The sequence below is a fragment of the Amblyraja radiata genome, chromosome 23 (genome assembly GCF_010909765.2).
Source record: "Amblyraja radiata isolate CabotCenter1 chromosome 23, sAmbRad1.1.pri, whole genome shotgun sequence".
In the NCBI taxonomy this organism is placed as follows: Eukaryota; Metazoa; Chordata; class Chondrichthyes; order Rajiformes; family Rajidae; genus Amblyraja; species Amblyraja radiata.
The window spans coordinates 17,587,851-17,732,029 of NC_045978.1; the positions used below are offsets into that span (position 1 = coordinate 17,587,851).

At 41.9% G+C, this 144,179-nt stretch overlaps 2 protein-coding genes across 5 annotated transcripts; both read right to left on the bottom strand.

The window, feature by feature from the left end:
• Positions 1-6,213: 6,213 nt before the first annotated feature.
• Positions 6,214-65,179, bottom strand: znf335 (zinc finger protein 335). Of its 3 annotated transcripts, none has more exons than XM_033041633.1 (28): positions 64,933-65,179; positions 57,004-57,238; positions 55,424-55,685; positions 54,662-54,736; positions 54,020-54,271; positions 52,346-52,501; positions 48,162-48,314; positions 45,379-45,643; positions 44,388-44,568; positions 41,539-41,651; positions 38,925-38,943; positions 32,710-32,859; positions 31,717-31,793; positions 28,683-28,843; positions 26,789-27,018; positions 24,617-24,698; positions 23,842-23,936; positions 22,124-22,398; positions 21,254-21,377; positions 19,364-19,558; positions 18,609-18,751; positions 17,347-17,462; positions 15,789-15,886; positions 15,554-15,628; positions 13,366-13,449; positions 12,739-12,813; positions 11,133-11,235; positions 6,214-7,810 (listed from the first exon to the last, which is right to left on the bottom strand). In XM_033041633.1, exons 2-28 carry the CDS (start codon positions 57,214-57,216, stop codon positions 7,671-7,673), a joined length of 3,912 nt encoding a protein of 1,303 aa, XP_032897524.1. In that variant the 5' UTR covers positions 57,217-57,238; positions 64,933-65,179; the 3' UTR covers positions 6,214-7,670. The 3 variants fall into 3 exon arrangements, with proteins under 3 accessions (XP_032897524.1, XP_032897523.1, XP_032897525.1); XM_033041632.1 differs by having other exon boundaries at positions 57,004-57,244; positions 64,933-65,178; XM_033041634.1 differs by having other exon boundaries at positions 32,710-32,826; positions 57,004-57,244; positions 64,933-65,177.
• Positions 65,180-74,126: 8,947 nt separating this feature from the next.
• mmp9 (matrix metallopeptidase 9) lies at positions 74,127-90,355 on the bottom strand. 2 transcript variants are annotated; one of them, XM_033041636.1, is made up of 14 exons: positions 90,161-90,355; positions 87,952-88,181; positions 86,826-86,974; positions 86,180-86,320; positions 85,071-85,244; positions 83,919-84,092; positions 82,830-83,003; positions 81,996-82,151; positions 81,824-81,885; positions 81,603-81,781; positions 79,876-80,012; positions 78,778-78,934; positions 76,916-77,013; positions 74,127-75,658 (listed from the first exon to the last, which is right to left on the bottom strand). In XM_033041636.1, exons 1-14 carry the CDS (start codon positions 90,284-90,286, stop codon positions 75,546-75,548), a joined length of 2,070 nt encoding a protein of 689 aa, XP_032897527.1. In that variant the 5' UTR covers positions 90,287-90,355; the 3' UTR covers positions 74,127-75,545. The 2 variants fall into 2 exon arrangements, with proteins under 2 accessions (XP_032897527.1, XP_032897526.1); XM_033041635.1 differs by having other exon boundaries at positions 81,603-81,885.
• Positions 90,356-144,179: the final 53,824 nt, after the last annotated feature.

Below are 144,179 nucleotides of genomic sequence, written 5' to 3' on the forward strand. Positions count from 1 at the left end.
GCTCTCCGCTACAAGATCTTTGTGTGTGACGACACGCTCCCCAGCCCCCCCCCCCCCCCCCCCTCCCTTTGGTGCAGGAGGCGCGCGCAGCATCTGAACGCTCAGCAAATATTCGAATTCTTCACTAACCGTCATTCTGACTGCTTGTGAAGAGAAAAGTCCTGAATTGCATTTGTCTGATGCAGGAAGATTGTTCCCGATTTTGGGGAAGTCCAGGACAAGCGCGTCACAGTTTAAGGATAAAGGGGAAATCCTTTAGTACTGAGATGAGGAAAATTTTTTCACACAGATAGTGGTGAGTCTCTGGAACTCTCTGCCACAGAAGGTAGTTGAGATCACAGTTCATTGGCTATATTTAAGAGGGAGTTAGATGTGGCCCTTGTGGCTAAAGGGATCAGGCGGTATGGAGAGAAGGCAGGTACAGGATACTGAGTTGGATGATCAGCCGTGATCATATTGAATGGTGGTGCAGGCTCGAAGGGCCGAATGGCCTACTCCTGCACTTAATTTCTATGCTTCCATGTTTCCCTCTCATCACCCCTCTCCCTCTCCCACCCATCCCTCTCTCCCCCGCCCCTCTTCCCTCTCTACCACCACCCCCTTCCCCTTCTGTCCCTCTTTCACCACTCCCTCCCCACTCTTCCACTTCTATCCCCTTACCCCACGCCTCTCCCACCCCCACCCCTCTCTCTTCCCCTCCCTTCCCCTCTCTCCCCTACCACTTCCCCTACCCCTCTGTCCCTCCTCCACCACTCCCGTCTCTCTTCCACCACTCCCGCTACCCCTCTACTCCTCCCTTCCTCCCCACTCTACTTCTCTCCTCCCCCTCTCCTCACTCCTCTCCCTCTCCCATCCCTCTCTCCCCCACCCCCCTTCCCTCTCTGCCCAACCCCCCTTCCCTCTCTACCCCACCCCCTTCCCTCTCCCCCCCCACCCCTTTCCCCCAATCCCTCTGTCCCTCTTCCATCACGCCCCCTACCCCTCCTCCTCCCTCCCCACTCTTCCACTTCTCTCCCCCTTCCCCTCCACTCTCCCTCCCCACTCTTTCCCCTCTCCCCCACCCCTCTCCCCCTCCCCCACATCTCTCTCCCCATCTCTCACCCCCTACCCCGCTATCCTTTCCCTCCCAAATCTATCCCGTTCCCACCACCTCACAATGCCCAATGCTCGCAGATGTCCAATCACAATGCCCAATGCTCGCAGATGTCCAATCGGAATGGATTCATTTACATGTACGGCTTCCGACTGCATTTCTTCCTTTGATTCACTGCAACTCAGAAACCAGACGCAGAATCGCCGACATCTTTTCCATTTCGGTAGAGATTTCACTTTTCTTTCCAAGTATCCGCCCCTCATTACATTTCGTCGTGTTTAAGTACACGTTTTTAATCAAATCCTTCCACCCCCCCAATATTTCAAAAATAAACTGGCTTCTCACCCATAGAAGCAGCACCAGCCCCAGCCCCAGCCCAAGCCCCTGGTGAACGTTCCAACGTGTGATGTCACAATGCCCGATGCTCATAGATGTCCAATTGGAATGGATTAATTTACATATGCCTTTGCGGGAGCACCAGCCCATGGTGAACGTTCCATTGTGTGATGTCACAATGCCCAATGTTCACATATGTCCAATCGGAACTTAAGAGGGAGTTAGATGTGGCCCTTGTGGCTAAAGGGATCAGGGGGTATGGAGAGAAGGCAGGTACAGGATACTGAGTTGGATGATCAGCCATGATCATATTGAATGGTGGTGCAGGCTCACAGGGCCGAATGGCCTACTCCTGCACTTAATTTCTATGTTTCCCTCTCCTCACCCCACTCCCTCTCCCACCCATCCCTCTCTCCCCCACCCCCTTCCCTCTCTACCCCACCCCCTTCCCTCTCTCCCCACGCCCCCTTCCCCTACCCCTCTGTCCCTCTTCCACTCCCCCTACCCCTCCCTCCCCACTTTCACTTCTCTCCCCTTACCCCACCCCTCTCCCTCCCCCACCCCTCTCTCTTCCCCTCCCTTTCCCTCTCTCCCCCACCCCTTCCTCTTACCCCTGTTCCTCTTCCACCACTCCCGCTACCCCTCCCTCCCCACTCTTCCACTTCTCTCCTCCCCTCTCCCTCTCCCATCCCTCTCTCTCCCGCCCCCTTCCCTCTGTCTGTCTTCCATCACTCCCCCTACCCCTCTCCTCCTCCCTCCCCACTCCTCTCCCCCCACCCCCTCCACTCTCCCTCCCCACTCTTTCCCCTCTCTCCCCCCACCCCTCTCCCCCTTCCCCTACCTCCCCATCCCCCCCTCCCCCACATCTCTCTCCCCATACCCCTCTCTCACCCCCTACCCCGCTCTCCTTTCTCTCCCAAATCTGTCCCGTTTCCTCCTCCTCCTCTCCCCTCTTCTCACCCCCCCTCCCCCCACCTGTGTGTTTGGGGGGTGGTTAATGTGAGTGTGATGCCGCAGCCCCCCCCCCCCCCCCAATATTTAAAAAAATACTGGCTTCTCACCCATAGAAGCGGCCCCAGCCCCTGGTGAACGTTCCATCGTGTGATGTCACAATGCCCAATGCTCAAAGACATTATTGCCATAGTGGGAGTACAGAGAAGGCTTACCAGACTGATTCCTGGGATGTCAGGACTTTCATATGAATAAAGACTGGATAGACTCAGCTTGTACTCGCTAGATTTTAGAAGATTGATGGGGTATCTTATAGACTTACAAAATTCTTAAGGGTTTGGGCAGACTAGATGCAGGAAGATTGTTCCAGATGTTGGGGAAGTCCAGAACAAGGGGTCGCACTTTAAGGATAAGGGGTAAATCTTTTAGGACCGAAATGAGAAAAACATTTTTCACACAGAGAGTGGTGAATCTCTGGAATTCACTGGCACAGAAGGTAGTTGAGGCCAGTTCATTGGCTATATTTAAGAGGGAGTTAGATCTGGCCCTTGTGGCTAAAGGGATCAGGGGGCATGGAGAGAAGGCAGGTACAGGATACCGAGTTGGATGATCAGCCATGATCATATTGAATGGTGGTGCAGGCACGTAGGGCCGAATGGCCTACTCCTGCACTTAATTTCTGTTTCCCTCTCATCACCTCTCCCACCCATCCCTCTCCCCCACCCCCTTCCCTCTCTACCCCACCCCCTTCCCTCTCCCCCGCCCCCTTCCCCCATACCGCTGTCCTCTTCCACCACTCCCCCTACCCCTCCCTCCCCACTCTTCCACATCTCTCCCCTTATATCACCCCTCTTCCTCCTCCACCCCTCTCCCCCTCTTCCACCACTCCCGTTACCCCTCCCTCCCTCCCCACTCCTCTACCCCACCCCCCTTCCCTCTCCTCCACCCCCTTCCCTCTCTACCCCACCCCTTCACTCTCCCCCCGCCCCTACCTCTTCCATCACTCCCCCTACCCCTCTCCTCCTCCCTCCCCACTCTTCCTCTTCTCTCCCCCCTCCTTCCCCTCTGTCCCCCTCCCTCCATCCTCCCCCCTGTCTCTCTCCCCATCCCCCTCTCACCACCTACCCCGCTCTCCTTTCCCTCCCAAATCTGTCCCGTTTCCACCTCCTCCTCTCCCCTCCCCCCACCTGTGTGTTTGGGAGGTGGTTAATGTGAGTGTGATGCCGCAGCCCCCGCAAACGGCGTTATGGAAACAGACCCAACGGGTCTGCACTTGGTCGTTATTATATAAAAGTCTGTGGCTGCCGCCTGCCGTCCGGCTGGCCGGCAGCCTTTCTTCCTTTTGATTCGTTCCATCGTGTGATGTCACAATGCCCAATGTTCACATATGTCCAATCGGAATGGATCCATTTACATATGCCTATGCAGGAGCCCCAGCCCATGGTGAACGTTCCATTGTGTGATGTCAAAATGCCCAATGCTCAAAGACATTCTTGCCATAGAGGGAGTACAGAGAAGGTTCACCAGACTGATTCCTGAGACGTCAGGACTTTCGTATGAAGAAAGACTGGATAGACTCGGCTTGTACTCGCTAGATTTTAGAAGATTGAGGGGATATCTTATATAAACCGATGTTGGGGAAGTCCAGAACAAGGGGTCACAGTTTAAGGATAAGGGGGAAATCTTCTAGGACCGAGATGAGAAAAACATTTGTCACAGAGAGTGGTGAATCTCTGGAATTCACTGCCACAGAAGGTAGTTCATTGGCTATATTTAAGAGCAAGTTAGATGCGGCCCTTGTGGCTAAAGGGATCAGGGGGTGTGGTGAGAAGGCAGGTACAGGATACTGAGTTGGATGATCAGCCATGATCATATTGACTGGAGGTGCAGGCTCGAAGGGCTGAATGGCCTACTCCTGCACCTAATTTCTGTTTCTAAGTTTCCCTCTTCTCACCCCTTTCTCTCCCACCCATCCCTCTCTCCCCCACCCCCCTTCACTCTCTCCCCCCGTCCCCTACCCCTCTTCCACCACTCCCCCTACCCCTCCCTCCCCACTCTTCCACTTCTCTCCCTCACTCCACCCCTTTCCCTCCACTCCCACACCCCTTCCCCTACCCCTCTTCCACCTCCCACTATCCCTCCCCTCCCCCCACCTCTCTCCCCCTCCCTCCTCCTCCGTCCCCATCTCTCTCCCCTCCCCATCCCTCTCTTCCACTTCTCTCCCCCCTTCCCCCTCCCCTCTCTCCAACACCTCTCCCCTTCCCTCCCTCCTCCCCCCCCTCTCCCACATCTCTCTCCCCCTACCCCACTCCTTTCTCTCCCAAATCTGTCATCCTCCTCCTCTCCCCTCCCTGCCCTCTTCTCCCCCCCCCCTCCCCCCACCTGTGTGTTTGGGGGGTGGTTAATGTGAGTGTGATGCCTCACACACCCCCCCCCCCCCTCCCCCCACCTCCCCCCACAAACGCCGTTGGGGAAACAGACCCAACGGGTCTGCACTTGGTCTAGTATATTACTAAAACTCTCATCTCGTTTGTGATTCTGCGTGCGTATGTGCTCCCGGAACTATGCCAAAACGGTACACTATAGCCCTACAATTTATGGGCCATCTTACTCACAATTATCTTGTGGCATGTTTTTTAATCAAGTATTGTTCAGATTGATGTTGTGTTTAAAAAGTTATTCACATTTTTAACTTTACTAAACCCCACTTTGAGAAAAATATCCACATTGAATTACGATTACTGGAATTGTTTCGTACTTGTCCAATTCAATGCGTTTTTGGATTGCAGGCTCTTTGATATCAATACACTGTTGGTTGTACAATGGCAGTGGAAAAATTGTCTAGAAAAAGCAAAAAGGGAAATGGTCACATTCAAAATGAAAGGAATGTATTTAAAAAAAAAAAAAAATCAGGTGTGAGGAAAAACAAACAATAACCAGATCAGAAATATGGCAAGCACAGAACAGAGGTAATGTACCAGTGAAGCAGTTCATATCGGCATGCAGCAAGAACTGTACAGTATTCTGCTACCAGGTTGAAAAGTGGCAAGTAACCACTGTACCATGCAATGAGGTAATCTAATCGCATTCTCTTTGTATATAATGACAGTGCCATTACTATGTTTTACAAACAGCCGTAGGGTCATGAGTAAACAGAAATTCAATTGGATCAGCCAGATAAATATGGTAGCTACAAGAACAAGTCATAGATGGTATTTCTTGTAGCAAACGACTCGCCTCCTGACAGACCAAGGCCTTTGTACTATCTACAAGGCACTTGTCAGCAGTGCAATGGAACATTTGCCACTTACTTGGGTGAACCGCTCCAACAAATCCCAAGAAGTTCAGCATCAACAATAGTAAAGCAGCCCGCTGAATTAGTATGCCTTCGACCACCCCAAACATAATTTTCACCACCACCAGCATAATTGCTGCATGTGTACCACTTACAAAACACATTTGCCATTATTCATATAGGTTACTCAGAAAGCAACCCCAAGCCCACAATCTCTACTACCAACAGATCAAGAAATGCAAGGAAAGTATGTGCACAAAAACACCACCACCCAAGTTCTCCAATTCACATTCCGATTTGGAAATATACCCGTCCTTCATCGTTGGCTCTAAATTTCAAAACCACCTATTCAACACCATTGAGGAAGTACCTACACCAGAGACTGCAGCAATTCATGGAAGTTCACCATCACTTTCTCAAGGGTGAAATATTCTGACCTGCCAGTGAGCCCAGCTTCCAAATCGAATAAATGAGCTAATGAATAATTTAGGTTTAAGGTAAAAGAAAACACGCATCTTACTCAAGAAATTAGTCTGTGTATATTATTGTTGAAACAATTCAGTTTTATAGAATTAGCATAAGCAACCTTTGGAAAACAATGATCAATGAAATTGTTTTAATAATGCTTGGGGGCCAACATTAATGTAGCAACATTAATGCGGCATTGGGATGTTGGGATGTTGACAACAGGCATTATGAAAACCATGACGTGAACGGTATAATAAACTGGGCTAAATGTATCATTATGAAATATCAATTAGCTCAGTTCCAAATATAATCCTGAATCTTTATCAGCCACTACTGGTTTCACTTTACCTTTATTTTTTCCCCCCGAATGTCATAAGTTACGGATGATGTTTCAACAAATAAATATTCTTCTGCACCGAATCTAGTATATAGCCAAATAAAATGCCTCTTTTATTACACTGTAATACAAGTGTACTTGTGCTTTATACCCCTATCCTCAAAAGCCCATCATTCATATATAAAAGATGTGATCCCTGTACATTTACTTATTGGAAGTTACTTATGCGAGATTGCCTTGTTGACTATTACTGGGGCCAAATTTTATTTCAAGAGTTCAATTGATGCCCCAGTGATAGCAGCCAGCTCAGCACTGAGCTGTGGTTGAAGGCAGACTTATGGCGTACTGAGTGAATTTGCAGAAATCACGTGATGGGGAATTTTCATCCCACACCAGAATCGAACATTGGATCACGTCACTGCATCTCCAGCAGCAGTAGCAGCTGCAACTAGTTCTCTGCAAATAAAACAAGATACTAAATAGCAGAACACATTTGTCCTTTCATCTTGAAAACAATATTCACATCACAACAGATTGCTACAATGGCAAGGTTTAAAAAAAAAAAGCAATTTGTTATATATTAAAATGGAAAACAAGAAGCAATGATGAATAATACAATGATCAAGCAACTGAATTCCCCAACTAGATCTTTGTCTCATTATTCACCCGCAGGCATTCAATAATCTGTACATAATATTTTGTATATATTCTTTATACACATACATTAAATACAAGAAATGTATAGAACTGTGTGTAGATAATTTCTCAAAAGGTGGAAGCTTGTAATTCTTTGTTTTTCTTTTATAAAGACACTGGTTCATCGATCCATCTTAAAGATTGTGCTAAACCTTTCAATAAACTTCAAAAGGGAGGTTTGAATTTCAGGCTATTTGCAAAGATTCAGTACCAAGGTAACCCATTGGTCTAATTATTAACAAATCTGCAAAGGTAGTGTTGACAAGGAAAGGTTGAGGTGGATGGTTGGAAGCAAGATGTACAAATCAGGTTTTCATTTGTTCACTACATGCAAGAGGTGGCGAGGACAATTTCAGGAGCAAACCAAGTTATTATTATGAGATAGTGAAAGGACATAATGCTTTTCTCCCCTTTTCCTGGCCTCACTGACCCTCATTTCTTGTTAACCAAAAACAAAAAGTGCATAAGTCGTTATCTCTTCCTCCCGCATTGCATTAGTCTTCTGAATATGTGATGACTTCCGCATGAGCCATCTCGTACTGGATTGCTTGCTGCTGAAGCTGCTGGATCTGTTCCTCTGTGGCTTCAGTCGTGTAGATCCCTTGAACCTGGGCCATGGCAGCATCTGCTACAGCTGTGCAGGACAAAAGACCACAGCTTACCTTCTTTGATTTATAAAATATATTTCTTAAAAATATATAAATATATAACAAAAAAAACAGGCGTCACCTGAAGAAAACATTCTATTTTAGATGCTGCCATGCAAATTTGTATTTTTGTTTTTAAGAACAAAAGATCAAGCCAATTAACATGGCAATGTCCAAATGAATACAGTATAATTTTGACAAAAATTTATGGAAAAACTGTAATAAGTGAACGTATCAAAAGACGTTTAATTGTCAAGAGATTCTTTTAGTAATTCCGAAGTTTTTTTGGTTTTTAAACGTTTATAACTTTACGTTTACATATCCCCAGAGCTTAATTATTATTATATCTTAATTCTGAACAAAAACAAAAGCATTAATGCCTTAAAAAGAACCAATAAAACAATGCAGCTGACGAGCAATTTCTGCTTTGTATTTAAGAGGAACAGAAAGAAAGTTGCATCGAGAGGGTCACTGCAGCAAGAGGTAAAACAATGGGCAGAAGACTCGTGGAGGGAGAGAATGTTTCCTTTTTCTGCTTCCACTGGTTAACGTGAAGTGTATTCATCACCAGAGTAAAGGAAGGCAAGCAGCAATTTCTAAATGAAAAAGTCTCACAAGTAGTAATTATATTAATAATCTGATTATGATTATGTTGGAGGAGTAAATATTGGCCAAGAGACTAGGAGAATTCACTAATTTAAGATTGCATCAACTTGCAAAAGCAGATGGACTTTCGATTGAACATCTCTTTTAATAAATGGTGTGTTGGGCAGTGCAATTTTCATATCAGCCGAGAAAGAATGCCCAAATCCCAGCATGGTTGTCCAGGGTACAGAGAATAAATATCAAAGATTTAGTAATTAATAATATTTATTATTATAGAAGGAAATGGTAGCAGATGGTAAACAAAATTCAGGAAACAATTCATTTCTGTGCAAAGAAAGAATTGTGTGCAATATTGGTCAAATCAAAGTATACTCAAGATCACAAGAAACACCATTAATATAATTCAATCAAAAAACAGATCCTTCTCAAAGAGCATAAATAAAAAGAAAATGCCAAAACCTCCGGTCAAGCAGCATCTGTGGAGAGTGAACAGTGCAGAATACTGGAAGAACTCAGTGGGTCAAACACCATCTGTGGAAGCAAATCAACATTTAGGGTCCAGAGCCTGCATCAGGACTGAGAAGGAATGAGAAGTATATAGCAGTACAGTGTGTGCACTTGTGTACTTATGGAGAGGCTGATAGGTGGAGCCAGATGCTTGTAGATCTTGGGCAGGAGGTAGAAATAGGCTGTGAAGGACTAGTGAACTATGCTGTGCCTATGCAGAGAACATCTCCAGAGAAAATGTTCAGTGACTGAGAGACTATGGCCTGACGGTAGAACTCGCAAGAAAGCTACGAGGAGCTGGCAATCGCCCTTCGCAAGGGAGAGATTATTTACCAAGCAACAAGTTATTTACCAAGCAACAAGAAAGCAAACTTAATCACGCTTTCTACATTCTCATCCAAATTGCCGATATAAACCATAAACAGCGAAGGGCCCAGTACCAACCGATCCACAGCATACCATTAGTCACAGGCCTCCAGTACGAAAAACAATCTTCCACTACCACCCTCTGTTTCCTTCCATGAAGCCAATTCTAGTCAGCTAGCTCTCCCTGGATCCCATGCGATCTAACCTTCCAGAGCAGCCTACCATGTGGAACCTATCAAATGCCTTGCCCCAGTCTATGTAGACAATGTTTATGATTCAGCCCTCATCAATTTTCTTGGTTACTTCTTTAAAAATCTCAATAACATAGAAACATACAAAATATATGCAGGAGTAGGCTATTCGGCCATTCGAACCAGCACTGCCATTCAATATGATCATGGCTGATCATCTAAAATCAGTACCCCGTTCCTGCTTTCTCCCCATATCCCTTGATTCTGTTAGGCCCAAGAGCTATATCTAATACTCTCTTGAAAACATCCAGTGAGTTGGCCTCCACTGTCTTCTGTGGCAGAGAATTCTACAGACTCGCAATTCACTGGATGAAAAAGTTTCTCATCTCAGTCCTAAATGGCCTACCCCTTATTCTTAAAGGCCATGATCATATTGAATGGCTCGAAGGGCCGAATGGCCTACTCCTGCACCTAATTTCTATGTTTCTATGACCCCTGGTTCTGGACTCCCCCAATAAAATTCATAAGATAATCTCCCACAACCAAAACTACTGTGACTATTCCTAATCAGCCCCTGTCTATGTTTGTATCTTGGTTAGGCAAGTGTGAGGTAATAATAATAATAATGGATGGGATTTATATAGCGCCTTTCTAATACTCAAGGCGCTTTACATCGCATTATTCATTCACTCCTCAGTCACACTCGGTGGTGGTAAGCTACTTCTGTAGCCACAACTGCCCTGGGGCAGACTGACGGAAGCGTGGCTGCCAATCTGCGCCTACGGCCCCTCCGACCACCACCAATCACTCACACACATTCACACACAGGCAAAGGTGGGTGAAGTGTCTTGCCCAAGGACACAACGACAGTATGCACTCCAAGCGGGATTCGAACCGGCTACCTTCCGGTTGCCAGCCGAACACTTAGCCAATTGCGCCATCTGTCGTCCAGAAGTATGTCTGATGTTGTGACTTTGCTTAAGAAAGGATGCAACAACAAGGCAGAGAATAACTGGCTTGCGAGCTCAACTGGATCAGTTACTGAAGACAGAATCTATCAGCATTTGGAAAGGCAAGGACTGACTAGGAAGATTCAAAGTGGCTTTGTGCGCAGCAAATTATGCCTCATGATTAGGCCTTTGGGGTGATTCAGTGAAAGGGGTGATAAAAGGAAAGGGGGTGGGGGGGGGAAGAAACAGTAAAATGAGGGTTTGGACAAGAACAGATTGGTAACTTTTCATTTGAACTGAAAAAGAAGCATGCTTTACATGACACAGACGTAGGGAGTGCGGAAAGAATAAGGAAAAGGTCTGGAAGGATGACGATCAATAGAATGCAGATGACATTAATGCTGCTGGTGCAGTTGACGAGATGATGGTGAATCATTGCTAATCAGTCTGAGGGGTATACATAGAGAAACGTGAATGGACGGCAGATGAAACTATACAAAGAATGCTGGATTTGTGATGCACAAAACACTGTTAATGCTGCAAATCTGAACCAAAAATGAGAATGTTGCAAATATTCCAACACAGACCAGACAGCATCATAGAGAGAGAAATACAGATTGATGGCCTTCCATCAGAACTGGCCATGACTTTCCCTTCATACCAGAACAGGGCAAAAAGTGGTGGCTCACCTGTCACTGCTGAGTGTGCAGCTGCCTCCAACTCTGCTTGAGTCACTACCTGTCGGTCAGTGATTGGCACATATTGGATCTGCCCATCATGACTCACTGCAATCTTAATTGAAACAATAGCATGTAAACATATTGAGAGCCACAAAAGATCACAAGAGGCCATGCAGAGCGATCCATCAAGTATAGATACTGGCGGCTGCAACCTGTAGGCATTGGGATAAAAGATACAGATGCTGGGCAGTGAAATGCTTCTGCAGGATGTGGGAGGTCATGGATATATTCCACATTGTTGATGACCACATCTGCATGAAACGTGTCCAGCTACAGCTCCTGGCAAACGGCAGAGCAGCTAGAGCAGAGGATGAAGAGAATGTGGGAGAAAGTATTTACTATGGTGGTCAGTCCACAAGTACACAATGAGTGAATATGGGTGATCACCAGGGAGCACAGAGAGTTGGTGAAGTCCTCTGTGCTTATTCCCCCTTTGTCAGGTATATACCATGTTGGATACTGTTGGGGGATGGCCTCCTAGGGCAGAACAGCAGCACCAGTCCTGTCTGTGGCACTACATAGGATGTAGCTACAAAGAAAGATGGGTACAGGTTGACAGTAGCAGGAGATTCTATTGTAAGCTGGACAGATGGGCATTGCTAGCTGCAAAAGGGACAGCAGGTTAGTACATTGTCTATTGTTATAGTCTATTGTCTATAGACCGCTGGTGATGTCACCCTTGAAGTCCCCTACAAAGACAATTAAGTTTTACAGTATTGTTTTGCAGGCCCACATGAATGGGGTCTCTGCTCTGATACCCGCTCTAACCTAGCGTGGGATCAGAGAGACAGATACCCCGGCAAGAAAGGGCTTCGGTGAGATCATCAGCACTGAGGAGCACTGCTAGAAACCCTCTGGGACATGCTTCAGGGTGAAGGACCAAATGTTAGTGGTTCCCTTCCGACTCACTGATTGCAGTTAACATGATTCAATCCTTTGACCATGGAAGCAGGGTATTCAGTCATCTTATCTACCCAGCGGCAATGCCAATTAGCTGAGGCTAACCAAGAACTTTCTTCTGGAGATTAAAGTAATCAATGCGTTAACCGCATATCACGATGGACAAGTCACCCTGGAAGCAGAAGCATTATTACACATATCACTCAATGAAATGCCAATACATGGTTCCGCAACACTAGCATTGACAGCAGGGAATGCACACTTTTTTTGCTGTCAAGAATAACAAATCATGAACAGTTTAGGAAACCTTGATATTCATATCATGGTAAATAACTATTTTTAATGTTGACTCCCGTAGACTCCTCGGCTACGGGAGTCAAGATAGTCCCGTCAATGGAGGGCTCGAGCCGGTCGACTGTGGGAGAACAAAGAAGGGAAGAGATTGAACTTTTTTTTTTTGCCTTTCCATCCAGTGAGGGATGTGGAGGAGTCACTGTGGCAGATGTTTATGTTAAAATGTATTTTGTGTGATCTGTTGCTTTTTTATTTGTATGACCGACTTGGCAAATGAAATTCCTCGTATGTTGCAAAACATACTTGGCTAATAAAGTATTATTGTATTGTATTATTGTATTTCACAAGTGAAGAGCCTTACCTGCTGTCCCTCCAAGACCTGGTGTATTTGTGGATCCGATTCATATTGTATGTGGTGGATTTGACCATCTTGAACCTGTAGAGACAACTGGTAAATTAGGTGGTGTTCTGGTGGAGCCAGCATTATTCCTCCCATGGTTTATGTGCATACTGGGCACACATAGTATGTTACAAATCATCCCAGTAGGTTACTTCAAATCATTGCCATTTTCTGTAATACTTATTTCTGTGTGGAGGAGCATTTGGCACATAACATATGGAATCTGATTACAAGCTCAACTATTAGGCAAAAGAGGTATCGCTGGAATAGGTATAATTTCCCCTTCTCCACCCACTCAAAAGGATGGTTCTTTTCCATGTTTTCAGTCCTCTACTGTTTTAGCTGCCAGGAACTGTAAAAGAACACATCTGTTTTTCAACCTTAAGGGGAATGTCACATAACCACAGAACCAGAATCATAAAGATGGAATTAATCAAAGCCATTCATCACTTTAATGTTCCAGCCCAGAGTTACTTTTGAAACATGTTAAGTATGTCGACACTCCATTCTTGAATATATTTTGGTGCTTTTTCTGCATGCCAGTTTCTGACAAACTTGTACGACAAATCAGAATAAATTGACACCCACCTGAATATGGTGACCATCAGGGACAACCACATATTCCTGTGGAACAAGGTGCTGTACACCTTCCTGTGAAATTATGTATTGCACCTTCAGAAAGGAAAGAACATCGAGATTTAGGAAAAGAGCACATATTCATTATCTCAGTGAAATACTACATTTTCCTTTCAACTCTAACTTTTACACACTCACGACTATGCCGCCAAATTTGGCTCCAACTCTATCTACAAATGTGCAGTTGACACCACAGTGGTGGGCCTGATTATGTACAACGATGAGACAGGCTACAAGAAGGAAATAGAGAACTTAGTGACATGGTGTCAGGACAATAATCTTTCCCTCAATGTCAGAAGATGAAGGGGCTAATTATTAACTTCAGGAAACGCAATGGAGAACATGCCCCAATCAGCATCAATGGTGCCAAAGTGGAAATGGCTGAAAGCTTGTAGTTCCTTGGCCTAAATATTACCAACAAACGGTTGTGAAAAAACACTTTGAAGTGACAGCCAAAAGGCTCACCAATGCCTCTAGTTCCCAAGGAAATTCAGCATGTCTCCACTGTCTACAAATGTCAACAGATGCACCATGGAAATAATATTATCAGGTCACATCACTGTTTGGTTTGGGAACTACTCAGTCCAAATCTGCAAGAAATTGCAGAGATTTATGGATATAGTCCAGTCCATCACATAGACCAGACTCCCCACTACTCAACTTCATCAATACTGTGCTGTCTCAGAAAAGCAGCCAACATAATCAAAAACTTAACCCAACCCAGTTATACCTTCTCCATGCTCCTAATGGGTAGCAGATACAGAAGCTTGAAAATGCACATCAGCAGACTTGGGGACATCTTCTCTCCCTCTTATCAGGCTTCTAAATGGTCCCTTCATACGTTTCAGGTTTTTCTGATTCAACTCTATCCTATTGAGGACACCGGGGTTTGAATTATCACTATAATGCTGTGAACTATATTCTGAACTCTGTATCTTCACCTTCACTCTACCTGTTGTTCTTAAGTTTGACTTGATTGTATTTATGTGCGGTATTATCTGACTGAGTACCATGCAGAACAAAGGATTTCATTGTACCTTGATACACATGACAATAACACAATATAGTGTTTGTAACTATATGGAAATTTGCAGCACCAAATAGCTCAAGGTAGTATTCATTTTGACCATCCTAATTGAAAATTTAGAATTTCACTTTCATCTGAGGTTTGTTATAAATGAATACTTTGGGGAGCGGAGATAATGCACCAATACCTTCCCTTCTACAGCCAGTTTATAAAAGATTGACTACGAGTCAATTTTACATATAACACCAGGTAACCAAAAAAGCAGCAATAGTTAATTTCAAACGTTCCACATTGCATCTATTTTTTTAATTCTGTAGATAGCCTCACTATTTTAATCACAAAAGGATACCTGGCAATTTTTATTTCCACACTTGTAAATTAACAAATTATTATTTCAGAATACATATCCAGCAATTTAAACAGAAATAATTATTTCTATTTCTGGCCTCAAATCACCTATTCAATGTCATGGATCAATCGTACCAACGAGGATGTTAAGTCAAGATGCCCACATACATGCACACAGCATTAGTGAAGCCATGATCCCCAGAAAACCCTTTGCTCTGTAATTTGGTCACTGAGTTTGCTCCTCACATGGGAGCTTGAATAATAGAAGTTCATTCCGTAAGTTATTTTAGCATGGTATTAACAAACTCTTTTGATCTGAGATTCAGGAGCAAGGTTTTATTTTACATTATCAAAGGAACAGCTGAAAACATTAGGTGTCTACATTAGGTGGCGAATATCTGAAGGGGTAGTCACTATTATGAGACAAACGGGAAAAAAACGTCCCTAAAATTTAAAACCTACATCACCTATATCAACAATGAAAAAAATCCATGACATACAAACGTAGTAAAAATTGGAGTACAATTCTTTATTGTCACGTATGCACAGCAGTGATTTTTTTTTTTGCACAACCACTATTGTTTTACAAGTTTTATTTATATAAATGAATATTATTGGGTCAATGTTACAATGTTTTAATACCAATATTTGGAGACCCTTTAGGTATAATTTAATTCAAAAGTAACCAGACAACAAATTGACAGTTTGAGGCAAAGCTGGATAAACTATTCAAAAACTAACACGAGAAATAGTTTACTAAATTACCTGGTTATCTCCTGTTACCAAATGTTGAACAGTCTGCCCATTGGATGTTATATGTTGGAAGTATGTGGTCTCATCCTAAATTTATGTTCAGGGACAAGGGGGTGGCAGAGGAAGAAAGAAGAAAATCATAACAAAGACCAAGAAAAAATTCAAAGCAGTTTGATAGTGAGGCTCGAGTTTACCTTAGCCCACTCACAAAAGTCTCAAGATAGTAAACACAATAGACAATACCCACCTGGTCAGAAATTGCCTGTTCTTGGGCAACAATGATGTGGTCCTGGGCCAATGCCTGGAATCGATCTGATGAAATGACAGCATCATCAGTTTGTAGAGCTGTAGAATAATTTTCCTCAGTTAGTAGACTCAGAATTACTTTAGGCTTTTTAAACAATATCCAAGCTTATAAAACTGCAAATCCAGAACAATATCTGGAAGAGAGCAGAGCAGGATAGCTCATGGCGAGATGATGCATTCCGCAGTTTAACAACATGTTCAATCTGATCTTTGCCATGTCTCTTTCAGCTCTCAAGATTAGGAACAAATGCTGTGGTCAAAATTTCAATAAAGATTACTTGTGGAAGGTAACAGAGTAGAGTAACACAGTAGAATTAAGAGATAGAGGGAAAGGGAGGTTGAGTCTGATGAAAAGCCATGATCTTTCTGGAAAGGCTGAACAAACTCCAGTTGTTATTAAGAGAAAGGGGAATGTGGTGAGATAACTGAAAAATAAAATATTGTTCAGGTGGATCAGTAGCATTGAATACCCATGAATAAACTGCATTCAGATTCTGACAGATTGCCAGATTTTTCAGCATTTTACACTTTTGTTCCCTCCATCTGACTGATTTATCATGTTGGTTTCTCCTCCAGAGAATATTAAAAGTGAAGCTTACTTTGACCAGAGAACAAGAAATGGTCTGCCCGCATAGTCAATTCACAGCACGTCGCTGAACCCAAGCAGCAAAATTAGCAGCAAATGTAACCACCAGTGGTGGTGTGGACTATATAGATTTTCTTTTGAACGTGCATCTCATTTGACTGACATGAACTTCTAGGTTCTAGTGGAGAGTGAGAAGATCTGCAGGGGATGACCAAGAAGTTACTTAGCTGGCATTGAGCTGCAGGAGAAGAGGACCAGATAGATTAGTGTCTGGTCATGCCCCCAGGGATGTATTCTTGAGCTACGTAAAGTTCCAAGATCTCGCACATCTGGCCAAGGTCGGAAGAAATAGGAACAGATAACATCTGCCAAAAACATTGCTGTCATTTAATTCACTCCCTTATCACTACTCCAAAACTCTGCCACCATGTGTCCAATGACCAAGAGAAGGTCAAAGATGAGCAAGGATGACTATACATTCATCCTAACATCCCTCAAAATCCAGTTCCCTTTCATCCCATTGTCTATTCTGGTGCACAAGATCCTAATGATTTAAAAATGCCCCCTTCTGCTTTTCACACTCAACATGACATTATCCTTGTACTTCTCTCATTTTATCTGCACAAGCAACACTATGGCACCAGAGTCATTCCATTCAGATGAAAAATATACTAAGTGTGTTAATGCATTTACCCGTGGTATCCACAACATTGAACGAAGCTCAATACAAAAGTAGAAGGCAGGTCACAAGTCACTGGTTATAATTACTGTGCTCATTGGGTCAATTGATTCTCTTTTTTTTCCTTAAAAAAAAAAAAAAGATTTGCTGCCTAAGCAAACAAATCAGAGTAGTTCTGTTTGCTAAATTGTGAAGGGGATTTTGTTTTTTACTGGCAGCCGCATTGTTTCTTACCAATTGTTTCATCATCACTATTCAGTATGACATGTTGCTGACGAGGCTTCTTCTGATGGGAGTCAGAACTATGCAGTCGCTCAATGTGAAACTTCAGGTGGCCATTTCGATTAAACCTTCATTTAAAAAAAAAAAAAAAGGAAATTACAAGATGGCAATATTTAATTGAATACAGTGATATTTAGTAGTATTATTACAATGGTGTGAATAGAACTTGAGCATCCAGCAACAATGAGCACACAGATACAATTTTCATGGGATGAACATCCTATCAATGCATTGGACTGCATTGGGCAAAACAAGCAAGGTAGGCTTGATCACCCCTATCACCTGTGACAGATGCCACAGGATAAATATAGCAGAAAACTTAGGTGACAGAGAAACAATACTGGATAAGGGGGGAAATTATAAAGGCTTTGAGGTTGGAGGGCAAGTGAACTCAAGTGCAAGATCTGAAGGAAAAAATAATTTAAGTTGCACACAAAACTAAAATAATTCATTAAGGATGTCCTACTTGTTTACATTAAGCCTATAACTATCAAGTTAAGAAAAAGGAGAACGAAGGAGAATTAAGGACAACTTTTCTGACATTGGAAGTGAGAAACAGTATCCCACAGGATAACAGCAAAGTGAACAGAAACCTACTACAGACACATCACACACACAACTGCCTATAATGCTTGAAATGATGTCCCCCAAAATTGCAGAAAGTTCCAAAATAGGGTCTAAATATTTCCAAGAAAGTTGCTGTGGTGATGTGCATGGGCACGTGGAGAGAAATGGAGAATATTGATAAGATGAGCACAGTAATTATAACCGGTGACTTGTGCCCTGCCTTCTCGTTTTGTATTGAGTTTTGTTCAATACTAGATGGGATACCGTGCCAATAAATGTGACAGGAGACCCAGTAGAAACAGTGGACTATAATATTAAAATATTATTATAATTTAATTGAGGGAAGGTGGATTGATGGAAGGGAAAAGTGAATCAAGTGGAATTTGACATTTACAAGGCATGAAGTACATCTATGGATAAATCCTAAAGAAAGGGATCATGGATATTAAAAAAGAATTTTCAATATTAGTGTAATAAAGATTCTGTTCATTTATAACAATAAGCTGAGCAAAAATGTGCATTAAAATGAAAGCCTAACCTCCAAAGGAATCTTGACAAAAGATCATACCCTCTGCTGTAAATATTAAAAATATATATTTCTGTTGTTGTGATAAGGCATGAAGTTAAAAAAAAATGAAAGGAATTACCTCTGTCCACAGATATCACAGGCAAAAGGCTTCTCATTTGTATGTGTGAGCAGATGCCGCCGTAGATCCTTCTTGTTCTTGGATGCAAAACTACACTGGTTACATTTGTGAGGTCGCAAGTTGGAATGCTGCAACATATGATCCTGCAGGGCAAGACAAGTTCTAATTTTACTAGGAGATATATTCAGAATAAAATCAGTTTAAACTGTTGAAAATAATACATTGCATGTTATCTGTACAGAATTGTCGGCAAACCTTGGTTATGAGTTTAAGCGAAGCTTAAGTGAAGGAGAAGACAAAGGCAGAAATCATAAAAGGTGCATTTCCCACATCTTGACATTCTACATCACTGTGATTCAGGGGCCGTGCTAATAGAGTCCATTTAAGAGTCTATAGCATCAGCTCTGGATATGTTAAAACCAAAATTCATTATCATACTTGTATGATCGTAATTGTAAGGGACAAAATAAGATGCAGAAATAATTTACTAACAGTCCCAAAAACAAGGCACTTTATTTATATGGAATGGACTCAAAAAGCCATTATGCTCTTCATGACAACCGGAATAGCTAGCAACCTATGTTGCTTTGATTTGATGATTCTGATTAATTATGTATTATCAATGATGTGAAAAACATAGAGGCAAAGTGTATAATAAAGTGCCAAGATGTTGAATAATAGGTCACAGTTTACAGCAAACTGATGAAACCCGAAACAGATATTAAAGATAATCCGGAAAGAATTGGAAAACTTACTCGAACCTCTGGCCACGTGTTAGCTGCAAAGTTACAATCAAGACATTTGAAGCCATGTTCACCGGCATGTGCTCTCTTGTGACTCTCCATCTCTGCGCGCCCATGAAACGATGCCGTGCATATTTTGCAGGAGAACTTCTTCATGGATGACTGAAGGCTTGAATCAACTGGCGGAGATGAAATGTCACCTGCAAACTGGGAAATCAAGGAAGTAAATTGGAATATTTAAACTTGGTCTCCCCTCGGGCAGGTCTGAAATCAGTTTTATTGCAATGAATAGAAACAGATTTGATACATGCACAGCAGCGGTGAGTCACTAGAGTAACAGTCAAGTGTAGCAGGACTATGAGCAGCATCGATCCTGTCTGGGAGTTCAGATACCAGGATGTAGAGTCAGATACAGTTAATTATTGCTCTCTAACTTTATAATTTTGAAACTTTCAGATCAATGCTCTAACCTGTTCATTGGAATATTTTGTCATCTAGTGGCACAAAATATTTTGGATAGAAATGGTGAACATTGATCTTCCATGGTGTCACCTGTTGGAACTTCAGGATATGCAAGCTCATAATGAGATGTGATAACAAGAATCTCAGTGTTGTATTCAATATATAAGGTTGCATTCTTGCCTCAAAAATCCCATACTAATGGCAGATGTACTAAAAAACTGAAGGTAGGCACAAAAAGACACTACCTTCAATTTAAACCAGCATCTACAGTTCTTTCCTACTAAAAAACTGACGCAACATGTCAATTTTTAACCCCGCACACTCATCATGAGAAAAGAACATTCTAAACAAGCGTTTGAAACACATTTCTTGTTGTGACCCACAATAGGGAGCTTGTTATTATCCCTACTGCATTATTACACAGTACAAGATTCAGTCCATATTATGCTCCTTACTGTGACAGTCGGGGAACAATTGAGAAAATATGAAACACCAGGGTATGATAGAATAAAGGCTAATTTACTGAATTTACCATCATAGATCAACCATTCATCGTGTCATAAGTGATAGGAGTGGAATTAGGTCATTTGGCCCATCCAGTCTATGCCATTCAATCATGGCTGACCTATCTCTCCCTCGTAACCCCATTTCCCGCCTGCTCCCCATAACCCCTGGTACCCGTACTAATCAAGAATCTATCTTTATCCAGGGATTCAAGTTAGAAGTCCAACAGGGCAGAATCACATAATTAAACAGTTCTGGAACAAAATTAATAAATAGATGGTCTTAGTAACAGTAACCATGAAATTATGGGATTGCTGTGAAAATCCACATCAGGAAGGAAATTTGCGATCCTTGCCTTCTCTGACTCGTACATGAATCTAGACCTTTCAATGCAGTTGTGCCTAACTATTTGGGGCAATTAGGATGAACAATAAAAGCCAACATTGCCAATAATGCTCATACCCATAAATGACACAAAAGACGTGTTATCTTTTTTACTGGCAATTCAAATTGACTTCTTGCTGATTCCGGAACATCTCACTGTGCAGCTTCTGAAATGCCTGCAGACTATGTTATATTTTTAAAATTATGCTCATGGGGTATAAACATTGTTTAGAATAGCTGCAGGACAGGTCACATTCGGATGAGATTGTACGCTGGAGTGTGGCATGCTGGCATAGATTTAAGAATATCAATGCCAGATCAGGAAAGGACAGCAGGTTTCCTTCACAGACATCAGTGAACAAAATGTTTTGTCATGACAAATGGAGCAGCTTTAATGCCCATTTAATTGATTTCAATGTTTTTAATTCTATATTCAGGTTTGTTGAATTAATATTATCTTGTTCATTAGTCCAGTACCATAAAACTATCAAATCCTGCAGAGCAGAGAAAAGAAGAATCGAGAGTTAAAAACCCCCCAAAAAAAACATATACCTCAATCTGTTGAAATTGGTTCCCCTGCAAGTTTGTTGACATGATAAAGCGACTCTGGTGTTGCTTTAACTCATCACCGCTGACTAACACCGTGTGAGCCACATCCCCACTGCCACTGGAGCCACTACAGGATGAAATACAAAGTAAATTCTAGCAGCTGAATAAAAATATACTGATACACAAAATAAAACTTTTTAACAATATTAAATTCACAGTAATGTTTGAGTTTTTGTAGTTTACAATCCACAAGTGTGAAAGTGAATCTGGTACAGAACAAATCAAGACCTGGATAACTTTATGACAAAGTAAATTCACTAGCATCTGTGGAAGGCATTTCTCATATACAGTATAAAAGGAAGATATCCAGGCTCCTTTTGATAAACCCAAGAGACAAGGTATTCATTGTCACTTGCAAGGAAAGCAGGGACAGTGCAAGATGTTATTTTTCCAATTAACTTCTGATTAACTCAAGAAAAGCATGCAATTGGATGAAACAAAGCCTGTTGTACTTCATGGCCGAAAAATATTGAGTACAGAATTCTTTCTTTAAACAAAACTGACTCAACAAAAACAGTAACAAATGGAAAGAGAATATGCATTACTACTATTCCTTAAAATTTCCTTGCTCTATTTAATTCCAGTCAGAGCTAGATCATGGAAAGATAATCGTGGAGTAGAAGAAAGTGTGGATCACTCCGAATCAGTTTTGCTGGATAAACCTTTGTGACAGTATCCAAAAAAGTAAATTTTGCCACGGACTTGGGAGCAATATTTTGATCATTCAAATTATGACCAATTAGAACAATTTGGTAATAATATATAAAAAACAATTTATGCAAGGAAGCGTGCCTTGACATTGTATTGTGTTACCTGTAAACTGTGGTGGTGTGCTGCACCTCCTCACTTCCTGGTGTGACAATATTATATTCCGTGCCATTGGTGAAAGGGCTTATGGTGACTTGGGGGATTCCACAGCTATCGATGGTGGTAGTTTCATACATCTCTTGGACCACAGTCTCGCCATGTTCACCCACATGAAGTGCAACAATTTTGTGTTGGGGCGACATGGTTAACTGCTCCTCCTCATGGTCTTGAGCTTCTTCTTGCTGGTCTTGGACTGTACTGTCCGACTTTAGTACTGCTACCTGAACAAAGCACATGAATGAGAAACATACCAAAAGTGCTGTGATTATACCTCAGCAATGCTTGCCCACAACCATTCAAAGGACCAGAATAATTGAAAACATTCTGCGGCAAATATTTAAGGTCCATTAATAATTGATTTCTCCTCCAATTTCGTGGTGAGGGAGCATTGAAAGCTCACACAGTTTCACACCCTGGTGGAAATATTTTGGGAAATAAAGTGTAGGCTTAATTCACCATGCAAAAAAAGGCCTGCAAAAACATTTAAATCCAACAGCAAGTTCAGGACATTCACATAAAAACATCAGTTGCTGCCTGTATGGCGAAAGTTGTAGAGCTGCATGGCAAATATCATTATTTCCCTACTGACCTTAGCCACTGGTCACTTCCACAATCATACGACTAATGTATCACTTAACTGTGAAAATCACTTAACTGGGGAAAAACAGTGATTCTGAACGCTGGCCTTTTCAAAGATCATTACTAACCAATTTATCATTCCCGAATATATCACTGCCGAACTATAGCAGTGTCAATATCAGTCGGAACCAAGTCTTAGTGTGAACCCTTAAGGGCCTAGCCTACTTGCCGATTTTTTCGGTGACTGCTGGCATCATTGACTGACATATCCAGGTCACCGAAAAATTTGCGGCATGATGTTTGACGCACGGTGTTTTTTCCAAGTGGCGCAACATTTTTTTTGTCGCAGCTGGATTTCGAAATGTTCAAAATCTTTTGGCGACATTTATATGACGCTGGCAGTTGCTGGGGGGGGGGGGGGGGGGGGGGGGGGGGGGGGGGAATCGCCAAGTGGGACAGGCCCTTTAGTACCACAAGAAATATTTGGCCACTTCAAGTGAGGGGTCTGTGACTGCATATGAAGCTGTGCAAAGATTACTGGTAGACACCAAATGTCCCAAAACAGAATGTGCTGTAAACAGTGTGGAATCCAATCCAGGAAATGCTCTTGGTATTGCTTTACTCTTAAGCAATTAACAAGCTCTTGTGAAATGTATAAGCACAAACAGAATAAAACAAATTTAAGACCAAGTAATCAAAGCTCCCAATTTGCAATTTATTCAAATATCTTACTTTGGACAAACTTTATTCTGGAAAAAATATTGCGAGAATTAGATATGGCAAGATTATTGGAAATAGGTAGTCCACTGGACACGTGCAAAATTATTGCTTCAGCTTGCCAATTTTTTCATTAAACTAAAAAGTTAACTATTGTTTCTGTCTGCAAGGCACTAATATATGTCTTGAATTTGCTCTTAGTTTTGAGAGAAATCCAAGTAATAATTAAAAGCAAATAAAATTCTTCACCTGTGTAGTCTTTCCCCTCATTACATGTTTTAAATTGCTGACTGTTATTTAGATCAAATAATTTCAAAAGACACATCATTTATTTAATAATAAATATGGTATACTTCAAAGTTCTGTACCTGTAATGAATTTGTAACCAGCTCCCTTGGCGTGCTCATGTTCAGCAGGAGATCCAAGGCATTTTGTGCTGCGATCTCCGACGATTCACTTGTACCTGACAAATGAAAGATTATATCCATGTTCATTTACTAGTTATGTCTTCTATCAATGTAGACACAGAGGTTTGGCAGTGACCAGATAAGGAATTTAGAGTAGGTACTTGAACTACAAAAATACATCTAAATTGACATAGATTCCAAGATATTTGAATGTTAAATACATTTCAAGGCCCAATGAGGGCAACAGGAATGGAGTGAGCATTCAATGATTGAGGCTTATTCATCCAAATTTTGCACATATACAAAATGTGCATTTTAAAGTTTCTAATAAGCTGCCCATTTGATCATTCCATTATCCTGAGCTCAGCCAAAATGCTGATGTTCTTTTTATAATAAATTTGCAGATAACTTGAACACAGAACACAGAGCATTCCCTTGACTCTGGTTTTGTAGTGCATTCTAACCTATTTAGGTTCCGCACACAGAGACTCGCACCATAACCCTATCAAACCTTTTAAGTTAGTCCTTCGAATCCATATTTTATTTTGCTTGACACCAATGTTCAAATAATCTGCTGTAAAATGTCTTGGCAATTGTTACCTTATTAAAAGCACTGTGCCAAATCAAATTGTTTTACACATGGTTTATAGAGATTAGTTTATATCTAAAGATCTCCAATCAAAAATTGTTTTCTACTTTCAAAACGACTTGACAGAATTTTGTCCCACTCATTTACCTCGTTCATAAATGATAGTGGCAGTTCCCAAGGAATCCTGATTGACTATTGATGTTGGAACAGTGTGGTACGTCAGAGGCATCTGTCAATATAAAAGCACAGATTTTCAGAGAAGTTATATAGAGTTTGGGGGATTAAACATAAACTTCACTTGTGTCAATGAACATAAGAAATAGAAACAAGAGCCACTCACTTGGCTCCTAGCTACCTGCTCTGCCATTATTGAGGAACACAGTGGATCTTTTACCTCAGCACCACTTTCCTGCACTGACATCCTTGATTCCCTCAATACCTAAAAATCTGCCGGTGAACCGAAGGGCCTGCTTCCGCGCTGTAACTCTAAACTAAACTACTGGGGGAATGTATACTGCTACAGTGACAATGTATCCTTTGCACTTGTATTTTCTGCTGCAAGATAATATATTGAATCTTAAGACACTGATTGTAAATTCACATTATTTGGTTATCTGCTGGGCCAGACTGTCTATTAAAACCTACTCTACTGTGCAGTGCTCGGTGTAAAAGTCAAAAGTGAAGTTTCTAAACAATTAGCTATCACTACATTTGGTGCAGCAATTCAATCTCAAGATTTTGATGATTTTCTAAATATAGAATCTACTGAATTCAAGCTCTGGACACTGGGAAGTCAGTCTAACCTTCATGTTCAAGTCTCTGGTGTGGAAATCAAATGTACACTCTTCTGACCGAGGAAAGTGTGATTCACTGAACTATAAGTGAGATTGAATACTCAGAATAATAGACGTACTGAGAATACCAAGCTGATCAAAGCAGCTGAAATAATGGTAAGAGGGTACAAAACAATAGGTATCGAAATTGGTCTCAACTCAACAATTTATATTTCCTTGGTTACAGGAGTAGTCCATCAAAAAGGCAAAGAATAAAGACAATTTGCATTAAGAAATCTTATTTGGAACACTGTGCAAACTACTGCAGAATATAATTGTGAAAAGGGTAGAGGGCTTCAAAGTAAATGCTTCAATAGTCCTTTATTGTCACGTGTACCGAGGTACAGCGAAATTTGATTTACCTTACAGTCATACCAAAAAAGCAACAAGATACAAAACTACATAAACATTTAAACATAAACAGCCACCACAGCGGCGTGTGAGAATCCCTAGGGCACCCAGCATAAGCGGAAACCCACATCCATCAGTTCAATGTCCAGGCCACACATACACTCTTTCATCGTGATGCAACCAGAGTTGTACTGACTGCTGTCACACTTACACTGGGGAAAAGACAGCTACCGAATAAAATCCTAAAGGTGATAAGCCAAATCTAAAAGGAGTAACCAGTAAAATTCCCTCAGACAATCCAGTATCCAATTATTCTGAAATTCTGATGATTCAGCATCTGGCTCATCAGTTGAAGGTTGCCGTGTTCCCTGTTAACTCACTGTGCTTCAGTTCTTGTGCTTTCTTTGAACTGAATGGCACCTTATTTGCTGTGCTCGGTTCAGCAGAAAATGTATAATATTGTGGAACATCCCAAAAAAATGAATGGGGTATTAAATAGGAACAACATCTAATAGCCTGGAAAATCTGTGACCACTAAAGTCCTTAGTGTGCCAAACTATTTGGAGTTTTACTCCAGGTGGAGACAAATAGCAACAAATTTTAAAGGAAATTGAATGTGCTCTTTGGAAATATTCTTTGGTTAAAGAAAACCACGTTTAATTAACTGTAGTGGTTAGAAATGGGAACATAATCTCAACATTCTTGTTGTTGAAGAGCGCCCATTAAGGCATAGGGAATTATAGGAACTGACATAAGTAACATGAGATGGGATTAGGATAATTTTTTCAGCTTTTCAGGTACAATAATTTACTATGTATTTTTAAGGATTACCAAAGATTAGAATGAGAAACTGGCTGTTTACCTCCCATTTCTAATTGAGCATGCGTTTGGAAAAATTAATTAGGAAAAATTGCAACGTACATAGTATTTAATGCAAACAAAGTTTGCGATACATTTTCTAATCAATTATAATGGGAAACAATATAGTAAAATTTGCCCAATAAGCAAGTTAAAACGTAATACCCTTCACACACATACAACAGCCATAATTCAAAGAATATAACAGCCATAATTTAAACAAGTAAGTTTCGCAACATGTGGGCATTCTACAATGGAATCTAAGTATTGTACTTACAATAGTATCCCGTATGCTTTCCTGTGTAGACTGCATCTGCTCATGTTGTTGTTTCAACTCTTCGATTTGCTGCAGAGTGAAGAACGGCCTTCGCCTTCGTGGTGGCTCCTCAGGATGGATCTTTGCCCAATTATCATAATATTCCGGGTGACGACATTGGACATGGAGTCGCAGGTTCTTCTTGTGCTTTGTGTTGAAATGGCAGAGATCACAGGAAAATGGCTTCTCACCTAAGTGAATGCAGAGTTTACACATATAATCCCCAGACAAACATTTTTTTGCAGTGTTCCACCAAATCTGCAAAATACTGACTAGTTTAGTTAAACAGGAACTTAATTCTAAGAATATTAAACTGTATATTTCACTATACAGTACAATATTAACTATTTGATATGCAAATATCTCATTTGAAACAATAAGGTAGAGTTTTGATTTATAGTCTTATATAGTTTGGTGAAAACATATGGGTAGGTTGGTTCACGGAAAATCTCCACACCAAATACATCTGTCGCACTTGGGATTCACTGCTGTAAAACATATCAGCTCCCTCCTTGCAATTTTTAAATAATATCAAATAAGACAAAGTCAAAGGAATATGGTTTCAGGATGATCAGCAATATGATCGGGCAAGGGGCAGTTAAAGTAAATTCTCCACCGGGAAGAAAAACTGAAAAGGAAATGTTGGTAATAACAGGATTTGCAAGCCTTCGTGTGCAAATTTCAGAAAATGATTGTGCAGGTAAAGTAGGTAATTGAAAAACTAAATCATACATTAACTTTTATTGCCAAAGAATTGGAGTGAGTGAGTAAGGAAGATTTGTGCAATTTTAACAGAATTGAAGTACAGAGGGATCTTACAACTTCTCCTTAATAATGTTATGGCAACAGAAGTAGGTAGAGTGGTAAAGAAAGTATAGATTATTGTTGCTTTCATAGGGTGCGACATCGAATATAGGAGTCAGGAAGTCATGATGTAGCTTTGTTAGGACTTTGGTTTGGCTGCATTGAAGCACTGGTAACAGTTCTGGTTGTCCCATTATAGAAAGGATGTGGAGGCTTTGGATAGGGCGCAGAGCAGGTTTATCAGAATGATGTCTGGATTACGGGGTAGTAGCTACAGGGAGATGCTGGACAGACTTGGATTGTTTACTCTGGAACGCTGGAGATTACGGGGAGATGTGATAGAAGTAAATAAAATTAAAAGATGCAGACAATCAGAGCCTTTTATATCAGGATGGAAAAAAATCTAATAATAGGGGGCGTAGCTTTTAGGTGAGAGGTTTTTTTATTACAGAGGGCGGCAGGTGCTTGATATGCACTACCAGGTAATTGAAGTATATATGATTGTGGCATTAGACAGATGACATTGCTTGCAATTACAGTAATAGAGTTTAGTATTACAGAGGCAAACCTACAACATTTGCAACTGAAGATGGATCTTTATGGGATTTCCACAGGGTAATTGCAAGGATCTTTTGACACCATTAAAAAAATGTAAAGACATTTCTAGATCAAAATGTTTTCTGTTTTATTTTATGTCAGTTAAAAGTGTGAAACTTGTTAAAGGTTTCTTTCCCTTGGATACTTAATGCAACATGGAAAAACATTATTCAAGTGCTCAAAATATCAAAAGTGATGCTGTATATTTTAAAAAGACAGTGCTGGGGTAACTCATGAGTCAGAGAGCATCTCTGGAAGACATGGATGGGTGACGTCTTGGGTCGGGATATTTCTTACACCTTGTAATTTTATATTTCACAGTTTTAGAAGACACTATCAAAATTCGTGCAATTGATCAAAACATAAAACTGAGGGCTATCATTTAGTTTACTGCAACTTCTTGATAGGAGAAAAATATTTAACTGCAATTGATAGTCCCTTTCTACAAGCATACCTGTATGTTTAATGGCAATATGAGAAACTAGGAAATCTTCTTTGATAGTGGAATACTTGCAGAAATCACATTTAAATGGTTTATCTGTGGTATGTGAAAGCTGGTGGTTGAGGAGAAGCTTCTTGTTTTCACAGATGTAGTCACAAAATTCACATTTAAATCTAGAAATTAGAACAAAGGATAGATAATATAAATATTGCTCATTTGTTTATGCAGTTCACAAAACAATAATTAGACTTTTTGTTCACAAGAAATGGGCATCAACATTTATTGGCCATCCCCTATTGATCCTGAATAACTCATTTGGCCATTTCAGCTGGCTGTTAAGACTAATGCACATTGCTTTAGGACTCAGGTCACGTGTAGGCCAACCAGGCAAGGATGGCAGGATTCCTTCTTCAAAGGATATTAGTGGATCATTTGTATTTTCACAGCAATCTGGTAGTTTCAGGGCAACTATTCCCAACATTAGATATATGCCTATCTTTGGTTTAAACCAGCAATTGCAGTTCCTTCCTACACATCTTGCCTATTCCTGACAGTAGCTTTAATGCACAATTCACTATAATTTCCCAGCTGTCAAGGTAGGGATTTGCATATATTCAGAGTCTACGCATACGAGCACTAATTTAGCAATTTAACCACTATCATAGCTCTCAATATACCCCTTTTATAAACTAATTAATTTATACCATTTGCTGACAGATAGATAGATTCAAAATCATTTCAAGTTCAAGTTTAAGTGAGTTTATTGTCATGTGTCCCTGATAGGACAATGACATTCTACTCTGGTAATCATAGCAAAATATTTGTATTATGAAAACTAGCACGCATTTCTTCTGTCTGCCAGTGATTCCCATCTTCAATGCTTCAACAATTCCTCATTTTACATGTCTTGATTTCACCCCATCACTGAAAGCTGACAATACTCCAAATAATGAGTTATTAAAAAAATGCTAGTTTCTCCTGAGGCACCACTTCTCTATTGCTATCATATTATTCTCTTTCTTCATGCACTTGTTTCTTTCTTGCCTTTACTATTTTCTACTCACATTGTTTTTTTCTTTCCCTCCCTCTCAGCTTCAATTGTGTTTCTTTCGCTCAGTGCAGTTTCTGCTCTGTTTCCGTGAAATCCTCAACACAAGAGGAAGCTGGCAAGTCAATGAGCAGATCAACAACCAAATATGCTTAAGCAGCTGGGATTATTGACCAGTGCCTCTGGTTTGTTGCAGTAGTAGGAAAGGAACAGATCTGCACTGCCTGGAGAATATGGGACCATTGTTTTTTTATTACCACAAGAATTTGAAAGAATAAACATTTGCAGAGTAATCAGCTGGAAAGAAAATCATTTACATTTGGATACATCTCAAAATTATGTTTGGCTGTAATGCAAAACCCCGATTCTCTAATCTACCAACACTCTCGATTTTGGTGCACATATTCAACTGCATCTGGATTTCAGGTCCCCTAAAACCTTTTGACAACATTTATCAACCAATTTTACATTAATTAAAATCTGCATTTTGTTAAAGGATCAAAAACCGTGTAAATTTAATGTTACCTTGAAAATATATATATTGAAGTACTCAAAACATGGATTATCAATTCTCATTGAAGCAGTTAATTACTCAATAACTTCCAAGTTCCAGGAAATACTAGTAGCAATGTTACAAAATTTTGAGATTTTAAAAATCAAGTCTGTAATTTATCCCATCAGATAAAGCATAAAAATAAGTTTAATTTGACACCTAATTCACTTTCATATCTCAAGTATTTAAAAAGTTATGGCCATTTTCATACTGGGAAATGAGCATCTTGTTCCCTATTGATTTTCTATGGACATAACAAAAAAGCTGTGATCGTGAACAGTCAAAAGCCCATAACTTTCTTAAAAATTAAGAGAACTGAATGAAATTTTCAGTTATCATAGATTGAAGCATTCTGAAACAAATATAAAATAATCTTACTTGGATGACCTGAAATTAAAGCATATAATTAGTTAGTTACCTAATTGTAGCTAATTTCAGACTTCAATTACTAGATCTAAACATCTATCCATTTCTTAATAAATGATTAACATTTTTAAATAGCCTAAATGTCCAAATAATATTCACAAATAATTCACAATAAAACATGATTTTTAAATCTCATTTACATTAATTTATAGGCCAAATGGAAGGAATTTAGTGTTTAATTGCTGTAAATAAATGCCCATTTAAATCAGCTTTCCAGTGGGTCCCTGTGGAACGCGCTGGTTTAGAACGTTCACATTGCGGTAGATTTGTGCCTCAAATGCCGAGAAAAATACTGCGCGATATAATGGGGCCAAATTGAGCTACTCGCAATAGTAAACTTTGTATAACGGGATCTTTAGAAGCCCTTTTTAATGTAAAAATATACAACCTAACTTCTGCTATTTGCTTTATGAGACCCTGCGGTTGCTGACGGTCGCGGGTTTAAAGATTGATTTTTAAACTACTATAACTATTATTCAAGGCCTTTAAACCTAATAATAGCTTTTGCGACGGGGTCTTCCAGCGATTTTTCGTTAATAATTAACTAGGCTGAACATTTTCGATTGGAACAGCTTAGAGAAAATCGCGTTTTAAACCCGCCCCCTCTAAACGGCGCCAAAATCGCGCACACCCACAACGGAAGATTTTCAAGGACGCTTCAGGTAGGCTTTGCAACATACCTAATACTAGTTATGTAATATCTTATAATGTAAAACTTGGAATTCAGATGTTATTCTGCCAATGATATGCTTCATTCTATCAAAAGCTAATACTTTCATCCAAAGGCAAGTTGCTGATCTCTGTTAAACATAACTACATTTTGTTTCTACATTGTAGTTTCCCTGGTAATGAATTTAAAACATTTATTTTCCTTTCTGTACAAAAGAAAGGTTCACTTTACTACATCTAGGAGATGAAGGAAATTTATGAAAGGGGGAAATTAAATTTTAGATTTTGCAAATTTTTAATAAAATTCCTCTATCAGTATATGACAATGTAGCTTTAGAAGACATTCTTACCTGCTGTTCCCAACAGACTGAATGTGGGTTAGTAGATGCATTTTGAATGTGTATCGCTTTTTAAATGATTTCCCACACTGCAATAAAAAGGTGAAAGTAGTAGATAAGTTACGTGGACAACGTCTGCATTCCCTTGGCCCATGCCAACCAATGAACACTGATCCATACAAATCTTATTTTCCAGCACTGGCCATAGTGTTTGTGATACTTCCTAAAATATTGTGAGCCTCTGACTCCACAACCCCCTCAGGAAAATTGCAAGCAGTCTTCGGGTTAAAAACAATTGCTCAGACATCCTCCAAATATCACTGCTCTTAGCTTAAACGTTCATCTTGTAGGTGAAGACACCTCTGCCATGGGGAAGGTTAATACTATCGATCCCATCTATGCCACACATAATTTTAAATTAAATTTCAATCAGGTCTCTCCGTAGATTCTTCCACTCCGATGAAAATAAATGGTGAGTATTAAGCTCTCCTCATATGGTCCACCCCAGGCAACGAACCTGCTAAATCTCCTCTGCCTCTTCTACAGTGCAATCACATTTGTCTTATAGTGCGGCAAACAGAAATGCACACAGTACCCCAGCCGATGCATAATAAGATGTCTCATAATATATAATCTTTAATATTCTATGCCCTAGTTAATGAAAGCAGGGATTACATATGATCGAAACCACCTTAGCTACTTGTATCAGTGCTTCCAGGAATCCCTGGACATGTACACCAATGTTGCAGTTCTTCAATGTTCAATCAGGCCCCACCCACTTATTGTGTACGTCTTGGGTTAATAATCTTCCCAAAATCCATTGGCAGCACAACAAAAATGTATTTACATGTGTAGTATGATTGTATCCAAAAAAGGTATGGCCTCAGAACAGTCTTTAATTTCAAAATAAAATTTAGTTACTGGGGTCGAGTAATTTATAAGGAAGACATTTTTATGGCACAAAATTAGATCTTAATTTTCAGAGAACAGAAGACATGCTCAAACCTTATCACACATATGTGGCTTTTCAGCACTGTGCGTTTTCAAGTGCTGTGTTAGTCTCTTCTGCATGGGATAGACACGATAGCAAACAGGACAAGGATAGGAATTCACCTTGGGCACCTGCAGACAATTCAAAACAAGGATGAATTGTTGCTAAGAAAACATATTAAAGTTATTTTATACAGAATCTGTTACACGTTGGTCTAACTATAATCAATCATATTAGAATAGGACTCGACTTTTCAAAATGTATTCCAAAACAAAAATATGCGGGTCAGTCAGGAGACGCAGATAAAGCCAGGTTAGTTATCACAATGACCTGTTTTCATAAATGGCAAGAGGTGATGAAAGATCTATTTGAGCACAAAATGAAGTTATCATTTTGAACAGAGCATTCTATGTTTTAATCAGTTTGAATTATTCTCCACCTTGCTTTTTATTAGTTTAAACCTCTCATTCATTATCTAATGCACAGATTACCACCTTATGTGATTAGATCTCATTAAATTGCCTCTGCAGCGGATGGGATTTACATTTGGTAATTCTAGACCTCAGAACTACAGGGTGTTGAGTCAATGTGTATTTTAGTTGTACTAAGTATACAAACACTCTTCCCATTTGATCATCTCAGCAGCAAATAAAAAGCTAAGCCACATTTAATATTAGAAAAGATGAGCAAAACCTTTAAAGAGGACATTTGGATACTGTATTCTATAATTTGAGGATACTTGCTGCAAGCCACTACATTTAAGTCCATAAACATCTACAAGGAAAATCAGTGAATCCAAAAGTCGAATTGGATTTTCTGAGAATACCAATTGTTTTCCAACCAAGCCAAGAGTACTCAATAAGAAAAGTGCTAAACCAATAATCACCTGATTTTTTTTAATGAGCCTGGTTAACAGAAGTTGAAATTTATTAGTTACATTGAGCCAAGTTAGATGAGGGGTCTGAGAATAATTATTATCAGATTCATGATAATGCAATTAAGTTGGGAGGAGTTGCAAGGTGGAACAAAGATACAAAAGTTTGAAAATGCATACTTCCAGATTCAAGGACATTTTCTTCCCAAATGTTATGAGGCAACCGAAAGATCCTCTCATCAGGAAGGTAAATAGAGTAGAATGCAATTATAAACACTGGACTTTAAGATAATTAGATATGTTTAATGCATGAGTACTGTTTTCCAGAGATGGAGGTCAGGTATCAGAATAAATAGTTAGGCATTTTAGCCCAAGGGAAAATGTTTCTCACTGAGGATTGCACATTTTAGGAATTTACTTCCTCATAGGGCTATGGATCTTTATGCAATTTAAGAATTAAAGTGATTGGTTGTTAGATACTAAATAAATTAAGGATATTGAGAGATGCAATAAAATAGAACAAGAACAAGATTAAAACAATATTTTCCTTGATTAGTACGGGTGTGAGTTATGGGGAGAAGGCAGGAGAATGGGGTTAGGAGGGAGAGACAAATCAACCATGATTGAATGGCAGAGTAAACTTGATGGGCCGAATGTCCTGGTTCTGCTCCTATCACGTGAACTTATGAAGAAAAGCTATGTGTAGGAAAGAACAGCAAATGCTGGTTCGCCAACGTCTGCCTGTCCCTTCCTTCTTTGTTGTGTGATAGTATGTGTTAAATGTATGTTTTAGTGTTCTTTAGCTTGTTTTATGTGGGGGGTGGAGCAACTTTTTAAAACCTCACCTCGACAGAGATGCAATATTTTTCCGTATCGTATCTCCGTCCGCGCTGCGGTCTAACATCGAGGAGTTGGCGGCCTATGCTGGAGACCGACTTCGGGAGCTCCAACCGCGGGAGCCTGCGGACTTAACATTGTGGAGCTTGAGGTTCCTGGTTGGAGACCGACAGGGAGCTCCAAGCCGCAGGAGCTTAGACACCCAGACGCGGGAGCTTTGACCGCCCCAGCGCAGGAGCTTCGATCCCCGGCTGCGGGAGCTTTGGTTCGACTGCCCTGACCGCGGGAGAATAAAGAGGAAGAAGACTGGACCTCATTGCCTTCCATCACGGTGAGGAATGTGGGGAATCTGCTGTGGTGGATGTTTATGTTAACTTTTATGTAGTTGTGTATCTTGTTGACCTTTTTTGTTAAGTATGGCTTTATGGTAAATTGAATTTCACTACACCTTAATTGGTTCATATGACAATAAACTGACCTTGACCTTGATAAGACACAAAAATGCTGGAGTAACTCACATGAGGAAATGGTGAAGCATTGAAGATTATCTCAGCATCTCTGGAGAGAAGGAACGATCAAGACCCTTCTTCAGACTTAAGGGCCTGTCCCACGAGCATGCGACTGCATGCGGCAAGTGCGACCAAACTGTAAGCGGGGGCCGCGCGGAGGTCGAGTGATCCCCGTACAGGGCCGGTCCCACCAGCATGCGACTGCATGTGGCGAGCGCGACCAAACCGGAAGCGGGGGCCACGCGGAGGTCGAGTGATCCCGTACGAGTTGACGTGAAGTTCGAGCGAAGTCTGCGGGAAGTTCGCGCTAGGCGTACGCCGTCAAGACGCTGCGTACGCCGTCGAAACGCTATGCACGCCCGTCGAGGCGGTGCGTACGGCCTCAATGCGGCTGCGGGCCGTCAGGCCGTTGCTGCGCGGAATTTTTGGACAGTGTCAGTTTTTCGGAGCCCCGCGCGATGTCGGGACCAGCTCCGCACAACTCCATACTGCTCCGGCGATCGAAGTGGGACCGGCCCCGCGAGGCCGTACGGCTCAAGCGACCATGTAAGGTTGCGCTTGCCGCATGCTCGTGGGACAGGCCCTTTAGAGTCAGGGGGAGGGAAACAGAGAGATATAGAAGGGTAAGGTGTGTAAACACTGATCAAAGGGGACAATGTTCAAGGAAATGTAGAAGGGTACATTGTAAGCAGAGGGGAAGGTAACAATTAAGCATACAATCAGTAATATTTAATCAGGAGAATGAACCCAGTCGGAGAACTAGGATTGGGGGAGGGTCGTACAGAGAGGGACAGTAAGGGTTAAAGTTACAGAGAAAACAATATTAATACCGCTGGGTTGTAAGCTACCCAAGCGAAATATGAGGTGTTGTTCCACCAATTTGCATTGGGCCTTGCTTTAACAGCAGAAGAGGCCCAGGACAGATAGGTCAGTGTGGGAATGGGAGGGGGGAGTTAAAGAGTTTAGCAACTGGGAGATCGGATAGGCCAAGGCAGACTGAGCAGGGGTGTTCAGCAAAAATGATCAACAAGTATGCACTTAGTCTCGCCGATATATAGGAGTCCACACCTGGAACAACAGATACAATAGATGAGGTTGGAGGAGGTGCAAGTGAACCTCTGCCTCACCTGAAAGAACTGTTGGGAGTCCTTGGACGGAGTCGAGGGAGCAGGGATAGCTGTTGCGATTGTATGGGTACCTGGAGAGGGGCTGGTTTGGGTGGATAGGGATGAGTTGACCAGGGAGTTGCCGAGGGCATGGTCTCTGTGGAAAGCAGTGGACATTGGAGACAGACTTTGTAAGAATCTGCATAATATGACGGCAGTCATCAAAATAGGTAAAGCGGATACAAAAATTAGACCTCAAACCTTACAGAATAAAACTGTTACTTTGGTTTAATTTGACGTCATTATGAATAAAACATTAAATGTTCAAACTGTAGTATCAATTTTGGGGGTAAAAGTAGGAACAGATTCTGCTTTATTTGTGCACTGCATTAATAATTAGGTTTAAGGAATAATCAGATAATGAAACATCAAGAGAATAATCATTCAATAAAAACCCCTTTTTTTTAATGCAGTTCCATTCTACAATGATTATTTCACAGAACTGCAGAAAATGCCCTGTATCTGAAAGAACAAGTACAGTGCAAGAGGTAAAAAGTGCAAATTTCATTTTGCAAAAGATCTAATTTTAACAAAGTTTAATCTATCTATACATAACTAAAACTCAGATCTTGTGGTCTTCCGGTTTGTGCTCTTCCTGGTTTTTCTATTTGCGCAAAAACGGTATGCGATAGCGCTACGATTTCTCGCCAGCTCACTCACCGTTTGCTTGTGCTGCGAGTGCAACAAGTTTTGCTCCAATCGGTGGTATATTCTAAAAGTTAGAGGTTTAAAAATCTTAAAAACCTGCACGTGCGCAGATCGATCTCCTCTCCTGCCAGTCAGCGCCGTGCGGATTGGTCTGTTCTCCTGTCACCCCCTGGGACAGTCTCGAACCGGACCCAATTTTCAGAGAGACCGGAAGCGGCGCGGTGTTGGAGATGTTTCCAAACCGAAAGCGGAGACTCTGATCCCGGCGGAGAACGACCAGCGATCACTATAAGTCCCCATCGCACCGCCAGCTCCAGCACCTTCCCTTCTGGTCCCCCTCACTGGCTCCTGCCCCCCCTCCCCCGTGATACCCCACTCTCCCCTATGGCTCTTCCCCCATCTTTTCTCCCCACCCCCACAACCCCCGTCCCCTCCACAAGCCCCGTCCCCTCCACACCCCCCACACACACCCCTCTCCCCCCCCACATACCCCCTCCCCCACACTTCCCTTCCCACCACCCCACCCCCCTCCCTCCCCCACACCAACCTCTCCCCTCCCACCCCACACACACCCCTTCCTCCCACACACATGAAGAGGGGGAGGGAGCGCTGCGGGATGAGGGGAAATGAGCAGCGTCTGTGCAGTTAGGGGCTATGGGTGAGTGGTGGAATATTGCATTGGGGAATGGGTTGCGTTAGGGTACGCGGCCTCCCATGTGACTGGAACCCAACGGGTCCCACTTAGTCTAGTCCTTCTTAAATATATGCCTGATCCGGATTATGTCTTTGAACGGGACTAGCATGGGATTTAGTCACGTTTCAACCCATTCATCGGGGAATCAGGCTGGTTAAAATAAATCTGGACAGGAAGCCAACATTTTATTTTTCAGAATAATGACAGTTTGAACCCGACTCCGAATCTATGATTCATGGTACCCTGTTGTTCTCAATTGAGCATTGCCCTTAATAAATATCTTGCTTTATCCTTCACTGGCTTTGGAAATTCATTTAGCTTCACTTCAACCACATTCTGTAGTTTAAAGGATTAACAAAAAGCTTGCAATTACAGACATAGAATGGAGGTAAAAAAAACAAATTATTGCAGGAACTCAGAGGATCAAAGAACATCTGTAGGGGGAAAGGAATCGTTGATGTTTTGGGTTGAGACCTTGCAACAGAGCGCAGGTTTGCATTAGAATGCTTTGTTCTTCTTAAATCATCGTATTCTATAGGGTGTTCTTTGTGGAGGCTTGATACAATCAGGCCAATTTAAAAGACAGTTATGAATAATTCTACGTTAAGTTTTACAGGCAAGAAACGAACAGGGGTCCTTCTCTAAAGATTATTAATAAATAAGGTAACGTGGGGAAAATCCTTAAATTCCATGATAGTTTTCTTCATTCTTATTTAGTATATTAAAATATAAAACAGAGTATAGGCCCTTCGGCCCACAATGTCTGTGCTGAACATGGTGCCAAGACCATCACTCATCTTTCTGCACATCACGCATATCTGCCCATTCCCGGCATATCCATACGCCTATCCAAAAGTCTTTTAAATGCCACTAACGTATCTGTTTTAACCACCACCTTGAGCAGCACGTTCCAGGCAGTCACCACCCTCTGTAAAAAAAATTGCCCCGCACATCTCCTTTAAACTCGGCCCTTCTCGCATTAAAGCTATAACCTAAAGATATCTTTAAGAACAAAAGTTAGATTCTTAAATTGCTGAAAACATCTCACTTCTAGAAAGGGCAAATGAAGAGTACAGATTACACATATTTAAGAAGCTAATGAGTGTGGAGCGTAGGAGAGGAAAATAAATGTTGTACTGAAACAGTTGAATCAAGTGGAGCAAGTAAAGACTGGCATGAAGCAAACACCAGAGTCACGTATTAGGACCGTTTCTGTGTATTAAAGGTCTTCAGATGCGTCACAAATTCAAATCTACCTCTTATCCCCCACTGCCTGAACCAAGTTGTTCAAGTTTTATGAAACCTTTGTCCAAATTAATAGAAGTGATAATAAAGAACAATTAGCAAATGAAATGTAGTCACAATCAAATGCTCAGTTTTTTAGCATTTGGATTGAAAGGTACAATACAGTTCCAATGCCAGAAACATTAGTCAGAGGAGGGGAAAACCCTTGATTTCTTAAGGTGTGCCCAAATCTTGCGAATGCTTAATGAATGCTCACCAGGTCAGCTTTCTTCTTTCTGGAAAGGAAGAAAAAGAAAACAAAGTCACACAAAATTAAATAACATCTGACAAAGGATAAGCAAGCATATCCTGCACATATTTGTCTTTTTAGGGATTCTTATTTTCAAGTCCATGATCACGCTTGCAGGCTTTTCGTTTGGATTGTTTACTCAATTGAATCTTGCGCTTGCAACACTTAAGGGCGGCACAGTAGCATAGCGGTAGAGTTGTTGCTTTACAGCACTAGAGACCCACGTTCAATCATGACTACAGGTGCTGTCGTTACAGAGTTTGTATGTTCTCCCTGTGATCACATAGGTTTTCTCCAGGTGTTCTGGTTTCCCTCCCACATTCCAAAGACATGCAGGTTTGTAGGTTAACTGCTTTCAGATAATTAACCCTAGTGCGTGGGGTAGCGCGGACTCAGTGAACCAAAGGGCACGTTTCCACACTTCTAATTCCATATCATCACACCTTCCAAATACAAAAAGGTCCAAAAACTTAAATCAGTCGAAATAAGCACTGGGTACAAGCACCTTCTGATGCAAAACCATTCAGCTGAAGCATTAATTCCGTTCCCTCTCCAGACACTGCCTAATATGCACCATATTTCCAGCATTTTCTGGTTTATAGAATCATAGAATCATAGAAAGTAGGTGCGAGAGTAGACCACCAGGTCCGTCGAGCCCGCACCGCAATTCACTCATGGCTGAACACCAAACAGACACACTTACCCACAAACAGTAGACACAAGACACAGAACACAAGACACTACCCTCCCCTTTATACCGCTATCACCCCTCTCCACCCCAAGAACCGCGTGATCTCCTGGGGGAGGCAAAAAAAACGGATAAAAACCCTGGTCCAATTCGGGAAAAAAATCCGGGAAATTCCTCTCCGACCCCAATCCAGGCGATCGACACTTGTCCAGGAGATCACTCAGGTCTACTATACTAACCATACCTAGGTCCATATCCCTGCCCTCTCCCCGTAGCCCCTTATCCCCTTGGCAGCTAAAAAACCATCTATTTTTGACTTAAATATATTTAACGTTTCTGCTTCCACTGCTCCCTGGGGCAGTGAATTCCACAAACTAACCACCCTCTGGGTGAAGAAGTTCTTCCTCATCTCAGTTTTAAAAGAGCCCCCCCTCACTCTGCAACTATGTCCCCTAGTTCTAGCCTCCCCGATCATTGGGAACATCCTCGGTGCATCCACCCGATCAAGGCCCCTCACGATCTTATACGTTTCAATGAGATCGCCTCTCATTCTTCTAAACTCCAAAGAGTAGTCCCAGCTTACTTAACCTTTCCTCATATGTCAATCCCCTCATTGCAGGAATTAATCCTGTAAACCTTCGCTGCACTGCCTCCAGGGCTAGTACATCCTTTCTTAAGTATGGACCCCAGAACTGTACACAGTATTCCAAATGTGGTCTCACTAATACCGTGTACAGCTGCAGCAAGACCTCCGTGTTTTTATACTCAATCCCCCTAGCAATAAAGGCCAAAACTCCATTGGCCTTCCTGATTGCTTGCTGCACCTGCATACTGACTTTTAGTGATTCATGTACTAATACCCCTAGATCCCTTTGCGTTGCATTACAACGCAGCTCCTCCTCATTTAGAAAGTAACTTGCCCTATCATTTTTTTCCCCAAAGTGAATGACTTCACATTTATTAGTATTAAATTTCATCTGCCAAGTTGTTGCCCACTCACCTAGCTTATCTATATCCTTTTGCAGACTCTTCCTATCCTCCTCATCCCCTACTTTCCCTCCCATTTTCGTATCGTCCGCAAATTTTGATATATTACACTTGGTTCCCTCCTCCAAATCATTTATATAAATTGTGAACAACTGGGGTCCCAGCACCGACCCTTGCGGAACCCCGCTAGTTACCGGTTGCCATCCCGAGTATGAACCATTTATCCCCACTCTCTGCTTCCTATTCGTTAGCCAATCCTCTACCCATGCTAATATATTACCCCCAATCCCATAATTTTTTATTTTTAGCAATAGTCTCTTATGTGGCACCTTGTCAAAAGCCTTTTGGAAGTCCAAGTATACCACATCCACCAGTTCCCCTTTATCCACCCGAGTTGTTACTTCCTCAAAGAATTCGAGCAGATTCGTTAAACACGATTTCCCTTTCACAAAACCATGCTGGTTCTGTCTGATGAAGTCATGTTTATCCAAGTGGCCCGTTAGTGTTTCTTTAATAATTGTCTCCAACATTTTACCCACCACCGATGTTAGACTAACCGGTCTATAGTTACCCGCCTTCTGTTTACTTCCTTTTTTAAATATAGGTGTTACATTGGCCATTTTCCAATCCACTGGGACCGTTCCTGCCTCCAGGGAGTTTTGGAAAATTATCACCAATGCATCCACAATCCCCACTGCTATCTCCCTCAAGACCCTTGGATGTAATCCATCAGGCCCAGGGGATTTATCCTCCTTCAGTCTCATTAAACTTGGTTTGAATCTCATTTTCGGTCCATTTACGCATCCTTAATCTAAACAACTCTTTCTCCTAATCTTTAATATTTAGGATTAACAACTGGAAAGCTCAAACCAATCTGGGCTGTATGAGACACAAGTTGGTGCTTACCGTTCTTTTGTGTGTATTGATGAGTGCCTGAGAACATCCTTTTTGTAAACACTTGTATAATCACATTCCTCACATTTATATGGCTTTGTTCCAACATGATTAAACATGTGCTCCTGTGTGACAATTATAAAACAATAGAGAGTATTAAAGTCCTTATTTTTTTAAAGGTATTTTAGCTTCATTCTCTTTCAATCTATTTTCATTGTCTGCATAGCATGTAGCCCAAATATGAATTAATATTTATAAGATCCTCCTGCTGCTGCTGAGACAAAGCACCAAGTGGCAGCAAGAATCCTCTTGACTCTTAGCAACAGCTCATTTCCCCTTTGTAGGAGATGACTTAATTCATGTTTAACCTACTAACTATTTGACTTGGCTCAATATTTCCCCTTCTAAATACTTGCAATCACCCTCTTGCCAAGATGGATTTATTGGGTGGCAATCAAGACATTGCAAATCTGGGTATATTTCACCTCTTTAGCCACATGTAGTTCAGGTCCCTTCTCATTCTTTCTAGCAAAGAATCAGTTACTTCACTACATCCTGCAGATTTTAACGTCACCGAGGTCATACAAATAATAACATTACAGTCAAAAATGCACAGTTCTGAAGATGGAGCACACAGAATATGATAGCTTGGAAGGAGACCCTTTGGCTTGAAATGTCTGTAGTGAGCCTTTTGGGATCAGCTATCAGTGTTCTATGAGCTTTAAGATAGTTATGGATAAAGACAGGGTCACGTGTTAAAACTCTGAATTGTGGCCAGGCCAACTATGATGGTATTAGACAGGAACGTGATCAAGTTGATTTAAGTAGGTTGTTTACCAGCAAAGGAATGCCTGAAAAATGTATTTAAGAGTGTGGTGACAAGAATTCAGGGCATGTATGTTCCTGTTAGAGGGAAGGGCACAGCAGAGGGAATGGATGCTTGGATGATGAGAAATTGAGCTCTGTCAGAAAAAGGAAGCAGCATGGGACAGGTATAGGAAGCTGGAATCAAGTGTATCTCTGTCGGAGTTTCAGGAACTTAGGAGCATACTGAAGAAGGAAATCAGAAGGGCAAAAAGGGGGCAGGAGATAGCTCTGGCAGATAATATGAAGGGAAATCCAAAGAGATGTTATGTTTATTAAGAGAAAGAAAACGACTAGAGAGAATAGGGCCTCTTAGAACCAACGGCGTCAACTGTGTGGAGCTGCAGGCGATGAGCAAGGTTCTTAATGAGTGATATTCCTCTGTGTTTACCATGGAAAAAGATGTGAAGACTGGGGAACTTGGGACAGTTAATGGAAGTATCTGGAGGACAATCAGTATTACAAGTTAAGGAGTTGTTGAACATCAGAAGGCATATGAAGGTGGATAAATCTCCTGGGCCTGCAGATATATCGGAGGACACTGTGGGAAGCTAGAGAAAAAGAAAATGCAGGTTAACTAATAAGGATCACCATTTGATACGGATCAGGTGCCAGAAAACTGAAGGGTGGCTAATGTTGGGCCTCTATTTAAGAAGGGCTGCAAGAAAAAGCATAGGTCAATGATTACTGGAGAGTATTCAGAAGGATAATATATAAGAATGCATATATATGGGCTGATTAGAGATTGTCAGCATAGTTTTGTACGTGGGAGACATTGTTCCACGTCTCACGAATCTGATCGTGTTTTTTGAAGGAGTAACCAAAAAGGTTCATGAAAGCACAGCCGTAGATGTTGTCTATGTGGATCTCAGCAAGGCATTTGATAATGTTCCATAGTCGGTTGCTCTGAAATGTTAGTTCACATGGTATCCAGGGAGAGCTAGACTACTGGATAGCCAATTGGCCGCATGAAAGAAAATAGACGGTGATGGTGGAAGGTTGTTTTTCAGTCTGGAGGCTTGTGACTAGTGTTGTACCTCAAGGGTCAGTGCTGGGGCCATTGCTGTTTGTGGTTTACATCTGCTAGTTAGATGAGAATGTACAAGGCATGATTAGTACGTCTGCGAATTACACAAAAGTGGGTCGTATCGTATATAACAAAGATGATTATCAAACATTGCAGCAGGGCTGAGAAAGGGTTAATGGAGTTTAATATAGGTGCGAGGTGCTGCATTTTGGAAACACAAACCAGGATCTTCACAGTAAATGGCAGGGCACTGGGGAGTATTGTGGAGCAGAGTGATCTAGGAGTGCAGGTACATATTTCCTCAGAAGTGGCACACAGGTTGATAGGGAGTTCAAGTCAGCCTTTGTTGGCCTTCATCAGTCAGATGTTATGTTGTTACAGTTACACAAGACATTGGTGAGGTCACATTTGGGGTATTGTGTACAGTTTGGTCACCATGTTATAGGAAAGTTGTTGCTAAGCTTAAAAGGTTGCAGAGAACATTTATGAGGAGGTTGCCAGGTTTCGAGGACCTGAGCTATAGGGAAAGGTTGAGCAGGCTAGGACTTTATTCCTTAAGAGCACAGTAGGAGGGATGATGTTATAGAGGTGCAAGAGCATGAGGGGAATAAACAGGGTAAATGCAGTCTTTTACGTAGAGTAGGTAAGCAAGAACCAGAGGACACAGGTTTAAGGCAAGAGGGAATAGATTTAATAGGAACCCAAAGGCCAATGTTTTCTACACAAAGGATGGTGGGTATATGGACCGATCTGCCACAGGAGGTAGTTGAGGCGGGTACTATCACTATATTTTAAAGACATTTGAACGGATACATGGACAGGAAAGGTTTAGAAGGATATGGACCAAACACAGGCAACATTGGGAAGGAGTGGATATAACACAGACAACATTGTTGCTGAACCAATAAGCCCAATGCCCTCTTGCTTCCAAAGACCATCAAAAGTTATCACTTTTGAGGTTATTACTAACCTTGAGTGATGACCACCGTTTACAACGATAACTGCACTGCAGGCACTTGAACCGTTCTGGATCATTCCCTTCATGTGAATCTATGTGAAATCTCAAATCTTCTTGGGTCAGGAAGCGAGAGCCACAGATCCGACAATGGTGGGGCCTCATCAGGGGTTTGTTTGATCTATAGTAATTGTATCTTTGTGTCCACATAAAAAAAAGTTCACATTCAGAATTTATTAGAATTTACTTAATGTACATATACTCATTTTATCTGTCCAAAAACCGGAATATAATCATCCAGATTTTACATTTAATATAAAACACACTTTCCCCTAACAGACGTCAGAATTGATGTTGTCAATCTTGAGAAATGTTTCAAATGGTAATTTAACATGTTTGGATTTGGGAAAAGATAGGTGGTGAAAAAGCATTTCTGTTCTCCAAGCCCTTCATTCAAAAAAATCATTAGCATCACTTGTCAATTGTTACACAGCTGAGAAGCTTTATTCATCTTGGTTGCTTCTAAAAGCCAACCTACTCACAAAGAGGGAGATGCCAAATGACACTTTTATGTCTTATTAAACGTCTGCTTAATAAGACAGACACAAATGCATCTGTTAGACACAAATCCCAATACGAGTCAGGTGTATTGAATCTGGCGGGTAATTTTTCATAGCCATACGATCTGGCATCATGTCAATGCCCAACTTTCCAACTATATCTCTTGATTTAGCGACTTTCAGCAATTGGACTTTGAGAGCCCGAATGTCCTTTAACCCAATCATGACAATTGCAAGTTTTGTGGAAAGATCGGGTTCTCTACACCAATTGCATTTCAAATCCTGGTGGATAGTGGGCAAAACAACAAATAGTGAGATTATTATTAGGCTATGGCTGAACCATCTCAATACGTCTCACTCATTTTGAGAGGACAGTTAGGCATAAGAATGCCTCTATCCAGGCCTCTGAAATCCAAATCAACAAATTCACTCATCAAATGGTTTACCTGCGGCCCAGGTATCCTCTGTATTTCCTCCTGCCGAACCTTTTAGGTGGACGACCTCGTCTTCTCAAATGTTTATAAGATGGCTCGCTGGTGTTTGATGATGGATCTTTGTTCTCCGAATCGGACTGGCTGATTCCAGACTCTGCTACAACCTCACTGGCTGCCGACACATCGCCATTCTCATGGGCAGTTGAACTGGCTGCTTCAGAGGTCTGGAGATCCATTAGGTTGGACTGCGAAGTGACAAGTGCCTCAACCTCTGCTCCTGTTTGACAGAAGGACAAGGGGGTGGAATTCAAATATTCACCAGAGCCAGGATTTCAGATGGAAAATAGAATCTAAGATGTTGACTATGAGAAGGCGTTTTAAAAGATAGAAAGAGATGAAACAAGATAGAAGGATTTACAAAAGGAGTTCCAGGATAGAAGGTACAGTTGTAGTATAGTCAGAGGGCACAGTCATTAACTGCATTGGAGGCAAGCAAACACTATTTGGAGTTACACCAGCATAATGTCTTTAAAAAAAAATATAAAGCATCTACAGTTCCTCGTTTCTCAATTAAACGATTTCAACTTTGTAGGGCCATGCTGCTTCTAATGTGGCTACTGTGCTTTCCTATATTTTATTGTAGAAGGAACATTAAAACATTTTCTCACTGATTTAAAAGCAATTGAAGTATCCTACAATTGTCAAAGATGCTACAACATGTACTTCATTTCATTGGAAATATTAAAAAACTGTAAATCAGGGGTTCAAAAGGAGATTGAATAGGAATAGTGGCATGTTAGGAAATGGAGATAAATATAGATGATCTTGGCAGATTATATCTATATATAGCACTAAAACTCATCTTGTTTCTATGCGTGCGTGTGCGCGCGTCTGCCTATGTGATCTTAGAACTACGTCAAAATACAAGATAGCGCTACAATTGGAATATTGCGTTGGGGGAACGGGTTGCGTTGGGGGGACCAGGCCTCCCGTGTGACAGGGATCCAACAGTATACTATTAAAATTCAGTTTGGGGCCAAACAAATAAAATACTTCAGATCAAGGAGAAATTGTGGAATGACATAGATGAATGAACATGCATGGCAATTTTTTTTAAATCAGAAGCTCATCAGTATGTTCAATTGTTAAATTTCTAGTTCGACATCATTGATGAACTTGTCAGCTAGCAACCCATGTTCACTGGTTTCTTCACCAAAATTATTGTACAAGCTGTTGTTTCACATGCATATGCCCATCGTTTACAAACTTGTTTGGGGCTCTTAAATCAGCTTTCTCCTCCTAGCATAGCTACAAATTAGGCCTCAGTCAGTCACAAAACCAGATCCTTTTTGAATCTAGCTCTTTGCCAGTCACCACCTTTTGTCTGATTTTAACATGGTGGATCATGCTCCACATACTAATTTAATGTGGATCAGAGACGCTTTACATAATTCTATCCGCTGCTCATGTTCAACAAAAGTATAAGGGCGGTGGAATTCAAATATTCACCAGAGCCAGTATTTAGGATGGAATTGAAACAGGACCCAAAGATGGTAAATGTAAAAAAATTGTCCCTGGTATGTGCAGAATAGTGTTAATGTGCAGGGATCACTGGTCGGCATGGACCCGGTGGGCCGAATGGCCCGTTTCCACGCTGTATTTCTAAACTAAACTGTTTCTATTTTTGGAAATAAGATTGTGTGCAAAAATTAGTGGTTAATACCTTAAAACGTTTTGCTGTACTACTCCCTGCATAGACCAAGATAAGCCAAATTTTAATTTGTAACTGGGACAAAGGAGGGAAATATTAGCAAAATAAAAACTTTATCCAATTACTGAACAATGTGATATGCAAAGGCTGGTTAGGATATCTCTTGCCATCTGTTGGAGTTTATAGTTGAATATCACATCTGAATATCACATGTTGCAAGAATTACTGAGTCTAAAACAAGAGGCAAGTCTCAGAAGAAGGGGTAGACAATTTTAGATCAAGATGAGAAAAAAAAAAGGAAAAAAAAAAAAAAAAATCAGTATGTGGATTGAGGTAAACTGTTGAAATTTCCCACCCAGCCTGTGCAAAGTAGGAGATAGACCAGACCAGAGAATGATGTATTCAAGGGAGAGTTGGATATGGCTCTTAGGGCTAATGGAATCAAGGGATACAGGGAGAAAGCAGGAACGGGGTACTGATTCTGGATGATCAGCCATGATCATATTGAAAGGCGGTGCCGGCTCGAAGGGCTGAATGGCCTACTCTTGCACCTATTTTCTATGTTTCAATGTTTCTACAAGACCAAAGCCAAGTCACCACAATATTTGTTTGGGAAACCAGATGACAATTCTGCTATGTTATGTTATGTGTCTGTTATGAGACTGAAGAAGGGCCTCGACGTATATCATCACGTATCTATGTTCTCCAGAGATGCTGCCTGACCTGCTGAGTTACTCCAACAGTTTATGTTCTTTTATGACACATTTCTTTACCCGTTTTCTTCCCCAACTGCTCCATTACATAAATTGTGTGTAATATTATGTGACACAAATGAACTAATCAATGCAGATTTGGGAGGGGACTTTGATAACATTGAGGAAAGCCTGAAGCTTCATTAACATGGAAGAAACAGAAACAACATTTATCTCAACAGTGGTCAAACATTTCTGGAAAGCTAAAGATTTGTGAACCTTTCTTAGCCATCTATCTTGCTTGCAGGTATGTACAGACAGAAATGAGAAGCAATGAGTCAAATACAATTTATCAACGTGTTGATGAGGAGGTTGTGCAGGAACTATTTTACCATCAAACCCAGATGCTGCTTCTGTTTGCAAAACCTTACGAGGCCTCCCTGGGCGCCTGCGAGGCCGGTCACTGGATGAAGTGGTGACATTGCGACTGTAGTTCGGTTGTCTCCCACGCGTCTCATCCTCCGCTGGATTATAATCGCTGTCGGCTAACAAGAGATTATTTTCCAGAATGAAAATTTACTCGGGAGGAATCAGCATATCCACTGTATGATTAAATCAGCGAGTTTTTTGTGAAACTGGTAAGAGTGAAACTGTTGCATGATACATTATGAAAAATGTTCCTTAAAAACAATAAATGCAAATATTTGTGCCAGGTCAAGCTGCGTTCATGGGAAGAAATACATATACTATTTCAGGTCAAATTACCTCATCTTTTATTACGCCTTCTGTACTCAATATTGAATTCTACAACTTCAGGTAACTTGATTTCTGTCGGTCCGAGTCACACATCTGTTTTAGTAGCTCAGTTAGTCTGTTCCAATCTCATGACTTGCTGGGCACACCTCCCTACTCTGAAGGCCCTCAGCATCCATAAGGACTCATCACACCCCTGCCACGGTCTGTTTCAACTACTTCCCTCCGGCAGACGTTACAAGGCCTTCTACGCCCGAACCTCCAGACTAAGGAACAGTTTTATCCCAAGAGCTATAGCGGCTCTGAACCGGCCCTAATGAGTGCCCCCCCCACCCACCCCCTTTGGACAGTCTCCCTCAGATGGTCACGTCAATCAATTCAGCTTGCTTATTTATGTATTGTATTTATTTACCTTTCTTGTACATCAGTGGAGCTGCACACTAAATCTCGTTGCACTGACGTGCAATGACAATAAAAGATATTATTATTATTATTTTGCAAATACTAACTCATCTGTACGTTCATTTGCCGATTATGACACTCAATAACTGTTCCCACTCGCTCACTGCTCAGATGGTCACCCCTGTTTTACCCTACCCTGAGCTCGATTATCCCTGTAGTTTAACAAGCTTCTTTGGCTGCTTCCCAGGTCTGACAAAGTGTCTTCAACATGAAACAACTTTTATTTTTCTCAATCACATGTGGCCTCTCCTGCCTCCCATTTCCAGATTTCATGCATTGCAGCCCTTTTGAAATTTTGAATATTATACTTCGCCGTACATTCAAGACGCATTTTTTGGGACAGAGGCTTGGCTGCAAGAGGGCCAGGCCCTGGGAACTGAGTATTCAAGGGTATACCTCCTATCGAAAAAACAGACAGGTGGGGAGAGTAGTTCTGTTGGTGAGGAAAGAAATTCAGTCCCTTGCAAGGGGTGACATTGAAACAGGAAATGTGGAGTCAGTATGGATAGAACTAAGGAATTGCAAGGATAAAAAGACCCTAATGGGACTTATCTACAGGCCCACAAACAGTAGCCTGGATATAGGGTGCAAGTTGAATCAGGAGTTTAAATTGGCATGTAGTAAAGGTAATTCTACAGTTGTTACGGGAGATTTCAACATGCAGGTAGACTGGGAAAATCAGGTTGGTGTTGGACCCCAAGAAAGGAAGTTTGTGGAGTCCCTCTGTGATGGATTCTTAGAGCAGCTTGTATTGGAGCCTACCAGGGAGAAGGCAATTCTGGATTTAGTGTTATGTTATGAACCAGATTTGATAAAGGAACTTGAGGTTAAGGAGCCATTAGGAGGTAGTGACCATAATATAGTCAAGTTTAATCTACAATTGGAAATGGAGAAGTGTAAATCGGAGGTGTCAGTGTTACAGTTGAATAAAGGGGACCATGGAGCCACGAGGGAGGAGCTGGCCAAAGTTGACTGGAAAGATACCCTAGCAGGGATGACAGTGGAACAACAATGGCAGGTATTTCTGGGAATAATACAGAAGGTGCAGGATCAGTTCATTCCAAAGAGGAAGAAAGATTCTTAGGGGAGTAAGGGGCGACCGGGGCTGACAAGGGACGTCAGGGACAGTATAAAAATAAAAGAGAAGTACAACGTAGCAAAGATGAGCAGGAAGCAAGAGGATAGGGTAATGTTTAAAGAGCAACAGAATATAACTAAAAGGGCAATACGGCGGGAAAAGATGAGGTACGAAGGTAAGCTAGCCAAGAATATAAAGGAGGACAGTAAAAGCTTCTTCAGGTATATGAATTAGTTAAGACCAAAGTTGAACCCTTGAAGACTGAAAAAGATGAATTTATTATGGGGAACAAGGAAATGGCAGATGAGTTGAAGAGGTACTTTGGATCTGTCTTCAATAAGGAGGACACAAACAATCTTCCTGATGTACTAGGGGCCACAGGATCTGGGGTGACGAAGGAACTGAAGGAAATCCACATTTGGCAGGAAATGGTGTTGGGTAGACTGATGGGACTGAAGGCTGATAAATCCCCAGGGCCTGATGGTCTGCATCCCAGGATACTTAAGGAAGTGGTTCTAGAAATCGTGGACGCACTGGTTATAATTTTCCAACGTTCTGTAGATTCAGGATCAGTTCCTGTGGATTGGAGGGTAGCTAATGTTATCCCACTTTTGAAGAAAGGCAGGAGAGAGAAAACAGGGAATTATAGACCAGTTAGCCCGTCATCGGTGGTGGGGATGATGCTGGAGGAAATTATAAAAGATGAAATTGCAGCACATTTGGATAGCAGTAACAGGATCGGTCCGAGTCAGCATGGATTTACGAAGGGGAAATCATGCTTGACTAATCTTCTGGAATTTTTTGAGGATGTAACTAGGAAAATGGACAAGGGAGAGCCAGTGGATGTAGTGTACCTGGACTTTCAGAAAGCATTTGATAAGGTCCCACATAGGAGATTAGTGGGCAAAATTAGGGCACATGGCATTGCAGGTAGAGTGCTGACATGGATAGAAAATTGGTTGGCAGATAGGAAACGAAGAGCAGGGATTAACAGGTCAATTTCAGAATGGCAGGCAGTGACTAGTGGGGTACTGCAAGGCTCGGTGCTGGGACCACAGCTATTTACAATATAGATGAAGGGATTCAAAATAACATTAGCAAATTTGCAGATGACACAAAGCTGGGTGGCAGGGTGAACTGTGAGGGGGATGCTATGAGAATGCAGGGTGACTTGGACAGGTTGGGTGAGTGGGCAGATGCAGTTTAATGCGGATAAATGTGAGGTTATCCACTTTGGTAGCAAAAACAGGAAGGCAGATTACTATCTAAATGGTGTCAAGTTGGGAAAAGGGGAAGAACAACGGGATCCGGCGGTCCTTGTTCATCAGTCAATGAAAGTAAGCATGCAGGCAGTGAAGAAAGCGAATGGCATGTTGGCCTATATAACAAGAGGAGTTGAGTATAGGAGCAACGAGGTCCTTCTGCAGTTGTATAGGGCCCTAGTGAGACCACACCAGGAGTATTGTGTGCAGTTTTAGTTTCCCTAATTTGAGGAAGGACATTCTTGCTATTGAGGGAGTGCAGCGTAGGTTTACATGGTTAATTCCCGGGATGGCGGGGCTGTCATATGCTGAGAGAATGGAGCGGCTGGGCTTGTATACTCTGGAGTTTTTAAGGATGAGGGGGTATCTTATTGAAACATAAGATTATTAAGAGTTTGGACACGCTAGAGGCGGGAAACATGTTCCCGATGTTGGGGGGAGTCCAGAACCAGGGGTCACAGATTAAGAATAAGGGATAAGCAATTTAGAACGGAGACAAGGACATTTTTTTTTCTCACAGAGAGTTGTGAGTGTGGAATTCTCTGCCTCAGAGGGCGGTGGAAGCCGATTCTCTGGATACTCTCAAGAGAGAGCTAGATAGGGCTCTAAAAGATAGCAGAGTCAGGGGATATGGGGAGAAGGCAGAACGGGGTACTGAATGGGGATGATCAGCCATGATCACATTGAATGGCTGGCTTGAAGGGCCGAATGGCCTACTCCTTTGCCTATTCTTCTACACAAGTTCTGTGTATCTAAGCTATGCTAAGCCAACAAATGTAAAACTGGTCTCTGAAATCAGTTGCCACACAAATTCTTATTTTACAACAAAGGGGTGGTTAGCGAAAAAGTATTCAATATTGAAAACTGAATTAAAATTGAAATTGGGTTGAAAGTTTCAGAAGACCATGATAACCATTCAACCAGAATGGCTGCAAATCTTTGCATGTCTCCTGTCCCCATTTTTGAGTCAGGTGAAATTAAAGAACGAGTCTGTGCCTGCACTTGTCTGGTAGTTCATTACCTTCTCGGTCATCAATAGCACCAGCATCCACAATATCATCCTCCTCCTCTTCTTGCTCTAGTTCCTTGTCCTCTTGAGTTTTCATTTCCTCTGGTCTCGGTGAGGCATTCTGCTTCCTTGGCCGTCCTCTCCCTCGCTTTTTACACAGAAAACCTCCTAAAGTTGAAAATAGTATGGAGGTCAAGATAAAATGTGCAGCTTTAATTTACAAAGTAGTAACTATTGCCGTGCAGAATATAATAAGTAGACATTCTCTACATCTACTTTCAACAATTAAGAGATCTGCATACGGAGATGTCAGTAGACCTACGAGCAAGAAATTGTGACAATGGACTCTCTCTTAACACCCTTTCAAGAGGAAAGATTATGAACACTAGAAGCAAAGGAAAGTAAAGGATTTCTACTGGAGATTGTTTGTTGTTTCTGGCAACAATATTCCACTAAATAAAGTTTTTATAGACGTTGCATTTTAATTTCAAATTGAGCTAAGAACATTCTCAACAATACTCAAACAATGGTGGGCCCCAGACTGCACTGACATATTCAACATCCAATCATAACAGCATTGCACCAGGTTGATGACTGGAAGGCAAATCATACAAAGGGAGGACTAGAATTAAGTAATAACGATGATGCAAATAAATTGTTTTGACACAGGTGTACCTGTTCTGTAACAATAATTCAATTATCCCCACTAAACTGATCTGTAATGTTTCAATTAGATTACTATACAATCCTCAATTATCGATTTCCTCTGGTCACCCAAGTGGGGCAGTCTCACCTTGTTTTATTCTCGTTTAACCTTATGCAGACAAAGAATTAATTGCACTGCCTTCTCCTTCCATTCTTAGACTGTTACCTCAAGAGTTGCTGAAGATTGTGTGCAAATGACCTCCCAGTGATTGTCTACTCACTGCCCTTGGGAATTTCATCTGAAAACAAAACGTTGGGGTGTAAACCAGTTTTCCCCATCCATCCAATATTATTTTTGTCACATTGCTCATCAGACATCCAGAACAGGATGAGCACAAATGCCCTTCAATTAAACAGTGGAAAGAGTGAAAACATCAAACACTGGCCATTTTTAACCGCTGCCTCAAACTGTACCAGAATGTTCACTTTGGTACCTTGCTACATGTTCATTCTACTTATCCTACAATAATGTGAAATGGAAAACCACAGTGAAGGAGAGGTTAGTCTGCCTTACTAAGAATCAAGGAAATGCAGTCTGCAAATTGGAATCAGATAGTGTCCCCAGTACTATCACATGTCTGGATTAACACTCAAAGGCAGCAATGTTGATCAGCCTTCAATAAACAGGAGCTCCTTGCTAATGTAAGATGGCAGGTCTAGGCAGCAAGCTCTACCCTGGCTGAATGTGCAAGACAGAAGCGCTTTCACAAGATGCTCACTGGATCATGGTTTGAAACTGAGAACCATAATTACAATCAGCAACAATGCATTAAAAAGCTAATTCAGTGCAAGTTCCTCTTCCAACCAATCCTATCCAAACAATATTGGTACCTGAAAGAAGCGGTGTTCATGGAAAAGAACACAAGATGGATAAGTAAAGAGGTTGAGAAAAAATAAATTCATGAAGTAGTGCTAAAATTGTTCAAGATTCAAGAATAAATAAGCACAAAGTATTGGGTTAAGCACTGAACTGATAATTACCAATGTTGAGATGTCGCTCCTTCATGTGATTGATAAGATTGTCCTTTGAAATGCTTTTGTAAGGGCACATCTTGCATTTGAACTGCTGCACAACTACCACTTCCATCATGTCTTCTAGATTGGCCAGGTCATGCTGTTCAAGATGATCTGCGCAAGTAGATGTTGGTCCTTCTGCCAACCCATCCCCTGACGTGTTGGAAAGCCTAGAGCTGGACAGCTCAGAGGTAGACATTTGAGAATCAATAGTACCACCTAGAGGAATACAACATAAAATTAAAGTCAAAGAAAAGTGGGCACTGAATCACACATAAACAATACTATGCAGCATCTGATCTGCTTACACATTTCAATGCGACCTTCAAACCATCTCATGTGCAATGGACAGTAAGCAGCAGTCTCAATACAGCCGATTTTATACAAGATGGAAAATATTAAGCAGTTCATAACAAATTGAAATTACATTCAATTAATTATAACCCCACAGTATTGTATACTTGTGCAATACAAAGATAACTCAAACATGTGTACATCACGTCACTTAAAGTTCAAAATCATATTACCCAATGAAATCATGTTTGCAAGCAAATGTATATCTCTATAATGTCATTTCTTACAAAAGACAAAACAAAGGTACATTCTCACCATCATCAGGACCCGGCAGTACAAGATACTGAGTGGCTTCAGATCCATCTCCTGCACTTGTTACAGCGATGCAACCTGGTTGAGCAGAAATCATCATCATGATCAAAAAAGATGGTTAACAATTGAAAATGCCTTATAAATCTGATATAATAACCAGAGGACACTAAAATACAAATCTTAAAGAGCAAAGCAAGTTTCATCTTACAACTATGATAAAGGATTTCAAACACAAAACATTGTTACTTCGAAGTTTAAATGGAACAAATGATAAGCTTGATTACAGTGCCAATTAACAAGCTTGAGACATAACTACATTCTGCCATAGATAAGTGTTATTTTCAATAGAATTTATTTTACTTTATTCATTCAAGCTATATGGTGCAATTAGCAATACGAACATTAATTGCCCCAACAGAGGAGGGAGAAGAGAAACAATTACATTGGTGGGGCTGGAATCACATAAATGCTGGGCTAGGCAAGGATGACAGAATTCCTTCGCTAAAGAAATTCATAAATCAGTTGGGGTTTTAAAAATCATTAAATAGCAGTTTCACGGTTGCCATTACACCTCCCCACCCCCCTCCAAACTCCAGTTTATCAAATTAAATTGAACTAAACTGCCAAGCTGCCATGGTGGGATTTGAACTTGCATTTGTGGATAAATGGTCTCGTATCAAGCACTATACCACCATAAATGTCTTTATTTCTGGGATAAATAATCATCAGTAGAATGTCCTTTAGCTACCCTGTTCAGCCACTCACTTTGCATGGCCTCGGGACCAATGATTTTATCGATGGCTGACCCAAGATCAGATGATGTTGATGCAGTCGAATCAGACACGATCATGGTTCCATCCGGTGCAACACTAGAGTGGACCAGCACTTGGGCAGATTCAGACACCATGATGGACTGTGTAACTGTGGAGACGCTGGACACAATAGTGGACTGAGCAACAGAGGAGGAATCTGGTAGGTGAGCAATAGTGATGACATCTGTGCTGGAACTTGTTTCAGGAACTACCTCCTGAAATATCAACAAAAGGAAAAGCATTTGTATTAAAGTTCTCATCCATTTATAGGTTCACTGTATCTGCAATAGTGCAGAAGTCTAAGCAGGACTAATCTTCATCATAAAGCTGATCAGACATGCCTTCCCTCTGTTAGCAACACCACAAGAATACCCCAATGCATATCACTGGCACAAACCCACCTTTTCATTCCAAGAATGCATTACAAAATACAAATTATATTTTCGAATTTGAAACAGCCATTGACTGACTGACATCTGGTAGGGTAACACTTTTTACAGTTTGTGGTTTAAGTTAACAGTACAAGTTAAAACGGTTAGACTTTTTGTGACTTGGTCTTGGAAGAAAGGTCTTCACCAATTCTCCCATTCATACTGGCCACCATTTTGGGTCAAACTGGACAGATGCTAATCTTGAAACTAAAACAACCCTGTAACTATCTAAATATAAATACATCTTTCCAAATAAAAAAATTGTCTTAAAACATCTATTGCTAAAACTTCCCTTTAACTTACGAGACACAAGGACATGATTATTCCTATTTGCTCCAAGTCACTCTCAGAGAGTGGTGAGTCTGTGGAATTGTCTGCCTCAGAGGGCGGTGGAGGCAGGCTCTCTGGATGCTTTCAAGAGAGCTAGATAGGCCTCTTAAAAATAGTGGAGTCAGGGGATATGGGGAGAAGGCAGGAATGGGGTACTGATTGGGGATGATCAGCCATGATCACATTGAATGGCGGTGCTGGCTCGAAGGGCCGAATGTCTATTGTTAACCTTGCATGCTCTGCTTAGGTCTGGAATTTCCCTCCAACCAAAACCTTCCAGATTCACTTCCTGGAACATCCTCTCTTTGACCAAGACCGAGGGGATGTACCTTTATGTATTTTTAATATTTCTTGTGCATCTACTTTTAAGTTTAAAATCACAATTTAATTTCAAATATACATGCAGTTCAGCTTATAATCAGTTGTGTTAATTAAATAGACATTGTAACCTCAAACTGGCAAAGCAAGCATTATCTGTGAAGTTTACAAATGAGATCCGTTATTATATCATAATACGATTAATTTAAGTTAAAAACATTTTATTCTTTAGTGAAATGAAGTAATAAAATTACACACTACGTGTAATGCTAGGACCTGAAATATATTTTAATAAAATTAAAATGATTGCTTATTAATGAGAATTAGGCTCATGTGACTATGAATAATTTGCTCTTGGCCACGTCAGGAAGCAGAAATTAAAGGTGGTTAATTAGATTCAACATTAATTGGATTCAACGTTTCTCTGTTCATGTTTCCAATTAGGGTGCCATACCATGGATTCTTCAGAGCTCTGGCCGACGCCAGAATCAACGCCTGAACTATTGTCTGCCTCAGATCCCATGCTGAGTGTGGTTACTGTGTCACTGCTGTCTGCAGATACAGCCTCGGATGTCTCCACTATCATGCCACTCTCAGAGGGCTCTTCCTGGCCCAAGGGAGCAGCATCACTGCTGCTCTGCACCGCATTCTCCTCCTCCAGCTCCATTGTGCCCCTTTTCTACTATAGCCTGTAATTGAAGAAAAAAGAGTGATGCAAAATGAGGAGAAACAAACTGTTTTATTAAGTAAAGTTACTGCTTCTGTTATCCACACAATTCACATCCTACGCAATACCAGAACCAAAGGGTTTTCTTAATAGAAGATAGACACAAATTGCATGAGTAACTCAGCGGGGACAGGTAGCATCTCTGGATCGAAGGAATGGGTGACGTTTCGGGTCAAGACCCGTCTTCAGACTGAACAGAGACAGAGTTTGGGAATAGGACCAATGTAAGTCTGGAACAGGGGTTGCTCGACATACCGTGCAAAGAGGCAGGCCTAGCTGGGGCCCATACGAGTGCCCATGGTTACGCCTTGGTTCTGGAGAAAGTGGGAGGAGTTGAAATATAAGTTGTTAAGAGTAAGTGAGGTGGAAGAGAGTGTTGATAGAGGGAAATTGGCTGGTTCTGCTCAACTGCGAAGGTTCACAAATTATAGCAGCAGAATTAGGCCATTCAGCACATCGATTCTCCTCCGCCATTCAATCATGGCTGATCTCTGCCTCCTAATCCCATTTTCCTGCCTTCTCCCCATAATACTTGATGCCCGTCCTAATCAAGAAATTGTCTCTCTGCCTTAAAAATATCCACTGACGGCCTCCACAGTCCACTGTGGCAATGAGTTCCACAGATTAACCACTAAATAACTAAAGGTCCTCCTCACCTTCTTTCTAAAGGAGCACCCTTTAATTCTGAGGCTATGACCTCCGGTCCGAGTCTCTCCCACCAGTGGAAACATCCTATCCATATACACTATCTATGCCTTTCATTATTTTAATTGATTATGTTACACAGGTCTCGAGTTTAAAGTCATCTTTAATTGTAACACATAGTATAGCTGTACAGCAGGTTGCTAGTTGTTAATTCATCATCACCGCTTCCAAGACTACCTAATGTAGGAAGTATAAAGCATACAGTAAGGTGGGGTTCATGTTGCTACTCTGCTATGATTGGTTCACATGCAATAACCAATTTACAATTATTCTGTAAGTTTCAATGTCCCCCTCAACATTCCAAACTCCACCGGGTCAAGCGCTCATCATTAAGCTTTGAAAACTTTGTAAAAACTGCCATTATACCACTCATTCCTGGAATAATTTGCGTAAACCTCCTCTGAACCCTCGCCAGAGCCAGTACAGCCTTCCTCAGATATGGAGTCCAAATCTGCTCAGTCCTTCAAATGCAGCCTGACCAGCACCTCATAGAGCCTCAGCATTACATCTCTGTTTTTGTATTCCAATCCTCTTGATATAATGCTATTTATATAAAGGCATTACATTTGCTTTTTCACCAATCCAATTTTGACTTGCAAATTAACTTTTTGGGAGAACTGCGCCAGCACTCCCAAGTCCCTTTGCACCTCAAATTTCTGGATTCTCTCTCCATTTAGAAAATAATCTATTCCTTTATTCTTATTACCAAAATGCATGACTCCACACTTTGCTATACTGAATTTCATTTGCCACTTCTCTGCCCGCTCTCCTAACCTGTCAAGGGACATGGGGAGAAAGCAGGAACAGGGTACTGATTCTGGCTGATCAGCCATGATCATATTGAACAGCGGTGCTGACTCAAAGGGCCGAATGGCCTATTCCGGCACCCATTTTTCTATGTTAGAAACCGTTATCAAATATAATTTATTCTCGATAGGTACAGTGTTGTATTCAGAGAAGTCAAAGAGGTGTATGATATATACAGTAAATGGAAGAGCACTAAACAATATAGATGAACAGGGGTTCCTGGGATTCAAGTCCTTAATTCCCTGAAAATGGTAATATAAGTCAATAGGATGGCAAAGGTAACGTATGGCAGACATAAGCTAGGGCATAGAATATAAAAATAGGGATACTATGGTGCAATTTTACAAAACACGGGTTAGATCACACTTAGTGTATTGTGTGCACTTCTAGTCACCACACTATAGCAACAATCTGGTTGCGTTGTGAGTGCCGAGGCGAATCACCAAAGATGCTGCTGTGATTAGAGGATTTTAAGGAGGAAGATTTTGTGGGCTGGGGTTATTTTCCCTGGAAAGGCAGGGCGTGGGAGAAGCTGACAGTGGCACTTAAAATTAGAAGAGGCACAGAGGGGATTGTTAAAAATTGTTTTTCCTTGAATGAAGTTAAAAAAAAAAAATCAAAGGTTTAAGGTAACAATTAGGAAGGGATTTGAAGAGAAAACTTTAAATTAAAAGACTTGCACATCGTGGTTGATATCTGGAACTCGTTGCCAGGAGGTTTGGAGTCAGATACAATATCGACATTTGAAAGATTTAGATGGCCACTTGAAAAGGAAAAGTATAGAAGGATACAGATCTAGTAAGGGAAAATGTGATTAGTATAGATTGGCTAAAAAGGGTGGCATGGATGTGGTGGGCTAAATGGCCCATTTCTGTGCTGTATCGTTCCATGGCTCAGACCACAGACAAGGCAAAGATAGAGCAAAGTCATTCCACAATCAATGAACCACATGAAGCTCTGCCAATCTAAACATGAATGGCGGTGATCATTGAGGGCGATAATGTTCTCGGTGCCCATTCCTTTAAATTAACACTCAACAGAAGGAATAGACCCGAGAACATTATCACCCTCAATGATTGGGCAACTAAGTAAGCGAGTGCTAAAGACAAGAGATGAAGCTCCATATTAGCTTCTTCCTGAGATCCCTCCATCACAGAAGCCAGTCTTAATCTTATTTGAGAGACGTGAATTGGCCAAGATTGACTGGCAATTAATTCTAAAAGGGTTGACGGTGGATATGCAATGGAAGGCATTTAAAGACTGCATGGATGAACTACAAAAATTGTTCATCCCAGTTTGGCAAAAGAATAAATCAGGGAAGGTAGTGCATCCGTGGATAACAAGGGAAATCAGGGATAGTATCAAAGCGAAGGATGATGCGTACAAATTAGCCAGAAAAAGCAGCATACCGGAGGACTGGGAGAAATGCAGAGACCAGCAGAGGAGGACAAAGGGCTTAATTAGGAAAGGAAAAATAGATTATGAAAGAAAACTGGCAGGGAACATAAAAACTGACTGCAAAATGTTTTATAGATATGTGAAAAGATAGAGATTAGTTAAAACAAATGTAGGTCCCTTGCAGTCAGAAACAGGTGAGTTGATCATGGGGAACAAGGATATGGCGAACCAATTGAATAACTACTTTGGTTCCGTCTTCACTAAGGAAGACATAAATAATCTGCCGGAAATAGCAGGGGACCACGGGTCAAAGGAGTTGGAGGAATTGAGTGAAATCCAGGTTAGCCGGGAAGTGGTGTTGGGTAAATTGAATGGATTAAAGGCCGATAAATCCCCAGGGCCAGATAGGCTGCATCCCAGAGTACTTAAGGAAGTAGCTCCAGAAATAGTGGATGCATTAGTAATAATCTTTCAAAACTCTTTAGATTCTGGAGTAGTTCCTGAGGATTGGCGGGTAGCAAACGTAACCCCACTTTTTAAGAAGGGAGGGAGAGAGAAAACGGGGAATTACAGACCAGTTAGTCTAACATCGGTAGTGGGGAAACTGCTAGAGTCAGTTATTAAAGATGGGATAGCAGCACATTTGGAAAGTGGTGAAATCATTGGACAAAGTCAGCATGGATTTACAAAAGGTAAATCATGTCTGACGAATCTTATAGAATTTTTCGAGGATGTAACTAGTAGCGTGGATAGGGGAGAACCAGTGGATGTGGTGTATCTGGACTTCCAGAAGGCTTTCGACAAGGTCCCACATAGAGATTAGTATACAAACTTAAAGCACACGGCATTGGGGGTTCAGTATTGATGTGGATAGAGAACTGGCTGGCAAACAGGAAGCAAAGAGTAGGAGTAAACGGGTCCTTTTCACAATGGCAGGCAGTGACTAGTGGGGTACCGCAAGGCTCAGTGCTGGGACCCCAGCTATTTACAATATATATTAATGATCTGGATGAGGGAATTGAAGGCAATATCTCCAAGTTTGCGGATGACACTAAGCTGGGGGGCAGTGTTAGCTGTGAGGAGTATGCTAGGAGACTGCAAGGTGACTTGGATAGGCTGGGTGAGTGGGCAAATGTTTGGCAGATGCAGTATAATGTGGATAAATGTGAGGTTATCCATTTTGGTGGCAAAAACAGGAAAGCAGACTATTATCTAAATGGTGGCCGACTAGGAAAAGGGGAGATGCAGCGAGACCTGGGTGTCATGGTACACCAGTCATTGAAAGTAGGCATGCAGGTGCAGCAGGCAGTGAAGAAAGCGAATGGTATGTTAGCTTTCATAGCAAAAGGATTTGAGTATAGGAGCAGGGAGGTTCTACTGCAGTTGTACAGGGTCTTGGTGAGACCACACCTGGAGTATTGCGTACAGTTTTGGTCTCCAAATCTGAGGAAGGACATTATTGCCATAGAGGGAGTGCAGAGAAGGTTCACCAGACTGATTCCTGGGATGTCAGGACTGTCTTATGAAGAAAGACTGGATAGACTTGGTTTATACTCTCTAGAATTTAGGAGATTGAGAGGGGATCTTATAGAAACTTATAAAATTCTTAAGGGGTTGGACAGGCTAGATGCAGGAAGATTGCTCCCGATGTTGGGGAAGTCCAGGACAAGGGGTCACAGCTTAAGGATAAGGGGGAAATCCTTTAAAACCGAGATGAGAAGAACTTTTTTCACACAGAGAGTGGTGAATCTCTGGAACTCTCTGCCACAGATGGTAGTCGAGGCCAGTTCATTGGCTATATTTAAGAGGGAGTTAGATGTGGCCCTTGTGGCTAAGGGGATCAGAGGGTATGGAGAGAAGGCAGGTACGGGATACTGAGGTGGATGATCAGCCATGATCATATTGAATGGTGGTGCAGGCTCGAAGGGCCGAATGGCCGACTCCTGCACCTAATTTCTATGTTTCTATGTTGATTCACCTCACAAGATACAAGGAAATGATAGCAAGCATCAAATACAGCAAAGGTTGCATGACCAGACAGCTTTCCAGGCACAATTCTGAGGTATGCCAACCAGAACCGGCTAACCTCCTAGCAAGCTGTTCCAATAGTTACAATACTGGCATCTACCCAACAAGAAATGTAGAAATATTGTTCACAAAAGTAAAGCAAATCTAATCCACTAATTCCAACCAAATAAGTCTAGTTGAATCCTCAAAAATGAAAGTCGTCATCCACAATACTACCTATAAACAAACCATCAGGTCTGGAGCCGAGTTTCACTCGGCTTCAGACCTCATCACAGTCTTCATCTAAACAGAAACAAAAGAAGTTTAATTTCAGAGTTGGGACAAGTATAATTGCCCTGGACATCAAGGCAGCATTTGATTTGAGTTTTGTCCGGTAAAACTGAAGTTAAGGGAGGAAGGGATTTGAATAGAAAGCATCAAAGGTGTACAATCCAATGGTAAGACTTCTACCTTGCACAAATAAAAAGTAATTGTGGCTGTAGGTCAATCCCTGCAGCCCTAGGACACTACTACAAGAACTCCTCAACAAAGTACCCTGGTGCCAATCATCATCAGCTGCTTCTTCAATAACTTTCCTTCCATTAGAAGATCAGAAGTCAACAGCCATTCCATTTGCAACCTCTCTGCAATTGAAGTTACCCATATCTGCAGCAGTACCTAGTATTCTGGCACGGTCTGAAAAGTGACAAGCAACATTCATTCCACACAAATACTATCTACACGAAAAGTTCAACCACATAATGACATTATCTATATGTTGCCCAACAATGACAGATTGGCCAGGGGGTGTGGGGATCATCAATGACCAGAAATCCAATCCATCAGTCACATATTACAGATTCATGAGCAATTCAGAGGTTGTGTTCATTTATTTCTACGTTCAGTTGAAATTAAAATATAATTTAAAAATAGCCATTATGCAATTTCAATAGGTACACAAAATTGCTGGAGGAACTCAGCGGGTGCAGCAGCATCTATGGAGCGAAGGAAATAGGCGACGTTTCGGGCCGAAACCCTTCTTCAGACTGATAGGGGGTGGGGAAAGAAAGAAGGACAAAGGGAGGAGGAGGAGGAGCCCGAGGGCGGGCGGATGGGAGGAGACAGCTAGAGGGTGAAGGAAGGGGAGGGGGGGAGGGGACAGCACGGGCTAGCCAAATTGGGAGAATTCAATGTTGATGCCAAGGGGACGCAAGGACCCCAGACGGAATATGAGGTGCTGTTCCTCCAATTTCCGCTGTTGCTCACTCTGGCAATGGAGGAGACCCAGGACAGAGAGGTCGGATTGGGAATGGGAGGGGGAGTTGAAGTGCTGAGCCACCGGGAGGTCAGGTAGGTTATTGCGGACTGAGCGGAGGTGTTCGGCGAAACGGTCGCCCAACCTACGCTTGGTCTCACCGATGTAAATCAGCTGACATCTAGAGCAGCGGATGCAGTAGATGAGGTTGGAGGAGATACAGGTGAACCTTTGTCGCACCTGGAACGACTGCTTGGGACCTTGAATGGAGTCGAGGGGGGAGGTGAAGGGACAGGTGTTGCATTTCTTGCGGTTGCAACGGAAAGTGCCCGGGGAGGGGGTGGTGCAGGAGGGAAGTGAAGAATTGACGAGGGAGTTGCAGAGGGAGCGGTCTTTGCAATTTCAATAGCCCAGTTCAAAATGTTGAAAAATTGTTTGCATAAAACAAAAAATGAATACATTGTGAAATATGAATATGGATGATATGTGAAATATGAATATATTTCACATATCACCTGAAGGCATTGGTGAAAAATTATCTAGGCGTTGCATGCTAGGTACACAAAACTCACATTTCTAGTTTTTGAACTATCTAATTTATTTGCAGTCACCCAAGTTTTGAGTATCACCTGAACATCAACTTTCTTTTGCAGCATTATTACATCCAATTATTCCACTAGTGTAATATGTAATTCACCTTTCTGGCTGTGCCAATTCTCCACCCTGGGTGACTGTCCAAAAGGTCCCACTTATCCAGATGAATCTCACTACTGTGGCCAAAATGCCCCAACCCTCTCGGGTAACCCTACTCCATTTGGCTAGTTAATCTCCCCATAATCCAGTAGCCCACTTCCAACAAAATAATACGTTCAACATCCATTAGCCATCAAAGTTCCTTCTGATCCTGATTTCCACCTCACCTCATTAACCTGCCCATCTCCCCTGGCCACTCTCTCAAGGAGAGCTGCACCCGCTGAGTTTCCCCAGCAATTTTGTGTGCCCACTCTCTCAAGGATACCCTTCTGCCCCTCTTCACCGTCTGTCGCTCTCTCCCTTTCCCCCACACCTCTCCTCGATGTCCCTTCGCCATGACCACCTGCTTCCTCTCCTGTCCCTCTCCTCCCTGATTCCCCTCATCCCTTGCCCCCTTCTCTTCCCTATCCCTCTCCCCCCGATCCCAGCCCATCTCCTCCCTGCTTCCTCTCTCCGTCCTGATGCCTCTCTCCTCCCTCTGATGCCGCTCTCCTCCCCTGTGTCTCTCTATCCCACTCCTCCCCGTGTCCTGCCCCTGCCGACTGCTGCCCTCGCCCTGCCTGAGCGCCGGGCCGGCGATGCCGCGCTTTCCGCGCAGGCGAACGTGCGGAGCTCCTATGGAAGGGGAGGAGGCGAGCCCGGGCCTCAGGCCCCGCTCCGTCAGGCCGCCTTGGCCTCGCCTCCCGCGCCTACACCGCACCCCGGCTTCCGCGCGGCCGCCCGATCCTCACCTTCGCCCCGCACCTACGGAAAGCAGGAAATTACAAAGCGCCGATGCGCCGCCTCTGCGCCCAAGCCGGCCACAAAGCTACACAAATAACAGGGCAATCTTGAAAGACGCCATGTCGCCTCTCGCGCCGCCTCACCCCTCGGGCCTGCTTTTGTATTCATCCCCGCAAGGACCGGCGTCCGCTCGCTGCGCGGGGGGGGCGGGGCGCAGCTCGACGCCCGCATGCCGGCAACTCTTCCCACTCGCAGGGACGACCGCAGCGAAGAGACTTCGGGCCGAAATTTTCATTATGTTTCGTCGCAAACCGAAATTGAGCGGAAGAACTATTATTCGCAATGGGCGGATGTGGATGGGTTTAATCGGCGCAGTGATGCGGCGTGGTGCCAGAGCACCCTGCGTCTGACGTCGGCGCCCTGCGTCTGACGTGTTGGGGGTTGCGCTCCCAGGTTCGGGAGAGTTGCTGTTGTCGGGCCGTGGGGCGGTGGGGCGGTATGGCCATGGGTATGGGCAAGTGGTGGTGTAGGTATGGACATGGGTATGGGCAAGTGGTGGTGGTGGTGTAGGTATGGACATGGGTATGGGCAAGTGGTGGTGGTGGTGTAGGTATGGACATGGGTATGGGCAAGTGGTGGTGGTGGTGTAGGTATGGGAAAGTGGGTATAGGCAAGTGGTAGTGGTGGTGTAGGTATGGACATGGGTATGGGCAAGTGGTGGTGGTGTAGATATGGACATGGGTATGGGCAAGTGGTGGTGGTGGTGTAGGTATGGGAAAGTGGGTATAGGCAAGTGGTGGTGGTGTAGGTATGGGCAAGTGGTGGTGGTGTAGGTATGGACATGGGTATGGGCAAGTGGTGGTGGTGTAGGTATGGACATGGGTATGGGCAAGTGGTGGTGGTGTAGGTATGGGCAAGTGGTGGTGGTGTAGGTATGGACATGGGTATGGGCAAGTGGTGGTGGTGTAGGTATGGACATGGACATTGGCATGCCTGTGGGTATGGACATGGCTATGGAAATAGGCACACACACGTGTGATTGACTAGCTCGCATGGAACTGGGCTCTCATGTAAGGAAACAAAGATATTATTCTGAAGGAGGATCCCGACCCAAAAGGTACACAAAAAAGCTGGAGGAACTCAGCGGGTGCAGCAGCATCTCTGGAGCGAAGGAAATAGGCAACGTTTCGGGCCGAAACCCTTCTTCAGACTGATAGGGGGTGGCGGGGAGAAGGAAGGAAAAAGGAGGAGGAGGAGCCCGAGGGCTAAGGAAGGGGAGGAGACAGCAAGGGTTAACAAAAGTGGGAGAATTCAATGTTCAAGCCCGCAGGCTGCAGACTCCCCAAGCGGAATATAAGGTGCTGTTCCTCCAATTTCCGGTGTTGCTCGCTCTGGCCATGGAGGAGACCCAGGACAGAGAGGTCGGATTCGGAGTGGGAGGGGGAGTTGAAGTGTTGAGCCACAGGGAGGTCAGGTAGTTCGGCGAAACAATCGCCCAACCTCCGCTTGGTCTCACCGATGTAGATCAGCTGACATCTAGAGCAGCGGATGCAGTAGATGAGGTTGGAGGAGATACAGGTGAACCTCTGTCGCACCTGGAACGACTGCTTGGGTCCTTGAATGGAGTCAAGGGGGGAGGTAAAGGGACAGGTGTTGCATTTCTTGCGGTTGTAACGGAAAGTGCCTGGGGAGGGGGTTGTACGGGAGGGAAGGGAAGGCAAGAATTGACAAGGGAGTTGCGGAGGGAGCGGTCTTTGCGGAAGGCAGACATGGGGGTCATCCCGACCCAAAATATCGCCCATCCAAATTCTCCTGACACGCTGAGTTACTTTGTCTTTTTTTAAATTTAAACCAATACTTTGTATCAAGTTCAAGTGAGTTTATTGTCATGTGTCCCTGATAGGACAAATACATTTTTGCTTTGTTTCAGCACACAGAACATAGTAGGCATTTACTATAAAACAGATCAGTGTGTCCATATACCATTATATAAATATATACACACATGAATAAATAAACTGATGAAGTGCAAATTACAGATAATGGGTTATTAATGATCAGAGTTTTGTCCGAGCCAGATTTAATAGCCTGATGGTACACAAAAATGCTGGAGAAACTCAGCGGGTGCAGCAGCATCAATGGAGCGAAGGAAATAGGCAACGTTTCGGGCCGAAACCCTTCTTCAGATAGCCTGATGGCTGTGGGGAAGTAGCTATTCCTGAACCTGGTCGTTGCAGTCTTCAGGCTCCTGTACCTTCTACCTGAAGGTAACGGAGATGAGTGTGTGGCCAGGATGGTGTGGGTCTTTGATGATACTGCCAGCCTTTTTTGAGGCATCGACTGTGATAGATCCCCTCGATGGAAGGTAGGTCAGAGCCGATGATGGACTGGGCAGTGTTTACTACTTTTTGTAGTCTTTTCTGCTCCAGGGCGCTCAAGTTGCCGAACCAAGCCACGATGCAACCAGTCAGCATGCTCTCTACCGTACACCTGTAGAAGTTCGAGAGAGTCCTCCTTGGCAAACCGACTCTCCGTAATCTTCTCAGGAAGTAGAGGCGCTGATGTGCTTTCTTGATAATTGCATCAGTGTTCTCGGACCAGGAAAGATCTTCAGAGATGTGCACGCCCAGGAATTTGAAACACTTGACCCTTTCAACCATCGACCAGTTGATATAAACGGGTCATTCTACACAGTGAGGACTACACAAATATCTAGGTAACACGTGGGCCAGTTTCAAATAGGAGGGAAGAACTTAGTAACAACCCTCCAAGGGACAAAGAATTGGAGAGAAAAATCTAACATGTCACCAGGTCCTGATGAGTTGCATTCAAGGTTTTCAAAAGAAGTGGCTGTAGAGATAAGCCCCTGTCCCACTTTCCCGAGTTACTCACGAATTCTCCCGAGTTTTCCCCTTGATTCAAACTCGGAGATGCCAGCCGTAGGTACTCGAGGCTATTTTTTTTACTCGTGCACATTTTTCAACATGCTGAAAAAATGTCCCGACTTACCTGAGTACGTACGGCTGGCATTACGAGCTGCTACGAAATATCTACAGACTCCGACGGACTCGCTACGGACATTCTCCGAGTTTGGATAAAGGGGAAAACTCGGGAGAATTCGTGTGTAACTCGGGAAAGTGGAACAGGAACTATAGAAGATCCATAGACTGAAGTTATTCAACCTGTTCCAGGAGAGTAGCAGAAAATTAGAAAACCATGAATGTGACACTTATTGAAGAAGGGAGGGAGTAATTTCGTAATAGCAGTGTAGATTAAACCAAGTAAACAGTAATTATTTAAGTAATCAACCCATAGTTGAGGTTATTTTAAGTTTCTAATTAGAAGCTGAGATCCACAGTCTGCAATTTGTTTGCTTGCTGGAAGCTTGAGGTCAATTAACATTCTTTCAGGTGAATAACCTGAGCTGACATGAGGAAAAACATTTTACGCTGTAAGTAATTGATTGCCTGCTGGACACACATTTTGTAATTGTCTTTCGAAAGGAATTAGATAAAGTAGTCAAAGGAGGAAAAAATGCATGATTATGATACAAACTAAACCGGGCTGGCTGGGGGCAGCTGCTCTGGGCCAGTGTCCCATCGGTCCGAATGTCTCCGGCTGCCCCCGGATGGGGATGGGTCACTCGGGGGAGGACGGGGACGGTCCAGTGACGGTTCGGCAGCGCTTGCAGTGCCAGGGACCCGGGTTCGTTCCTGGCTGTTGATGAGGCATGGGTCTGTGTGCTTGCAGCTGCTGAGAATGTCTCTCCTCCTGTCCAGTCTCTTCCCCCCCCTCCCCGTTTCCCACTCACATCTGCCCCATCTATCTCCTTGTTACACCCCGCTCTTCAGCGACCTGGCACCCCTGTTCCTCAGATTAAATATATTTTTACACATAAATCATGAATAAAAATAAGAATTTATACACAGCGTATACAGTCAGCGCTTTGTTCGCTTTTTCTTTATAGCGAGTGACCTTTGATAAATCTCATGATTCCTTGCGTTTTTCGGAATACCGAACTCGCTTATTAGAAAGCTGCAGCAAGAGAGCCTCGGCGTATATATCATAATAAAAAGGCACTATCTAAATTGTTCAATCAATTACTGGGCATATTTAGGCAAACAATATAAGTAGAGATGGGAATTAATTCTGTGGAATCCCTGAATTTGACTAGTACAGTGTACCCCCTGCCTTGTGGCAGTTCCAGTAACTGAAATTTGCCCTATGTAATTTGCAAATCTCTACCAAAAAATCTGAGATACAGAATAAAAATGAGCACTTATGGAATTTATGTAAAAAAAAACAACAAATAAACACATAATGTTTAAAAGAAAAAAAAAACATTTTTGGCAAGAGTTTGCATTACGAATAATTGTGATACACCTGGGATCACAGCCTAGAACGTGGAAATGATTTGTGCTAATTGAATTTGTTCTTTCAGGTAAAACAGAGTGCTGGAGTAACTCAGCAGATCAAACAGCATATCTGGAGGATATGGATATTTCCGGTTGGGACCCTTCTTCAGACTGAATGTAGTTAGGGGGAGAAAGCAGGAAAAGAGAGGTGGGAGTGAGATAAAACCTGGCAAGTGATAGGTGGATACAGGTGAAGTGGGTTGGAAGTTGATTGGAAGATGGGTAGACAAAGTCTAGAGCCGTAAAGGAGTCTAAAGGGTGCAGAGAAGAGGAATTAAATTTAAAGCCTGAGGGAGGAATATAGGTGGCAGTGACTTGGGGAGAGGTTGGTAAGGGGTTGGATAGCGGGAGAAAGCCACTCCTGCTGCAAACAACCTGAAGAAGGGTCTTGACCCGAAATGCCGCCTATCCAATCCTCCAGAGATGCTGCCTGACCTGCTGAGTTACTCTCGCATCTCCTCCGCTTTCTTCCAAGTAATGGATGATCAACAAGATTTGGCCATTCAGCTTGCTTTCAGTCATGTGACTCCAGCTATACTTGATACTAGGGCTGTTGAGCCAAAACCAAAAAGGCCTAAGGCAGGCAACGCCATTGTAGTGGGAGACTCCATTGTGAGAGGTCCGGACAGGGGTTTCTGCGGCAACAGACGGGATGCGAGGATGGTGTGCTGCCTTCCTGGTGCCAGGATCCAGGATGTCACGGACAGAGTGCAGAAAATCCTCAAGGGCGAAGGTGAACATCCGGAAGTGGTAGTGCATGTCGGCACAAACGATGTCGGAAAGAAGGGGATGAATATTCTGCAGCGTGACTTTAGAGAGCTCGGAAAAATGCTGAAAAGCAGGACCTCCAGGGTTGTTATCTCCGGTTTGCTTCCAGTTCCTCGTGCTGGCGAGAGCAGGAACAGGGAGATACGGGACCAGAACGTGTGGCTGAGGAACTGGTGCACGGGGCAGGGATTTAGATTCTTAGATCACTGGGATCTGTTTTGGGGTAAGGGGGAACTGTACAAAAGGGACAGATTGCATCTTAACAGGTGTGGGACCAGCATTCTGGCAGGCAGGTTTGCCACTGCTACACGGGTGGTTTTAAACTGAATAAGGGGGGTGGGGTGTCGAATGGGCTAGTGGAGGATGGAGTTAAAGGGAAAGGGTTTCTTAAATATGTGAGCGTAGAGACAGAGGGGTGTAAAATGAGGGTAGAAGCAATAGGTAGCAAGGTGAAAAGTAAAAGTGGCAGGCCGGAAAATCCAGGGCAAATATCAAAAAGGGCAACTTTTCAACAAAATTGTATAAGGGGTAAGAGTGTTGTAAAAACAAGCCTGAAGGCTTTGTGTCTCAATGCAAGGAGCATTCGTAATAAGGTGGATGAGTTGAATGTGCAGATAGCTATTAATGACTATGATATAGTTGGGATCACGGAGACATGGCTCCAGGGTGACCAAGGCTGGGAGCTGAACATCCAGGGATATTCAATATTCAGGAGGGATAGAGAGAAAGGAAAAGGAGGTGGGGTAGTGTTGCTGATTAGAGAGGAGATTAACGCAATGGAAAGGAAGGACATTAGTTTGCAGGATGTGGAATCGGTATGGGTAGAGCTGCGAAACACTAAGGGGCAGAAAACGCTGGTGGGTGTTGTGTACAGGCCACCTAACAGTAGTAGTGAAGTTGGAGATGGTATCAAACAGGAAATTAGAAATGCGTGCGACAAAGACAAAACCGTTATAATGGGTGACTTCAATCTACATATAGATTGGGTGAATCAAATTGGCAGGGGTGCTGAGGAAGAGGATTTTTTGGAATGTATGCGGGATAGTTATCTAAATCAACATGTAGAGGAACCAACGAGAGAGCAGGCTATTTTAGACTGGGTATTGAGTAATGAGGAAGGGTTAGTTAGCAGTCTTGTTGTACGTGCCCCCTTGGGCAAGAGTGACCATAATATGGTTGAGTTCTTATTAGGATGGAGAGTGACATTGTTAATTCAGAAACAATGGTTCTGAACTTAAAGAAAGGTAACTTTGAGGGTATGAGACTGTGAATTGGCCAAGATTGACTGGCAATTAATTCTAAAAGGGTTGACGGTGGATATGCAATGGAAGACATTTAAAGACTGCATGGATGAACTACAAAAATTGTTCATCCCAGTTTGGCAAAAGAATAAATCAGGGAAGGTAGTGCATCCGTGGATAACAAGGGAAATCAGGGATAGTATCAAAGCGAAGGATGATGCGTACAAATTAGCCAGAAAAAGCAGCATACCGGAGGACTGGGAGAAATTCAGAGACCAGCAGAGGAGGACAAAGGGCTTAATTAGGAAAGGAAAAATAGATTATGAAAGAAAACTGGCAGGGAACATAAAAACTGACTGCAAATGTTTTTATAGATATGTGAAAAGAAAGAGATTAGTTAAAACAAATGTAGGTCCCTTGCAGTCAGAAACAGGTGAGTTGATCATGGGGAACAAGGATATGGCGGACCAATTGAATAACTACTTTGGTTCCGTCTTCACTAAGGAAGACATAAATAATCTGCCGGAAATAGCAGGGGACCGCGGGTCAAAGGAGTTGGAGGAATTGAGTGAAATCCAGGTTAGCCGGGAAGTGGTGTTGGGTAAATTAAATGGATTAAAGGCCGATAAATCCCCAGGGCCAGATAGGCTGCATCCCAGAGTACTTAAGGAAGTAGCTCCAGAAATAGTGGATGCATTAGTAATAATCTTTCAAAACTCTTTAGATTCTGGAGTAGTTCCTGAGGATTGGCGGGTAGCAAACGTAACCCCACTTTTTAAGAAGGGAGGGAGAGAGAAAACGGGGAATTACAGACCAGTTAGTCTAACATCGGTAGTGGGGAAACTGCTAGTTATTAAAGATAGGATAGCAGCACATTTGGAAAGTGGTGAAATCATTGGACAAAGTCAGCATGGATTTACAAAAGGTAAATCATGTCTGACGAATCTTATAGAATTTTTCGAGGATGTAACTAGTAGCGTGGATAGGGGAGAACCAGTGGATGTGGTGTATCTGGACTTCCAGAAGGCTTTCGACAAGGTCCCACATAAGAGATTTGTTTACAAACTTAAAGCACACGGCATTGGGGGTTCAGTATTGATGTGGATAGAGAACTGGCTGGCAAACAGGAAGCAAAGAGTAGGAGTAAACGGGTCCTTTTCACAATGGCAGGCAGTGACTAGTGGGGTACCGCAAGGCTCAGTGCTGGGACCCCAGCTATTTACAATATATATTAATGATCTGGATGAGGGAATTGAAGGCAATATCTCCAAGTTTGCGGATGACACTAAGCTGGGGGGCAGTGTTAGCTGTGAGGAGGATGCTAGGAGACTGCAAGGTGACTTGGATAGGCTGGGTGAGTGGGCAAATGTTTGGCAGATGCAGTATAATGTGGATAAATGTGAGGTTCTCCATTTTGGTGGCAAAAACAGGAAAGCAGACTATTATCTAAATGGTGGCCGACTAGGAAAAGGGGAGATGCAGCGAGACCTGGGTGTCATGGTACACCAGTCATTGAAAGTGGGCATGCAAGTGCAGCAGGCAGTGAAGAAAGCGAATGGTATGTTAGCTTTCATAGCAAAAGGATTTGAGTATAGGAGCAGGGAGGTTCTACTGCAGTTGTACAGGGTCTTGGTGAGACCACACCTGGAGTATTGCGTACAGTTTTGGTCTCCAAATCTGAGGAAGGACATTATTGCCATAGAGGGAGTGCCGAGAAGGTTCACCAGACTGATTCCTGGGATGTCAGGACTGTCTTATGAAGAAAGACTGGATAGACTTGGTTTATACTCTCTAGAATTTAGGAGATTGAGAGGGGATCTTATAGAAACTTACAAAATTCTTAAGGGGTTGGACAGGCTAGATGCAGGAAGATTGCTCCCGATGTTGTGGAAGTCCAGGACAAGGGGTCACAGCTTAAGGATAAGGGGGAAATCCTTTAAAACCGAGATGAGAAGAACTTTTTTCACACAGAGAGTGGTGAATCTCTGGAACTCCCTGCCACAGAGGGTAGTTGAGGCCAGTTCATTGTCTATATTTAAGAGGGAGTTAGATGTGGCCCTTGTGGCTAAGGGGATCAGAGGGTATGGAGAGAAGGCAGGTACGGGATACTGAGTTGGATGATCAGCCATAATCATATTGAATGGCGGTGCAGGCTCGAAGGGCCGAATGGCCTACTCCTGCACCTAACTGAGTTGGATGATCAGCCATAATCATATTGAATGGCGGTGCAGGCTCGAAGGGCCGAATGGCCTACTCCTGCACCTAATTTCTATGTTTCTATGTTTCTATATGCTGCATATTCTATATTCTATCGCAGTCGCTGCCTCAAAAAGGCTGGCAGTATCATCAAAGACCCACACCATCCTGGCCACACACTGATCTCCCTGCTACCTTCAGGTAGAAGGTACAGGAGCCTGAAGACTGCAACAACCAGGTTCAGGAATAGCTACTTCCCCTCAGCCATCAGGTTATTAAACCTGGCTCGGACAAAACTCTGATTATTTGCAACCACTTTCTGTTATTTGCACTACCAGTTTATTTATTCATGTGTGTATATATTTATATCATGGTATATGGACACATTTATCTGTTTTGTAGTAAATGCCTACTATTTTTCTGTGTGCTTAAGCAAAGCAAGAATTTCATTGTCCTATACAGGGACACATGACAATAAACTCACTTGAACTTGAACTTGATAGCCACATGTTACCATGGACTGCAAGGCAAAGATAGCACTAAAATAGCTTCATGGTTCACAGACTCAGTCATCAAGGAGAGTTCAGAAGTTCAACAAGCTGTTTATTATTTACAAAAAAGTATTGAAAATTAACATAATTTATCTTCAATTACATTGTTTAAAATTTAAATTAACTAGTATTAAAACAGTTTTATTTTAAAATACTGATATTGGACTCAGTAATGCTGAGCGAAGTGGAATCCACGTACAACTTAACAAACAACTGGCATGACAGATAAACCATCTTCACAGTCTTGAACTGTGTTTTAATTATGCAATTTTATTAACAAGATGCAATGGAAGGTTCTCAGCCTCAGAATCTACTGAGGAACTCGGGACCCCAGTGAATTCCTGGGGGTCCACTGTTGTCCTTCCCTCCATGAGCTGAGTTGAAAATTAGCAATGTTGGAGAGACAAATGAAGTTCCATATTGTCGAATCCAAGAGCCAGAGAAAGTTGTACAAGGAAAGTTTAAATGATTTAGACCTCTTTTCTATGTTTTGTGCAGTCGTGGCATAGCAATGACTACTGACTCACTTTATTTCATGGCCAGCTATTTCATGGCCTAAATAATGACAATAAATTATCACCAGATGGATACAGAGCCACACCATTGACATACACAAAGAGCTGGCTGTAATTGCAATGCACTTATACCGATCAACGGCTAGATTTTCACATTGACAAATAGGCACGTGAAATCTCTCAAAATTATTCCACAGTGGAAAATATAAACAGAAAAATGAATAAATAATATATAATAATCTGAATTTGTGCAAGATAACTTGCCGTGGTTACAGGATACAAATTTCCCCACTGTCCACCAAGGAAGACATGTTTGAATTCCATGATACATTACATTTGATAACACCATGAACAATATTTTCCACTGATAATCACATGGATTGTTTTTTACATCCTATAAAGAATCTATATTAATTTGTATCTGCTTCACAATTGTACAAGGCTGCCATTGTGTGACATAGCTTTGGTTTACATAGACAGTGCATTACAAATCTAATTCCAGATTCAGCCTGTTCAGCAGGCACATTGACTCAATCTGAATAAGCAGTCAATTGTGTAAGAAGGAACTGCAGATGCTGGTTTAAACCGAAGATAGGCACAAAAAGCGAAAGTAACTCAGCGGGACAGGCAGCATCTCTGGAGTGAAGGAATGTGTGACGTTTCGGGTCGAGACCCTTCTTCAGAGTCAATTAGTTTATATTTTACAAATGATTTAATCCTTTTATTTAAATGATATTTCAATTTTACTTTATACTTTCACCTTTCTCCTTGATAACGTTTTGGCATAAATTTATTTATCCTTTGAGGCCCTCCCAGTAAAATTGAAAGCAAAAGAAAACTCAAGGATTATGCTGCGAGGCAAAAAGATAACACAAGAACATGAACACAATAAATTACAGAATAATTCTTTGTCCAGGGGATGCTGGTCTGGAAGTTCATTTTTGTGCTTTGCAGTTCAGTAGGTTCCTCATGATATATCCCACGTAAGTAACCCGATAGTGGTTGTCCATTTTCCAAAAATACTTATCACGGAGGAAGTAGAAGCTCACTGAAAGAGAATGAATTAGAATGTTCAGTGGCGCTGGTAACTAGACCAGCAATTTAACTACAAAACGCCATCATTTTGCATATTGCAGATTGTTTCTGTTTAATTGAACACAGTTGGTTTAGCAAATATAAATAACAATATTGCATGTAGACAAAAATGCCGGAGAAACTCAGCGGGTGAGGCAGCATCTATGGAGCGAAGGAAATAGGCAACGTTTCAGGTCAAGACCTTTCTTCAGACTGATGTGGGGTGGGGGGGGGGGGGGGGGGGGGGGGGGGGTGGGGGGTGGCAGGAAGGAAGAGGCGGAGACAGTGGGCTGAGGGAGAGCTGAGAAGGGGAGGAGAAAGCAGGGACCACCTGAAATTAGAGAAGTCAATGTTCATACCGTTGGGGTGTAGACTGCCCAAACGAAATATGAGGTGCTGCTCCTTCAATTTACGGTGGTTCTCACTCTGGCCATGGAGGAGGTCCAGGACAGAAAGGTTGGATTCGGAATGGGAGGGGGAGTTGAAGTGCTGCGCCACCGGGAGATCAGGTAGGTTCATGCAAACTGAGCAGAGGTGTTGGGCGAAGCGATCGCCAAGCCTATGCTTGGTCTCACCAATGTAGAGCAGCTGACACATAGAGCAGCGGATGCAATAGATGAAGTTGGAGGAGGTGCAGGTGAACCTCTGCCGCACCTGGAAAGACTGCTTGCGTCCTTGAATGGAGTCGAGGGGGGAGGTAAAGCGACAAGTGTAGCATTTCCTGTGGTTGCAAGGGAAAGTGCTGGAGAGAGGGTCGTTTGGGTGGGAAGGGACGAATTAACCAGGGACTTACGGAGGAAGGGGTCTCCTTGGAAAGCAGACGGGAGAGGATGGGAAGATGTGGCCGGTGGTGGGATCCCGTTGGAGGTTGCGAAAATGTCAGAGGATTATTTGTTGTATGTGACGGCTGGTAGGGTGGAAGGTGAGTACAAGGGGGACTCTGCCCTTGTTACGAGTGGGGGTGGGGGAGGGGGGGGTATAGAAGAGACCCTGGTGAGAGCCTCATCTATGGTAGAAGAGGGGAACCCCTGTTCCCTGAAGAATTAAGACATCTCATGCCCTGGTGTGGTACACCACATCCTGGATGCAGATGCGGCGTAGACGGAGGAATTGGGAGTAGGGGGATGGAGTCCTTACAGGAAGCATGGTGGGAAGAAGTGTAGTCCAGATAGACATGGGAGTCAGCATAGTGGTTTGATATTTAAACTTGTAATCCTTATGATAAACTTACTTTGGTGCATGAATACAATATTGGAATCAATAGGCACGTGAAGGAAATCATCATAAATCTCGCTGACCCTGTCGACTCTCTGTGTCTCCATGTTGAACCTGAATATCAGATAAAACGTGCTCTTAAGTTGAATACAAGTCTTCCATTGACAAATGGAACTGACTGATTAAATACAAAATGACATTTTACTTTAAAACATCGTTCATGAAATACATGAATTAATTTAATTTGGTCTTATACAAGCATTTGTTTAACTTAAAAATAGACATGAAATAGTGGAGTAACTCAGTGGGACAGACAGCATATCTGGAGAGATGAAATGGGTGATTTCCCTTCTTCAGAAAGAGTCGGGAGAGGGAGACATGGAAGGGTAAAGGGAGGGAGAGACGGGAATTAAAGTGTATATTCTGCGATTGTAGAGGAAAGCCTTTGGTAGTGTATCCGCTGTTCCAGGTATGAGCTCCTGTGTATCGGCGAGACCAAGCGCAGGCTCGGCGATTGTTTCGCTGAACTCCTCGGCTCAACCCGCCTAGGACTACGTGATCTCCCAGTAGTTAAACACTTTAACTTAACCTCCCATTCTCATAATGACCTTTCTGTCCTGGGCCTCCTCCACTGTCAAAGTGAGGCTCAATGCAAATCGGAGGAACAACACCTCATATTTCACTTGGGCAGTTTACAACTAGGCGATATGATTAATGATCTCTCCAACATGAGGTAACTCTTGCTTTCCCTCATCCTAGTTCTCTGACTAGTTTCATTGTCCTGATTAAATATTTACTGATCATATGTCTCAATGTCACCTTCCCCATTGCTAAAAAAATGTACCATTCTACATTTCCTTGATTTGTTTGTTTACACCATCCCCTTCCATATCTCGATGTCTCCCTCTTCCCCTACTCTCAGTCTGAAGAAGGGTCTCTACCCATAACGTCACCCATTCCTTCTCTTCAGAGATACTGCCTGTCCCGCTGAGTTACTCCAACATTTTGTGTCTACGGTGTAAACCAGCATCTGCAGTTCCTTCCTACACATATTGAGTATCGAAGTTGGGAGATCATGTTACAGTTGCGTAATACATTGCTGAGGCCATATTCACCAGTGTTGTGTTCAGTGTTGATCAACCTGTTTTAGGAGAGATGTTAAGCTAGAAAGGGTGAAGAGACGATTCATGAGGATGTTGCCATGTCTCTAGGGCCTGAGCTATAGTGCGAGGTTGAGAAGGATAGGACTTTATTCCTTATAGGAAGAAGAGGGGTTTATCTTATAAAGGTGTACAAGATCATGAGAGGAATAGATTATAGATAGAGTAAATGCACAGCATCTTTTACCTAGAGTAGAGGAATTAAGAACCTGAAGACATAGGTTTAAGGTGAGGGGGAAAAGATTTAATAGGAATCTGAGGCGAAACCTTTCGCTATAAAAAAGTTGGCAGGTGCATGGATATGCTGCTGGAGGAGGTAGTTGCGACAGGCACCTGTCTTGCTTAAATGCTTAAGAAACATTTAGACAGGTACATTTCCACGCTGTGACTCTACTGAATTAAACTTTATTCATGAGATACTAAATGGTTTGGGCCCCTTTTATTCTAATATAGGCCTCTCCCTCGGCTGCAGTGTGAGTGGCTGGAGCTGGTCTGCAACTGGTGATGGTTGTACTAGTGATGTGAAAACAAACATCTTGCATGCCATTTGATATAATTTAGTCTGCAAAAGATGGACTGTGGACTTGGGAAAACAAGTAATGTGCATAGAAAATACCCAGTCACATTTAGCCATCAGATTTTTGATTATATGCAATTATATAGCATATAAAAACATTACTGTGTGAGAATGTCTCAGCTCTTAACACTTTCTGCTCACCTCCAGACCTTCTGCCCACCAATCAGCTGCACATTTTTCCGGTTTAACATAATGCCACCAACTATCCGTTGCACCTGGTCATCAATACCCAGTTTCCTAATATCCTTGGGGTAACCCTGCAGCAGTCTGGTGCCAGAAAATACCCAGTATGATCGCCCTGTACGAAATATAAAGGAACAGCTTAATTTGAAGTTTCAGCAATACTAGGGAACATTAACAACTTTATCACCTCAGTAATTACCACTTGCAGTGAAGAAAGATAATGCTATACAAATAAATAAACACTGCCTATGTTAAAATAGTTCTGTGCAACATTTTATAATGTACAGGGTATTACATATTCAATTGGTACAATTGGCAACAACAAATTTTAGCCAAAGGCATTTACTTGCATTGACTTTAATTGCAAAGTGGTGATCAATAGGTTAAACAGACAAGACATTGGGGTTCCCTTTGAGCACAATTTCAGTACTGGTTGGACAAAACCATTTTCAGACATGGTTGGACAAAGCCATTTATTCCTTGTGAAAAGAAAGCAATGTAGGTTCAAGATAAAGAGGAGTGAATCTAAATTTAGGAAGGGTGTACAATCTATGATTGGCTGTGAGTATACAAAAGTAGTATGTTATTATTCATGTGTTCAAGAAGGAACTGCAGATGCTGGAAGATCGAAGGTACACAAAAATGCTGGAGAAACTCAGCGGGTGCAGCAGCATTTATGGAGTACTATGAAGGGTTTTGGCCCGAAACGTCGCCTATTTCCTTCGCTCCATAGATGCTGCTGCACCCGCTGAGTTTCTCCAGCATTTTTGTGTACCTATGTTATTATTCATGTCTGGTGGGTTGCCTGTTTTTAGACTATTTCCTGACAAATAATTTCCAGTCTCTATCATACTAATTCACACTAATTTATACAAAATAAAACAAATCTATTCCAACACAACTAGGTTAAATTAAATTAACATTAAACATTATGTATTTTGCAAAAAGTTAGTCTACCTAAGAGTTTAATGTAAATCACCCCATTATCTGGTTTAGATGATAACATTGCCCAAATAATTTTTTGAAAATAATTATTTCTCAATAACTCAAACAAACCTGAGAAAATGTAAACTTCCTTGCTATTTACATCTTCAAATGCAGCGTCAATTTTGGAAGGCGCTTTTGGCCACAGCTTTGCAATTGAAATTGGTCCTTTGACAATTTTCTTTGTTGCTGCAAATTTCCAGACATTTCTAGAAGTAAAAGTAAAATCATGATATTCAGTACAGCATGGATGTTAGTAGCAAGGCCAACATTTCTGTCCATCCATAGTCAAGCAAGGGCAGTTAAGATTTAACTACCTTTCAGGGATTACTTCAGTTACTTGAGTTCTGGAATAAGGTAAAGAAACTGACTTTAAAACAATTCTGTGATTTCGTATTCACCATTACTGAGATCAGATCTATGATTTTTGTAATTTTCATACATATAATAACTTGAATTTTCTCTTATGTGTAGTGATGAACACGTGATCCCATTTCTCTGGATCAATGGAGTAGGCCACTAGGTCCTAAGCCAGTGATTTAAGCAGTATACCACAACATATTACTTTTACGCCACAATCTGAATCCCTATGTTGCCTTTTGAACTACCAACATTTAGAGAACAGAAATGGGTTGTTTGCCCAACATCCTGTCTACTACTGAAATTCCCCTCCTCCCTTTTTATCCAGCCTCAGCAGCAGAATTTTGCTGTTTGCCTCAAATACCCCTTGTACTAACACATTTAAAATATCAGGCATTAGATAAGATGTGTGCTGCAGTCAGAATGAAAGACATACTATATTAATACAACTGCGGCATTACTTTGCCCTTCCAGATATTGCAGCAGTTGTTGCCAGAAGGATTTGTCGGGGGGGGGGGCGGGGCGGGGGGGGGGGGCGATTGAGATTGAGGCCCCCAAAGGGGGCTTCATGAACTCCCCCTTCCTCACCCACCTCCCCCCCCATCCTTCTCCACCATCGCATAACATAAGAGCATTAAGGTAAGTTCGTAACTATGTATGTATATGACCTACTTCTATTTCAACTGCTCTCTCCAAAAGCTGTCAAATTTAATTGCCCATCATGTTCCCACTCTAAAGGAAATTTTATCAAACCTCTATACAATGGAAAATGGTCTCTTCAGAAAATATATATGCAGCATAAGAAATATTGTACCAGGAAGACAAGGTGACTGATGGCAGATCGAGTAACGTCTCAATGACATCTAAGTAATGTCTTATTTAGTACTATTCCCAAGATATTAGTCTCTGAGGAGTGTGGCATAACCTCAACACTATGTCACCATAGTTACAGATGTTAAATTATGGCGCAAGATCATGCACATTTCAGTTGTTTTTGCAGGAATGAGGAAGACTAAATGATTGATTTATTTGCTTTGGGGATCTAAAAACGACAGGATTGAAAGGCAGTGTCTGAGAGAAGACATTTGGAGCTTCACAACAAAGAAGTAAATCAGGAAATACTGTATTTGTTCACACAATATATTGTTGAAGCGTAAACGGCCCCATGATAAAACTACAGGTTAGTCAATACCCGATGATTCATGGAATAAAGGTGGGTTGATATAAACATAATTCTCATCGATTTTGTGTGACAGAATTGTCACAGAATTCTGATGACAATTTGGTCATGAGAATTGAGACCAATAGATCAGTCACAGAACCGGCTTGAAGGAGCAAACAGCATAATTATGTTCTGGTTGATTTCCTCAACAAAAATGCTTTTATTTTCTGTTTTCACCACCTTAAATAATTAATGGATCAAAGTAATGATTGCTTACCCGTTCTTGAAGAAATGAAGTGTTTCCTTGATACTTGCAACTGCATCAAAAATATCCACTTTGCAGATATCTATAGCCGGCTCAACAGTGGTTGTGGTGAGCACAGCTGTTGGAACTGGTGCCACTGTTGTTGGAACTGGTGCCACTGTTGTTGAAACCGGTGCCACTCTTGTTGAAACCGGTGCCACTCTTGTTGAAACCGGTGCCACTCTTGTTGAAACTGGTGCCAATGTTGTTGAATCTGGTGCCATTGTTGAGCTGGTTGTAGAACTTGATTTTGATCCTGTGATTGAAATAAAATCATGAACGTCTACTTAAAATATCTATCTTAACATCTAGGCTAAAGACTTTGTGCTTTGGCCCATTAGCTTTGAACAATGGAACTGGCCATACCATATAGATACTGTATTCCTGCAATGTCATCATTGGGTAACTTGAAGTTTTCTTTGTATGTGTACATTGGGTACATGAGGGCATCTTTTACAGTTGAATGATCTAATCCCAGAGAATGTCCAAACTCATGGGCTGCCACTAAAAATAGACTGTATCCTACACAAAAAAAGACAGAAAGATTTCAGTTTAAAAGATTTCAATAATAAATGTATTTATTATATACAATTCTACATCGCACACCATCCCAATCTTGAAGGTATCCTCAATGAAACACAAAAGCCCCAAATAGACCAACTTGATCAATTGAGCTGGTAACAGTGTAAATAATGAATGGTGTCTTTATGTTACCATCCAAACGAACAATTTGAAAATTTTAGCTCAATTACTGAATATGAGCCATTGACAGTTTAAATGATCCAGGCTCTAACTCCAGAGCAATTATAAATTCTGAAACCAAATAGAGTATGGAAGAGCCTCGAAAATATCTCGCTTTCTCACAAATATATACCTGGACACACTATCTGACAGAGAAATAAGGAAAGAGACATGCACCAGGACTTCTTTTTGGAAGGATAACTATTGTTAGTTGTCTAATTTTAGTTTGTGTGCAAATTGATTTCCACTTTTTCATTCAAGTCTAGTGCAATGCTTCAGAGTTCCATGCTACACTGATCAGTGGAAAGCTAAATGTTGCCCAAATTTAAGCAAGTGATTTTAACAGATTGGACAGACTGTTGTAAGGAATAGTTCACTCGGATGATTTTTTAGTTATCGTATTGTGGAAGTTTGGTACAATGAAAATGAGGAACAGTGAAAAGTTGAACTGATATTTACCAGCATCAGGGCAGAAGCCCCACATTTTGTCTACATCAAAGTTACTGGTGGTTGCACACCATGCCTTCCCATCTGATCGTCCAACGGTGGTACACTCACTGTACATCTTGTCTTGGAATTTGAAAGGAAATGTACACTGCTTGCCATTAGAATTGCCACCAATCACAGCATCAGCTGCAAGAAAAATATGTGCAATGAGGTAGATTGGAGGAAAGAGCTACCAAGAGCTCAATCTAAATTAAAGCTGCAAGGTCTGTTGGGCTAGATGAAAATACAGTATGTAAAATGAGTGAAACACGGATTTCAATTAGGCGGATGAAAACAATCCTTTAACATAGAAACATGGAAAATAGGTGCAGGTGGAGGCCATTTGGCCCTTCGGCCCTTCGAGCCAGCACCGCCATTCATTGTGATAATCCCCTATCAATAACCCGTGCCTGCCTTCTCCCCATATCCCTTGACTACACTAGCCCATAGAGCTCTATCTAACTCTCTCTTAAATCCATCCAGTGATTTGGCCTCCACTGCCCTCTGGCAGGGAATTCCATAAATTCACAACTCTCTGGGAGAAAAAGTTTTTTCTCACCTTAGTCTTAAATGACCTCCCCTTTATTCTAAGACTGTGGCCCCTGGTTCTGGACTCACCCAACATTTACTCAAAAAGCCATGACCATTTGTAATTCAAATCTAATTTGATGTTAAGCTGGATGGGGGATTGATGGCCTTGCTGGATTTTCTTATCCCTGACCTGGTTCATATCTTTAATATTCAAAAATGTCTATGCAAGAAAAAAACATAGTATGGATATTTGTAACTGATGATCCATGTTATATGTTAATTTGCTCTGCATTTTTGTCAGTTCAGGTGGCAGGGTTTGGCATTCACGGAGAAATCGTTCTAAGAGCATCCATGGCTCCCAGTGGTATTTCTTGGAGTATAATCCTAGACAACATTGCCTTCACTGAATAAATACTTGCTGAACAAAAACTGCTTCCTTAGTCTTGGTCGCAGTAGGTATATCACATTCAATGTGCTTTGACAAAACATATTGCAATTAATGAAGAGAGCTTTTCAAATATGAATAATTACCTGGACTGGGACAGAAGCCGTACTTTGTATCTACATCATAGTTGCTGGTGGTTGCGCACCATTTGAGGCCATCATTACGACCCTCTGATGTACATTGATCATAACTCTTTCCATCAAATTCAAAAGGGAACACACAAGGTGAACTGTCACTGTTTCCATCAAAGGTGTAAAGCACTACACAAAAAAGTGAACGGAAAACAAAACAATTGAAGTAACCAATAACAAAGAAACTTTTGTGATGGTAATGCCTTTATAGAAATGTTAATTGAAAGAGTAGTTCTGGAAGCTTCTTAATGGTAATAATTTTGCTGAATAACTAATGTTAAAAAGTTTGAGATAGTCTTGAAGTGTTAGTCTATCTGGTTTTCCTCTGAAACCAATGATGCATTTAACTGAAGGTACACAAAATTGCTGGAGGAACTCAGCGGGTGCAGCAGCATCTATGGAGCGAAGGAAATAGGCGACGTTTCGGGCCGAAACCCTTCTTCAGACTCAATTTAACTGCATTTAAATGCATTTAACTGACATCTATCGACCATTTATTGCCTATTCTGTAAGTGTTGGTAACTACTGTACATATTAATAAAAACCCTTAAAAACTCTTGTCTGTAAAGTTCAACCCTTGTCTACCATTGGGTGCTGCAACACATGTCTTAGGTGGTGATCAGTAATGGTCCTTTGGTTTATTTTATCCCTTTTGTGATCTCCAAACTGTTCAGGACAAATTCAGCTATGTTCCTGTTACCTTAGCTGAGATTGATGGATGATGAAATAGGAACAAGTAAAGGCTTTAGCAGAATCTGAAAGTCATAAGCTTTAATTTTCTACAGGATGGATCATTGTTTGAATTAGTTATTAATGATTTAATTGCTTGTTATTAAGGTCAATTGTTTTATTTTTGCCAGCAGCATATTTAAGTTCCACAAATTAAAAATAACTATAATTTTTAATCTAATGTAATATTTATAAAAGTTCAACAAATGTAATGACATTGTAATGAATGTAACCTGATACCAATTCAAATTGCTTCACATCATATCAGATTGTCAGCTGTTGGAATGGAACCCTGAACTGAAACTTGAGGAAAGACACAGTAAGACTGTAAGCATTATCATAGAGTCCATCAAAATGAATAGATAACTAGCGACTTACATCCCTGTGGGCAGAATCCATACTTCTGGTCTTTATCGAAGTCTGGGGTAGTGGCACACCAAACATATCCGTCATTTCTTCCATCCAAAGTACAGGCCTTATATGTCTTCCCAGCGAATGTAAAGGGGAAGTGGCAGAAATCTCCATTGGCATTTCCAAAATGAGTTTTAACCGCTGCCAGAAATAAAGGTAAACATTAGGGTGGAAGTGAAGGAGGCAATGCTCCTCTTGTTCTACCAGTGCACCAAATGATGCAGGAATTGCTCCTTAGTGAGGATGACAGGTAGATGTTGAGGTGTTCCTGCTCGCTGAAGAATCTTGAATGAGGGGTTAGAAGATTTGGAGGGGGTCATTTACAACTGAGTTGCATCAGAACCTTTTCTTGCAAAAGATTGAATCTGGAATTCTCTATTAGAAAAATAGACATAGAAACATAGAAAATATGTGCAGGAGTAGGCCATTTAGCCCTTTGAGCCAGCAACACCATTCAATATGATCATGGTAGATCATCCAAAATCAGTACCCCGTTCCTGCTTTCTCCACATATCCCTTGATTCCGTTAGCTCCAAGAGCTATACCCAACTATTTCTTGTGTATTGATTGAACGATACAGCATGGAAACAGGCCCTTCAGCCCGCTGAGTCCATACACACAAGGGACAAACCACATGGCCCCAGGGAGAATGTACAAACTCAACACAGGCAGCTCCCGATGTTGGGATCAAACCTGGATCTACCTGATGCCCCACTGTGCTCCCCTCTATCCTTAGGATTATGGAGACTTGATCATTAGAATTTTTAGTTTAGAGATACAGCGTGGAAACAAACCCTTCGGCCAACCGAGCCTGCACCGACTCGTGATCCCCGCACATTAACACTACCCTACACACACTAAGGGCAATTTACATTTCTACCGAGCCAATAAACCTACAAACCTGTACATATTTAACGAAAGACAGATCAAACAGGATCATATTGAATGGTGAACCAGGCTTGAGGGGCTGAATGGCATATTCCTGTTCCTATCTTCATAAGTGGTTTACTGATTGGTAAGCTTCATGAATCTTAGGCAAAACAATGATAGATTCATCTGCATTCATGGTTAGTTACCTGCTCCTTTTCCCAAGGTCCAGAATTCATTATCATCAAAATGCGCATCACCGCTCAGGTCACCATACACATCTTTCATAGGTGGGTAGGCATGTGCCAACAGACCATCCTTTCCATCAAATGGATATGGATCTCCATGCCCTTCAAGAAATATAATTGAAACATATATATGGAAGCAGCGATCCAGAAATCTACAAATCCTAAGGTAGGCAGCAAAAGACATGAGAGCCCGGTCAGTGAATGTTGACAGAATGTTCAACTGGGGTAAGAGCACAGAGCTAACGCTAAGTTATTCCTCAACCGAGATCCACATGCACTTTCCAACACGATCCATCAGCATGGAGCAGTTGAATATTTTGTGCTCCATCATCTGAGGATACTGAAGTGCCTAACATGTTGATTAGGGCAACAACGTGGTGGATAAATTTGACTTGGAGTTTGACAATATTTCAGAATGTGTCCTTCAATATACTTTTGATATCTGCCTTTAGCTTCACTCTTTAGGTTGGGTCAAGTACACCTAGTTGGGTTATGATAGAAAACCTACAATTTAGTTCATTCATAAGAAATGATGCTGTTGAATCAATTAAAATGAAAAGAGAAACCCAGCGGAATTACTAAGATAACTGAGTGCCTGGCTACTCACATTCTTTGCCGAATTTAATCATGATGTCTGGTTCTCCACCATAAACTCTAGCGAAGGTTAACGGAGTGATATCACTCCACACTTTGAATGCACGAGCGATTGCGTCATCAACAACCGATGGATCCAAATCGGGGGTATACGTTTGTATTCTGTTTGGAGAAAATAAAATCATCACCAGGATACTCCACATTTCAGGCCAATGCCATGGAATAGTACTTTGTGTAAACTATGCTTAATCTTATTCTGATAAGTCACTGATGCACTGTCAGTTCTGCCTTGCAATTTTAGTTTGCAATGGAATTTATGTTGGTACAGGTTGAAGTATGACATCTAAATGACATTTTATAATCCAAAACAACTCAGCAAAAGCAATGTGGCTGGTATAGTCTTGGTGGAATAACTAGTCTTTCTCACTGTGGCCACTGGAATTTTCTAGTGCACATTGAATAGTTGTAGTACCAGTGCTAACTTCAGTGCTGCCTTGCTGGACATCTAATATCCCTAATCCATCCTCAGTCTTTATGTTGCCAGCTACTTTTCTGCATCCTGCAGCCTTATGCTCCTGTCCCACTTAGGAAACCTGAACGGAAACCTCTGGAGACTTTGCGCCCCACCCAAGGTTTCCATGATGTTCCCGGAGGTTGCAGGTGGTTGCCGGAGGTTGCAGGTAGTAGAAGCAGGTTAGGAGACTGACAAAAACCTCCGGGAACCTAAGGGAACCGCAAGGAAACATTGGGTGGGGCACAAAGACAGGGGCATTACTATTCTGCATCCTAAAAATTATGAACTGATCAGGGGCACATGAAGTGACTCAAATTGTGAGTCTAATTTAATGTTGGTGGATTACTTTGTAGAATTTGGTATGTCACAGCTACATTTGTTAATGCTTTTATCGACAATAGACAATATACAATAGGTGCAGGAGTAGGCCATTCGGCCCTTCGAGTCAGCACCGCTATGCAATGTGATCATGGCTGATCATCCCCAATCAGTACCCCGTTCCTGCCTTCTCCCCATATCTCCTGACTCCGCTATTTTTAAGAACCCTTTTCAATTAAAAACTGGAACACTTCTATGGCTCGCGTCTATTTTACATAAAGCGAAACTGCTTTCTTCATGTACTCACCTGTAAGTTAAATTGGTGTGCTCCCAAATTTTATCACCTAACGTCTTGTAGCTCAGGACATCAGGGACCCCACAGCGTGGCCGCCTCATGGCACTGAGTGTGGAGGGATCAAATTCTCCTGTTTCGGGCAGACCTAAGTTTCTTTGTGCCTTTATGATGGCAGATTTTAGACTAAACATTGCGGTGTCTGTCCCTTGTAAATTCACGTAACCAAACCTTTGAAGGTAAATCTGTGGATGGCAAGATGTAGAGCATTATTGATGTGTTTTCACAGATACATTGGAGATAACTTGGCAATGAATATACTGCACACATGCTCGATCATGCTATATATCTCCATACAGTCACATACGCACACAAATGCACTTGGCGGTTGGTAGATGTCACTAGGGGCAAAATAGGAATATTTGTTAATTTTGTTTCTTGTGCATTTTAGAGAAAATACCAATATTGGTACCTCCTACTAACAGCCTAATGTATGACCTTCTTAATGTAACAGCTATTAGAGGAGCTCACATTCTTCTTTTATACAACATGAGTCCTGGCACAAGATAACATTCAGCCATTGCAAATCCAAGCAGGTTAACCTCATGGCTAGAGCTGACTGCGCAAGATCCATGAGCAGGAATACACTGCTAATTGCACAAGACTCAACATATATAAACAATCCACATTCTTATATATCACACATGACATCTCAGGCTCAGTTCAAAACAAGACTTTGCTGTTCAAATTTTTTTTTTTGATGTTTTAAGTGTCCTGTGTGCCGTGCCAAATTACATCGTAAGCATGTTGCCACTGAAACCGGAGGGCAAATATGAGAAGATATCCAAGCTGAATGATTAAACAATCAATCAGATGGGAAGAACAATCATCTCAGGAACCCTAACATTGACATCAAAAATATTGCAATTAATTCTCTATTAATAAATAGATGGAATGAGTAACTCTGATAAGGTTTGCCTTATATATTTAGTAAGAATCCAAATATTAATTTTTGCAAATTTCCACAATTATCATCAGTGTTTCGTTTTGGACTTAAATGTAGACTTTTATTGATTTGTATTTTTATGATTGCACAAAATTAGCATTTGTAATAATAAAAAATAATATTACTGGAGTTTATTGGAAAACAAAACGCTTCAGATGTTGTAAACCTAAAACAAAACCAGAAAATTACTTCATCAGAAAGACAATTGGCATGGCACATTTAACATTTCTTTCTCCATTGATGCTGCCTGACCTGTTGCATATTTACATATTTTTCTATTTTTACTTCTGCTGTAAGGCATAAGAAATATAATTGCATAAGATGAACTTTCGCAAATTTAACTCCAACTAATTTAGACCTGAGTAATGGAGAGGATAAATATTTCACAGTTATATCCTGGTGTAGTAAATTTTAGCTTGATAAACAACATATTGCAATTTACACACACTAATCAACTGATTGTAATTAGCAGAAATATTTTAATGCCTTTCTATGCTTGTGTTAACATTATTAATGTTTACTGATATATTTTTGTTAAATCTTGTCAGGTCTACACACATTGTAATTCCTGGGACTTGGGTTGGGAAACCACAATTGAACTGTGGTATTTTCCGCTTTAAACAAACATATTAAATATTGCCAACTAAAGCTCCAGATTGATTTAAGTTACTTCCAGTTCATCCTCCCTCTCTACAAACTCCTTATATAAATCGACAGTTTAATGAAAGCTAAATCTACTAGTAACCTTCACGATTATGAGGTGAAACAAAGATTCCAATCATTTCCATATCTGAAACCATACACTTGGGGTACTTCCAACTGGGCCGCTAGATGCTTGTTATGCCACATTCAGGTTCTTTATATCTTCGTTCTATTTTGGAGCAGTGCTTCACTCCATTCACTGGTTCCTGACTGCTCAGGCGAAATTAAAAATTTCAAATGTTAGGTAGAACATACCTGACATTTCAAAAATCCATGGGAGATTATTAAACCGATTAACCATCTCGTTTATCTCTATCTACGGATCCCTCTTCCATCATCACAATTAGTCTGACAGGATAAATGATGACATTGTCACTTGCGACATGAACCCACATTTCCTTTCTGAACTTCCATTATTTAAAACTACTTATTTTCTCGAAGAACATGTAATTACATTCACACAAGTGTTAAATGAAGATAGAATCATAAAAAATCCAAAGTTGCTTTTTATCTTACCATTGCCTTCTCAATGTCAGTCACATTCTGCTCCCCAGGGAATGTTATGGGCAGGGGAATTGTCGGTGCACTGAAGCAACTGTGTGCAAACAGAGCGAAGATCAACACCACCTCTTTCAGCATCATTTTGTACCGAATGGAAGATCAGCCTGAGTTTCAAGTACTTCAGATGCTCCTGTTCCTCTCAGCTGGAGAATAGCTTATATATATGCACACAGAATGACTGACATCACAGGCCAGTGACTCAATCAAGTCAAAACAGCATGATTCATCAACCTTCGATGAGGAAACCGGGCTCAGTGCCAAGGTAAAGAAATGTTTGTCAGCACCAATCTTGCAACATATTAATTATTTTGATCTTCACTAATAAAATGATCTGCAATTAAAACTGACCATTATTTACAATATGTCAATTAAACATTGACCAACAGTTACATTTGTAATAATCAACATTTTGAAATGAATTATTTTAGTGTATTCAGCATTTCACATATTTCAGCCAAATGCTCATGTGCTTACGAATACTAGGGTTTATAAGGATGAACATGATACATATAATAAACTGATAACTTTCAGAAAATAGTGTAATACTTAACATAAATAATGTCCAGTAATTCACACAGTTGAAATCTAATGCTATCACAGTGAGTTTAATCTCTTTCTAAAGAAGTTTCCTATTTAAATGGTTTGGTTTGGTTGGATCTGCTAGAACAGGGATTCCCAACCTTTTTTGTCTCGTTTACCCCTGGCAACTTTAATAGCACATAACAATGTTATTTCACTTATTTATGAACAACTAATGATGAACAGATACCGGTATACCAGAACCAAACACAGTCAGTCAATGAGAACAATTATGTACAAATCCAGAATCAACAAATTTGGGAACACTTGTGCTGGAAACATTCAGCTTGTAAACACTTGTTGAATCCTAAAATCCTCTGTTTTTCTCTCTCCACATGATGCTGCCTGACCAACTGAGTTTCTTTCAGCATTCTTTGTTTTTATTTCAGGTTTCCAGCATATGCAGTTTTTTCATCAGTTGTTTAAATGGTCCTCCAGTAAACTGATCCTAAAACTGAACACAGAGCTCAGATTGATTGATGTAGCAGTATAAAGTGTGATCATGTATAACGTTAGGTCTCTGTAAATGTTAATCACTATTTTGTTGTGTTAAATATACTATTTACAATGCAAATTTGTGTTGATCACTTGCCATGGATTGCACTATATCTAAATTAGATATTGGTGAAGTTGGGTCTGATAAAAATGAATAGCTGAAAAACAAAATCTACCGAAGGGAAGGCCCTGTTAGTGAACATATAGAATGGAGAACATTATTATTGGTTTATTGCTTATCTAACAGAATATACTAAAAAAATGTCAAATGTTTCATGAACACACTCCTTGAGTGACCAGTGAACTAAATACATGTTCCACATTTATTCAGCCTTAACAGTCAGCTCAATTAAAGAGTCATTTTGGAATTGACAGGAAAGGAAAGGATGTGGGTACATGTGGTAACAGAACAGAACAGTTTGTTATGAAGCATGACGTGCTCTGTACGATATTGCAATGTGTTTGCAGCAATATTCTCAAGCCAATTACATTTCATCTTTGATCTACTCCAGAATATAGACCCCAAACTACAATTTGTGTGCATTTTGCTGACATCGCGTTAGTCAGACTTGCTACCTGCCCTGTGCTCAGGCTCTCAGTTTATCAGGAGTTGCCTGAACTTAAATTAGAAATAAATCAATGTACCGAATCAAAAGCTAAGGAAATACTAAACCCCTTTATTTCTCATCTGGATCTTAAAATTTAAACTTTTAATAACGTAACGATTATTCATATGCATTCTGTGCTGCATTTTGAAGAATATTCAATCTGATGGGTAATGCAAAAATCTGATGGGTAAATAGAAAATGCAGAACAAGTTTGAGAATACATCTTCTAAAACATTGATTAAGTAGCAATTAAATACTAGAATAATTATTTTGTTCTTCCTTTACCTTAAGATCTTGTCAGAATATTAAGAGATCTCGCTAAACGAGTACTATTGGAAGGTACTCACAATTAAGTGTTGGGGCATGGCAGAATATCAATCAGATAAGTCTTATGAAGAAATTCAAGAGACTGATGAGAATTAGATATTGTAGCTAAATGGATAACACGTAAACCCAAAATTCTGCCACTTTTTAACTTTCATAATTGGGTTGTTCCCAGAATATAGGTGCATACGAATGCAAGTGCAGATACATCTCTAGTTGAAATAACCCCTCACCTTCCCACGCTTCCTGAAGTTTTAAATGAATAAATCGCAAATAAGGGATGTGCCAAAATGTCTGGTTTTGTGAATGGTTGATACTTGATACTACTTTGTTGCTAAAAATAATTCCCCAGCACTTCATCCATGACCTAATAGCTATAGGTAATACTCATATGGTAATTCTTTAAGTAGTTCGCGGGGTGACGCCTGTATGGTCGTGAGTAGTCGCCCAAAGAGTCGTACCTTTTTCTGGTCGCCGCTCGATTTTCAACATGTAAATTTTCGGCAACCTGCTGCGACTATGATGGGTGCCGACAAATCGCTAAAAAGATTGCATAAGTGGGAAAGGCCCTTTAAGGTCTCTAGAAAGGTCTCCTATTCAGAACTTTATGATCTAAAGAATTGAAACCATTTAAGCAGAACATTTCTTAAACAACAGTGGTGCAGCAGATAAAATCAGTACAGATTTAAGAATTAGATATTTTCTTGCTATGTTGCCATCGTTTACTAACTATTCGTATAAACCTCCAGGATGTAAACCCTTCAGGTTCTTAAGATATTGAAACACTGCTTTTCCATATAAAAATAAAAAATAAACTTATAGCAATGCATAACAGATATTCAATCTGAGCACAGCTTGATTTATATTGCATTTATAAATACTGATTGAATTCCAATATTATAATTTAATTGAAATGATTCGACAATCTCAAGGATGAAGTGAGTGATATTATTTTATTGTGTAATTGTTTGGAAAGATTGGACACTGAAAGCAGGTCATCGGAACATCGGAGATGGTTTACAACATAGCAAAGGTATTACCAACAGTGTCATCTTGACACAGTTGGCGGCACTTCAGCTGCTGGATCAGGATATTGTGGGTTCAAGTCTTGGCACAGGATTTTAACACAGAATCTGATGTGCAGTTCTGAGGTTGTGTAATTGCACCAATGAAGACTCTATTGTTCATCTAAAACAACAGATTAAATTAATGGAGAAAAGATCACATCTGCTAAGTGGATTAAAAGACATTATTATTTTAAAAGGAGTGCACAAGTCTTTAAGTATCTTGGCAAAATTCTTCCTTCAGTCAACACCTTAAAAGACCTAATTTATGTATTTATATAAATGTGGTTACCAACCAAGCTGTTGTGCATATTTGTTTAACAGTAACTCCAGTATCAAACTCATGTCTTTGGTGCAATGTGATTTAGCGCATCAAAAAGATATGGCGCATACTATATAAAAGCAAGATTTCTAGTGCTTCTAAACATCAAGTATTGAAGTTCTAAATTTTCCCATTTCTGTGAAAATTCATATTTTCAACTGAATCACAGAGAATTGATTGTGTGGGTGAAGAGTGATGATACCACAGTAGTTTGAGGTCAGGTAGAGAGCCTGTTGAGCCCAGGTAAAAGCAAGACTGAGATCCATGCAGTTCTATGTTTTGAAACTCTATCTCTGTTTTAGTTTTCTATTTTAAACTCCTATTTCTCCTTTCATTTTGTCTTTGCCATTCATTTTTACTTCACTGATGCGTTGAAATATCCTGACATTGTTTGCCCTACAATGGATGGCCTCTAGCAAAGAAACACCCCATTTCCTGACCGGAAACCTGATCAGTAATTTTGAGCCCAGGTTTTGCTTTATCAGTCTGCTGATAGACAGGTAGCCATTCAGATTCTTCTTGTGGAAAACAACCCATCCATGTAAATACTGAAATAATTCAAATTACTACCAGTTAGAAAATATTTGGAAAGTGAAAGGAAGGTATAGCTGAAATATGTCAAACAACATGTGATAACTCACGCAAAAGGAAACATTTTCAATGATGCATGTGGTCATGAGTGTAAGAGTTTGGAGTTGACGTGCACAAACTCCAGAGACAGAAGTGAACCGATAACCTACAAACCAATACATAGGTAACAGTTCAAGAACTTTTAATGTTACAAAAGATGGACAGTAACCAGCAAGTTTCTTCTGTTGATTCCTCCTAACACTGGTGCTCATTATTTGAAAAGAGGATTTATAATTCACGACTGCTGTTGTGGCTATGTTCTTGTTCTCCCAATGTACCAGCACAGCCACCTCATACTAAGAGTTACAAAATTACATTCTGATTCCAGGTGAGGGCAGCACTTGACAGCAAAGTTCATAGAGACAATAGACCGCGATCAAAATCAGTGGTATACAACCTTTTAGGGATAGCATCAAATTGTCAATCTGAATTATTTTTATGGGTCAACTTTACCCACCCAAATGCTAATAGTCACATGTATGAAGGTACTATTTGTAGAGTTTCTCAGCCCAGTTATTGTTCAGATGTAAACCAACAACAAGAAGCCAATAATGGTTAATCAGTTAAAATTCAGACATTTAGAATGTGCTTTTCTGTGCATTACAACATAATTCATTAGGGCTTCCACAATTGTTTTCCTAATTGATTTTCGTGGGACCAAGGTCAAGAATTTCAGCAATCTATCTCCTTAGCCCATTAAAAACAACACTCATCATTTGGAACTCATATCTTAACCTCAAGTTATAAGTTGTATGAAATTGTGTCCTGATTTAAATGGTATTGGTATTGGTTTAGTATTGTCACCTGCACCAAGATACAGATTCAGACATAAATCACTTCTGTTGAAGAAATAACAGTTTCTTTGTACTCAGGATAACTGAAATCCCTAATATTTAGTACCATTTTATGAACGCTATTCTGTATTACATTCAGTGTCTTGATATGCTATCTGAAATGCCAGAAAATGTGTGAAATCGCCATTCAATATGATCATGGCTGATCATCTAAAAGCAGTACCACTTTCCTGCTTTTTCCCCAGAAATCAAGGGATATGAGGAAAAAACAGGAATGGGGTACTGATTTTAGATGATCAGCCATGATCATATTGAATGGTGGTGCTGGCTTGAAGGGCCGAATGGCCTACTCCTGCACCTACTTTCCTATGTTTCTAAGCAGTGCACAGTTGAGGCGTGACTCGTGTGTTATAAGTCTTAACATGACTTCCTTGCTTTTCTAAGTTATGTCCTATTTATGAAGCCAAGAATCCCTCCTGGTTTTAAAATGGAAGCATCAGTGGACATTTTGGCTTGAAAGGAGGAATCAACAGCAGAAACTTGCTGGTTGCTCTCCATCTTTTGAGACATGAAAAGTTCTTGAGCTGTTCGTGCTGGTTAAACGTGGGGGTGGGCATAGTAGGGGAGACATGTTTAGACTGTTTGTCCAGTAATCTGCTGCATCTCTCCCTGTGAGATAAATTACAGGTTAAATGTTAATGAAGGACTAACATGAAATGTGCATCGACCTGGATAGCACGCAACGCGATGTTTTTTTGCTGTATCTTGATGCACAGAACAATAATAAACAATATCAATACCATTTACATCAGGATGCAATTCCTGATTACTGAGGTTAAGATGGACGTTCCAGAAGAAATAGTTGATTCTAATTGATGAGGAAAATAGTAACAGTCAAAGCAAATGTCTGACAATATTCTGATGAAAACTGATCTGCCGCCTCCTGTGTGTGTGCAAGAAAACATTATGTGTGGCTGGGATCCTTTCCCATCAATGGGTTGTACTGATGAGTGCAAACATAAAGTGTAATGTCAAATCTGTATCTCTGATTCACGTAACAAGAAGAATTGAGAAAGGCTTTGGAGCAATAATGCAGCCTTGATAGAAAATAGTCTGCAGTGAATTATATCCTATTCCTCGCCACAACATTGGAACAGTATAAATAATGAGTCCATGTGCAAGCTGATTGACTTGTGTTGGTGTTGCCAACGAGGTTGACACCTCTTCTGAGATGTGACTTTGACCTCTTAAATGCTTGTAATGTATACACCATTGTATTACCAGGTCTTACATTAATTGAGGTTTATATTTTTCTGGTTCTTTGTTCTATGAAAGCATGGGATGAGGAAGTCTGCCTCAAAATAAATGGACCATGAGATGTGACAGGTCTCAACGTAAATGGCCGCTACTATTTTGTTTTCTCACATATGTAGGACCTGAGCACACAATCTTCTCTGGTATTGTAATATTGTGATGGAGTATTCAGTCTTAGTGAATTTGTTTTTTTGTTTAGAAGTTAAAGTGAGTCCTCATATGTACCCACCCTATTTGTTGTAATAAATACGGATTGAAAAGGAGTAAGTGAAGGAATTCAGAGCTTAGGCCCTGCCACCTAAAGGTATGTTTACAACTGGAGGAATGATCAACTCAGGGATAATCATGAGCACAGAACCAGATGAGTGCAGATTTCCAGAAAGTTTGCCTTGCCAGCAGAAGTTACATGGACAGAGTCATAGACTCGATGAACCCCCCCAATCCTACCTCTGTGCTCTGGTTTCCTCCACAAACATATGCTTTTCAGTAGATTAATTGGTTGATATGGCTTAACACCAATGTATATGGGTGCCTGGAAATAACGAGGCATTTGATGAGAGAAAATGAGTTACATGGAAGTAAGGGGGAGAGGGTTGGGGGTGGAATTAATGGGACACTTGGCAATGAGGTTTTATTCTAACTTTTCTGATAAAAAGTCTTTGACCTAAGTCATTGGAAATGTAATTCAAGCCCCCAAATAGTCAAGTGAATTAGAAGAGAATTCACATGAATTCAATGTGAATTAGAAGAGCAAATATGCCAGGAGATTGCAGACAGCTGCAAGACTAACAAGATTGGCAAAGTAGGGGATTTTAACTTTCCCAATAGTTATAGTGCCAAGGGTTTAGACGGGGTGGATTAAAAAAAAATCTGTTCAGGAAAGTTTCCTTTGGGCAATAAATAGAGGGTCCCACACAGGAGAGAGCAAATCAAGATCTACTCTTAGGAAATTGGGAAGGGCAAGAGACTGAAGTGTTGGTGGGCAAATCTCTTGGGACCAGTGACCGCTGCTATTTAAGTTTTAAAATAATCATGGATAAAGGCAGGGAGGGTACACGAGTTAAAATTCAGAATTGGGGCAAGGCCAACTTTGATGGTGTTAGACAGGAATTTGCTCAAGTTGATTGGAGTAGGTTGTTTGGGAATTTGCTTTGTTGTATGCCTCAGAAGGAGTTCCACATTCTTGATAATGAATTTTGAAGCGACGATGATAATGAACTTGAACGGGTAAATTCCCCTTCCTGGATATACAGTTTGAAGATGGCAACATAGAGTTTGCAACTGTTGCTGCTCTGTTAAGTCAGCACAATCTAGCTGTAGTCAGCAGACCCACACAAGGTCAAATAATTTAAAGGATACTTGAGTCATGCACAGTGGTTGTGTTTTTTTCACATCTTTCCCCACAGAAGACAATTCACTTCCTCTCAATCAGGCACTGTCCATGAGTATGGATGAGCTCCAAGGTTAAAATGCCAAATTTTTGCAACCACATGAGTTTTCGAAGGATCTTTGAAATGCACTAATTTGCTAATATTTTCCAGGCACAAGAGCAATGTTTAATTATGACAAAATTGGCACCAATAACAGTTTTAATGACTTTAAATCAGTTTACAGATGTTTGACTGGCTAATTTATTAAGATTTACTTTTGAGGATAGTTACATTTTCAGCTATAGTAATAAATCTGAAAAAGCTATAGTTTAGTTCAGAGATACAGTGCGGAAACAGGCCCTTCAGCCCACCGAGTCCACACCAACCAGCAATCCCCATACATTAACACAATCCTACACACTCTAGGGACAATTTATATTTATATCAAGCCAATTAACCTACAAACCCGTACATCTTTGGAGTGTGGAAGGAAACCAAAAATCTCGCAGAAAACCCACGCCGGTCACGTGGAGAATGTTCAAACTCCATACAGACAAGCACCTGCAGTCAGGATCGAAGACAGCAATTCTACTGCTGCATCACCGTGCCGCCACAGTTCAATGAATGTTTTTAATAAGTTAAAAAATATGTACTATTACACTGCTTCATGAAAGATTTTATATTTATGGTTATGCAAATTAATTTCAGCAGAAAATTGTCGAAAATTGTGGAAGGAAACCAAAAATAGGATATTTAAGACAGTTTTTCCACAATGTCAACGTGGAATTTCTATCCCATCATTTTGCGACAATGTCTTAGCGTTCATATTAATTTATATGGATCAATCACTTAATTTACAGAGATTAAACTGTTTAACTTAATGTTTAAAATTAGTACACAATAAGCTATTCCTTGAGAGGCTATGGATTGAGTGATAGAAGAACCGTTCACAATGAGGGCACTCTTCTGGTGTTAGTTTGAGGTTTAAGGATTGGTACAGAATGGCAAAACCCAATGCTTAAAGTGGGAATAACTGCATAAATTGCTCCTTGTCTTTGTTATTTAGCGCTAAATTAACAATATTTAAAAAAGGAAATAAACATTGTTCATTTACTACACACCAGCTAATTCCATCTACATTCAAGGGTGCCTGACAGCTAATTCCAGTCAACATTCATATAAACACATGTCCTTTTCAATATTTTCCAGTAACCATGATGCAAATGTCAAGAGAGTTGTGTCTCAGCTTGTACCTTTTCTTTATCCTTAGACATACAAACCAGGCCACAGTTTTATTGTATAGTCTGAGTTCAACAAGAGTAAACCAGCCAACTTAAACTAACTCCAAATATTGTTTTATAACACAAGCTCAATTTAACATGCCTAAGCCTGAAAATTACTTTACAGAATTCAAGTGCTGAAAGCTCTCATTTCAATTCTCCATTGTTCAAAATCAGGTATTAAAGACTGAGTTCTAAATCATATAGCAACCTGGACTCACACCTATTTCTCACCTCCCCCTCCCCCTCCACCTATTCCTCTGGCTTCACAATTCACGAGTCTTAATCCTTTTGTGTCACAACTTCTGTTTTTTCCCCTCTGGCCTTTGTCCAAACATCTGCCAATCAAACCCCTTACCTGGGTTTACCTGTTACCTGACACCTTTTGTCCGACCCGTCCTCTCTTCCAGCTGTCTTCTTCCTCCCCCCACCCCCCCCCCCCCATCCCTACAATGAGTCTGAAGAAGGGTCCCAATCTGAAACATCACCTATCCAACTTCTCAAAGGATGCTGCCTGACCCGCTGAGTTACTCCAGCATTTTATGTGTTTTTAGCACAAAAGACATCTATTTGGTTCATTCTTCCTGTGCTGCTTTATTAGAACACATATAAATAAAATCCATTATCTTGCTCTACTCCACAGCCCTATATGTTTAATACACATCCAATTTTATTTTGATAGTTACATTTGAAACCCTGTTCTGCATTCTAAAATGTGTGGATTTCCATGTTAAATACTGAAAAATTGTTGCAGAAAATTCATTGGATTAGTTCATTGGCATTTTTTTAAATTCCAGTGAAGTCCACTCATCGGTTGGAAGCTTATTGGCAATAATGGCACAGAGTTTGGGAATTGAGGGTGGATCCGTGTTCTATTATGGTGTGTCATAGTGTATCAGAGATATTTGTCAGAAAGTAGCAGAGTAGCACATCTGGTGTTACTGCCTCACAGCTCTACTGACCTGGTTTCGATTCTGATCTCTGATGATGTCTGTTTCAAATTTGCACATTCTTCCAGTGATCACGTGAGTTTCCTTCGGGTCCTCTAGTTTCCTCCCGCGTTCCAAAGACTTGGTCAATTGACCCCAGAGTATAGATGAGTGGTAGGATCTAGGTAGAATTTACTGGGAATGTGAAAGATAACAATTTACACGGCAATAAGTAGGGGAATGAGAACCATTGGCTTGATGGGAAAAATTATCATTTTACATGTCACATAAAAATAAGAGATATGCGAAAAGATGGGATTTTCGGCATTAATTGAAGTTCAGGAATCTATTCCACTAAAGCCCTTTATTTGTATAATTGGAAATTCATTGCAAGTTTTAACATGTGCTCAATAAACAGAATACAAAAGCTCTATTGCTGGAAATTCAATTGCATAATGCAGCTCTGACAGCATTATAGGATAGAATATAAATGTTTCTGTGAGTGAAACAAAATAATGGCTTATTTTCCATCCCTTGGAAAATTCAACCAGGTATTTCCTATCCTAACTTGCCCTGTGTCCCAATGTGATGGCAAGTCAAGGCTAGACTGGATGGTATTGTTCCTTGTGTAGTGTCTCTCTGGGAACCGGGATCATGTTGGCCTGTGAATCACTGAAAACTCCTGGGTCAATTAGGTCTTAACACCAGAGAGCCTGAAGATAACTGTGAACAATTGATCTTAATCCTGCAACCCACTTTTAAATGTAGCCCCCTCGTCGCCCCCCCCCCCCTCCCCCCAGCAACCCCCAGGCACAAGGGGACCCATAAATGCCTCCCAAAGTGAGTCACCCCATAACTATAATTACCCCCAACTATTTCCTGACTCCTGACCCTCCCCCTCGGAACACATTTTAGTGGAAACCTAATTGCTTCCTTTTCAACTCCTTCCTCCCACCACCATTCAAACAGACATGAAGACCAATCATCTTCTCTCCATGGAGGACTGGCCGAGCGACAGCACACACAGCCACACGGATAGGTGTATGAATGCCATGGTGCCAGTGACTATTTGGTCCCTGGTGCCCTGTCCCCATGCTCACCCTGAGTTTGGTTTTGAACAGGAGCATTAGGTGGCCATTAGGCTAGTACCCAGAGTGTCTGCGATCAGTTGTGACCTGTTTTGATGTGGTGGGGCAACAACCCAGGCACTCATTCTTTCTCCACCGTAGACACCTCACGTAGAGTGCAGCAGAACCACTAGGCAGTGCAATGATGCTGAAGGCAGTTCATGCATGAACTGCACAAATAGTTTGGGGCAAAGAACACGTTCCCAATAAAAAAGGTGAATATTTAGTTTAGTTTCATTTAGAAATACAGCATGCAAACAGGCCCTTCGGCTCACCCAATCCAAACCGACCATTGATCACCTGTTCACACAAGTTCTGTGTTAATCCACTTTCTCATCCACTCTCTACACATTAGGGGCAATTTTGCAGAGGCCAATTAATCTCCAAACCCGCATGTAGACAAAACCCGAGGTCAGGATCAAATCCAGATCTCCGACGCTGTGAGGCAACAGCACGACCAGCTGTGCCACTTGGTGGCATCTTGGTGCTCCAATATTCTGTGGTATAGGTTGGTTTGTGACTATGGATTTCTGCCTACCTTGAGGAGATATGTTAATGGAATCTACTTATTCCTTATGACTGATGGTACAGGACTGAGAAAAGACCATGGGAGTCCCATCGCAGGGAATTCACACACACCTGTGATAATTTATGCATCAGATGCTTACTCACCTCTCGAAATCTGACACCATCAGCACCGAACTGGTCGCTCACATGTGGTGGCGTATTTTTTTAACTAGACATTTTTTAAAGTAAAATATTTATCAGAAACAAAGGCTGCAAAATTGTGCAATAAGTGGATGTTAAGGGTGCCATCTGCAAATAGTTAGTGGAACCCATGCGTTCTGCCACATTAATAAGGAAGTTAAATGTGTAGTTAATGCATAGTCCAGACATGTGCAGAGTAGACAGACTGTGTAATGCTGAGTTGATGCGTGTTCAATTAAACGGATTTTGTCAATCCAGCTAAATCCACGGGTTGAGCAAGGTTGATGAACACGCCATTTAGGAGCAGGGAGTTCTTCCTCTGAAGCCCACACCAGGTCTAGTTCAGGGGATCCTCAATGGCCTGCGGGCAATGTGGAGAAAAGTTAGTGAAGACAACTTGCAGGAGTCTGATAGTCTGATAGCATATTATGAGAAGGCATGTGAGAAAGTTGAGGTTAACATAAAAATGTAGAAGATAGGTGCAGGAGTAGGCCATTTGGACCTTCGAGCCAGCACCATCATTCAATATGATCATGACTGATCATCTAAACTCCGTACCTGTTTTCTCCCCATATCCCTTGATTCCGTTAGCCCTAAGAGCTATATCTCCGCAGAATTCCGCAGATTCACAACTCTCTGGGTGAAAATGTTTTTCCTCGTCTCAGTCCTAAATGGCTTACAACATTATTCTAAAAATTGAACCCCTGGTTCTGGACTCCCCTAACATGGGGAACATTTTTCCTGCATCTAGCCTGTCCAATTCCTTAAGAATTTTATATGTTTCTATAAGATATCCTCTCATCCTTCTAAATTCCAGTGAATATCCTGTTAGGGTCTCCCATGCTGGACAGGTCGAAGGGTAGAGGCGAGATGAAGAGCGATTCACTGGTCCTCCAATTTGGAGGTTGAGCACAGGGCTAACAACCCTGTCTCGTAAAACAAATAAGTTACGGAAACAGCAACTGAAGGAATCAACACTCCTGGGCGTGATGAACTTCCAGGGCTATCGACAGATGCTAGGATGAATGTCAATGGAAGAGAACCAGACAGCATCCCAAGAATAGCCCTGCACTGGACACCAGATGGGAAAAGGAAAAGAGGGAGACCCAAACCATCTGGCGTTGAACTGTAGAGGAGGAAATGAAAACAATGGACCTGACCTGGGGTAGTGTCCAGAAGCTAGCCCAGAACAGACAGGAGTGGAGGACCTTTGTTGCTGCCCTACATGCTAGGAGGCATAATAGGCAGTAAGTAAATAAGTAAGTAAGATATCCATTCACTTGTAATTTAAACTGTGCCAGGCACGTAATTAATTCTTAAGGGGTTGGACAGGCTACCCTCTGTGATCTCATCTGATCGCAGACACTCTGGGTACTAGCCTAAACACATGCAGGAAGATTGCTCCCGATGTTGGGGAAGTCCAGGACAAGGGGTCACAGCTTAAGGATAAGGGGGAAATCCTTTAAAACCGAGATGAGAAGAACTTTTTTCACACAGAGAGTGGTGAATCTCTGGAACTCTCTGCCACAGAGGGTAGTCGAGGCCAGTTCATTGGCTATATTTAAGAGGGAGTTAGATGTGGCCCATGTGGCTAAGGGGATCAGAGGGTATGGAGAGAAGGCAGGTACGGGATACTGAGTTGGATGATCAGCCATGATCATATTGAATGGCGGTGCAGGCTCGAAGGGCCGAATGGCCTACTCCTGCACCTAATTTCTATGTTTCTATGTTTCTAATTAGTTTTCTATAAAAACATCAGAGTTTAGGCATCCTGTTGCAAACACCACATGTTCACTACCTTCAAACAATTCAGGAGTATGAGAACTTTCAGTTCTTTCCTGGATGAATGCAGCACTGACAACATTCAGGTAACATGCCACCACTTGAAGAAATTTGTATTGTCACTCACCACCCATATCATTCACGCCTTCCATCATCGATGTACTCCTAAAATATTCTTGGCAATTTAAGTATATTACTATGCCCATGAGCCTGGAGGTTTAACTTGTGAATGGGTTGATTGTACTCATGTATAGTATGATCTGATTTCGTTAATTTAATTCTGGATTTGGTACTGGGTAAAAAAATGAATTTGATTAGAGATCTTAAGGTAAAGGAACCCTTACGAAGAGGTAGTAACCATTATATGATAAAATTCAACCTGTAGTTTGAGAGGGAGATGATGAAATCCGATGTGGCGGTACTATTGTTGAGTAAAGGTGACTATACAGGGACCGTGGCTGACAAGAGAAGTCAAAGACATCATAAAACCAAAAGAGAAGGCATATAATATTGCAAAGATTAGTGGGAAGCCAGAGGACTGGGAAGCTTTTAAAAACCAACAGAAGGCAACTAAAAAGGCAATACAGGAAGAAAAGATAAAATATAAAGGAAAGCTAGCCAATAATATAAAAGAGAATAGGAAAAGTTACTTCAGATATATAATGGACATTGGACCATGGGAAATGATGCTGGAGAAGTGATAATGAACAAAGCAACGGTAGAGGAATTGAGTAAGCTTTTTACATCAATCTTCACAGCGGAAGAGACCTGCAATGTGCCTGAAATTCAAGAGAGTCAGGGAGTGGATCTTAGTGAAGTTCCTATTACTATGGAGAAGGTGCTTGGGCAACTGGAAGGTCTGAATGTGGATAAGTCACCTGGACCGGATGGACTGCACCCCAGCGTTTTGAAAGAGGTGGCTTTAGACATTGTGGAGGCAATAGTAGTGATCTTTCAAGAATCACTAGAGTCAGCAGTGGTTCAAGAGGACTGGAAAATTGCAAATGTTACTCCGCTGTTCAAGAAAGGAGCGAAGCAAAAGAGGGCAAACTATAATCTGGGTTAGCCTAACTTCAGTGGTTGGTAAGATTTTAGATTCCATTATAAAGGATGAGGTTTCCGAGTACTTAGAGGTACATGATTAAATAGGCCAAAGTCAGCATGGTTTTGTGAAGAGAATATCTTGCCTGAAGAACCTGTTGGAATTATTTGAGGAAGTTAATAGTGACATAGACAAAGGAGAGTCAGTGGATGTTGTTCACCTGGATTTTCAGAAAGCCTTTGATAAGGTGCCACACGTGAGGCTGCTAAAGGAGATGAGAGCCCATGGTATTAGAGAGACTATACTAGCATGGATAGAAAGCTGGCTGAATGGCAGAAGGCAAAGAGTGGGAATAAAGGGAGCTTTTTCTGGTTGGCTGCCAGTGACCAGCAGTGTTTTGCAGGGGCCGCTACTCTTCACGTTGAAGGCTTTGTGACTGGATTTGCGGATGATACTAAGATACGTGGAAGGGCAGGTAATGTAGAGAAAGCAGGGACTCTACAGAAGGACTTGGACAGGTTGGGAGAGTGGGCAAAGAAGTGGCAGATGGAACAAATGTAGTACAGTGTGCAGTCATGCATTTTAAAATAAAGGCCCAGGCTATTTTCTCTCACCCCTTCCCCTAAATCTGCCCTTTTGTTTTATCTAACTGATGTGGGGAAAGGTTTCCTAAGGTCTACCCATGTACATATCTCATAATTGTATATATCTCAATCATGTCCCCTCTTAATCTCAGCTCCAAGGAAAACAGACCTAACTTCTGGAGGCTAGAAAGAACTGTGGAATGAAGGACAGCTCTACATTTTACTTTCCCAATCTCTGCTGGATGTGATTTACCTCTCTTCCTAGAGTACATTCTTGAGGCGCTTAATCCACAATTATAGAGAGTCTAGTTGTTTGATGGTGTTGAAATGTCAAGAGTTTGTCTATCTCAGGGGTGCTCTGCAACTGAATGGCGCCCAACAGGCAGGAGAGTGATCCTAAGTGGATGGTGTACCAGTGGTTATCAGCTAATGACATCATAAATTCTGTCCTAGTATTGAAATAGATCTTGTTCATCTGAGCCCAGTATTATAATTGCCACAATATAAGGTCATTCAGAATATCTTGCCAAGTGTTTTTATGCAACGCTGCCAGAATTATTCCAGTTTGTTTAACAGATTCGCTGTTAAGTAAGTTCCTAGGCAGCTGACACAACACAGCTATATTAAGAATTTTGACCTTGCTGACATTTTAGATTCATTCTGACCCAAATTAGCTCTTACAAAGTCAGACAATTTAGTTTAAACACTAAAATGTGTAGCAGCCTACACTCCTGCTGATCCTATCCAATGTTGCCACCCGGTTACAGACTCTAAACCTCCCCTGTTCTAAGGAAAGACACAAAATGCTGGAGTAACTCAGCAGGTCAGGCAGCATCCCTGGAGAACATGGATAGGTGTTGTTTCAGGTCAGGACCTTTCTTCAGTTGTGTGGCTACTCACTAGAACTAACATAATCCAAGTTTATTAGGCAGCACTGTGGCATGGTGGTAAATTTGCTGCCTTACAGAGCTTACAGCACCAGAGACCCGGGTTCGATCCCGACTAAGGGTGCTGTCTGTACGAAGTTCGTACATTATCCCTGTGACCACGTGGGTTTTCTCCGAGATCTTCGGTTTCCTCCCACACTCCAAAGACGTGGGAAGTTAATTGGCTTGGTATCAATGCAAAAATTGTCCCTAGTACGAGTAGGATAGTGTTAATGTGGGGGATCACTGGTCGGTGCGGACTCGGTGGGCCAAAGGGCCTGTTTCCGTGCTGTATCTCTAAAACTAAAACTAAAGTGTGTTCAAGCAACTTGTGCCTCGGAACAGCTCTTGCAATCACAAAGGTCAGGCAAATCTAAAGTGGATTTTAACAGGTACTAGACGACCTGTGGACCCCGGCGGGGTCATAACATCGGAGGCTTGGATTGCCTCAGCGCAGAGGGAAAGCAAGGAGGGAAGAGACAATGACTTTGGGACTTTAAACTGTGTTGAGTGTTTGTTATTTATTCTATGTTATGACTGCAGGCTAAACCATATTGTTTGTTTTGTTTTTGTTTTTGTCTTTTGTTTTTACCTTGTTTGGGATGTGTTTACCTTGTGTGGGACTAAAGATGGAAATTAGCTACTGGCTACAATCTTGCATATTACATGCAAATGTTTATTAATATGCACTGTCCCTAATAAAATCAATTCAATAAAATCAATTCAATTCAATTTTGGTCCCCGTTGTGACGCCAGAGATCCTCGTTGTGACGCCAGTCGGAATGGTGATCTGAAAATGGCGGCGGGCCCGGCAACCCTTCCCCAAATGCGCAGGTGCGGCTGACGGTCCTGGCAAGTGGGAGCGCAGTGACGTTCACAGTAAAAAGTAAATTAAAGTTTATCAAGGGAATTACTTTGTGAAATTGAACGAAATTGCTACTGTACACCGCTGGCAAATGGTGAGTAAGGCGCCCCTAAAATTGTTGTTCTATCATGTACCGTTTTGGCTGTATTTCGGGAACATATATACATACAAATATATATATACAAGATGAGACTTTTAGTTATATACTAGACCAAGTGCAGACCTGTTGGGTCTGCTCCCCCAGCACAGCCATTCCCTACCCGTAGCCCCCACGGGAGACGTGGTCCTCCAACTCAAGCGTCTCAGGAATCAGCAGTGCGGCTGTTTTTAAATGGCGTCTTTGAGGCGAGATGCGGGCGCCAGCAGCCGTTATGGTCGCTGGCCAGCAGGAGGCGATAAAATGAGTGAGTGGGGGGGGGGGGGAGAAGGATTTTATTAAAAATGTGTACATAAACACGAAAAAATTTAATGATGGATACTTGGAATGAAAAGTGAAATCTCTACCGAAATGGAAAAAATCAGGGCGTTTGTGGGTCGGGTGTTGGCGTAGCAACGAATCAAAGGCTGGCAGCCACAAGTCAGAAACACACACAGCCACACAGCCAGACACACACAGAGTTTTAAATATAGATAGATAGATAGATAATCCATACGCAAAATATTCCTTTCTTGCAGATACAGGCAGCCAGCCATGTGTTTGGGTTACGGAAATTTTTCCAAATGGAATTCACCTACCACTACCCAAACAATTGAGATGGCGAATAAAATCTGCTCTGATGGAATTCAAGTGGGGACAAATAAATAGATAGACACAACATACAATAGACACAACAAATTGTATCGATTCCTATTTCCAGCCACTATACACCATGGGGCAATAAGATCGACATTTGACTTCACCGTGCTGATTGTGTTGGCGGTCACAGCTGAGTCCCTCCCTCACTAGGCTCTCATGGGTTTACCAAGTGAGGATATCAGGGAATGGGTTGTGATTCAAGGATCGGAATTCATAGAAGAAAGGTGATTGAGAAGGATTTTATTGGGGGGGTAATGGCAGGATAAAGCACAGAGACTTTGGGGAATTGTAGTAAATGCAAAGGAATTACGTACATTATTAAGCTGGTGTACAATCTGACCATGGCTACTGTAGGTGCACACAATGTAGCATATCATAGAAAATGCCTCACGGGAGAAGAGTGTGGCAGCAGCGCATACTGAGATGTCTGTTCACGTCCTCAGACTGGAAAGGTCATGGTAAAGGACTGACTCGGCTGTGACTGTCAACCCAACCTAAGCAGTGAAGCCATACACAAATCCCAATGCCTCACAGTAATAAGTAATTGAAAATAAGCATGAACAGAATTTGCTGTTTCCTTCACACGAGCCTTATCTATCACTGAATCTAACACTGGCCTAAGGGAAAATATGGTTTGCGTACAGAAAATCATGATACGAACCATTTTCTAGGAAAGCACTCCCTCTGTTATCCCTGATTATCTGTGATTAAAACGTTAATTCCTCTGTGGGAAAGCAAGTGAATGTATGCCTATTTTTGTTCAAGGAGTTACATAATGAAAAATTTAAGACTTATAATGTGTATTTCCAGAAAAGTTGCCAATAGATATTGGTTTATCAAGCTTTTATGGTGCTGTGTGGGACTTAAAATGTTTATAGTGGAACACGAAAACGTGGCTTTTTAGTGTCAAGGAGTAAATCTTTCTAGGGACTTCCATTCCAATGTGTACGTGCATATCAGGAAGCACAAGAAAGAATGTCAAACCTTATGTGATGATTGCCAGAAACACAAGAAACTGCAGTTGCTGGAATCTTGAGCAATGAACTACCGTAATCACTGGAGGAACTCAATGGGTCAGGCAGCTCTGTGGAGGGAATGGACAGACAGCTTTGGATTGGGATTCTTCTTCAGTCTGAGCCTGATCTTTGGCATTATGAGGCAATGGCTCTACTAACTGCACCATTGTGTAACCCCCAGTCTATCTGCAGCAGCAGTCAGCTAGGGGTACAATGGGGTACAATGATTTGGTATGCATTGCCTTAAAGGTGAGTGAAAACAGATCCAATATTTTCATAGATTTTAGATACAGTGTGGAAACAGACCCTTCAGCCCACCGAGTCTACGCTGACCAACGGTCACCCATACACTAGCTCTATCCTCCACCTGTTGGACAATTTACAGAATCCAATTAACCTACAAACTTACACGTCTTTGGAATGTGGGAAGAAACCAGAGCACTCGGAGAAAACCCATGCGGCTACAGGGAGAACGTACAAACTCTATACACACAACAACCATAGTCAGGATCAATCCTGAGTCTCTGGTGCTGTAAGGCAGCAACTCTATCGCTGGGCCGCTGTGCCACCTTAACATTTTTAACTTTTGAAGTACTTCAAATAAAGAATTCTACTTTATATTTTTACCTGAAAAGTGTATTTTCTCTAAAGTTCTGGTGAATAAATGGTGGCAGAAGTCATATGGGTAAATTATTTTTTGATGACTCTCTACGCCTAAATTTTGCCTGCCTTCCTTCATATCATATTACCATATAGCAATTACAGCACGGAAACAGGCCATCTCGGCCCTTCTAGTCCGTGCCGAACACTTACTCTCACTTAGTCCCATCTACCTGCACTCAGACCATAACCCTCCATTCCTTTCCTGTCCATATACCTATCCAATTTATTTTTAAATGATAAAATCGAACCTGCCTCCACCACTTCCACTGGAAGCTAAATCCACACAGCTACCACTCTCTGAGTAAAGAAGTCCCCCCTCATGTTACCCCTAAACATTTGTCCCTTAATTCTCAAATCATGTCCTCTTGTTTGAATCTTCCCTACTCTCAATGGAAAAAGCTTATCCACGTCAACTCTGTTTATCCCTCTCATAATTTTAAAGACCTCTATCAAGTCCCCTTAACCTTTCTGCGCTCCAAAGAATAAAGACCTATCTTGTTCAACCTTTCTCTGTAACTTAGGTGCTGAAACCCAGGCAACATTCTAGTAAATCACCTCTGTACTCTCTCTATTTTGTTGACATCTTTCCTATAATTTGGCGACCAAAATTGTACACCATACTCCAGAATTGGCCTCACCAATGCTTTGTACAATTTTAACATTACATCCCAACTTCTATACTCAATGCTCTGATTTATAAAGGCCAGCACACCAAAAGCTTTCTTTACCACCCTATCCTCATGAGATTCCACCTTCAGGGAACTATGCACAGTTATTCCTAGATCCCTCTGTTCATCTGCATTCCTCAATTCGCTACCATTTACCATGTACGTCCTATTTTGATTTGGCCTGTCAAGATGTAGCACCTCACACTTATCAGCATTAAACTCCATCTGCCATCTTTCAGCCCACTCTTCCAAATGGCCTAAATCTCTCTGTTTGAAAATCTACTTCATTATCCACAACACCACCTATCTTAGTATCATCTGCATACTTACTAATCCAATTTACCACACCATTATCCAGATCATTGATGTATATGACAAACAACAGTGGATGCAACACTGAGGCACCCCACTAGTCACCGGCCTCCAACCTGACAAACAGTTATCCACCATTACTCTCTGGTATCTCCCATTCAGCCACTGTTGAATCCATCTTGCTACTCCACTATTAATACCCAACAATTGAACCTTCTTAACCAACCTTCCACGTGGAACCTTGTCAAAGGCCTTACTGAAGTCCATATAGACAACATCCACTGATTTACCCTCATCAATTTCCCTAGTAACCTCTTCAAAAAATGAAAGAAGATTAGTCAAACATGACCTTCCAGGCACAAATCCATGTTGACTGTTCCTAATCAGACCCTGTTTATCCAGATGATTATATATATTATCTCTAAGTATCCTTTCCATTAATTTGCCCACCACTGATGTCAGACTAACAGATCTATAATTGCTAGGTTTACTGTTAGAACCCTTTTTAAACAATGGGGCAACATGCGCAGTACACCAATCCTCCGGCACCATTCCCCTTTCTAATGACATTTGAAATATTTCTGTCATAGCCCCTGCTATTTCTACACTAACTTCCCTCAATGTCCTAGGGAATATCCTGTCAGGACCTGGAGACTTATCCACTTTTATATTTTTCAAAAGTGTCAGTACTTCCTCTTCTTTGATCCTCATAGTTTCCATAGCTACTATACTTATTTCCCTTACCTTACATAATTCAATATCCTTCTCCTTGGTGAATACCGAAGATAAGAAATTGTTCAATATCTCCCCCATCTCTTTTGGCTCTGCAGATAGCTGTCCACTCTGACCCTCTAATGGCTCTCGAATCTCAGTGAGGTTTAGCGTATTCTCTTTGTTACATTTGCCAGTGAACGAATTTATCCAAATCCGTGTTTGTCCAAAGACTGCCATTAATGCAAGGTGCTTGCAAGGGTGGGGCTGAGATTAGAACTGTGACTAAATCTAGCTGGGCTGGGTAGTCTGTAAAAAGGGAAATCAAGTGACAATTTGCTGGTAACGTGCATCATATTTTGTCGGCTTTAGCCTAAGGCCAGCTTTTTGCTGCTCGCTTTAAAGGTTTCCCAAAGGTTTATGACATGCTTGGAACTGAATTGGAGTAAGTGATGTAACAAGGATGTTTCTCCATGCTATGCCAGTGATAAATGAGTACATATTCATCAGCAAGCCATAACATGTGAATATGGCTCATTCTTTGTTTCCTGTAATTGCATTGAATTCATCTTTATTTCTAGGTAAAAGAAAAATTGAAAAATTAAAGAAAATAATCACAATATGTACTTTTCTTAAGGGTACACTCTTTGCTGTGCTCCCTGGGGTTGAATCCTGTTTTTGGGCGCATGTAAGAGTTAAACAGAACTTATTTTACTACTTTTGTTCTGTTTTGGGAAACCAAATCTTATAAATGAGCTTGGGGTTTATCAAGGGAGACACTAGAGACTGCAAGTGCTGGAAACATGAGTAAAAAGCAAATTGCGAGAGGAACTTACAATGTGGAAACAATGAACTGCAGATGCTGGTTAATATACAAAAGGACACAGAGTACTGAAGTACCTCAGCAGGGTGGCAGCAACTCTGGAGAACATGGTTAGGTGATGTTTTGGACGCTGGAAGTAGATAGATTCCTTTATTGCCATTCAGACCTTTCGGCCTGAACGAAATGATGTTGCCTGCAGTCATACACAGAATCAATAATAACAAAACATACAATAAACACAAATTAAACATCCACCACAGTGAGTTCACCAAGCACATCCTCACTGTGATGGAGGCAAAGTCTTAGTCTCCGTCTCTTCCCTCCTTGTTCTCCCTCTGCGCTGAGGCGATTGATCCAGGCCGAAGATGCCGTCCTCCAGTCCAGCGGACCTCCGTGGTGATGTCGCCGCCGCCGAAAGCCGGAACGCCGTCTCCGTTCCGAGACGGCCCGCCACAGCAAACTGAATGTTTTTTACATCAGTCTTCACGGTGGAATATACCAGGTAGATGCTAGAAATTCAGGGGTCAGAAGTGAATACAGTCACAATTACAAAGGAGAAGCTGCTTGGGAAGCTGAAAGGTCTAATGGTGGATGTCACCTCGACCAGGTGGACTATAATCCAGGGTTCTGAAAGAGATATCTGCAGGGAGGGATTAATAGTGATCTTTCAAGAATCACTAGAGTCAGGAATGGTTCGAGAGGATGGGAAAATTGCAAATGTTACTCCACTGCTTGAGAAGGGAGCGAGGAAAAAGAAAGGAAATCAATTAACCTGACATTAGTGGTTGATAAGATTTTAGAGTCCAATATTAAGGATGAGTTTTCGGGGTACTTGGAAGCACACAATAAAATAGCCAAAGTCCGCATGGTTTTGTTTAGGGGAGATCTTGCCTGACGAATCTGTTGGAATTATTTGAGGAAGTAAATAGCAGGATAGATAAAGAAGTGTCAGTGGATGCTGTTTAGTTGGATGTTCAGAAGGCCCTTGATAAGGTGCTGTGCATAAAACTGCTAAACAAGATAGGAGCCCTTGGTAATAAAGGCAATGTACTAACATGGATAGAAGATTGGCTGACTGGCAGAAGGCAAAGAATGGGAATAAAGGGGGCTTTTTTCTGGTTGGCTGCTGGTGACTAGTGGTGATCCGCAGGGCTCGATGTTGGGTCCGCTACTTTTCACATTATATGTTAATGATCTGCATGACGGAATTCATGGTTTTGTGGCCAAGTTTGCGGACGATACGCCGATAGGTGGAGGGGCAGGTAGTGTAGAGGAAGCTGGGAGTCTGCAGAAAGAATTGGACAGATTGGGAAAGTGGGCAAATGAAGTACAGCGTAGCTAAGTGTATGGTCATGCACTGTGGTAGAGGAATAAAGGTGCAGACGACTTTCTAAATGGGGAGAGGATTCAGAAATCGGAGGTGCAAAGGGACTTGGGAGTGCTGGTGCAGGATTCCCAAAGAGTTATTTTTCAGGTTGAATCAGCAGTAAAAAAGGCAACTGAGGACTAGAATATAAAAGCAGGAATGCACTGCTGAGGCTTTATATTGCTTTGGCCAGACCAGATTTGAAATATTATGATCAGTTTTGTGCCCCATATCTGAGGAAGGAGGTGCTAGTGCTATAGAGGGTACAGAGGAAGTTTATGAGAATGATCCTGGGGATAACTAGTATAACATATGAGGAGCATTTAATTGCTTCGGACCTGTACTCACTGGAGTCGAAATGGATGTTGGAATCTCATTGAAACCGACCGAATAATGAAAGGACTAGATAGAATGCATGTGGAGAGGATGTTTCCAGTAGTGGGAAAGTCTAGAACCAGAGTGCACAGCCTCTGAATAAAAGGTCCAAATGCCCCAATTCTGTTCCTATATCTTATGATCTTATGATCTTAAGCATTGGTATAACATTAGTAGTCTTCCGGGGTCGAGGAAAGAGTGTTCACGTCGCGGCCCTGTTTCCACCAATCTTTCCACCCCCACGCACAAGAAGCGCAAGACAGACACCATTGTATGCGGATGCCAAGACGTGTGTTCATCTCTGGCTGAACAACTTCTAATCTTGTGTGTGGACTCGACAAGAAGAAGTAGTCTTCCAATTCCCTGGCAGCATTCCTCTGGCAAAGGAGATTGGAAAATAATGGCAAAACACGCAGCATTTTATTCCCCTTTTTTACTTTAACAGACTGGGGATATACTTCATCCATGTCTAGCAATTTATCTAATTTTGAAAACTCCTTAAAAGCTCCTCTTTTGCTATGAGTCTCCTGGTTTAGTTTAGTTTTGAGATACAACATGGAATCAGGCCCTACGGTCCACCTAGTCCACGCTAACCAGAGACCCCTGCACTGACACTATCATACACACACTAGGGACAATTTACACTTATACCAAGCCAATTAACCTACAAACTTGTACATCTTTGGAGTGTCAGAGGAAATCGGAGATCCCACAGGAAACCCATGCAGGTCACAGGGAGAACATACAATCTCCATACAGACAGCATCGGTAATCCAGGATCGAACCCGGGTCTATGGCGCTATAAGGCAGCAACTCTACTGTTGAACCACCGTGCCGCCTTTCATCGGGTCTTGTCATCAACCCTCACATTTGTGATGGTTTCCACAAGTATTCATTAGCACCTACAGTAACAAACATCTTGAATCTCCATTCACAAGTTACAGTATTGTACTTTCCTTAGTTATACCTTTGTTCTTTATGTACACGTAAAACATGTTTTCAAATTTCTTGTACGTAATATTTTTAGCCTTTCTTTGCTTTCCTAATTTCCCTTTCAATTCCCCATGTACGCATTCCATACTCTCTTTGACTTTCTGCTGCACTTGTTCCTTATGGCCTCAATAAGCGTCCTGTTTTGCCTTACCTCACCTTCTCTCCACCCAGGCCTAAACTTGGCAGTTCTATCTCACATTGTTTGAGCATATTTACCCTGCTCTCCTTAAATGTCTTTCTTGAATGCCTTACATAGTTCTTAGATCATTTACCTTCAGTTGCTTCTTTTTCAGTCTATTTGTTGAATCACCTCATAGTCTAGAAAAATTGGCCTTGACCCAATTTGGAATTATTTTTTAACCTACGCACCTCTCCCATCCCTGCACTGAAATTTGACAACTGCCGAAGTCCTGAGTGCAGTTGTCTGCAGGTACAGGTGTCTGCACAACTGGACTCTATTACTCAGGTCATTAAAAGGCCTGTCCCACTTACGTGTCCTTGGCACGCAAATTACGTGACCTCGTGGTCGCGTTGAGGCGCACGGGCAACACCACCCATTGCTTCTCTCCAGAGATGCTGCCGGTCCCGCTGAGTTACTCCAGCTTTGTGTCCATCATCAAATGACGTCACGTGCTCCAGATGGCTGTGCGTACGCATGTAATCGCGCCCGACCTTCGCTGGACCGTCGCGGCTCAACGCGACCACAAGGTCGCGTAATTTGCATGCCAAGGACACGTAAGTGGGACAGGCCCTTTACACTTTCAAAGACCTTACTCATCGTAATTGTAGTGTTGTTAATTGTGTTCCAGAGAAACATTAAGCACAGTAAAGACCCATTATTTCGGTTGGGGTGAGATGCCGCATGTATCATAACCCTTTGATGACTTGTATGTGCTTCTGGGATTTGTCACTCTCCTGATATTTGTGCCATCTCAACTTTACAAAAGCAATAGAGGAGTAGAAACTATCAAACATGGATCTTAAGTCTCTCATTGGCTTTATCTTTCTAACACAGTGCTGAGGAATGCACTGAAGCTTTGTGCAGCCAAGGCAACGGTTTTCTGAGGAAGAACTGAACTTCAGATTCTTGCGCAAGTAGGCATTGAGGGGCTAAGTCTGGCATTGAAACCTCAGAAAAACTTATAGTTTGTGTCATCACAGGAGGCCACATGAGTGCCGATTGTGCTCAATATACAAAATGTGTGAACACTTCTAATGTATAGAACTGATAAAAAAAACTGCAAAGAACCACACTACCCAATTCGATGAATTAGGTTCATTAATTTCAAAGGATATCTGGGAGGAAAGCCTACTATACATACATTACTGTTCTCTCAATGTCAGGCACTCCCTGATACAATCTAAAATACTGCATAGACTTTATTATTCAAAGACCAAATTACTAAGATCTTCCCAACCGTCTCCCCTATTTGTGATAAATGCCACCTCCAAGAAGCGACCAAAACCCATTATTTTGCTTCCTGTATCTGGATCCTTCAAGGGTCTCGACCCGAAACCTCACCCATTCCTTCGCTCCATAGATGCTGCCTCACCCGCTCAGTTTCTCCAGCATTCTTGTGGCAAAACATACATAAGTTACTTATCAACTTTGTTGCCCTGCAGACACTGACTCAAACAGAAAGGGTGAAACTGGAGTCACCTATAACACAAACCATTGTTGGGATCAACTTCCTTCACCTTCTTACAACACCCTGACTGCTTTTATTGGTAAATTCCATGAATCAGTAAACGAATGAGAAGATTGATTGAATTTAGGGAGTGTTGTTCTACAACATTCTAACAACTCAGCTGCATAAATGATCTGTCAAAGTATCTTGGTGAAGGTTGGAAGGGCCTTTATTTTGAGCAAATAACTTAACTATTGGATCCAATGTTTAGGAAATATACCCCAGAGTCTACTGTGGGTATGGGAAATATCCTTTTTAATGAGTTTCCAGGCAAATTTAGATTTTAGTAAACATTCCCAATTTAGGTAATTTTGCTAATTGGAGTTTAATCTCTTGCTGCTCCAGGCTTGAATATTGGTGCTTCATGTACATAGCCATACGGGAATAATTGTTGTGGCGTCAAGTATTATTACATTTGTCCTGTAATAATTCCCTGTGATAATTTCCTGTGCTTGCTATTATGAATATTTTCTGGAATGTGTTTACAGTTTGGTCACTTGGAAATCATAACCAAAGTACTGACTACAAATAATTATCTAAATATTGAGTTAGATAGAGCTCTAGGGACGAGTGGAATCAAGGGATATGGGGAGAAGGCAGGCACATCAGGTTATTGATTGGGGATGATCAACCATGATCACAATGAATGGCGGTGCTGGCTCGAAGGGCTGAATGGCCTCCTCCTGTACCTATTTTCTATGTTTCTATGTTTCTATGATCCAAAGAAAATGTGATGACCACATCAACTTCAGAACAATTCTTACTTCATCACACTGATAGCTTGTTTATATACACTAAATAATCAAACATTTGACCGCACACTGCAACACATGGATATTGTCCCAGCAAAGAAGGGCCAAGACTATTGTTTCTTTGGAACTCTGCCTGCACCGTGTTGAGCTACTGTGCAGAATGAAGTGTTCAGATCATTGGCACTGCACAACTCTCTGATGCTTGCTATATTATGTGCTTGGCCAAATACATTGCTCAAGGTGCCACCGATAAAGGAAGGGCTTTGTGAGAGTGAAGAAGAGTCGGGAGCTTTTGCGGAGGTTATCTGCAAGCAAAGGTCTTTCTACCCTGATAGCTTCTCCTTCGATCCTTATGCCAAATAGATACTCAATACCCAGAGGATCCTTCAGCCATTTACATGGGGGGGGGGGGGGGGGTATATTTGTTGTAACTCTACCAACATTATAAGAATAAACATAAAAAATATCTGTATGTGCCTTTCTGCCTTCGGTGTTTATTTTTATGCTTGATTTTATTTCCTTCTTCGGCCACCTCTGGGAAAGACTGCCTCAATGGTGAACATCTTATCTGCTGCCAGTATAACTTTTCTCACTTCCATTCTGAATGGAGTTTTCCACTCATAGAGGACTAACCCTCTTTGTACCTCCTGGAATGAACAGAACATAGAAATGTACGAGAACCCATGAAAACGCAGCTCTCCCAATGCCAGTTAGTTATGTATTGCCCACTTACGAGGAGCTGCAGTAAAGAATGGGACAGAAGTGATGTTTGGGTTTTGCTTTTGCATCTAGAGGTTGTGTAATGTAGCTAACATTATTGGCAGAAATCCCATAAAACATGAAGCAATGCAATTCTATGAAAATAGGCAAATACTTTTGATAGGTTGCAGTTATTGAAGATTAGATTAAGAAAGATTTCGGAATGACTCAAGTTTTTCAGGAGAAATTAGTCCTTGTAATAAATACAATGTGCAGATCATTACTTGCAAACAAGGAATACCACAAACATGAGTCTTTTCAATTACAAACAATACATTCTCAAATCGACAAATTAGCAGAACCTTAATGTGGAAAGGATTGGCTTTATCCTTTGAATTGTGTGGTTCTCACACTTGAAAAGATGTTGAAGCCAGTGGGAAACTGCAAAACAGGAGAAAGAAAAAGCGGCACAGATTGTTAGTTAAGGTTTACACAAGACTACGGTTCCAAAATATGTTGGTAAGTCACTAACAATCTGATAAAATAATGGTACAGGCCCAAGCGGCTGATGGACTGCAGTTGCCACGATTCAGGGATGGAGGTCCTATCAGCATGGAAGCAATGAGTTCTACCCAATCATCACCTCAACACTGTTTATTTAATGCACATAAATGAACATGTAGCTTTTTATTTCCTTTCTTAGAATTTATACGCACAGTTAATTTATAAGTGGGCATTTGATCCAAATATAAATGTAGCGTATGCTACTGAATCATTCACTGCCAAACGTAATGACTTTGTAACTCATGTAACATAAACTGTACACGCAGATTAGAGCATTCCTACTTAGTATGCAGAACACAAAAAGTTCAAGGGTGATTTCTGATTTAGTGGACAACATGTTCCAATAGTCACATGCTTTGCATATGCAGAGGAGCAACATTGTTGCTAAATACTAAATTTATCAATTAGAATATCTATTATTTTGATTTGCAGTTATATTAGGATGTTCTTGTCAATTACGTTACATGACTACCATGGAGGATTGAGGATATCTATCAGGTTTACCTGTGTTGCTTTAAAGAAGCACATTGCTGACATGAATTATCTGCCAGTTATGAGGTGGTCATCTTACTATCCGACTCCCTTTTCGTATTTATTGAACAAGACAAAGTTCCTGTATTTACATGTGGGAATCAAGGGATATGGGGGGAAAGCAGGAACTGATTTTGGATGATCAACCATGATCATATTGATTGGCGGTGCAGGCTCGGAGGGCCGAATGGCCAAATGGCCTACTCCTGCACCTATGTTTCTATTTTATATGATTCATAGTAATCTCAAAACTGAAAGCTGAAATTTCAAAATTAAATTCTCTTAATGACACATTATTAATAGCCTATTAAATTTTAACTATTGCAATTGTTGAGTCTTCTTCATTCAGATGTTAATTGTTCTTGGAAATTTCCACAAAAATACCAGAACTGTGGATCAACTTTAAGATTTTTGGAGTCATGCCTTTAGTGCCTTTAATGCTCAAACTCCTAACCTGCCTCTTAATTTTTTTCTTTCACTGTTGTTGGACAAGATTACAAGTTTGTTTTTATGGTGTAGTGCTTCTGTTATAATAGTTGGGAACACATTTTAAATGGATGATTAGCATTAGGGTACAATATTCCAAGGCCAACATTTCCTCATGGTATTTTGGTGTTTCATCGATGACCCGTTAATGAACCAATTAGTTGAAAGCCAACCCACAGGTTTCTCTACCTTTTCTGGAGACACAAGGGACTGCAGATGCTGGAATCTTGAGTAAAAACAAAGTGCTGGAGGAACCCAGAGTGGGTCAGGCAGCACATGTGGAGGGACATTATCCATCCATCCATTTCCCATTTCTGTGATGCTGTCTTACCTGCTATGTTCCTCCAGCACCTTTTTGTTTACTCTCTATCTTTTTTAATATGTGTAATTAGATATTTGTTTCTCGGTGCTGAACGCCATTAATGGTGTTTACATCTGGTATGTAGTGTAGACACAAAATGCTGGAGTGACTCAGCGGGACAGGCAGCATCTCTTGAGAGAAGGAATGGGTGACGTTTCGGGTCGAGACCCTTCCTCAGACTGATGACTGATGTACTATGTAGGAACTGGTATTCAATCACAGGAACTTTCTTAAGGATCCTTTAGAACTGTAATTTAGGTCAGGTACTGTATATAGATAACAGAGTTATGTATCTTCTCTAATCGTTTGTGGGAGGAAGGAGAAAGTAATACAAACATTCATTCTTGTAAAAATAGCTTTGTGGCAAAAATTATTTCCATTGACTAAAACATCCACATAACTAATTTAAATCATGCATTATATCCTTGGGGAATAACAAACTTTTATTTAACATATGTGGCAAATAAACTCACAGCAACTGTCCTAGGTTTTGGTGCCTAAGAGGCAAGTTAGACTGTGCTTTAGAACTAAAAGCTGCTCATTTATTTTTGTAACGAGAGAGATACAGAAACAACGTGAATTAGTTTTTAAAATGAGAACTGCATTGGAATTTTTAAGCTACAAAGATATTGGAACTTTCTTATAGCAAAGTTCATAACAAAGCACCGATAAACATTTATACACAAAATACACCATATTCATCCTCCATAATATCTGACCCACATAAGGTTAAAGTAACAATGGAAGTGCCTGTCATGATATCTCTTTATTCCCTGTGATCTGAGGTGTCACCACAACCTGAGACAAACTATCAATCAAAGCCAACATCAACAGGCTGTACTCCAGGTTATTGCTCAATGTTAAACAATTTGATCACTTGCACGGGCAAGTAGACTTTGTATCCTCTCTTGTTTGCTCAATGTTTCATGTAGCTTGGTGTCTACTGTTTGTGTATTTGCCTCAACAACAAATCGCACACATTTCCTGTCTTCTCTAAAGCAAAGTTCATTTAGCTAATTTGGGCATTGGGTAGTAAAAAATTAACATGTCATGGGGCTAAATTGTGCCAAATAATCTTGACAATAAAGAAAGATAATCTTTTGCAATCCTAGCCAGTAGTTTCTTGCCTTTATAATACAAACTGAAGTTGGGGTCTTGCCCTTTTCAAGTGACTGGGCAACGGAAGGATCTCGGGAAGCTACATACTTTCTGTAACTGCATTGTTAATATCTCCACTCAGATTCCTTTTATTTCCTCTATATGGCACCCATATTATTTTGGAACATATTTAGTGTTTTACTGGATAAAATAAATGGAGAATATATATATATATATAACATGAGATCACAAAGCTAAGTAAGAAGAATTTTTGAGCTGATGTTGATGTGATTCGCTTAAATCAAATCAGCAGAAGCATATTTGATTCATAAGTTGGACAACTTCTTTAATGGTTTAATTATGCGAGAGGCTGTTTATCTGAACTAGGATTATTCAAGATGGTAATAATAATATTTGCTACAATAAGCTGGAATAACTCAGTGGGTCAGGCAGAATCTCTAGAATGAAGGGCCCCGACCCAAAACATCACCCATTCCTTCTCTCCTGTGATGCTGCCTGCCCCGCTGAGTTACTCCCACTTTTTATGTCTATCTTTGTTTTAAACCAGCATCTGCAGCTCCTTCCTACATATAATATTTCCCTCTATCAATAATGCTATAAAAGTGCAGTGAAGATGTTTCTCTTAGCTGTAGAACCAGCCCTAGACCCACGGTTCAATGTCTCAGAATAAAGAATAGGTCTTTAATATGGTGAGGAGTAGGCCATTCGGCCCTTCGAGCCAGCACCACCATTCAATATGATCATGGCTGATAATCCAAAATCAGTACCCCGTTCCTGCTTTCTCCCCACATCCATTGATTCTGTTAGCCCTAAGCGCTATATCTAACTCTCTCTTGAAAACATTCAGCGAATTGGCCTCCACTGCCCTCTGTGGCAGAGAATTCCACAAATTCACAATTCTTGATCTTGATTGGTTGGATAGGTGGGCTGAGGAATGGTTGAAGGAGTATAATTCACATAGTGTGAGGTGTTGCATCTAACCAGGATGTACACAGTAAATGTTGGGATCTGGGGTGTGTTGTAGAGCAGGGGGATCTAGGAGTGCAGGTACATAGTAACTTGAAAGTAGCACCACAGATAGATAACAAGCGTGGGCAAGAAAGCTTTCGACGCATTGGCCTTCATCAGTCAAAATATTGAATATAGAAGTTGGGAGGTTATGTACAGTTGTGCAAGACATTGGTGAGGATTGTGTTCAGCTTTGGTTAACATGTTATAGGAAAGACATTGTCAAGTTGTAAAGGGTGCAGAAAAGATTTACCAGGATGTTGCCAGGACTCGAGGGCCTGGCCTGGAGGGAGAGATTGAGCAGACTAGGACTTTATTCCTTGGAGCACAGGAGGATGAAGGATGATATAAGACCATGAAAGGAATAAATAGGGTAAATGCGCAGTTGGAAAGATTTAATAGGAACCGGGCAGTCGGTATATGGGAAGAACTGCCAGAGGAGGTAGTTGAGGCAGGTACAATCACCATGTTTAAAAAACATTTAGACAGGTGCTTGGATAGAATAGGTTTAAGGGCCTGTCCCTCGGTGATTTTTTCGGTGACTGCCGGCATCATTGACTGACGTATCAGGTCACCGAAAAATGTGCGGCGTGATGACGTATGACGCGGCGGTGATGGGCGTGATGACGTATGACGCGTGGTGTTTTTTCAAGTGTCGCAACACTTTTTTTGACACCGCTGGATTTTGAAATGCTCAAAATCTTTTGCCGCCACTGATATGGCGCCGGCAAAATGGCCAAGTGGGTCAGGCCTTTTAGAAGGATATGGTGGGAGATGAGGACAGTGTGGATGAGGTATGTTGGTCGGCGTGAGCAACTTGGGTCCAAGGGCCTGTTTGCTCATTGTATTACTCTATGACTGCCATCTATGACTCTATGACCACTGAATTACACTAATCTCACACTGATCCGACTATTTTATTCTCCTTATATTACTCACAGCTCCTCCCATTTTCAATCGCTCACCTATGAAAACAATTTACAGTGTCCAAGTAACCTAACAAACCACAAGTCTTTTTAGTCAGAATTGTCGCTCATTGGCCTACCCACCTATCATTTCTCAGCATGGCTGTGACTTCTATGCTTGTGTAAACAATGAGGAAGTGCAGAAAGCACTGATGATTAAGTGTAGGGGCATCAGATCAGACGCTTTGTCTCTGGACTCATAACTGTTACAAGATCAATGCTCCCTTCTCTATAATTTGGCAATGTGAGCTCAGCATCAAGGGTGGAAAGATTCATCTGACTTTAGAACTACCTGAGGATTATTTACATTTGGACCTCAACAAGGAAATAGACAGAACCTGGGATGTTTCCACAATTGCAGACTAAAATGTCTTGGTAAATAAAATGTCAACAAAAACATTAAGGGGGAGGGGGGGGGGGGGGGTGGGGGGGGTGGGTGGTATCTCCTCTGGATGGTAATGGTGATGGCTACTCCAATGCGAAAAATCCTCAAGGGTGGTACTGAGCCTATCTCCCATTCTTCTATCCTCTTGTTGGTCACCAGTGACACTTCATTCTCAGCGATGCCCCACTTTACTTCACTTTGCCAGGACTGACAAGAGTGCTGGAATCCAGAGATGATACAAATAAAGGAGGAGTGACTCCATCCTCCCTCTAGCTCTGTCCCTTCAGTTGGTACTTTGTAGAACTCCAAACCTTGCACTGATTGCACCCTCAAAAAATCTGAATGGGGTAAGTTATGAGCCAATGACAGATACATGGATATGAAAGATTTAGAGGAATATGGTCCAAACGCGGGCAAATGGGGTTAGTATAGATGGGGCACCTTGGTCGGCATGGGTAAGTTGGGCCAACGAGCCTGTTCCCATGCTGTATGAATCTATGACTCTAGGAGAAGCTCAAAGGCTGGTGGCCCACTGTTCTTATCAGCAGCAAGTAAGGCCAGCATTATAAGTCCATCAGTTGTCCCGACTGGAGCCACGTTGAGAGTCAGGCAAGCATTGAATCCTTATTTATGCAGAAAACATCACCAATCCATGTTCTTCGGAGATGCTGTCTAATCCGCTGCGTTACCTCAGCACCATGCGTTTTGTTCTGAATCATTCTCAGCAGCTCGGGACTAAGTTGCAAGTCAAAGTTAGCTGGAGAAATAGAGCTGGGAAAATGAGTATAGATTTTGACCTTTTGCTGAAGGTAGATCAGTCTAAAGAGGCTAAAGTTGCCAATCGCCATCCCCTAGTCCCCAATGTTGTCAACTCTAAAACACATTGGGATAGTTGGACTCATGAATGATTTGACATAAATCCAAGTTAATAATCATTTGGCTTATGGAAGCAGCTTGAGCTAGTAAACAGCGGGAAATCAGTTCATGCACAGTGAACTTTCATCTTGAGATTGGGAAGAGGAAATTCAGTCCATAGAGTTGGCTCCAATTGTTACTCAATTTTCTCATTCTCGGGACAAACCTCTGCGGCAAGGATTATTTGCTTCCTCTCCTGTTCTGTGGATTCTTGGATGACTGACAAGGACAATGTGGTAATTGCAGACTCTTATACCAATAGGGCAGTAGATGTCTGATAGGGTGAGCTGAGTGATAGTTTGTGGTCTGACGTTCATACAGAGCATCAGTGTGCGTCCAATGCATGGCATCCAGGTTCTCAATACTGAGTGCATCTTCTCTGCTTTGAAGGTCGTAGGCCAGGACTCAATAAAGGTGTTGCATTTCTTCAAGGAATCTTTGAATCATCTCTTCTGTCTACCTGGTAATCTGTTCAAAGGATACTCAGAATAGATGTTTGTTCATATATGTTTACCACATTTGAGATTACGCTTGCCTGAGTTCTTAAGATGATAAAAATATCAAGAAAAGACTCACTCACTACCTTTACTTCCAAATCCCATTGATTTTGGATAGGTATCTCAAACTTTTGATGCTTCTGCTTTTACTGCTTGGTGCAAAACCAAGCTTATTTTAATCTTTGGTTGAAAGAAAATATGTTTGTTCTTCCTTCTCCATTTCATGGTCTATCCATCTGTTCATTGCTTCCTGTGTAGTTGTTTCTGAGAAGGCTGTGTTGCACAATTGCCTGTACAAAACATTATCATCAGCGGATAACATCCAAATTATCATCGTGGTTCATATTACCATATCAATTTCCAAAATATAAACATTACTAAATATTAAATTGAATAATAAAATCTAATTGAAGCTGACAAACATTCAGACAAGTATTGATCTTTCTTGCAAAGTTCAGCAAGTAGATCAAATCCTTAGCACATCTCACCTTGCACAAATATAAAACTTATATTAGATACTCTATAACACTGGGCTGCCGATTAGTGCATTGCCTTAGCTGGAGATGAGCTCCCTTGAACGCACTACCCCTTTGATGGGGACTTGCCTTGCTGGCTGTACACCAGATTTACAGCTATCAATATTTGCCATTCACAAATATTCAAAACCAATTAAAAACAAAACATAACTGGTTCGATGGTTCTTTATTGTCACGTGTGCACTGCACAGTGAAATTATTTTTGCATAGCTTGCACACGCACATCACTATATTTTGGCCCCACTTACACAAAGACGGACTTCAAAAATGTTTAATTGCTGTAAAAATGTAAAAATATGACAAAAAAATCAAAACTCTGCAAAATACTACAGCAAATCAAAAAGATGTAAAAGTGTTTAACGTTAAATCAATTGAATGACCTGAATCATATCATTCTGTTGCCGTTTCTTTCCACTGGCATTATTGAATTCTCTGGGCTCTGGTTCTCTGTCCACTGCAAGGACATCAGTGCTTCCACCCCCACCCTGGCAGTGCATTCCAGGTGCGCACCACTCTCTGTGTAAAAAAACATGCCCTACACGTCTCCTTTAAAATTTGCTCTTCTCCCTTAAAGCTATGCATTCTAGTCTTGGATATTTCCACCACGGGTAAAAGATTCTGACTGTCTACCCTACCTGTGCCTCTCATAATTTTATATACTTCTAGTCTACTTCCAACCTCTGACCGTCCAGAGATAACAATCCAAGTTTGTCGATCTTGCAGCTTTTGGCATAGCTGTGGATGTATGAATTTTATTAATCTTGCTTCTCCCCTCCTTTCAGATTCTACCATTCACTCTGATCTTGTCATTTATTCAAGCAACACGTACACTTTGTCAGTTGGCTGACCAAAGTTCCAGCAAGCAAATTACAATTGGTGCATATTCCGACCCTCGTGAACCTTTTCCGTTTCACCAAATTCAGTAATCTGACATTTATATTAACACAACCCTTTTAAAAAGAAAGTATATCTTCTTTGATATTGGTGTATAGGTGATCCCTTTTTGCCATCAGTGGAACGGAGAGTACGAATGCAGGTGTCAGCCACGTTCCTGATCTTTGTCTCCAGTTTAATTTAGTTTTAAGATACAGTGCAGAAACAGGCCCTTCGGCCCACCGAGTCCACGCAGACCACGATCCCCGCACACTAACATTTTCCTGAAACATAAAACAGTTCCCAAAACATAAAACAGAAATAAATTCTATTCTTCACCAGCCTCGATTTTGTTGCATATTGACAAAGAACGCTAAATGCAGAATGCTAATGTTAGTCCATGTGCGCATTCCACTATAACCACAGCTATGCCAACTTAATTCTTAATTAGATATCACTAAGCTTCAACAAGTTCTTGATATGTTTCTACAGCAACAAAATAAAACCACAACCAATACAGACTCTACTTGAAAACAGGCACAATGTTACGCCTATTTGGAATGAGTAATAAGTCTGCAATTTAACCAAAGATTTCAGACAACATAACAACTGGCGAGGCATAGGTATTTTGAGGGCAGCTGACCATTTTGAGTAACAGAAAGGTACACAAAAATGCTGGAGAAACTCAGCGGGTGCAGCAGCATCTATGGAGCGAAGGAAATAGGCAACGTTTCGGGCCAAAACCCTTCTTCAGACTGATAGGTAGTGATATGGGGGGGGGGGGGGGGAGGGGGGGGGGGGGGAGAAGAAAGGAAGACGGAGGAGGAGGAGCCCGAGGGCTGAGGGAGAGCTGGGAAGGGGAGGAGACAGCAAGGGCTAACAGAATTGTGAGAATTCAATGTTCATGCCACCAGGATGCAGACCTCCCAAGCGGAATATGAGGTGCTGTTCCTCCAATTTCCGGTGGTGCTCACTCTGGCCATGGAGGAGGCCCAGGACAGAGAGGTCGGATATGGAATGGGAGGGGGAGTTGAAGTGCTGAGCCACCGGGAGGTCAGGTTGGTTAATGCAGACCGAGCCAGGTGTTCGGCGAAACGATCGCCAAGCCTGCGCTTGGTCTCACCGATGTAGTAAAAGAAAAACAATTATTGCCCTTTTTTGGACCAGGTCAAATTCCAATACAGTGCTCTAACATTCTTTGCATATCTAAATTACCATCAAGCCCATTCTGCCAAGCCTTCATGCCAGGGCAGTGGCTGATTCAATGCACATCTGTACCCTCGCTTGGTTCTCAGGCAATTGTAATATTTAAATATTTCTAATCAGATGTAAAGGGAAAACATATAAAAAGATGAAAGGAAAAATCTATATTGATGTTATTGTCAGAAGAAATCAAAGGCATTATGAAATTCTGTTTAATTTGTGATATTCATATTTTCAAATTTCATGTTTTTATACAATGTAGGAGGAGAGCATTTAGCCCATAAAGTCTATAATAGCACTTTGAACAATCCCATTTATCATATTCCCCCACATTTCCCTGCAATCTATTATCTTTCACATGTCCTTACATTCTCCCTATCTCTCCTACGGGGAAAGTGTGGAGAGAGTGTCCAGCTTTAAGTTTCTGGGCACTCACATTTCAGAGGACCTCACATGGTCCACCAACACCGCTGCGCTGGTCAAGAAGGCACAGCAACGACTGTTCTTCCTGAGGACATTAAAAAAGACTGGTCTGCCCCAACAGCTGCTGACAACCTTCTACCGCTGCACCACAGAGAGCATATTAACGTATGGCATCTCTCTGTGGTATCTCAGCTGCACGGAGGCGGAGAGGAGAGCTCTTCAGCGCGTCGTCCACAGAGCGCAGAGGATTATTGGGACACAGCTACCAGCCTTGGAGGGCATCTACCTCACACGGTGCCTCAGGAAGGCCTTCAGCATCCATAAAGACTCATCGCACCCTTGTAATGGACTGTTCGAACTACTTCCCTCCGGCAGACGTTACAAGGCCTTCTACGCCCGAACCTCCAGACTCAGGAACAGCTTCATTCCCAGAGCTATAGCGGCTCTGAACCTGCCCTGCTGAGTGCCCCCCATCCCACCTGGACTGTCTCCCTCAGATGGTCACGTCGCATGTTTTTTTTTAGTTTTTTTTTTTACATCGGTTGGAAGCTGCAGACCAAATCTCGTTGCACTGATGTGCAATGACAATAAAATATATTATTATTATTATTATTATTATTATTATTATTATTATTATTATTATTATTATTATTATTATTATTATTATTATTCTGCCACTCATCTACACTGAAGGCTATTTAAAGTGACTGGGAAACTGGAGTACCTGGGGTAACAGTGTCTCCATGCACATTGAATTTTAGACAATTCTCTTAAATTGCTCTTCCACATTGACTCCCTTCACATCCCTACACCCCCCCCCCCCCCCCCCTCCTCACCCTTCCCATCGTATCTTCCACAATTTATCCAATTAATAAACTTCCTCACTTTCACACTGGCACCTTCCTGCCTTTCATTGCAGCTCAATATAGAATATCTCCCTGCAGTTCCCCTCTCTACACCTGACGTTCCTTCCTATTTTCCATGGCCATCCACTTCTCCCACTTCCCTTGACATTGTCCTACCTGTTACTATATTCATTTTGCCAAATCACAGTTAAACGTTTAAGGGGCCAGCCATTAACGACAGACTTGAGAAGCACGTTCTTCACTTAGAGGGAAGAGAAGCTTCAGAATTATCTCTCCAAAAGGGGCCTCAGATGATGCGTATATTTAAGACACAGGTCAACAGATTTTATTAGGGCAAACTCAGGCAAAGATGATCAGTTTATATGGAGTCCGAAGGAAGGTCTCGACCTGAAATGTCACCCATTCCTTCTCTCCAAAGATGCTACCTGTCCTGCTGAGTTATTCCAGCAATTAGTGTCTATCTTAGTTTATATGGACATCTTGGTTGACGTGGACGAATTGGGTCAAAATGCCTGGCTCCATGCTATATTACATCTTGACTATGACTAAGATTTTTTGCATATTAAGGGAATCAATTGTTATGGAGTTAGTACAAGAAAGTGATGCCTTGGTAAAAGATCAACTATGGTGGAGCTGTCTCGAGGGTTGAATGCCTACTCTTGCTTCTATTTCTTAAAATCTAACGGTCGGTTTTGTTTTACAAGTGGGCTCATTATTATCTGGGTTTATATACTTTTTAGAATTCAGTTCAATTACATTGTGAGGTAGTTTTCAGAACTGTCTTGTGTAAGAATGTTGCGTAACTTTCTCATAAAACATCACACATTTAATTCCTGGCACCATCATTGTTTTGTTTATCTCATTGCTTCATCATGTTAATAACCACAACTTCATCCCGCACTCCAAAGATGTACAGATTTGAAGGTTAATTGGCTTTGGTATAAATGTAAATTGTCCCTAGCGTGTTAATATGTCGGGGATCGCTGGTCGGTGCGGACGGTGGGTCGAAGGGCCTGTTTCCACGCTGTATCTCTAAACTAAACTAAACTAAACTAATTGATAGACAACCAATCTCTAGATGGCCAAACACATTTCTTCCTCCTCATTTATTTATCATGGTCCTTTATATTCTTCACTTCTCTCTGCTCTGTCATGGTTGAACCTCTTAAAAGGTTGTAAACATCAACATTTTGACCAACTCTTCCTCATTGTACAGACAGTGTTAGAGGAGCCTCAGGCCTTGAGCTTGTCAAGCAGGTCTGAGATTCTTGCTCCCTGTGCAGATGATGGCACTATGGATCAGGGGGCCATTCACGAAGGGTGAGAGAAGAGACAGGTAGTTGTCATCGGGGATAATATAGTCAGGGGAATAGACACTATTCACTGCCACAAGGATCAAAAGTCACAAAGGCTAGATGGCAGAAGGCCAAGAGTGGGAATTAAAGAGGCTTTTTCTTTTTGGCTGTCAGTGACTGGCGGTGTTCCCCAGGGGTCAGTGCTGGGACTGCTACTCTCCACGTTATATATCAATGACCTAGATGAGGGAATTGAAGGCTTTGTGACCAAGTTTGCGGATGATACGAAGATTGGTGGAGGGGCAAGTATTGTTCAGAAAGGAGGGAACCTGCAGAAGGACTTGGACAGGTTGGGAGAGTGGGCAAAGAACTGCCAAATGAAATACAGTGTAGCAAACTATGGAGTTATACATATTGGTAGTATGAATAAAAGCGTAGGCTATTTTCTTAATGGGGAGAGGATTCAGAAATCGGATGTGCAAAGGGACTTGGGAGTGCTGTTGCAGGATTCCCATTGAAATTGGTAGTAAGGAAGGTAAATGCAATGTTAACATTTATTTCCCAAGGGCTAGAGTATAAAAACAGGGATGTAATGCTGAGGCTTTATAAAGCACTGGTCAGATGGCATTCGGAGTATTGTGAGCTGTTTATGGCCGCATATCAGAGGAAGCATGTGCTGGCGGTGGAGAGGGTCCAGAAGAAGTTTATGAGAATGATTGTGGCGATGATCGTGTTAACGTATATTGAGTGTTTGACAGCGCTGGGCCTGAACACGCTGGAGTTTAGAAGGATGAGGGGACTCCTCATTGAAACTTACCAAATAGTGAAAGGCCCACATGGAGTGAATGTAGAGAGGATGTTTTCAATAGTGGGAGAGTCTTGGACCAGAGGGTAAAGCCTCAGAGTAAAAGGACGTGCCTTTGGAAAGGAGATGAGGAGGAATTTCATTAGTCAGAGGGTGGTGAATCTGTGGAATTCATTGCCACAGACGGCCGTGGAGGCTGTGTTTGGGTATTGTTAAGGTGGAGATTGACAGGTTCCTGATTAGTAAGGGTATTAATGGTTGTGGGAAGACGGCAGGATAATGGGGGTGAGAGGGAAAGATAGATCAGCCCTGATTGAATGGCGGAGTAGACTAGATGGTCTAATTCTACTCCCATGACATAACTATATGAACATAAACTAGAGCAGGTTATTGTTTACAACAGGTTAGCTTCCATACCAGCTACCTGGAGAAACCAGGTGGCAAATCAGTTTAAAATGTAAAGATCAATATGGTTTGGAATCAAACTCTCTCTTGTTTCTCCTGCTACAATGAGTCTGAAGAAGGGTCCCCACCCAAAATGTTACCTATCCATTCCCTCCGCAGATGCTGCCTGACCTGCTGCCTTCCTCCACACTTTGTTTTCACTCAAGTTTCCAAGATCTGTAGTTTCTTGTGTCTCCTCTCCCGTTTCTTCTGATTTTTACCAGATCAGGGGCCCAGCCAAGTCAGGAGGTGAAATATTATAAACTTGGACCCTGTTACATCAATGGGATTTTCTTTCAATGGTGGGGCTGTTTCTGCTTTTCCTCAGGTTGTAGCAGGTAAGTAAACAAAAATGGGTCTCGAAGGTAAATTAATATTTTGGAATCAGCAGGAACAGGATGGCCCTTCCACTTCACCACATAAGGTGCGGCCTCATCTGACCCTAGCATTCCCAGCCCACATATCTCTCGCAAGAGCTATCTGATGGAACATTCCCTGTGACAAAACGAATTACTCCTGAGCTCTTCTGTAATACTGGTGACCCGGGGCTGTCTAAAACATGTCGCATCTTTTAGATGCTGTTTATCATTGCAGGTGAGCAGTTGACGAGTGATATGCAGGTTAGAATACCTGAGACCTCAGGCTAGTTCAGTTTAGCACACATCAATCTCCCTGTGCCACTCCCCAGAATCTGTTTAAAGTTAATATCAAGCCTCAACTCCACCTCTATGTTGAACTACACCCTATCTCCAATACCCTTATCCTCCCTAGTGCCACAGTTAGACTCTTGAGATTGAGCTGCGCTTGTTGGTTCTCTGCTTCTGCACCTGAAAGAATAATTCAGTTCCGACCTCAGTTAATTTGCGGGAGCTAGCCATCAGAATCTGGTATTTACACTCCAGCAGTTTATTCACACCCTCATTAGCCCTGTAGTGACTTGTTTTATGAGCAGAAAATACAGAAATCCACAATATGAGAGACAACAGGTTACTCATTTTGGTTATATATGATGTCTAATGAGTAGAGCTTCACTCCCGATGCATCAGAGTCTTATAATAAGAACTTTAATATCTCAGCGTATTGGAGAAGAGGGAATTGATCCTCAGAGTCGGAACCTGTGTCTTCATTAACAGCGGCTGAGCCTTTGAATTTCAGTGACTGGCTACTCGTTATTAATTAAAAGACATTAAAACATTGTAAGATGTTTTAGTGTAGGAAGAAACTGCAGATGCTGGCTTCGAAGACCGACACAAAAAGCTGGAGTAACTCAACTGGTCAGACAGCATCTCTTCTGAAAAGGAATAGATGACTTTTTGGTTCGAGACCCTTCTTCAGTATCGACCTATTCCTACTCCTATTCCTTTTAAAACATTAATGGTCAGGTTGGAATGAAATAAAGCAGAAAAACAAAACCACTAAAAAGTCAAAGCTTTTTTCAAATAAACAAATCATAAACAATAAAACATGTCATAAAATCAACAGAAACAGGCCTTCAGCCCATGATGTACATACTGACCATGATGCCAGTTTAAATCAACCTCATATGGTCTTTATTCCTCCATTCTCTGTCTGTTCATGTGATTATCTAACTACCTATGAAACGATGAATTCATCATAGAAATTTATTGATAGTAAGATTGAACCAGAAGGTTATACTCTCTGAAAGGCAAGAGAGCTGACAAAGATACATGAGATATTCCTGATGTTGGGGGAGTCCAGAACCAGGGGCCACAGTTTAACAATTAACAGTAAGCCATTTAGAACGGAGACGAGGAAACACTATTTCCACACAGAGAGTTGTGAGTCTGTGGAATTCTCTGCCTCAAAGGGCGGTGGAGGCCAGTTCTCTGGATGCTTTCAAGAGAGAGCTAGATAGGGCTCTTAAAGATAGCGGAGTCAGGGGATATGGAGAGAAAGCAGGAACGGGTTATTGATTGGGGATGATCAGCCATGATCACATTGAATGGCGGTGCAGGCTTGAAGGACTGAATGGCCTACTCCTGCACCTATTGTCTATTGTCGATTGAGATATGTCTGAAGAAGGGTCTCGACCTGAAACGTTACCCATTTCTTCTCTCTAGAGATGTTGCCTGTCCTGCTGAGTTAAGGACCTGTCCCACTTTCACGACAATTCAAAACCTCTGCCGAGATTAAAGGACCTAAAAAAAAAAATCAAGATCGTGGTAATCTATGAACTCCTATGACCTTCCACGACTATGTTCACGAACTCCTACGAGTATGTCTACGAATTCCCACGACTATTTCCGTGGATAACAAGGGAAATCAGGGATAGTATCAAAACAAAAGATGAAGCGTACAAATTAGCCAGAACAAGCAGCCTACCAGAGGACTGGGAGAAATTCAGAGTCCAGCAGAGGAGGACAAAAGGCTTAATTAGGAAAGGGAAAATAGATTATGAAAGAAAACTGGCAGGGAACATAAAAACTGACTGCAAAAGTTTTTATAGATATGTGAAGAGGAAAAGATTAGTTAAAATAAATGTAGGTCCCTTGCAGTCAGAAACAGGCGAATTGATCATGGGGAACAAGGACATGGCAGACCAATTGAATAACTACTTTGGTTCTGTCTTCACTAAGGAAGACATAAATAATCTGCCGGAAATAGCAAGGGACCGGGGGTTAAATGAGATGGAGGAACTGAGTGAAATCCAGGTTAGCTGGGAAGTGGTGTTAGGTAAATTGAATGGATTAAAGGCCGATAAATCCCCAGGGCCAGATAAGTTGCATCCCAGAGTACTTAAGGAAGTAGCCGCAGAAATAGTGGATGCATTAGTGATAATTTTTCAAAACTCTTTAGATTCTGGAGTAGTTCCTGAGGACTGGAGGGTAGCTAATGTAACCCCACTTTTTAAAAAGGGAGGGAGAGAGAAAACGGTGAATTACAGACCAGTTAGTCTAACATCGGTGGTGGGTGGGGAAAATTCTGGAGTCAGCTATTAAAGATGGGATAGCAGCACATTTGGAAAGTGGTGAATTCATTGGACAAAGTCAGCATGGATTTATGAAAGGTAAATGATGTCTGACGAATCTTATAAAAAATTTCGAGGATGTAACTAGTAGAGTGGAAAAGGGAGAACCAGTGGATGTGTTATATCTGGACTTTCAGAAGGCTTTCGACAAGGTCCCACATAAGAGATTAGTATAGTGTGGGGATGTTAGGAGGCTGCAAGGTGACTTGGATAGGTTGGGTGAGTGAGCAAATGCATGGCAGATGCAGTATAATGTGGATAAATGTGAGGTTATCCACTTTGGTGGCAAAAACAGGAAAGTAGACTTTTATCTGAATGGTGGCCGATTAGGAAAAGGGGAGATGCAACGAGACCTGGGTGTCATGGTACACCTGTCATTGAAAGTAGGAATGCAGGTGCAGCAGGCAGTGAAGAAAGCAAATGGTATGTTAGCATTCATAGCAAAAGGATTTGAGTATAAGAGCAGGGAAGTTCTACTGCAGTTGTACAGGGTCTTGGTGAGACCACACCAGGAGTATTGCGTACAGTTTTGGTCTCCTAATCTGAGGAAAGACATTCTTGCCATAGAGGGAGTATAGAGAAGTTTCACCAGACTGATTCCTGGGATGGCAGGACTTTCATATGAAGAGAGACTGGATAGACTCGGCTTGTACACGCTGGAATTCAGAAGATTGAGGGGGGATCTTATAGAAACTTATAAAATTCTTAAGGGGTTGGACAGGCTAGATGCAGGACTATTCCCGATGTTGGGGAAGTCCAGAACTAGGGGTCACAGTTTAAGGATAAGACGGAAGTCTTATAGGACCGAGATGAGAAAATCATTTTTTACACAGAGAGTGGTGAATCTGTGGAATTCTCTGCCACAGAAGGTAGTTGAGGCCAGTTCATTGGCTATATTTAAGAGGGAGTTAGATGTGGCCCTTGTGGCTAAAGGGATCAGGGGGTATGGAGAGAAGGCAGGTACAGGATACTGAGTTGGATGATCAGCCATGATCATATTGAATGGCGGTGCAGGCTCGAAGGGCCGAATGGCCTACGCCTGCACCTATTTTCTATGTTTCTATGTTTCTATGATGCCCTCCTTTACGAGTAAAAAGTTGCAATTTCTTTCATCCCAACCATTTTCTTACTCGTGGACATTTTTTATCTGGCTGGAAAAAACGTCCCGACTTACCTGATGCCACGAGTACCTACGGCTAGCATAACGAGCCCCTACGATATAACTATGAACTACTACGACCTCCTATGGACTCGTTACGAACATTCTGCGAATTTGAATCAAGGGGAAAACTCGGGAGAATTTGTGAATAACACGTGAAGGTGGGACAGGCCCTTTAAGCCCCATGAGTACCTACGACTAGCATCACGACCTCCTACGACCTACCTACGACCTACCTACGAGTAAAGAGTATCGATTATTTCCATGCCGACCTTTTTTTTACTCGTGGACATTTTTTATCAGGCTAGAAAAAACGCCGCGACCTACTAGATGCCACGAGTACACAGAGACCACTCACGAGCACGAGGAACACCTCCTACGACCTCGTGGTGACCATGCTGCGAGTACGAGTCAAGGGCAAACTTGGCAGAGGCCGCGAATTAGGTCGTGAAAGTGGGACAGGGGCTTTACTCTAGCTTTTTGTGTCTATTATGAGATTTGGAGAATGTTTTGATTTTCCACAAATGACTGCTTTACCTCTGTATACTAGCCTATTCATCGAATCCGTTTTTGCTAGTAGCTCTCTCCTCTTCGACTCTCCTATCTTCACGACTGAGCTCGGTGCCTTCTGAGCTTCCCCCTGTAGGCTGCGGCCAGCCAGGTCCTACTTTACGACGGCCCACTGGGCCTTCCTTCTCGGCGGTCCATCGGGTCTTTCTTCATTCAGCGCATCCGGGGAGCCTTCTGACGCAGTGCGATGGTGTGTGTGGGTCACCTTGCCCAGGGGCATTGTGTCTGAGGGAACCAAGCATGCAATAACCGTGTTACCTGGAGAATCATATTTGTGAGGGTCCTTTCCCAGGGATGAGTGAACCTGCATGAAGGGACAATGCCTGGGGTGATTGTGTGTGGGGATCACGCTTGCTCTTTCTTTTTATTCAGCCGGATACAGGAGGAAGAAGAAAACCATTAACTTTACAGGAATGATTAAACTATCTGCATTCCTCTGTGAAGGATAAGTATTAACAATCTATATTGTTTCATGAAGAAAAAACTTATTTCTAAATTCAACATTTTTAGATTGAACTCCATCATTTCGAACGGAGCCATCAATGGAGGGTTTTGAGTTGTTTTTGCTGGATCTGTTCAAACCCAAAATTATTTCTCCAATATCTATAAATTGAAATCCCTCACATGGATGTTGAACGTTGAAGCAATAGCATAATATTAAGTTAAATAGATCTATTCTATTGTGTTTATTGTTTGTTTTTTATTCAGTTTTGGGACATGTGGTTAGGGCAAACATTTGTTGGCCATTTGTTAATTTTCCAACAAAGGCGATGACGTTTCTGTGAACAGACAATATATTAATTTGGTTTGGGGGTAGATTCACCATGTAAGCCAGAGTAATGAAGAATGGCTAGTTCTCTTTTTTGGGAAAGCATTCTTAACCAGCAGGATCTTTATAACAATCTGACAGCCTACTAACACAATCTGTGTGATTTAATAGTCAGTTGAAGCTGTTCAGGGAAGCTGCTCAGGGCTGTCGTGCTGCATAAGGCAGAAAAACAAACCCGAGTCATTTCCCCCTCCCCATTCACTCGTCTCACTTTAGTAAAAGGTGGGCATGTATATTGGGCTCATTAGGGTGTGGCACAGTGGACATTACACGCGAGTTTGTCCCATTGTCTGGGATTTCAGGCTGCATTTTCGGTATCTTCCCGACTTGGAAACTCCCTTAAATACTGTGCAAACAGGCGCAGTTTCAGCAAGGTCTAATGATAAATATTTCTGAGCAGCCAAAAATGTTGGTGTGGGCTGCTGATGAGTTGGCTGTTTCTGCTCAAGAGGTGCCTCAGAGAAACGTGGGTGGCAACATGTTCTCCACTCCTGTTTTAGTATCAGAATGATTAATAGTTGAGCCTCTGCCTCTTTTATACATTTTGTAAAAAATCAATAATTTATTAAATTAATATAAAGATTGATATTTACAAACAAAAATAGTGGTAACACACCCACCACCATAATATAAAAATCACCAAATTACCTAATGACTACATTTACTGGGCCGTGGAGAGTGGAAGTGAGGGGGAAGTGGGGCTCTGGAGAGCAGAAGGGAGTGAGGGAAGTGGTGCTGTGATGAACCGGATGCCAAGCCATTGCAATGTCTTCTTCTTCTTGCATATGGTGTGCACAGCCTAAAGTTGTAGGACAACTTGTTCTATTTGATCTTATTTGATTGTGCACACCAGGTTGATTGCATTCATTGAATCAGGGCGGACCATGTGAAGGTTGCAATCACCCACACCATTGCAATTTTAAGAGAGATAGAGATATATGTGCAGAGATAGGCAATATTTAAGGCAGAGATAGGTTAGTACAGGTGCCAGAGGTTATCAGATGATGGCAGGAGAATGGGGCTAGGAGGGGATAGATCAGCCATGATTGGAGGGTGGAGGACTTGATTGGCTGAATGGTCTAATTATGCTCCTATCACATGATCTTATGAATGTCAGAGGAGTTGAATGGCGGATTAGACACGGGCCAGTCCTTGGCCAACCTCACAGGGGCCTGCCATCATCCGCCCACTGCCAGGTCCCCTCTTGGACGGCCCTGCGGCGCTCACTGCGAGCTTTGGGGATCAATGTCCAGTGTCAACAGGCCATGTTAAAGTTCTCCAGCTGCCTTTTGGGTGCTGTTGTTGAATTCAGTGATGCCAAAATGTTTTTAAGTTTAATCCATTCATATGAAATCAGCTCTCTTCCACAGTGACTACCTCGTACCGACATCCATACCCTTCCTTGACCCTAATGCAACACTGGTCCCCATCCACCCATCCCTCTGGTCAGAGTTGAATCCAAACGGGCATTAAACAGCCCAATATTCATCTGTTTAAAATAGATAAGCTGATAAAATAAACACAGCAGACCAGCAATATTCTTTACTTTTGTATTCTATTCTTTTATTCCATTATTTCTTTCTGCTTAACGTTGCCCTTGTTTTTTCAAGTTGCGCTCAAGCATTCAAAGATCTGAGTACATTCACTTTATTCTTGCTTGCCTCTGAACATTTTATAATTTAGTTCACATAGTCTTTCCCTCATTCCCTGTGTAAAAAAATAATGCTTCACCTTTTCCCCATTAACCATATCTGCCACATCTCAGCACATTTCCCTAATCTATGTCCTGCTGTAGTTTGCATTTTCTGGTTGTTTATTACATTCTCAATCTCGGGTTGTCTGCAGTCATCTTAAGTTCATTTCATGGTGAACAACAAATAGATCAGTGGTTCTAATTGAGCCAAAGGAAATATATCTGCACACTATTTCCCATTTGTAAAACACTGTTCACAGCCAGTCCCTGCTTTCTCTCCTTTATTTGGTTTTAGATCCACAAAAAGACTATCTTACTTTAATTAAAAAAAACCTCTTGAGGAGCTCAGTGTGTCAGGCAGCATCTACAGAAGGAATAGACAGATGGTGTTTCGGGTCGGGATCCTTCTTCCCATCAGATGGTCACTTTAATCTCCTGGGATTTAATTTTGAAACTATCGATTTTATGGCACTTCTATAAAACACCTTTTTGCTTATTTGTTACCTGTTTCATGAAGGCTTGTAATATGTCTAAAAATAGCTCTCCAGCTACTGAAGCAGTGGGGTCATCAATCCCTCTCTCCGGCTCACTACAGGAGGCAAGAATTGTTTCCCATTTGGCTCCAAATATCTCATAATGATATATACAGTATCAATAACCTTGGTGAGGGTGCTGAATCCGGAAGTGGCGGTGCTGCCCTAGCAGCTGCGGCTTGCCTGCAGTCCGTTTGTCTTTTTTTTTTTTTTTTTTTTGTCCCCTTGTTACAGTTTATTTCAGTTTATTTTAGTTGTGTATGTGTATGTGTGTGGGGGGGGGGGGGGGGGGGGGGGGGGGGGCTGGCCGACTTCAGGGCTGTGGTGGCGTTGCGGCGGCGGCGACCCGACTTCGGAGCCTCGGAGGCTCGGCCGCGGGTCCAGTGGACGACATCGTCGGGACCTCGCAGGTCCTAGGTTGGTGACCTGTTTTTCCAGAGCTCCTGCAACAACAGCTTCGTCCGCTGGACTGGAGGGTGGCAGCTTCGGCAGCTTCGACCGTCCCGGGCTGCGGAGTTTGAACAGGCCCAGCGGGGTCACAACATCGGAAGCCTGGTTCGCCTCAACGCAGAGGGAGAACAAGGTGGGAAGAAACAAGGACTTTAAGACTTTTGCCTTCCATCACAGCGAGGAGGGCCTGGTAGACTAACTGTGGTGGATGTTAAATTTGTGTTTATTGTGTGTTTTGTTATTTTATTCTATGTTATGACTGCAAGGCACGAAATTTCGTTCAGACTGAAAAGTCTGAATGACAATAAAGTATACTTGATACTTGAATTAGCAGACTTTCCAGACAGTGGGATGTAAGAACATAGACCACAGGAAAGTACAGAACAGGAACAGGCCCTATGGTCTATGATGTTTGTGACACCCATTATGCAAATTTAAACGCCAAATGGATTCTTGGGCTGGCGTCTCAGTCAATCAAGCCTGTTGTTCTGGCAACTCACTCAAGGCTGGTGGGTTGGTAGTTGACTCACAGCTAATCCTTGAAATTCTATTTCAAGCAGGGTATAAGGCCACCAAATTCAAGTGCAGTTTCTTACCACTTCTAGCAGGGTGCAAGGCCACCAAATTCAAGTGCAGTTTCATACCATTTGAAGTAGGGTGCAAAGCCATTAAAGACAGCGAGTCGTGACCTCTCCCTCCTCCATCTTGCAGAGACTGAGCCACACCCACATTTCCGGGTTTTATAACCCCTCCCCCCCACCGGAAAAGGTGTGGCTTTCATGGAGTGATTGACAGGAGAGAGATTCTCAACATTTTTATTTAATAACACTTTTATTTTTCATTGATGGGAAGAATTCTCTACACCTGCTCAGCGGAGGGGCACTGAGTAAGATGGCCAAAAATCACAGCCGTATGTGGTAGCGTTTTTATCTAAAATCAATATACAGTGCAAACAGGAAGTAAGTGCATTTACAGTAGTGCCTTTTAACTTCAAGCCAAAGCACCCAAGCCACCATTTGCAGTAAGTAGTGGCTTTCAACTTCATGCCACCATTTGCAGTAAGTGGTGCCTTTCAACTTCAAGCCAATGCACCCACGCCACCATTTGCAGTAAGTAGTGGCTTTCAACTTCATGCCACCATTTGCAGTAAGTGGTGTCTTTCAACTTCAAGCCACACCCAAGTGTGAGGGATAAGATGATTAAACCACCATCATTGTGAGTGGCTGAGTGATTGTAGTCACCGACCTTGTGATGGGCCGAATAGTTGGAATCACCAACCTTGTGACTCGAACAAACAGTCAGACCTTCAGAGCTGTTGATAACATTGTAGAATAACAAGATGAGGTAAGGAATGTAGCTGACAACACAGAAGCTATTCTTTAGGTCAAAGGCAATTAAGTAGGTTAGGGCAACAGCTACTGCGCATGCTTAATAACATAAATGAATATGAACTTTACGCCCCTCATGACAAAGAACCTAATTTAAATGTACATGCGATGTATGATGTGGGAGGAGAGGGAATGATTGATGACGCACGGAGGGGAGGGTTGGAAGATTGTGAACCTCGGTACCCTGATTGGAAGGGGTCAGAAGGGGAGGCGTCCGATCAATAAAGACTGTATACTGAATTGTATAAAAATAGACGTTTTTCCTTTGCTCGGTGTGTCTCAACTTGGAGAGGCACCCGATTCTGCAGACTCGCAAATAAAGCATTTCTTGTTTCCACGATTTAGTCTCTGAGTAGTGATTGTGAGCACAAACAATATATCTCACACAAGCCACACCCAAGCCACCATTTGCAGTAAGTAGTGCCTTTCAACTTCATGCCACCATTTGCAGTAATGCCTTTCAACTTCAAGCCATTGCATCCAAGCCACCATTTGCAGTAAGTAGTGGCTTTCAACTTCAAGCCACACCCAAGCCACACCCAAGCCATCATTTGCAGGAAGTAGTGCCTTTCAACTTCAAGCCACAATTTGCAGTAAGTAGTGCCTTTCAACTTCAAGCCAATGCACCCACGCCCTCATTTGCAGTAAGTAATGCATTTTAACTTCAAGCCATTGCACCCAAGCCACCATCTGCAGTAAGTAGTGCCTTTCAACTTCAAGCCACACCCAAGCCACCATTCGCAGTAAGTAGTGCCTTTCAACTTCATGCCACCATTTGCAGTAAGTGGTGTCTTTCAACTTCAAGCCACACCCAAGCCATCATTTGCAGTAAGTGTCTTTCAACTTCAAGCCACAATTTGTAGTTAGTAGTGCCTTTCAACTTCAGGCCAATGCACCCACGCACCCGATTTGCAGTAAGTAGTGCCTTTCAACTTCAAGCCACACCCAAGCCATCATTTGCAGGAAGTAGTACCTTTCAACTTCATGCCACCATTTGCAGTAAGTGGTGTCTTTCAACTTCAAGCCACACCCAAGCCACCATTTGCAGTAAGTAGTGCCTTTTAACTTCAAGTCAAAGCTCCCAAGCCACCATTTGCAGTAAGTAGTGCCTTTCAACTTCAAGACAAAGCAACCAAGCCACCATTTGCAGTAAGTAGTGCCTTTCAACTTCAAGCCAAAGCAACCAAGCCACCATTTGCAGTAATAGTGCCTTTCAACTTCAAGCCAAAGCTCCCAAGCCACCATTTGCAGTAAGTAGTGCGTTTCAACTTCATGCCACCATTTGCAGTAAGTAGTGCCTTTCAATTTCAAGACACACCCAAGCCAAGCCAAGCCAACCGGGGGGGGGCCTTCTGGAGCGCTAGTATGAACCATTTTAGAACCAATAGACTTTTTTTTGCAAGCTTTAGAACCAATAGACTTTTTTTTGCAAGCTTTAGAACCAATAGTCTTTTTTTTTTGCAAGCTTTAGAACCAATAGTCATTTTTTTGCAAGCTTTAGAACCAATAGACTTTTTTTTGCAAGCTTTAGAACCAATAGACATTTTTTTGCAAGCTTTAGAACCAATAGACATTTTTTTTGTAAGCTTTAGAACCAATAAACATTTTTTGCAAGCTTTAGAACCAATAGAGACACATTTTGCAAGCTTTAGAACCAATAGACATTTTTTGCAAGCTTTAGAACCAATAGACATTTTTTTGCAAGCTTTAGAACCAATAGACACTTTTTATGCAAGCTTTAGAACCAATAGACACATTCTGCAAGCTTTAGAACCAATAGACACATTCTGCAAGCATTTTAGAACCACTAAGGGCACTTACATTTGAGTAGACATGTGTTCAGTGTTATTCACAGCTCAGAGAAAGGTGACCCTCTGCCTTTCTCCATCTTTAAGAGTGGGTGAGGCACACCACTTCCTGGTTTTATAGTCCGTCTCCCCTGCCACCAGCGGGAGCAGCAGAGAGAATGGGGAATTTGTAAATACATTTATATCTCTGTCATTTTTAATCTACGGGAAAAATCCTCGGTACACATGTGGCGGAGGGGGGCTCTGAGCAAGGTGGCCAAAAATGACGGCCATAGGTGGCGGCGTTCTCTTGGAAATCGCAGCACAGATGGCCAAAACCGGTCAAGAACAGACTTTTAGTAATATACTAGACCAAGTGCAGACCCGTTGGGTCTGTTTCCCCAACATCGTTTGCGGGGGGGGGGGGGGGGGGGGGTGAGAAGAGGGGAGGGAGGGGAGAGGAGGAGGAGGAAACGGGATAGATTTTGGAGGGAAAGGAGAGCGGGGTAGGGGGTGAGAGATGGGGAGAGAGATGGGGAGAGAGATGTGGGGGAGGGGGGATGGGGAAGATGGGGGGGAGGGGGGATGGGGAAGATGGGGAGGAGGGAGGGAGGGGGGGGAGAGGGGTGGAGGAGAGTGGGGAGGGAGAGTGGAGGGGAAGGGGGAGAGAAGTGCAGAGTGGGGAGGGAGGAGGAGGGTAGGGGGAGTGATGGAAGAGGGATAGGGGGAGTGATGGAAGAGGGATAGGGGGAAGGGGGTGTGGGGGGAGAGGGAAGGGGTGGGGTAGAGAGGGAAGGGGGGTGGGAGAGGGGGATGGGAGAGGGGTGAGGAGGAGGGGAGGAGAGAGTGGGAGAGAAGTGGAAGAGTGGGGAGGGAGGGAGGGGTAGAGGGGTAGCGGGAGTGGTAGAAGAGGGACGGGGGAGTGGTTGGAAGAGGGACAGAGGGGAAGGGTTGGGGAGAGAGGGGAAGGGAGCGGAAGAGAGAGGGGTGGGGGAGGGAGAGGCGTCGGGTAAGGGGATAGAAGTGGAAGAGTGGGGAGGGAGGGGTAGGGGGAGTGGTGAAAGAGAGACAGAGGGGTAGGGGTAAGGGGGTGGTGGTAGAGAGGGAAGGGGGGTGAGGGAGAGAGGGATGGGTGGGAGAGGGAGAGGGGTGAAGAGAGGGAAACATAGAAGCATGGAAATTAAGTGCAGGAGTAGGCCATTCGGCCCTTCGAGCCTGCACCACCATTCAATATGATCATGGCTGATCGTCCAACTCAATATCCTGTACCTGCCTTCTCTCCATACCCCCTGATCCCTTTAGCCACAAGGGCCACATCTAACTCCCTCTTAAATATAGCGAATGAACTGGCCTCAACTACCTTCTGTGGCAGAGAGTTCCAGAGACTCACCACTCTCTGTGTGAAAAATGTTTTCCTCATCTCAGTACTAAAGGATTTCCCCTTTATCCTTAAACTGTGACCCGCTTGTCCTGGACTTCTCCAACATCGGGAACAATCTTCCTGCATCAGACAAATGCAATTCAGGACTTTTCTCTTCACAAGCAAAGTCAGAATGACAGTTAGTGAAGAATTGCGAATATTCGCTGAGCGTTCAGATGCTGCGCGCGCCTCCTGCACCAAAGGGGGGTGGGGGGAGCGTGTGTCGTCACACACAAAGATCTTGTAGCGGAGAGCTCCGCTATAAGATCTTTGGT

Coding starts and splice junctions, on each gene's coding strand:
- znf335 (XM_033041633.1), bottom strand. CDS start 57,216: ATGGAGCTGGAGGAGGAGAATGCGGTGCAGAGCAGCAGTGATGCTGCT. Junction 23,937..24,616: donor CACTATCATTTATGAACGAG/GTAAATGAGTGG, acceptor TTCATTTGTCAG/GTACAAGTGAATCGTCGGAG. Junction 11,236..12,738: donor AGGTCTTGGAGGGACAGCAG/GTAAGGCTCTTC, acceptor GTTTCAATTAAG/ATTGCAGTGAGTCATGATGG.
- mmp9 (XM_033041635.1), bottom strand. CDS start 90,286: ATGATGCTGAAAGAGGTGGTGTTGATCTTCGCTCTGTTTGCACACAGT. Junction 85,245..86,179: donor GACCTTGGGAAAAGGAGCAG/GTAACTAACCAT, acceptor TATTTCTGGCAG/CGGTTAAAACTCATTTTGGA. Junction 81,886..81,995: donor AGGAATACAGTATCTATATG/GTATGGCCAGTT, acceptor TTTCAATCACAG/GATCAAAATCAAGTTCTACA.